We start from the raw sequence: 106,825 nt of genomic DNA, 5'->3' as shown, positions 1-106,825 counted from the left end.
CACTTAACCTTAGAAGAACATGCGTCCCTCCATCATGACCCTAATGTTTAAGATAATTATACTCTTAATATGTGGAAACTGCAATCCACTGCCAGAAAGAAATCTTATTAGACAATGATGAAAGTCTGCAAGAAATGTAACCCTTTATTTGTCCTATTACGATATGTGCCTATCAGAATTTACCCCAGAGGAAGAGTTGGCTGTCCCTTCTCTCATTGGTCTTCTTTCCTGTTCTCCACTCTCACTGACACCCCTATGTTCTTTTCACCCATCTGCCCATCTCCTGATGTCTGTCCTAGTTCCCAATTGGTTTCATCCAGTTTTTTTTTCTTTTTATTAGCTCTCATCCTCCTCAGTATCTTATGAAATTAACAAATCTAAAAGAAAAAAGTTTCTCATGCTAATATTGTCCACACCTAGAGCATAACCAGACTCTGTGTCATGTTAACAAAGTTCTTGTTGTCTTTGCTTTCTCAATCACTCTCCTTGAGAGAGGACTGATGAAAAAAAGACAGGGTCATGAGATTTCAAAAAATCCCACCCTGTCACACTTATTTTATATTTGTGACCGTATCTGATCATATTACAGGTTTGACTTAATTTAATTATATCCATGTCCTTATGTATCTTATGTTATTTCAGGTAATAAAGTTAGACAAAATAAATAATGTTAATGGTTATCTTCTTTAGCTATAATGTTATTCTTTATAGCTCACAATACAGGGCTCCATACTTACAAACATTAATTGGAAAAGGTTAAAAATACCTCCAAATTTTGTAACAGCCCTTCAAATTTATTTGTATTTAAAAGGCTTTAATACAGAAAGAAGAGAATCTCTGATTTGCACAAAGCAAATGTAAAATGAACATTTTACACACTGTAAGCGAAAGCAATAGAAGCTTAATTAGAAAATAAAGAGTTTTGGGACTCAGTCAGACTCCGATTTGAATTCCAACTCTATCACTTATCTACCTGCTAGGCTGTGTAATCTTGGGCAAATTTCTTAACCTAAATTTTACTTTTCAAAAGGTGACAGGATTTATTTAACAGACCAGATATGTTCGATAAATGTCAGCCATTGGTAAATATACAACAGCTACTTTGCTTTTAAAAGATTTTATTTATTTATTTATTTGAAATAGAATGAGAGCTAGAGAGAGAGAAAGAGAGAGCGAGCGAGTGAGCAGAGTGGGGGAAAAGGGAGAAGGAAAAGCAATCTCCACTGAGCGGGGAGCTGGACCTGGGGTTCCATCCCAGGACCCTGAGATCATAACCAGAGCTGAAGGCAGACTCCTAACCGACTAAGCCATTCAGGCGCCCCTACCTACAACAGCTACGTTGCTTTGAGAAAGTTTGCAAAATTGGGGTGAAAAGTCAATACTAAGTTTTCCCTGTTCACATGGGTTTCAGCCTGTTTTGATTTTTCACACAACTGGCTGGAATCCTGATAACCATCCTAACTAGATCCTTCCCTCAAACCTACTTCAAATTCAAATGATAAGGACCTATACTTCCGATTTCAAGTAATATGTCAAGTCTCAAGAACAACTTCTTTAAGATTAAACCTTGGCCCAGTCAAGGATTTGGATTGGAAGCCACCACCTTTGGGTGCCAACTCACAAGTGGGTTACTTCTGTCCGTTCCAGTGCTAAGTTCCTCCAGCTCACAGCATGCTCTGAAACTATGTACATCTCAGTTGATGGTAAATGCTTAATAATGTCAAAATAATTTTTTAAGATTGATTGATTTGAGAGAGAGCACATGTGAGCAGGCAGATAGAGAGAATCTATATGTAGACTTCCCACTGAGCATGACTGGGACAAGATCCCAGGACCCTGAGATCATGACCTGAGCTGAAACAGTTTCGACCAAGCCACCCAGGTGCCCCCTCAAAGTAATTTTAAAAATCGTTATCCGAAGGAAGGGTACTGGCACTTACTGAAGGCCAAATATGTACTAGTTAACTGTTGTTAAAGGATAAACTGAGGGACATTAAAACTTTTAAGAGTTTATTTGAACAAAAATTTATTTGCATCAGGCATCACCAAACCAGAATTGATTAGAAGCACTCTACAGACTGTAGCTAGGGGCAAGGATTTTATATGGAAGACATGGAATGAAAGCAAGAAAATTATTTGATTGGGAATAGCTCAAGGAGTTGCATTCTTTGGGAAAGCCTAGTTGACTGTTTGTGATGGGTCGTCCTTAGGTATAGACCGCATAATCTTGAGGCATTTACAGGCTTAGGTTTTGGTTTGCTTCTGTAGGCTGCTAAAGCACTGGAGCCACCTCAGTCTAATGGCCTCCTTACTTATTTAATTTAACACTGTGCTATGAGCTAGGTTACCCCACTTATTTCTTAATTCTCATAGTAACTAACGCTCAGAGGTAGGAATGTTTTGAAAGCAGTCTGAAAATATCAAACAATACCAATACATTATTATTACCCATACCAACCATCATCCTGGGAATATATCCCAATTTGAAAAATCCTCAATTATTTATATATATGGGGTTTTTTTTATCAGTCTGATGCATCAGTTGTCCAACATCTGAGGACCTGTATGAGCCTTTAACAGTCTTGTGTATGCAAGACTGCAGGATCCTTCTGGGAGAGAACCCAGATTTAATTACATTGGCCAGCTCTGACAAAGCCAGTCAAGTAATAATGCCTTAATTATCTTGGGAGAAGAGTGATTTTGAGCATAAGGTGGTGTATGTCACTCAGATCTATCCTTAGTCTCACATTCAATAGGGATTCAGAGTAGATGGAATTAAAAGAGACACCTTAACCATCTTACTAAGCTTTCCTAAGGCAGTACTCACAAATTAGCTGTACAGTTAGGGTACAGCTCCCGCTGTACCTGCTCCCGTAGGGAAAAAAAAGGGGGGGGGGAAGGAGGCATTTTCAGGATGACTTTGCCAAAGATCTTTGGCTCTTTGTGTCTTTGCATTAGCAGTGGTCCTTATTGTGAGGATGCAGTGTCCAGAACAGAGTCAAAACAGAAGCAATGCCCAAGGGAGACATAGTGATATCCACAGATGTAGTTACAAGTGCCAAGCAGAGGCTACCTGCAAGGCAGCTGACCAGATTTGTTCTTAATAATTAGAGCTCTTTGGGAATTCCTAAAAATGCTTGGAAGGAAGGGAGCAGATTCAAGCCTTTGGAGAGATTTGAAGTTCTGCAGGTGGGGCAAAGCCAGCAAAGTACAGGTTACTATTATTCTTGTGATCCCTCTTGTAATCATAAATTGACCAAGCTTGGGAAATCCTGGGTCACAAGAGAAAGTGTATAGACTTTCTCATTATAGTAAGAATTTGAGGCAGCTTGTGTACAAACAGGATGTTTTTAACTTTAATCATTTGAAATGTGCTAGGGGAACTTTTTCTTTAAAAGTAACTCTAGATAAAATTCATCTGTAGGGTAAATTATCATGTTTTTAATGCCAAAAATAAATACCTGCTATATGTCTTGCAAACACAGATTTTTCAAAAATTTTTCAAAACAAGTATATTTATAGCACCTTGTTTCTTAAAAATTCTTTAATAACTATATTCTAAACTTTCAGTTGGGTCCCATTTATATAGCCTTGGCAAGCCCAATGGAAGTCTTCAAATGGTTATAATAAAGTGGCAGGACATATATAAAACAGAATCTGTAACGTTAGCATTACTGCACAATTGTGGGAATTGCTGAGATAGGTTAGATGGTAGGAAGCTGAGAAGGTCAGACTTATTTGTGGTCTGTTTCCCCCATCACAATATCAGCTCCATGAGTTCAGGGTCTTTGGTTAGCTCAAGGCTATAGTCCCCAAACCAGGATGGTGCTTTTATGTACTTTTATAATTTTTCAGCATTATAATGAATACTTACTGAATGAATATAATTAAATCTATTATTCACATCTCAGGTAGGATGAAAAATTTTACCATTAACAAATTCACCATGGAGTCAACCAACTGACATGTAAATACAGGACATGTAAGACACATTACACACACACACGTTTATCACACATTATGGGAAGAACATGCTTTCCCATATACAAAGCACTACATTTTTATTTATTTTACCCATTATAGTGAATACTAGATCATGTGACATGTCCTAATTAACTGAAACAATTATTTTAATATGATCTCATTCATTAAGAAATAGAAAACAGAAATGATGAGAACATTTCTTTGACTTCCCTTTCTGCTTTTTTTGGGTAAATAATGCTGGGTAAATTAACTGCAGTCAATTATACTGTATATCTGAGAATAGAAAATAAAAGTGTAGCACATTAATGAGTGTAGTGGTGAAAAATGTGTGGGTAAAGTAAAAGAAAATATCTAAAGCAGGAGAGATCAAAAGAATATACACATAAAAACTTTCAAAATACTTATTTTTAAAAACTAATCCCCCAAATTGAAAAAAATAACTGTATATTAAATTTTTTAATAACACGTAGAAATTATTTATTTCCAGTGACTTTAGAACAGAGTTCAGAACACTGCAAAGACAAAAAGAGCTAAACAAGACATTTTAAATTTCATTCAGTCATTTTCTTGGTACTATTATTATTAGTTTTGTTATTTGAAATTATTTTTCTTATAGTGCAGGATAAACACATTTTTGAGTTAATAACATTAAAAATCAAGAATTTTAGTATAAGAGAAAAGAAAGACCTAATCAGAAAATCAACGAACAAATTAAAACACTGTAATGGTAAACAATTGAAAATGATCTTTAAAAATGCATTTTTTCTTGGTGTACAGACTGGAATGGCAAACAATTCTGACTTCTCACGCTTATATAACCATAAAAAATAAAAACATTCTTAAAAGAAAAGATCACAGCTTCACAGATTCCTGTAGAAAAGAATACTCCTAGTACCTAGAATCTGGGCTTTAATATCATTCCTCACTACAATGAACTAGGACTCCTTGAATAAACAGCTGATACCAGGTCTGGGGCAGAAGTACAAGATGAACCAGGAAGAACTCAAGCCAAAAAGGAAAACAATTTTTGAATATTAATGGAATCTCATTAAAAGAACACAGAAGGGGTGCGTGGGTGGCTCAGTCATTTGGGCATATGCCTTTGGCTTGGGTCATGATCCCAGGGTCCTGAGGTTGAGCCCTGTGTCAGGCTCCCTGATCAGTAAGAGCCCTGCTTCTCCCTCTACCATTCCTCCTGCTTGTGTTCCCTCTTTGACTGTTTCTCTCTCTGTCAAATAAATAATAAGTAAATAAATAAATAAATAAACAAACAAACACAGAAGCCAATTTAAAGGGACTCCTGCTGGTCTCAGAGCAATTGGCCATTATCATACTAATGCAGTGGTTAATACAGCATTATTATTTATAGGATGAACAGATATTCTGTGTCTCCTAAAATCATGCAAGTTTAAGTACATATCATCTATGACATACTATAGCCAAAAATGTTCCAACTTAATCTAACTTTAAATGTATCTTCTAGTTTCTCAGAAATATAGGCAACGCACAACCTACATCAGTGTTTCTTGAACTACAGTGGAAATCCAATACCTTTAAATTAAAAGTAAATTATCTTTTTTTTTTTTTAAGATTTTTATTTATTTATTTGACAGACAGAGACCACAAGTAGACAGAGAGGCAGGCAGAGAGAGAGAGAGAGGAGGAAGCAGGCTCTCTGCTGAGTAGAGAGCCCAACATGGGGCTCGATCCCAGGACCCTGAGATCATGACCTGAGATGAAGGCAGAGGCTTTAACCCACTGAGCCACCCAGGCGCCCCTAAAAGTAAATTATCTTAAAAAATAAAATTTATATTCAAGAAAGGATTTTTTATTTTTCAATATTCATATAGTCAAATAAAACTGTCTTTCTTTATAAAACTTATGGTTTTCCTGTCAATGAAGTTCTTCCAGGCCCTAAATTAGACATAGTCTCCCAAATTTTCTTCAGTTTTCTTTCTTTATAAGTTAATTAAAAAAATTTTTTAATTAATCTTTGCTTCATTTTTAATGGGTTATGGTTTCCTTCTATCTATCCAGTTGTTTTGGTAATACTGATTAAACTATTGTTCTCACTGATACAAAATACCACTACTACTACATACACATATATTGGGATCTATTGCTGGACTTTCTATTCTGGTCTACTGATCTATTTCTATGTCATTATAATACTAATTTGACTACAGTGACTTTGTAGTATGTTTTGTTTTCTGTTAAGGAAAGTCTCTGTTACTGTTCTTTTTTATTCTATTATTTCTAGTGGAGTTCCTCATCCCCTGCTCCCTAGCTCAGTTTTTCCAATAATCTCTTAGATTTTCCATATTTTCACTGTCATCAAGGGGCAAAAAATAATTTAATCTTTTTTTTTCCATGTCCATACCAATTATTATTATTTTATTTAACTGCATTCACTAGGACTTCCAAAAATAATGTTGAGTAACAATGATTATGAAGGGACACCTAGCTTGTTCCTGTTTTCAATTAAAACATCTTCAATATTTTACTGCTTACCAAAAAACCAATAGCAAGTGTTATTCTAAACAATCTTTATCATATTTCTATGCCCCTTCTGTTTTTGTTCTTTCTTACTGGGAATGGTTGTTGAATTTTATCAACTTCCATCTCATAATCTATGGGCATGATCACTTTTTTCCCCCCTCAGTCTGTTGATATGAGAAATTCAGCATTAGCTTTCCTGATATGGGAATCATCTTTGCATTCCTGGAAAAGAACGTGTACTTGTTGATAGCATATAATTCCTTTGATATTTTGTAGAATAAAGATGATAATTGTAGAACAAAGAAAATATAAGCAACTCCAACATCTATTAACTATGGAATAAATAAATAATATATCCATAATAGTTACTATACAGCAGTAAAAATGAATAAATTACAACTATATGCAATATGATGAATAACTCTTAGGAATGTAATTAATTTTGAATGAGGAAAAGAAACAGAAAAAACAGCAAGATTTCATTTATATAAAGTTCAAAAATATTCAAAACTCAGCAATATATTAGGAGCACAGATATGTGTGGTAAAACTATAAAGAAAAAGAAAGGGAACAATAAACATGAAATTCAGAATAGGGTGGGACAAAGACATTGGATTGGACCAAGGGCAGATGACAATTGCAAATATAATGGTAATGAACTTTTTCTAAAACTTAATCATGTGTACAAATATCAATGTCCCATAATTATTTATACCTTATAACAATTTATATGTGATTTCTCAATATTTAATCAAGGCAATAAAATGAAATAACCTGATGAGCAAATTTCCACAACAACTTCTGTGAAAAATTACCATCAATAGCTATTCTAGTAATAGCAGTAAGGGGAGTTCTTTCACTCATTACTATTTATTGAGCACGTACTATGTGCTATCACTGCTCAGCAGTAGGTGAGCAAAACAGACAAAAGCCTTACTCTGTTGGAGCTTGCATGCAGTGGAACAGAATCAAACTACTTATTGCTATTTTCTATACCTAGAAAAGCTATCTTTTTCACTAGCAATTTGCTCAAATTTAAGGTGAGTGTTTCACAACTACATTCTCTGTAACAATTGAAAAAATTACATATATTTCATCCCACTCTGATTGAAAAGTAGATCTTATTTTAGCCTTTGGAAACTTCATTATAAATCTATGTTTTACAATTAAAATCATTCTTTTCTTACATATTGTTCCTCAAGTTTGTAGTCATCACTATCAGTAAAGGTTTTTGAGCAGCTGCATATCTTCTGATAGATTCTTCCACCTTGAAACAGGCAATCTTAATTGTAGCATGTCAAGAAAAGCAAAGAAATACATATTAAATACATTTAAGTATTCACAATCCATGTTTTTTATGGCCTTTGGTTAAGTTTTAGACTTATTTACTTCTGCAGTTAACTTTTGCAGGAACCAATATAGATTGGGTATTTTAGTCCCTTCCCTTAGGGTCATAGAATGTACAGATACTCGTGTTAAGATCTCTCTGGTCAAACCAATAATGTTCAAGCATAATGAAAAAGATAACTAGTTATTCCATGTAATTCTACATAATTATAGAAAAGAAAATTATGTTCACTCAACAGTGCCAAAAATGAATACAGTAAGTGATGCAATCTACTTTTTATTCTGACCCAAAACTTTAACAGCAAGTTGATGACATGCCTTTGAAGTGGAGCCCAGACAAGACTTAATTCACTAAGTGTGAATATATGTAAACTCACCATGAGACTACATTTATTTTCAGCCAGTACCAAGCAATCCTCTTAGGTGTTTCTAAGCTATTTTATACACAAATAATTCTTACATGTTAGAAGACTAAAGTTGCCCACCGTCCTAAATTATGAAGATTATATATAACATTTATATAAGTAATAATGCCCTTAATTTAAAATAATGTCTTTCTGACCAATGATTTAAATTGTACCTGCCTAATTTGTGGTTTTTCAATCATTTTTTACATGAATAAGTAAGTTTCAATAAAACTCAAAACTAAGTATGTCCAATATGTGTTATGTAGGCAGAGGATGGGAAAGTAGAGAACTCTTTGTTTTTTCTTTTAAAGAGGTGTATTAAAGCCAGATTTTACTTTTCATTCTATACAAAGAGATAGAATGGTTACATAGGCCATATGTAAGTATGACTATCTCAATCTACAAATGATAAGCCAGGCTCTGAAAACTTTACAGAGTATCTGCAAACCAGCAAATGATAGAACAAAGACTCTTACCTAGTTTCTGTATTCCAAATTTTTAATTCTTTCACCACACATATTACCTTCTTCAGTTAGAGTGAGTGGCTTTCAATATCAGGGCAAAAATACCATCAAGAGGAGAAATATTCTGAGATAGTCTAAGAAGTTTAGAAAAGATAGAGATTATCAGAAATTCTATTATGGATAGCTTTCACCTTTTCAAGCAAAATCTGAGAGTCCATTTCATCCCAGGCACATGGGATAAAAAAATGAACAAAGAAAGTCCTTATTCTTTTTTTTTTTTTTAAGATTTTATTTATTTATTTGACAGAGGGAGAGAGATCACAAGTAGGCAGAGAGGCAGGGGGAAGCAGGCTCCCTGCTGAGCAGAGAGCCCAAGGACCCTGAGACCATGACCTGAGCCGAAGGCAGAGGCTTAACACACTGAGCCACCCAGGTGCCCCGAAAGCCCATATTCTAAATAATTGAGCACACAGTATAACACAGACATGTTCAGGGACAGTTATGATAAAATACAAATGCAATAAAACAGAAATACACAGGATGTTGTTCCTTGCAAGCAAGAGGCAGGGCACTAGCCTTGGGTGGCCAAAGAGTCATAAAAGGTTTCTTCTAATTAACAAACATCAGGCACTGTGTTAAAAGCTGGAGATAATAAAACATATTGGATCACAGCTCTCCTTGACTTTGCATGAGAAAATACTATAAAGAAACAAGCAAATAAATGAGGTCATCCCATGTACTAATAAGTGCTATATTGGAAATGAAATACATTAATATACAGATAAAACTGGGTTACTATAAACGTTATGGAAGAACTCTCATGAGAAAATGAAAAGGACCTGAGACATCGAGGGGTGTATACCACTGCGAATAACCACTGCTCAGTGTTTAGGGGCAAAATCAGTACTTCAAAAACAAACAAACAAACAAACAAACTAAATATCTTTATCTTCTATATAAAGTTTACTTTCTAGGTAACATTATAATTTCGCCCAAACTCAAAATCTCTTGATTCAAGTTCCATCCTTCCTCAGTTTAAAAAATATTAAGAAAAAGGGGCGCCTGGGTGGCTCAGTGGGTTAAACCCTCTGACTTCGGCTCAGGTCATGTCAGCCCCACATCGGGCTCTCTGCTCAGCGGGGAGCCTGCTTCCTCCTCTCTCTGCCTGCCTCTCTGCCTACTTGTGATCTCTGTCAAATAATTAAATAAAATCTTTCAAAAATAATAATCGGAAGAAGAAAGATCCCTTTTCCTTTCAATAAACAAAGCTGCCCTCAGCAGACACTAGCCCGGGGTTAGAGACTTCGGAATGCTGATGGCCCTGAGGGCTGTCCTCACCTCCACCTGCTCTCCAGGAAGTGTCCAGTCCGGAGGAGGCTGCCATGCATGTCACGCAGGTGCAGGTGCAGATGCCAGGTGCAGGCTGCCTCCTTGCCGTGCGCGCTGAGTCACTATCTCCCCCAAGTCCCTCCTGGCCTTCTGGGCTGCAGCCTCCGCCTCCACCAGCTGCCTCCCACCCGGAAGTGAAAGACCAGCAGCCTAAGGTCCAACTACTCCCACTTCCAATCACGTGTGACCATGAGCCTCTGCGCTACTCCTCGCAGACCTCGCGGAACGGGCCATCATGTGCGACGTCAACACGTCCTGCGCGAGGCCGAGCGTCGCCAGCCAGCTGGAGCCTGAGACAGACACGGGGCTCCAGGCACAGGGAAGCGCCCGAGTTGCATGGTGGCATGCTGGTACTCAGAACCTCTCGAAGGCCCCCGATGCGGCGCAAGCCCAGAGAGGGAGTCTTGGCATCTCCAACTCACTCTCCAACTTTGGACATGCTTAGTGTCCTGGCACCTGAGATCCAAATGTCGGTCCGGGGAACGGCACTCCTGCCTCAATTCGGAAATCCTCTGGCCCTAGCGGTTTGGAGTTTTGCCTGTGGAGAAGAGCAAGTGGTGCAGAACGTGGTTGATTTGTTTGTGATGAAAACGAAGCCCCAAGACACAAGGTCTTGCCATACATCATTTTGAAGAAAAGGGATGACGGTTTTAGGAAGCCCAAGAATAGCATCAGGGAGCGGAAAATTTTAATCCTAAAAGGTAAACACCTTTTAATTTTTGTCAAGCCACTATCCCTTGTTATTCAGAGGTTTCTTCACCTTCAAACCCTCTGTTCCAAAATATCAAATTTCTGTTAAAATCACACCAGTAGGGGCACCTGGGTGGCTCAGTGGGGGAAGCCTCTGTCTGTCCCTGAGGTCGTGATCCCAGGGTTCTGCGATCGAGCTCCGCGTGGAGCTCCCTGCTTTGTAGCAATCGGCTTCTCCCTCTCCCTCTGCCCCTACCCCCACACCCACTCATGAGCATGCGCGCTCTCTCTTTTAAATAAATAAATAAAATCTTCTTAAAAAAACACACCAGTAATAATTTTGGAAAATACTGTCAAAAGTCAGGTAGCATCATGTGGTGTCAATAAGGTTCCCCAGGGTTAGAAGTCAAGAGATCCTAGGATATTAGTGCCAGGCTTGATCTAGCTGTCTATAAGAACTACAATTTCTTGGCTCAAATATATGAATCAGTAAAGTAAAGGAGTTGAAACAGAGATCTCCAAAATTTTGTTTAACCTTAGCGATTGTCCAACATTATCACAGATGGTCATTGTATATTTTTGTAACTGTAATTTTTCCAGGATCAAACCAGATTAGGGGCACTTAGTACAGGGGGAAAAAAAATCAAGGATCTAGCTATAAAATATTGTCAAGGAAAAAAAAATAGAAAAATTCTTAGTCAAAGGCAAAATCTTTAAAATCTAGTTTATTAAGATATTTGGTTTTAAAATTATAACAAATATAATTCAAAATTGGCCTTCTTGGTTTGCATAAAGAATACAGGCTGTCCATAAAATTCTTCAGTGCTGAAAGTAGTAAATAGTAGGAAGGCACATATTTAGATTTTCTGTTCTTTAGATCTTGCAACCTTCTTTTGTTACCAACCAAAATTTCTTTTCCCTTTATTGTCTCAGCTTTCTTACTGCATATGTAGATGTGCATCTGGCCCTCTGGGAGATTTTCTTTAAACTCTCATCACCAATTCTAAGCCTTTTTCAGTCTTCATTCTTTTTGAGCTTTATAGTATCTGATGCTATTAATAGTCCATATTTCTTAACATAACCTTCTTTTTCTTTCATAAGACAGTTTTGTATTTTATTTCTGGCTATTCTCCATGTCTTGTCTTCCTTCTTTCTCCACAGCCCAAAGTCTTGTACTTTATTCATCCTATCGTTAAATTATGTGTCATGGCAATCACATCTGAATATTGGCTTAAATTATTAATCTTGCTAGAAACTTCATATATCTCTAGCTCTAGTACTATTCTTTGTTCAGAGTTTCCCAAATACTTGCTGATAAATAATAATAAATATTAATTTATATTTATAAATAATAAATGAATAATAATAAAATAAAATCACCAAGTATTGAGTACTCACAATCTAAGCACTTACTATATTATATATAAGTATTATTATTGTTATAAGCATTACTAAAATTTGTAAATTAAGTATTCTTTGTATTGATGAATATACAGTACATACAGTACTTACAAGTCTTGATACTATACCTACTGTATATTTACTTGTGGTAGAGGCCACTATATTTCACTATGCATTTGTGTATCTGTAATGTTATTATAAATACTATCATTTTGGGAAAAAATTTATAATTATGAATGATAATAAAAGTAAGACATGAATTATCAACTCTTGAATAATGCTCTTCATCTCTACCATGTGGAAAGCCAGTATTTGTCTTATGAGAAAAGCAGTTCTCTAAGTTTTTGGTCTCAAAACCTGTTTGCACTCTTAAATTACTGAGGACCCCACATAGCTTTTGTTTATGTGATTTGTATCTATGATAATACCTTTTTAGAAATTAATACTAAGAAATGTATAAAAATACATATTAATTCATATGGTAGGCAATCTTTAAGATGGCCCCCAATGATTCCTACTTTGTGGTATTCATGCCCATGTGTAATCCCCTCCCCTTGAGTATGGGCTGAATTCATTGACTTAAAAAAAAAAAAAAAAAGAACACAGCCAAAATGATGGGATGCCACTTTCAAGATTACGTTACAGAAAGACTGTGTCTTCTGTTTTGATTGTGCACGCGCTCTCTCTCTCTCTTTGAGGGAAGCCAGTTGCCATGTTGTAACTTTCCTGTGAAGAGATCCATGTGACAAGGAACTGATGTCTCTGGCCAACAGCAGTATGGAACTGGGTCCTGTTGATAGCTCTGTAAGTGAGCTGAGAAGCTAATCCTACCCCAGACTAGCCCTAAGATGACTGCAGCTCTACTCATACCTTGAATATAGCTTTGTGAGAGATCCTGAACAAGAGGAACCAAAAGAAGCTACATGTGGATTCCTGATCCATAGACATGGTGAGATAATAAATACTCTTAAGCTGCTAAATTTTGGCATAACTGGTGACACAGTATATAACAAATACATGTCATTTAAAAAATGACAATAGCAATCTTTCCTATGAAAATAACTGTTTTTCGAAGTAAACATGTAGGGAGATGAGTGATTTTGTTTTCATTTTTGCAATCTCTTTAATGTTTAGTTTCATTGAAAACATATGGCTTCTCATATCTGCCTCTGAATTTAATTTGTTGCAACACATTGTTTTGGTTGAAATACATGAAGAAAATCCAGCCTTAGACAGATAATGTAGTTGTAAAAGTAAGAAATATTTTAATACTCTTTCCTGGTATGCTCACTTTGGCAGCCCATATATTACATAATACTCTTTTCTGGTAAGTGTGGATAGTCTTCTTTGATCCTATACTACCTTTTAATAAGTGGTAGTTTCCCAAAGGTTAGTTGCAACCTTTAGTTACATTAGTAACTAAATGTTAGATAGTTTAGTCAGTTTAGTTAGGGTGGTCTGTTACAATAAAATTTATCGGTCTGTCTTGTACTTTGATGGAATCTTCTACCAATGCATGATTTGTAACATCATGAATTGATCACTTGGATATTGGTCCTTTGATTTTGGTAGATCTTCCACTGACATGTTTCATCATAAAACAGCCTGTTGTCCTCCCCTACACCCCCACCTCCCCCAAAACCCTTTGCTAATATAACCATTTCTCTTATCAGAAAAGTCTTTAAGTTTGGGGAAACTATTGTATTACCTATTATTGAATAGTAAATTACCCAAACTTAGCAACTTAGAACAACAAGTTTGTACTCTCTCACAGTCTCTGTAGATCAGGAATCCAGAATGGCTTAGCTGGGTGGTTCAGGGTCAGGTTGTTCATGAGGTTGCAGTCAAGCTGTTGGCTGGGCTGCAGTCATTTTAAGGCTCAATAGAGAAACAGTCCACTTCCAAACTCATTCATATGCCATTTGGCAAGCTTCAGAAGATCCACTTCCAAGTTTACTCACATGTTTGCTTGCAAGCCTCAGTTTCTTGCCAAGTGGACCTTTCCATAGGCTGCTTGCATGTTCTCAAGATGTAGCAGTTGGCTTTCCTCTACCAGGGCTACCTTACATCCTGGCAGCTTGTCCCAGATGAGCGTGAGAGAGAGAAAAAGGGACAGGGAATGTGAATATAAAGAAGCTCACCTAAGACAGAAGCATAGTTATTTTATAACCTAGTCTCAGTATGATAACTTATCACTTCAGCCATATTTGTTCAGTAGAAATGGTCCAGCCCACAATCAAGGGGTGGGGAACTAAGCCCCATCTCCTGAGGAGAACTGGATCAAAGAATATACCAAACCACCACAAGCTGTCAAATTCATGATGCCAGATGCAAGTTTTCCCAAATTTTAATTTTTGTTTTAAATTTATCATCGACAATAAACACTGTTGCTTGTTTTCCTTGAAATGACAGCTTAACATCTTTCATTTTTAAGAAAAATTTTGCCTAACACTCAACTCCATATAACCATAATTTCTCTGTCAGTTGTTCTTTCAAGTGAAAATGATATTCAGTGAAAAAAGCCACTGATTCAGGTCACAGGTCAGGACAAGTATACTATTGCTTTTTCCTTGAGGCAGTCATGTATTTCAGTATGTAGCAGCAGGGCTTTATGCATACTTCCTATTAACTCACACAATATTAAAATTATATATACCTGAGGGTCAATATTTAATAAGATTAATCATTTTTCTTGCTTCATCCAGGATACTCTTAGGTAAAACTGACCTTTGGGAGGGGGCAGATTATAGACCTGAGACTGGGAATATCATTGTAGAAAGAAGTAACTCAGGAAAAGCTTCATGGGGAAAGGTGTGTGTTGAGATTAGCTGGGAGTTACATTTCAACTGGCAGAGAACCAGAAAGGTGGGAGAGGCAAATAAGCAGATCCAATGGGGCTGGAATGAAAGGAGCATATGACATTCAAGAGGAGAGAGAGGGAAAGCTATTTTGGAGCAAACTGTGGGCTAGATCTGAGCATCTGTGGAGGGACCCAAATGGACATCTCCACAAAATACACCCATCTGAAGAGGCAGTGTGAGGGATGGAGGCTGCTGCTAGACCGCTTAGGGTCTTCTCAGGATGGTAATCTAGCTGGAAATGCAGTAGGAGGTTCTCAGCAGGGTTCCATATGATACAGTCACCTTTGACTTTGTTCCTGAGGGCACCAATGCTGGTCACAACCACGTAGTTAAGTAAGAGCTCCTCCCATCTGCCCTAACCCTACCCCAGCAGCAAAACTCAGCCAGGAAAGGGAAATTTTTTAATGGAACGGGATTAGAGTTTGGATTATGACACTGGACTGGACTCTAAATACTAAAACTTCATTTACTACATGAGAACAAGCACAAAACCATAAAATTGCACTGAGATTTCAACGTAGTGTAGGTGGAGCACCAAGATTTGGAACAGAGTGATAGTGCACATTTGAAGGAGGGTGGGAAAAAAAAAGAGATCCTTACCTTTAGCTTGTACCCTCCAGAGTTCTACTCCTTTAATAAAGTGGTCTCAGTAACTATTCACTGAGGTTTATTTTTGCCAATCCAAAGTTCAGCTGGGCATGTTTTGATGAGTGGGCAAGATGTATGCATATTTAGGAGAAATGGTATTTTCCGAGTGATTGGAACCAGGCTAACCTGTTCATGTCCCAGCTCTGCTGCTTAAAAAATGTGACAGACACATTGTTAATCTCCCTAACTCTCAGTTTCCTCTTCTATAAAATGGAGATACATAATGCCTCCTTCACAGCGTTGTTGTAAAGAGTTAATAATGAGCATTCAATAAATGGTAGGCAGTGATTATGATTACCATAATCTTGGTTGGTACTGAAAAAAATAGTAGTTTAGAAAAATTTACCAGGCATTAGCATGGAAGATAGATTGAAGGTAAATCAAGATTAGGAGGAGGCAGAAAACTTAGAATCATTGAGTAAAAAAATGAAGCTAAATGGTAGCTATAGGAATGAAATAGAAGTCAAGGTCAGTAGAGGTCAATACAGCCTTGCAAATGTAAAGGATGTTTGAGAAGCAAATGAATAGAAGAGGTAACTGCTTAGGTACAATAAGGTCAATAAAGGAGAAGGAAGAATCTAAGCCACTTTAAATTGTTAAATCTTGGTTGGATGGGAGAATAGTAGAAAAGGGAGTGATATAAACATTAGCAGAATGAGCAGGGTAGGTGGGTGAGTGGTGGGAAAAAAAATACTAGTTTTGTTTTGCTGCATTTCGGATGTAGGCAATGATGTAACTTCCAAAGGCAAACATTCTATAGATATTTGGAAAGTCATTTATTTATTCATTCTTCTATTGAATGTATGTCTTGAGTGCCAAGTTGGTGTCGGACACTATGTGAGGCTCTAGTGAAAACAATTTAGTAAAGTTGGAGTTTAAATGGGACCTCTGGGCTGGTAGAAAGATTTGGGTCCTCCAACATATAGCTGGTCCCCCAAATCATGAATTTTAATCAGTTTTCTAATAGTGTGAAGAAGACACAATTTCTAGGAATATTTCCAGTTAAGAAATGGGCAAACTTGGGACACTTGGGTGGCTCATTCAGTTAAGAAATGGACAAACAGGTAAGAACTAAACCAGGATCATAATTATTTTTATATTAAATGCCAGTCATGTATTGTTTCTAAATATTTAATTATAAAAAAGCATTTGTACAGTGGTGTTCATATTTTAAAACGTTTTATTTTGGAGTAATTATAGATTCACAGGAAGTTGCAAAAATAGTATATAGGTCTCATTTACCCTTCCCCCAGAGTCCCCCAGTGACTGTAGTTTACATAGCTAGAGTACAACATGAAAACAAGGAAATTAGCATTGGTATAATCCACTGACTTTATTCAGTTTTCACCCATTTTACATGCACTCATTTGTGTATATGTGTGTTCCTAATTTTATGCCATGTTATCACATGTATGGATTCATATAATCTTTTATCCTTAATTGTTAAATTGTTTTCTTTTTCCTCATTCCAATTAATTATGCGATATAAAGAATCTGCACCATTAGATTTTGTTAATCTCTAATTAGATATTATCAATTATTAGATAATTAGATGATTATCAATAATTAGAGATTATTGATAATCTCTAATGTTCAAACAGCATATACAGCAAAAATCACAAAGATTTTTAAAATATCTAATTAACAAGGTATTTATGCATTTTTTATTCTATTGAATATATTGAGCCAGATTCTTCTAAGAACTTTAGACAGTCCTTCGCTCTTTCCTAAGTTCTTTATCAGTAATATGTGAGTTATGATTTCTAAAACCCTATAATTCTACAATTTTAGAATTCCAATTCTTAGGTCACTTGGTCTCTTGATCTAAAGCATAAAATTTCTGCCTTAGTTCTTTTTGGCTCAGTGTCAGTCTCTTATCTTATTAGGCCCGTGGCCACTGGAGCACAGTTAATAACTCTAATTGTAGTAAATAATACACTGTTAGCTGGAAAGATTCTAGCATACCTTCCACAAGTGGCTGCTTCCTCAAAAGGTTTGTATATATTAGGTAATGTGATAATACATTAATAATTGTCCTAACAAAAATAACATATATTTTGAATGAAAATATTTGTTATGCCATTATTTTTAATAATAATTTAACTAAAACATCACAAACCATTTCTATTCTGACAACAAACAGCATATCACCAGTGAGCTTCATTCATACTTAAACAAATAAAAATTTGTGATACTCTGACCTGGGCTAGACAAGGAGGAGGTTTCTGCTATTTATGAAAAAAATAGTATTAGGCCAATTGCCAAGAAAATTAAACTTTTAAATAGATTCATCTCCTCAACCCCCAAGAAAGATATAGAATTAATTTCATGAAAATAGATGAGCTTTTATGCTTGGACAAAACTGTTAGTAAAAGATCAACGTAAGTAAGATCAAGGTTAAAGTAAATATTTGTAGGCTGAGTAAATACCACTTTGTAAAAGTGACCATGAGATGTAGACTTTGTACAGTAGTCATTTTAGAAAGCTTGACAATTTAACATATTGATGGCAACACAGCAATAGTAAAGTTAGATTTCTAATTCAGTAATATTCTAATAAAAATACCCCAAAACAGTAGATTAAAATACTTCATGATCTTACTTTTACTGAACTAAAGTTAATGGAGTATATTTAAACCCTCCAAGGATTGTTCGGTAGCTTGTTCCACTTACAACTGTCCTAATAGTTCCATTTCATGATACCAAGATTCTCTCAAGGGAAAATTTAGAACACAAAGTACTTGCTTTTAATCAACAGAGTTGTTAGAGTCAAAAAAAAAAAAAAAACCACAAAGCAAAAACACAACTTCTCTGCAAGAAGTATTAAACCCAAGTGTTTAGAATTAATTATTGCAAAACCAAAAATAGAACATATAAAACATATATATTTTTTCACATTATCCTCAAATTTTTGGCAGAGAACCTAAGGCTGATTTGGGGCTCTGATATACTTTGTTCTCATATTTAAGAATAAATATCTATTTTGGAAATATCTATTAAGGGATCGACTACAGAATAGACGCCATTTGCTTACAGATCCTTAGAGCAGTAAGTGATTTTTCCCTTCTCACTCAGCTGCTGAGGGGCAAAAATGGGATAAGAACAAGTCTTCCTGACTCAAAAATTTACTGCTCTTTGGCATATTCAGCACTGATATCTATAAATCATTCCCATAGCTTTATTTAAATGGAGGGGAACCTCTAGTGTGGAGCAGTTAGCCCTTTGCTCCTCTATATTGCATTTACTTCATTTATTTCTTTAAAAGTTGCAATAAAGTACCATTTGTATTAAACCAGGTACCTTTTTGGGGGCCTGGGTGGCTCAGTGGGTTAAAGCTTCCATCTTCAGCTCAGGTCATGTTTCAGGGTCCCGGAATTAGCCCCACATTGGGCTCTCTGCTCAGTGGGGAGCCTGCTTCCTCCTCTCTCTCTGCCTGCCTCTCTGCCTACTTGTGATCTCTGTCTGTCAAATAAATAAATAAATAAATAATCTTTAAAAAAAATTAAACCAGGTACCTTTTTTATTCAATGAAATTAAGCTATATGTTGAGATATTATTTTCTATTCTTTTGGGGAAGGAAAACTAAAATTAAGTGTAAGTAGGGGAAAACAGCATTTGTAACATATATAGCAAAGAGCTAAAATTCTCACTTCATATGAGACTTGTAAATAAATATATAAGCATGCCAAAGGGGAAAATATTACTAAAGACAGTCATAAAGGATTTCTCCATTTATTTAAAAGATATTTTCTTTTTTTTTTAATTTTATTTATTTATTTGACAGAGAAAGAAATCACAAGCAGGCAGAGAGGCAGGCGGAGGGGGGTGGGGGTGGGAAGCAGGCTCTCTGCTGAGCAGAGAGCCGGATGTGGGACTTGATCCCAGGACTCTGAGATCATGACCTGAGCCGAAGGCAGTGGCTCAACCCACTAAGCCACCCCGGCGCCCTAAAAGATATTTTCTTAATGCTATCAATATATCCTGTACTCTGCTATGTATTAGGAATAGAATGAACAAGTATTTATTGACTTCATGCCATATTGCTTTTTAAAAAAAGGTGTATTTAAGAATAATCACATTTTGCAAAAAAATGTATGTATACATTCATAAAGATATCTGAGGAAATAAAGTCGTTATCAGTGGGTGGCCAGATTTGTTTATTTGAAACTTACACAATAATAAGCATGCATTTCTTTTATAATGAATTTTATAAAAATGTTTAAAACTTACAGACATAAAGTTATTCAATTATTTCACCTATTGTCAAGAATTTTTTGGCAATAAGAATACATATTTTTTTGGTTATCTAGTGGAAGATGGGTTCCAGCAGAAATGAATTCCTTCCTTTCCTTTTTAATTTTTTAATTAAAAAATTTTTAGGGGGCGCCTGAGTGGCTCAGTGGGTTAAACCCTCTGCCTTCGGTTCAGGTCATGATCCCAGGGTCCTGGGATCCAGCCGCGCATTGGGCTCTCTGCTCAGCAGGGAGCCTGCTTCCTCCTCTCTCTCTCTGCCTGCCTCTCTGCCTACTTGTGATCTCTGTCAAATAAATAAATAAAATTTTTAAAAAATTTTTAAATTTTTAAAAAATTTTTTTAAAAATTTTATTTATTTATTTGAGAGAGAGACAGATAATGACAAAAGATAGTGAGAGAGAGCACAAGCAGGAAGGAGAGGGAGGAGCAGGCTCCCGTTAAGCAGGGAGCCCAACATGGGGCTTGATCCCAGGACTCTGGGATCATGACCCGAGCCAAAGGCAGACACTTAACCACCTGAGTACCTAGCAAGGATCCCCTCTCTTTTTCAAAAAAGATTTTATTTATTTATTTATTTGAGAGAGAGACAGTGACATGAGATAGTCCTTCCTTTTATACCACTATAACATGATAATAATAATTTTATAAATAATGATTTTATTACTTTTTTCCATTTTTAACATTTCTGTGTTATTTTTCATTTCTATTTGTTTTCAGTAAGTTAAGTTTTATGGAGGCTGAGTTTGCATAAATTTATTATTTTTAGCTAAGGTTATCAGACTTTTATGAGTATGTTTCCTGAGGCATGAACCAAATGAAGATGCTTAGGAAATTGGATACTCAGACCATATGCTCAAGAGAGAAATATGGAATCTAAGAGTTTGAAATGTGAGAACCGTCAAAATATATATACAATTGTAGAAGCTGTGAGAATATCTTAGCCCTTCTATTTTTTTAATTTAAATTGAATTATTTAACATATAATGTATTATTGGTTTCAGAGATGCTGGCCTGTGATTTATCAGTCTTATATAATACCCAGTGCTCTTTACATCACAGGCCCTCCTTAATGTCTATCACCCAGTTACCCCATCCCTCTCCCCTCTCCCCTCCACCAACCCTCAGTTTGTTTCCTGTGATTAAGAGTCTCCTATGGGGAACCCTCCTACACTGTTGGTGGGAATGCAAGCTGGTGCAGCCACTCTGGAAAACAGTATGGAGGTTCCTCAAAAAGTTGAAAATAGAGCTATGACCGAGCAATTGCACTACTGGGTATTTACCCTAAAGATACAAATGTAGTGATCCAAAGGGGCACATGCACCCAAATGTTTATAGCAGCAATGTCCACAATAGCCAAACTATGGAAAGAACCTAGATGTCCATCAACAAATGAATGATCAAGAAGATGTGGTATATATACACAATGGAATACTATGCATCCATCAAAAGAAATGAAATCTTGCCATTTGCAACAACGTGGATGGAACTAGAGGGTATTATGCTTAGTGGAATAAGTCAATCAGAGAAAGACAATTATCATATGATCTTCCTGATAGGAGGAACTTGAGAGGCAACATGGGGGGCTTGGAAAGTAGGAAAAGAATAAATGAGACAAGATGGGATCGGGAGGGAGACAAACCATAAGAGACTCTTAATCTCACAAAACAAACTTAGTGTTGCCCGGGGTAGCGGGGTAGGGATAGGGTGGTGGGGTTATGGACATTGGGGAAGGTATGTGCTATGGTGAGTTCACAGACCTGGTGATTCACAGACCTGTACCCCTGGGGCTAATAATACATTATATATTAATTTAATAATAAGAAATTATTAAAAAATGAAAATAAAATAAAATACACACACACACACACACAGAGTCTCCTATGGTTTGTCTCCCTTTCTGGTTTCATCTTGTTTTATTTTTTCCTCTCTTCCCCTATGATCTTCTGTTTTGTTTTGTATGTTCCAGTATCAGTATCAGTGAGATCATAAATAATTATCTTTCTCTGACTGACTTTCCTTAACATAGTACCTTCTAGTTCCATCCACATCATCGCAAATGGAAGGATTTCTCTTTTTCTTTTTTTTTTTTTTTTGATGGCTGAGCAATATTGCATTGTGTATATATACCACATCTTCTTTATCTATCTGTCGATGGAATCTTTCCATAGTTTGGCTATTGTGGACATTGGTGCTATAAACACTGGGGTGCAGGTGCCCTTGCAGATGACTACATTTGTATCTTTGAGGTAAATACCCCGTAGTGCAATTGCTGGGTCATAAGGTAGCTCTTTTCAAATTTTGAGGAACTTCCCTACTGTTTTCCAGAGAAAGCAGCACCTGCTTGCATTCTCACCAACAGTGTAAGAGGGTTCCCCTTCTTCTGAATTTTTGCCAACATCCATCATTTCCAAACCTGTTAATTTTAGCCATTCTGACTGGTGTGAAGTGATATCTCATTGTGGTTTTGATTTGTATTTCCCTGATGCTGGGTGTTGTGGAGCATTTTTTCATGTGTCTTTGGCCGTCTGGATGTCTTCTTTGGAGAAATGTCTGTTCATGTCCTCTGCCCATTTTTTGATTGGATTATTTGTTCTTTGGGTGTTGAGTTTGAGAAGTTCTTTATACATTTTGGATGCTAGCCCTTTATCTGATATGTCATTTGCAAATATCTTCTCCCATTCTATATGTTGTCTTTTTGTTTTTTGTTTTTTTTTTTACTGTTTCCTTTGCTGTGCAAAAGTTTTTATTTTGATAAAGACCCCGTAGTACATTTTTCCTTTGTTTCCCTTGCCTTTGGAGACATGTCTAGTAAGAAGTTCCTGTAGCAGAGGACACAGAGGTTGCTGTCTGTGCAGTCTTCTAGGATTTGTGTGGATCCCTGTCTCACACTTAGATCTTTCATCCATTTTGAGTCTATTTTTGTGTATTGTGTAAGAAAATGGTCCAGTTTCATTCTTCTGAATGTGGCTGTCCAATTTTCCCAACAACATTTGTTGAAGAGACTGTCTTTTTCCCATTGGATATTCATTCCTGCTTTATCAAAGATTAATTGACCATAAAGGTCCATTTCTGGGTTCTGTATCTGTTATGTTGATCTATGTGTCTGTTTTTGTGCTAGTAACATACTGTCTTGATTACAGCTTTGTAATAGAGTTTGAAGTCTGGAATTGTGATACTGCCAGTTTTGGTTTTCCTTTTCAACATTCCTTTGGCTATTTGGGGTCTTTCCTGATTCCATACTAATTTTAGGATTATTTGTTCCAGCTCTCTGGAGAAAGTATTTTGATAGGGATTGCATTGAATTTGTAGATCGCTCTCAATAGTGTAGAGATTTTAATAATATTTGTTCTTCCAATCCATGAGCATGGAACGTTTTCCCATTTTTTTGTACCTTCCTCAATTTCTTTCATAAGTGTTCTAGAGTTTTCTGAGTAAGTATCTTTGCCTCTTTGGTTAGGTTTATTCCTAAATATTTAATGGTTTTGGGTGCAATTGTAAATGGGATAAACTCCTTAATTTCTTTCTTCTGTCTCACTGTTGGTGTATAGAAATGCAGTTGATTTCTGTTCATTGATTTTATATCCTAACACTTTGCTGAATTCCTTTATGGGTTCTAGCAATTTTGTGATGGAGTCTTTTGGTTTTTCCACATGGAGTATGATGTTATCTGCAAAGAGTGAGAGTTTGACTTCTTTGCTGATTTGGATATCTTTTATTTCTTTTTGTTTTCTGATTGCTGAGACTAAGACTTCTAGTATTATGTTGAACAGCAGTGGTGATAGTGGACAATCCTGCTGTGTTCCTGACCTTAGGGGAAAAGCTGTCAGTTTTTGCCCATTGAGAATGATATTCACTGTGGGCTTTTCATATACAGCTTTTATAATATTGAGATATGTTCCCTCTATCTCTACACTATGAAGGTTTTTTAAACATTTTTATTTTTTTAAATTTCTTTTCAGTGTTCCAGAATTCATTGTTTATGCACCACACCCAGTGCTCCATGCAATATGTGCCCTCTATAATACCTACCACCAAGAGTTTTAATCAAGAAAGAATGCTGTACTTTGTCAAATGCTTTTTTTGTCATCTATTGAGAGAATCATATGGTTCTTGTCCTTTTTTTGTATTTCTGTAGTGTATCACATTGATTGATTTGTAGATGTTGAACCACCCTTGCAGCCCAGGAATAAATCCCACTTGGTCGTGGTGAATAGCCTTTCTAATATACTGCTGGATTCTATTGACTAATATTTTGGTGAGAATTTTTCCATCATATTCATCAGGGATATTGGTCAATAATTTTCCTTTTTGGTGGGCAGTTTTCTGGTTTTGGGATCAATGTAATACTGGCCTCATAGAAATAATTTGAAGGTTTTCTTTCCATTTCTAGTTTTTAGCTTCAGAAGAATAGGTGCTATTTCTTCTTTAAATGTTTGGTAGGGGGCGCCTGGGTGGCTCAGATGGTTGAGCTTCTACCTTCAGCTCAGGTCATGACCCCAGGGTCCTGGGATTGAGCCCCACTTCAGACTCCCTGCTTAGCAGGGGGCTTGCTTCTCCCTCCCTTATACTGCTGCCCCTGCCTACTTTTTCTCTCTCACTCTGTCAAATAAACAAACAAGATCTTTCAAAAAAATTAAAAATTTTTTTTAAATGTTTGGTAGAATTCCCCTGGGAAGCCATCTTGCCCTGGGCTCTTGTTTATTGGGAAATTTTTGATTACTGCTTCAATTTCCTTGCTGGTTTTGGGTTTGTTCAGGTTTTCTACTGCTTTCTCTTTCAGTTAGGTAGTTTATAAGTCTCTAGAAATGCATCCATTTCTTCCAGACTGACTAATTTGTTGGCATATAATTGCTCATAATATGTTCTTAACAATTGTTTCTTCAGTGTTGATTATGATGTCTCCTCTTTTACTCATGATTTTATTTATTTGTGTCCTTTCTCTTTTCTTTTTGATAAGTCTGGCCAGGGTTTTGTCAATCTTATTAATTCTTTTAAAGAACCAGCTCCTGGATTTGTTGATCTGTTCTACTATTATTTTGGTTTCTACTTCACTGATTTTTGCTCTAATCTTTATTATTTCTCTTCTCCTGCTGGGTTTATGCTTTATTTGCTGTTCTTTCCCCAGCTCCTTTAGGTGTAAGGTTAGGTTGTGTATTTGAGACCCTTCTTGTTTCTTGAGAATACTTCCCTCTGAGGACAACCTTCCCTACATCCCAAAGATTTTGAACTGTTGTGTTTTCATTTTTGTTTGTTTCATGAAATTTTAAATTCTTCTTCTTTTTTTTTATTTTTTTAATTTTTTATAAACATATATTTTTAGTCCCCAGGGGTACAGGTCTGTGAATCACCAGGTTTACACACTTCACAGCACTCACCAAAGCACATACCCTCCCCAATGTCCATAATCCCACCCCCTTCTCCCAAACCCCCTCCCCCCAGCAACCCTCAGTTTGTTTTGTGAGATTAAGAGTCACTTATGGCTTGTCTCCCTCCCAATCCCATCTTGTTTCATTGATTCTTCTCGTACCCACTTAAGCCCCCATGTTGCATCACCACTTCCTCATATCAGGGAGATCATATGATAGTTGTCTTTCGCTGCTTGACTTATTTCGCTAAGCATGATACGCTCTAGTTCCATCCATGTTGTCGCGAATGGCAAGATTTCATTTCTTTTGATGGCTGCATAGTATTCCATTGTGTATATATACCACATCTTCTTGATCCATTCATCTGTTGATGGACATCTAGGTTCTTTCCATAGTTGGGCTATTGTGGACATTGCTGCTATAAACATTCGGGTGCACGTGCCCCTTTGGATCACTACGTTTGTATCTTTAGGGTAAATACCCAATAGTGCAATTGCTGGGTCACAAGCCTTTCTCAAGAAACAAGAAAGGTCTCAGGTACACAACCTAACCCTACACCTAAAGGAGCTGGAGAAAGAACAAGAAAGAAACCCTAAGCCCAGCAGGAGAAGAGAAATCATAAAGATCAGAGCAGAAATCAATGAAATAGAAACCAAAAAAACAATAGAACAAATCAACGAAAGTAGGAGCTGGTTCTTTGAAAGAATTAATAAAATTGATAAACCCCTGGCCCGACTTATCAAAAAGAAAAGAGAAAGGACCCAAATAAATAAAATCATGAATGAAAGAGGAGAGATCACAACTAACACCAAAGAAATACAAACTATTATAAGAACATACTATGAGCAACTCTACGCCAATATGACAATCTGGAAGAAATGGATGCATTCCTAGAAACATATAAACTACCACAACTGAACCAGGAAGAAATAGAAAGCTTGAACAGACCCATAACCAGTAAGGAGATTGAAACAGTCATTAAAAATCTCCAAACAAACAAAAGCCCAGGGCCAGACGGCTTCCCGGGGGAATTCTACCAAACATTTAAAGAAGAACTAATTCCTATTCTCCTGAAACTGTTCCAAAAAATAGAAATGGAAGGAAAACTTCCAAACTCATTTTATGAGGCCAGCATCACCTTGATCCCAAAACCAGACAAGGATCCCTTAAATTCTTCTTTAATTTCCCAGTTGACCCATTCATTCTTCAGTAGGTTGTGCTTTAGCCTCAACACATTTGAGTTCTTTCCAAATTTCCTCTTGTGATTGAATTCCAGTTCAAAGCATTGTGGTCTAAAAATATGCAGGGAATGATCCCAGCCTTTTGGTACTGGTGGAGACCTGATTTGTGACCCAGTATGTCATCTATTCTGGAGAACGTTCCAAGTTCTGGAGAAGAATGTGTATTCTTTTCCTTAGTATGGAATGTTCTGAATATATCTGTGAAGTCCATCTGGTCCAGTATTTCATTCAAAGCCCTTATTTCCTTTTTGATCTTCTGCTGAAATTATCTGTCCATTGAAGTGAGGGATGTGTTAAAATTCCCTACTATTATTATATTATTATCAATGTTTTTTCTTTAATTTTGTTATTAATTGGCTTATATATTTGGCTGCTCCCATGTTAGGGGCATAAATATTTACAATTATTAGATCTTGTTGGATAACCCTTTAATTATGATGTAGTGTCCTTCCTCATCTCTTATTACAGTCTTTGCTTTAAAATCAAATTTGTCTGGTACAAGGATTGCCACCCAAGCTTTCTTTTGGTGTCCATTAGCATGATAAATGGTTTTCCACTCCCTCACATTAAATTTGGAGGTGTCTTGGGGTCTAAAGTGAGTCTCTTGCAGACAGCATATTAATGGGTCTTGATTTTTTATCCAGTCTGATACCCTGTATCTTTTGATTCAGGCATTTAACCCATTTACATTCAGAGTAACTATTGAAATATATTAATTTAGTGCCATTGTATTACCTGTAAAGTCACTGTTTCTGTATATTGTCTCTGTTCCTTTTTGGTCTGTGTTATTTTTGGGGTATCTCTTTGCTTAGAGGGTCGTATTTAATATTTCTTGTAGGGTTGGTTTGGTAATCACAAATTACTTAAGTTTCTGTCCTAGAAGCTTTTTATCTCTCCTTCTATTTTGAATGACATCCTAGCTGGATAAAGTATGCTTGGCAGCATATTTTTCTCATTTAGCACTGTGACACACTGTGACAGTGTGTTTCTAAAATTTACATAAGATTGTAAAGAGCCAAGGACAGGCACAAGACTTTTGAAGAAGTAGACTTGAGTAGAAGTAGTTATTCTAGCACTATATTATTTTTTTTCCTAATACCATAATATTTAAGACAACATGATATTGATAGGACAAGCCAAATACACCAGTGGAAAAGCATAGATCCATGCATTTATTGATACTTACTATGTGAAATAGGTAGCACCACAGAGCAGTGGGAAAAGAACACTCTTTTAAATAAATGATGTTTGAAAGTTGGATATCCATATGGAGAAAAGCAAAATTGCATCACATACAAGTCATTTCCAGATATATTAAAGACCTACATGTGAAAAGGAAAATATAAAACTTACAAAAATTATATAGAAAAAAATTGATTTTAGGCTAGAGAGGAATTTAAAAAAAAACTTTATTTATTTATTTGACAGAGATCAAAAGTAGGCAGGGAGGCAGGTAGAGAGAAAGAAGGAAGCAGGCTTCCCATGGAGCAGAGAGCTTGAGGCGGGGCTCGATCCCAGGACCCTGGGATCACGACCCGAGCCGAAGGCAGACGCTTTAAGTCACTGAGACACCCAGGCACCCCTAGAGAGGAATTTCTTAAACAAGACAGAAAAAGTTCTAACTATAAAGGAAATTTGACATTCTTAAATTGAAGGACTTCATAAAAACAAAGAAAAAGATAAGCCACAGGATGTGAAGACATATTCTTGCAGAGATAGCTAACCGACAGCTATAGGATAAAGAAATAATTCATTCAGATCAAGAGGAAAAGACTACTCAATGTAAAAATGGACAAAAAACTTCAACAGATACCTATGAAAGAAGAAATCCAAATGTACAATAAAATCAATCATCATATTTGTTAGAGAAATATAAATTAAAACCACAATGACTTACTTCCCACCAGAAGTGACAAAAATTCAAAGACAAGATGGTTACTTTACTGACAATATAGAGTAACAGAATCACTCATATATTCTGTTAAGTTGGAGTTTATAACAACTTATAACATATAAGTTGGAGTTAGCACTTTAGAAAATTGGCATTATCTCATCAAATTAAATATGTGCATATTTTATTATGTATAATCCCAGTCCCATGTATATACTGTAGAGAAGATTGCATACATACATGTAAATAATACACATGTAAATAATATCCATAATAGTATTATTTATGATAGCCCCAAGCTGGAAACAACACATGTATTCATCAGCTCTAGAATGGATATATAAATCATGGTACTTTCATGTATTCAAATTCTAAACAGCACTGAAAGTGAACAAACTGTTGCTACATGGGTGAACCTTCTGTAAATACCACTAAACAAAGGAAGCATGACACAATGGAACACACACACCATGGCTTTACTTACATCAAGTTCTAAAACAGGCAACTCTGTTTTCTAGGATTGTACATGTGGGTAGTTGTATTGACATTCTCAAGCTAGATAATTGAATATTGTTTAATAAAAGGTATGGGAAAGGTTTGGGAAAAGCTATGAGGAATGTAAGGAATGGTACTGTGCCTAGTGCTACAAGTGTAGTTACCACCTATCACCATACTACACTATTACAATATTACTATATTTCCTATGTTGTGTCTTTTATTCCTCTGACTTTTTCATTCTAGAGTAACATTTAAATCAGTGAATTTTGAGTAAAGCAGATTACCTTCCATAATGTGGGTGGGCCTCACCCAATCATTTGAAGGCCTTAGTAGAATAGATTGCCCCCAAGCAAAAGGAATTCTGCCAGCAGACAGTCTTTGGACTTGAACTACAACTCTTCCCCGCGTCTCCAGCCTGCTGGTTTACCATTCAGGTTTTGGATTTACCAAACCTCTATAATCGCATGAGCCAATTCTTTAAAATAAAATAAATCTCTCTCCTTCTCTCTCATATATATGTATGTCATATATATACAACATATATATCATGGCAATATCTATAACAATATTACATATATAAACACATGTGCATGCTCTCTCGCTTTCTCTCTCTCTCTCTCACACATACACATACACACACACACACACACACACCCTGTTGATTATGTTTCTCTGCCTACACTTATGAATACAGTTGGTAATAAAACCAACCTGGCCAGCCCTTAGGGAGACCTCTAGGGGAGGAGGCAAGGGGGGAAAATATCCTGTTTCAATCCACTCCCTCTGATCTCTCTGTCAATAAATGCAAGTGGAAGCCAGAGGCCAAAGGAACCTGTTGATATAGTTCATACAAGCTAGCTTCCCAGTATATTGAGTGGGGTGGAGAAGAGAGAAGTGTGGGCCTAGATAGGCAGAGAAAGAGTTAAACACTACAAAATAAAGCTGGGAAATTATTACCATAAAAATCAGAATAGTGGTTCCCTAGGAGGGTGAGAAAGTAACTATCCAGAAGAGACCCAGTGTTGGGGTATTTCCTTATCTGAATGATGGTTAAAGGGGTGTCTGTTTTATAATTATTCATTAAACCATGCATTTATATTTTATGATTTTTGTATATTTCATAATTTAAACATTTAAAGAAGAAATCAATACTGAACAGTAGGAAATTATATAATACTTGAGTTTAAAAGTCATAACAGTTTTTCAGGTGAGCAAGTTTGTGGCACTTAAAATAGTCTGTTTAAAACACTAGAAATTTGTGGGGTGCTTGGGTGGCCCAGTTGGTTAAGTGCCTGTCTTCAACTCAGGTAATGATCCTGAGGTCCTGGATTTGAGCCCTGTGTCAGGCTTTCTGCTCATTGGGGAGCCTGCTTCTCCCTCTCCCTCTACTGCTCCCCCTGCTTGTGCCCTTTCTCTTTCTGTCAGGTAAATAAATAAAATCTTTAAAAAAGAAAACACTAGAAATTTGTTATAAACAAGCATACAAGTCTGGACAAGTGAAATGATTAAATAACTCAGGACTAAAAGATATTTTCTTCTTTAAAAAAAAGTTGCTTTGAGCCAAATGGGGAAGAAAAAATAGTGGCTAGAGACTTGGACATGTGTAAATACTGACAGTAATGACTAGTATAGAGGTAAATGTTGAAGACAACAGAGAAGAAATGGGAAACAGATGGAGTGCGGTTCCTCAAATGGCAAAAGGGGAAGCACACACAGCACTACCAGAGGGATTAGCCTTAAATAATATGAGGGATATTTATTGCTCTGTGACTGAGGGAAAAAGAGAAAGATGTATGTGGCTGCATATAAATTTGTCGGCTTAGTAGTGGGAAGCTGAGGGGAGTTCCCCATCTGATGCTTCCTTCTTCTCTGGGACAGAAAGCATGAGGGAAGAGAAGGAGGGGAAGAGATGTCAAATCTGAGACAGAAGACAGGGAGAAGGTTTGAACTACTTTGGAGAACAAGAACAACAACCAGGAGGCACCTGGGTGGCTCAGTGGGTTAAGCCTCTGCCTTCTGGTCAGGTCATGATCTTAGGGTCTTGGGCTCGAGCCCTGCATTGGGTTCTCTGCTCAGCAGGGATCCTGCCCCCCCTGCCTCCCTGTTTACTTGTGATTTCTCTCTGTGTGTCAAATAAATAAATAAAATCTTAAAAAAAAAAAAGAATAATAACCAGGTTTTTCCACGAAGTACCAAATACCCAATTGAAGTTGGAGACCATGAATTTGTAGCACCATCAATCTGATGGTGACTTACATAGCATTATTTAGCAACTCACATATGGTTATAGAAAAATCAGACACCTGAATTGATCCCTGCAGGGTTGGGATTTTTGGACTGAAGGACAATAGAACAAGGAATGTGAATCTAAGGACAAAGAGAAACACCATAGGATCTCAAATGTATAGGACAGGAAATGAAGGCAGAAGAGGGCTAGCAGAGAAGGACAACATGGAAGGGTCAAGGATTTGGATGTTACATAAGAGCATGGTAGGGAGCAAATGAATGATGGAAATGGAAGGATGGAAGGTTGTATGTCCAGGTTGTAGAATATCTGAATAGGAAATAGTTGCATGTAGTGATAATACCTAAAGACTGGCCATGGGAAGGGAGGGATGAAGTGGAGTGGAGGTGAAGGTCATCAAAGATGAAGAGGCTGAGAAGTTGAAAGAGTAGTTCATGTGGACATTGACATCACAGAGGATCATAGATGTGTTTGAAATAGAAAAAGAGTGGACATTATATGAAACGAAGGTCGGGTTGACTGAGATGTTGCTAAATGACAGCACTAGGACCGGTAGAAGGAAGTGGAGTAAATGGCTCTTTGGATCAGAAGAATGGCACTTCAGGAGAATAGAGCAATAATGGTCTGGCTTTCCCCTCTATCCCATTTGGAATTCCAGAAGGTAAACCAGAAGAGTTTTGCAGGAAAAAAAAAATGCATAGGCAAACCTAGATGACCAGGATAAGTTATAGTTGGGCCTGGTGATAAGAATATCAGGGAATGGATGCCTGGGTGGCTCAGTGGGTTAAGCCTCTGCCTCGGCTCAGGTCGTGATCTTGGGATCCTGGGATTAATGTGGGCATTGGGCTCTCTGCATGGCAGGGAGCCTGCTTCTCCCCCTCTCTCTACCTGCTTCTCTGCCTACTTGTGATCTCTCTCTTTCTCTGTTGAATAAATAAAATCTTATTTTAAAAAAAGAATATCAGGGAATAGGGTATATTAGGTTAAACTGGCTATAAAACTTTCAAGAATTCACTCTAGATGCCCTGATTTTGAATAATGAGTTGTATTGGTATCCCAGATTACCCAGGTTGGCTCTGGAAGAGTCCTAGTTTTTAGGTTGCTCCCTGATATGAGAATCTAGTAGTAAAGAACACGCTTCATATAATGTCCACAAATGTTTGCATACTCATTCAGTGGGTTATGAGATTTCTTCGAAGCTCTAGGTTAAGAACCATAGTTAGAAGGTAGTTTTGTAAATATGGCTATTGGATAATTCCATTATGTAGACAGATATTAGTTTTTCCTAAGGCTGAACTTGCCAATCAGAAGAGAAAATTTAGAAAATTGAGCAAGTTATAAGTTAGTACAGATTTGCAGTTATTTTCTGGAAAATAATGTCTCCTTAACAATTCATTGCTGGTGTAACTCCAGTTAAAATGTTTATTTAAATATACAAAACATCCTTGGGATCAAAATGACCTGTACCTTAGGTGCTTAATAAATGTTTGCTGAACTGAAAGGATAAGAGCAGACTTTCCATGTAGACTTTCCTGCAAGGAAAAGAAGGTGTTGGCTACATATCAGGTGTCTAGGCCCTTTGATAGTTACCCTTCTCATTATAAATGAGCAAACTGGTGTTCTAGTTTATACAGTGTCCTCTTGTGCATTGAGTTAGCACAAACCTCATCCCTTGAGTATGATGAACTCTGGGCACCCTGACAAAATTGAGCTTCTGGACTTGCAAAACTGAGAAATGAGCCCAGGAAAATATGACTTAACTGAGGCAGTATTACCCTGAATCCAGCCTGTGCGGCCCAGCTGGCCTCTCCATATGACACATCTAACTTGGTTGTTTAGAACAGAAACCCTGTTGAAGTCATTTTTTACCTCCTGCAATAAAAATCTTTGAGACCATGATGGAGTTGTTAGGAAAACACTGTGGTAATCTCAGTTAATGCAAGAGGACTAAGTAATGTATTAGAAATCATAGTGAGTTAATAAAATACAGTGGCTGAAAATGTCTCCTAATTCTAGAGTCTAGCACAGGGAGTTATAAACAGTGTATATAATTTGTGACTGTTCATGGGTAGTGACCTAGTAACAGACTGTTCCATTTTTTAAGGCTACAGCCTGTAAGTACTAAAATGCTTGTAACAAAACAAAGCAGACTCTGCTCTTTTGACTAGTTTGTTTTGTTTGTATTATACTTCACTGCTTCTTGTGTTATGCCAGAGTAGCATATTTCTGAGTGTCTCATTCTTCTTGTTCGTAGACTCATAAACTTTTCCCATTACTCTGAAGAGTGGAATATAATGACTGGTAAAAACAGGGTTTTTTTCCAACATAGCAACCATTCCAATAACAATTACTGATTATTCTTTTGTTTCTGTTCACCTACAAAAAAATAACTAACCTAAGTTCAACAAAAAGTCATTTCTTGCTAGATTTCACTAGAAGAAAAGAGTTTTCTTGTCCCTCAGAATTTCATAAATTCTCCTAATGATTTGTCAGTTTGGTATGTGAAAAAAAAAAGTCACAGTATAAACATGCACATACTTTAATTTTACCTGCTGGTAAGTAATTTAATCCTTGTTTCTATATTAAATCAGCAAGGATATACTATGGCCCAAGGTAAAACTCGAGAATTTATTTATTTATTTATTTATTTTATTATTATTTTTTTTAAAGATTTTATTTATTTATTTGACAGAGAGAGATCACAAGTAGGCAGAGAGGCAGGCAGAGAGAGAGAGAGAGAGGAGGAAGCAGGCTCCCCACTGAGCAGAGAGCCTGATGCGGGACTCGATCCCAGGACCCTGAGATCATGACCTGAGCCAAAGGCAGCGGCTTAACCCACTGAGCCACCCAGGCGCCCAAAACTCGAGAATTTAAACAAAGCCCTGGGCTTGCAGTGGGAGGGATGGGAGTTTAAGGATGGGATGTTGGGGATGGTTATTTAGGTTCCTTTCTTTTGGGGGACATTTCAATGGAAACTTTGAGAAGCTCTGCTTCTCAATAACTGGGATTAATCCAGAATCATCTTTGCTTTGTTTCTCCTCCTTAGTACTTTCCTGAGAAAGGTCTAGATACTTTTGAATGAAAATACTGAATATTTTAAGTAGATTGAATTGCCCTTGTCCCACTCTGGTCCTAAAACTGGAAGGAGTTTGTAACACTAGAACATCTTGAGTAAGAACATTGGACATACCCCTTATTAGTAGAAATAGTATTGACCCTGTAGGAGTGGGGGCAGTTACTGGCTGGGAAAGGGGTTTGGATCTGGCTTCAGTGGGGAAAAAAACTGGTAGTATAACTGGAAAGATTATAATAATCTTCCAATAATAACCCAAGTCTAGATATTTTAATTTGAAGATGAGAAGAGAGAGTATCAATCAAAAATAATACTGAAGCTTCATACTAAGATTTAAAACATTGAATGGGCTCTAAATTATGGAGATGACTGTCAGTAAAAATATACCCAGGGAATCTGGTGAGAGTCAAGACAAAAGAAGAGAAAAAAATGTCCCTAAGTTAAGCTGAAATTTTTAAAAGCCCCATTAGGTGATGTTAGGATGCCAAAAGGACTATTCACCAAGGATACAAGCCGTTTACTTAATATTTAATGGTATAAGCTGGGCTTTTCTTAGGAAAAAAAAAGCCTCTAAGAAAATTTCAAATGTTCACTGTAAAATAGAGTTTTTAACTGCAGACAGGATTATAGACTTGGGAGTAGAAAGTAAAAAGCAAGGAGAGAAAAATAAGGATCAGAAGTATTATATGAGAGCAGAAGTCAGGTGAATTGGTTTGTCTAAGCTATTGAATGAAAAAGGAGAACATTTCAAAGCACGCTTGTGAAATGCCCAGTTGGGATAATGCCCAGCAGATGATCATAGCAGGGATGCATAGCAGAGAAGCAGTAAGAAATGAGGAAGGAAGACTTAAGAACAATTTACTGTTGTAAATAGCATAAATTTTAGTACAGTTAACCCTAGAGCCAGATTATAGTAATATTGAAAAAAATCTATTTTCTAATGTATTAGAGATCTTCAAAAAGGTCTATCAGCAAAGAAACTTTAAATCTAATGTTCCATATTTCTCGTTATGGCTACAAATGGAAATATTCACAAATATTATGCATAAATAAATTATATCATCAGTAATGTTTTATAACAATACTTGTATAGATATTTTTCAAAAACTAAATGACAAAGCAGGAATATTAAAGGCTGAACAACCAGATTTCTTTGAAGTTCAATCCTTTGAAAAAGGCTGGTAGAAACAAGCACTCCTGGTTCAAAGGAACATATGCTCAGTTATTTTTAAGTAACATTTTAACTGGAAAACAGAAAGGTTGTTTGAAAAACACAATTGGGCATAATGATAGAGGTGGGTGGATAGTATCTATTCAAACAAATATTTGGACATTTTAGACCTTTTGGGGTGGTTAGATTTGACAAATAAGTATCATTCTGATTTTCACCTTGGTTTCTCCAAACAGAATTGACAATAGAGCAACCTTGCTGTTTAGAAGAAATCCTCTAGAAGAAATCTGTCAGCTACTTCTCTAGGAAGAATTATACAGGCAATAAAAGGAATAAAGTCAACTTTTCTTATTATTGACTATGTCATTACTGACCCTGGTAAGTAACATTGCTTACGTTATTCTGTGTGAAGTACACGCAAGCTCTTGTTTTTAAAAATTGCTAATCTCGGGACGCCTGGGTGGCTCAGCCGGTTAAGCTGCTGCCTTCCGCTTGGGTCACGATCCCAGAGTCTTGGGATCCAGTCCCGCATCAGGCTCCTTGCTTAGCGGGGAGCCTGCTTCTGCCTCTGCCTGCCATTCTGCCTGCTTGTGAGCTCGCTCTCGCTCTCTCTCTCTCTCTAACAAATAAATAAATAAAATCTTTAAAAAAAAATTGCTAATCTTGAATTTTATGATTTTTGTGTAAATTTACAAGCTTTATCTCTTCCTAGATAAGTTAATACAATACAAATACATTTTTTACCAGGCTGATTTCTAGGCCCGTGGGTCCACAGTTTATCAGTGTTGCCTTCTCCTATCTCCTCTTTGCTTCCTCTCTCCCAGCCTCCCTCACCCCAGCAGCCAGCCCTGATGCCCTGTTCTGCATCCTGGCAGCTCAGGACTCCACTACCATATCTCTCTGAGCTCATTCTCTAGAGCACAGCCCAAGCCATCAGATCCATAGTCTCCAAACTGTTTTTGACAGAGTAACCTAAAAGAAAGAATTTTGAGCACACCCTTAGTATCGTCATAAATTACATGCATGAATTTCTGTTAATACATTAAGAATACAATATAGCATACTGAAACAGAAAAATTTCAGTAGATGAGATTAAGATGAAGTAAATCATATTTTAAATAAATGTAAGCTGTATTAGTAATAATATAAAATTCATTTTCTCTAAAATGTTACTGTTAATAAAGCTTTTTAGAGAGAGCAATAATTAAATATGCCTCAGTACTTTTTAATGATTTAACATTTTTGTGATACAGCAACACAGATGTCTACTTTTTTTTTTAATATTTATTTATTTCTTTGAGAGAGAGAACACAAATAAGCTAGAGGAGGGGCAGAGGGAGAGAGAGAAACCTGAAGCAAACATCGTACTAAGCAGGGAACTCATTGTAGGGCTGATCCACGACCTCGAGATGATGACCTGAGCCAAAACCAAGAGTTGGACGCTTAACTGACTGAGCCACCCAACCACCCCAGATGTTTACTTTTACATTCAGTTTATTTAAAGGTTCTCTGAAAAGAGCTTACAAAGATATATGAATTTAAATGGAAGAGCTGTTTCATTAAATGGGTTACTAAATCACAATACTTATTTTTCAGTACCACTTGCTGTGTAAAGGTTTTGGTTAATATCTAATGAAGACATTTCCAGTTTGCCTGTTACTCATTTGTTTCTACACTCTGATGAGAGTGTTGTAAATGTTTATATTTTTAACAAATGGCTTCAAACTGCATGGAAAATTTATTTAGAAAATGTTTGGGTTTAAAAATTCTTATGAGATATGAGTTTTAATAGGTTATGAGTTTTTATAGATTGTGTTTTTCATCACAAAATTACATAATGAAGGAAATATTTTCAAACATCAACATAGCATAGTGGGTAAAGACACAGACTTGAGCCAGTCTACTAAGATGGAATTCTAACTCCTCCACTCATTGCTTATGTAGCCGTGGGTTTGTGCCTCAATTTTCTCTCCTGGGAATTAGAATGGTAATAGAACCTACTCGACAAGGCCATTATGAAAACTGAATAACAAGGGCGCCTGGGTGGCTCAGTGGGTTGAGCCTCTGCCTTTGGCTCAGGTCATGATCTCAGAGTCCTGGGATAGAGCCCTGGCTTGGGCTCCCTGCTCAGCGGGGAGCCTGCTTCCCCCTCTCTCTCTGCTTGCCTCTCTGCCTACTTGTGATCTTGATCTCTCTCTCTGTCAAGTAAATAAATAAAATAAAATAAAATAAAAAAGAAAACTGAATAACAATTTTTTAGTCAAGTGCTGAATATAATATCTGACATATAGTAAATATACTTAAATATATAAAGGATTAGGGGGAGAATTCTCATGCCCCGCTGTTAGAAGAATGTAATAACTAAAACTACTTTTAAAGTCAGTTGGGTATTATCTACTAAAGTTGGACATACATATACCCTGTGCCCTAGCATACCCACAAATATATTTAATGAAAGTGGTCCTCAAGGCATTGTTTGTAATCGGCAAAAACTACAAATAACCCACATGTGCATCTACAATGAGATAGATAAGTAAATGGCTTTGTATATATCCACTGGATGCTATTCAGCAATAAAAATGAATGGGAGGAACAAACCACAGCTACATTCACATGAATGAACCTGGCAAATGGTGATGATTATAAGAAACAAGGCACGAAACTGTATACATACTATGGTGCCACTTATAAAAAGTTCAGAAAGAAGCAAAACAAAAATGTTTGCTTAGGAATGCACAGATAGTAAAATTATATAGAAAAATTAACAAATAATCATCACAAAAGTCAGGCTCATGATTATCTCTTTAAAAAAAGAAGAGGACTGTAACTGAGGAGGGGCACCTGAGGTGGATGCATGAGTATGTATGCCTGTACCATTGCTTGAATGCTGATAGTTTCCTATTTTCTGATTTGGGAGCTGTTCAGGAATGTTTATTTTATAATTATTAACTTTTGATAAGTTTTATGCACTTTTCTGTGTATGTGTGTTATATTTCAGGATGAAAAATTTTTTAAAAACTCACACAAGTCTTATTTGCACAAAATGAACTGCTTTAACATCTTATAGTACTGTGTATTCTGGCCCCAACTTCTTTGCTGGAATAACTGCCTGTAAGATGTACTATGAATGAATTTCACGTGGTTGTGCTCACTGTAACCTTAGCTTGGAATCCTCCCTTTATTTTTTTTTAATAAAAGGTTTTTGTCAAAACAACTAATCAATCAGTGTTTACATTTACACAGGTTTTGCATAAAATATAGTTTTTGTTTTTAAAAATTCAATTATTACTTAAAATACCATTTAAAGAAGTAGCAGAGAAAGATTATCTTCTCTATTGTAGCTTTCCTTTAGTGGCTCACAAAAAAAATTGTCATTTTAAGTTGTATTTCATTATTGAAACACAGTCTAGTAAATAACCACACTGAAACAGAATCTAGCTATCATAAGAGAATCTATCTACCATAATGTGAGACATATTAAAAACATCTATGCCTTCAGTTTAACGTGATGGTAAACTTCCCACATTGTGTAACTTGTTCCAATACTTGTGTCTTGGGGTCTTTAGCAGTGTTTTATATGCATATTCTCAAGGTATTCACTGTCAAAGGAATGCTGTTGTTTTTTTCCATTTGTGTTCCATGTATAATTTCAGATATTTTTATCTTAGCAAGAAGAAAATTGTTTTCCCAAACGTTTGTTGCTTTTTGACTTTCATTGTTAAGAAAGCTCAGAAGAGGCTTTTTAGCATTTATAATATATGAATTTTCTTTAAAATATTGGCTTAAATAGTACATTACTAAGTACGCTGGAGATATTGTGGAGTTTTGCCTTCATGTTTGGATACCAAGTTTTTAAATGGCTAGCTAATTGTAATCAATTCAGAATATCATCATTGATTAACTCTGATATACACTTAGGGTAAAGTCAGTAAAAGTAGGTGTAAATTCATATTTAAAACAATGTTCTTTCTAATTTCAGTGATTATGGCCACCTTGTCAGATCTGATTAGTCATTAGTTTTTACTTTGCAATGTAGCTTCCGAAGGGCATCAGGAATGTCAGCTCAGTCAATTGTGTTTGCCTATCCTTGCACTATGAACACTATCTCCATTGGTCCATGCAGTAACAATTAGTTTTACTTAAATACCATAAATAGGGCACCTGAGTGGCTCAGTCTTTAAGCATCTGCCTTCAGCTCAGTTCACAATCCCAGAGTCTTGGGATCGAGCCCTGCATCAGGCTCCCTGCTCAGCAGGAAGCCTGCTTCTCCCTCTCACATCCCCCCTGCTTGTATTCCCTCTCTCACTGTCTCTGTCAAATAAATACAATCTTTAAAAATAAATAAATATCATAAATAAAATTACTTAGATACAGAAATTGCACCATGTGGCAATATGTTGAAAACAAAGGAGACAGCCCTCCCCTCCCCTGTTATGTGCTGCTGTGCTTTCCCCCTCTCCCCAGAGCACCCCAGGTGCTTGCCCACTTATGGATCAGGTGAGGATGTTGGTGTCAGTCCTCACATTCAATATGAGTAAAGCTTAATTTCTTCCCCTCTTTTTTGGTAAAAAAAAAAAAAATGTGTTTATACATAGAAGTTCAAATACTCTAAAATGTCAGGGGTCATCTTCTGAACCCCGGTATTTTTAAAAATTAGGTAACAATAACAATGGTCTGATTGACTTTGAGATGGGAGAAGGTGGTGCTCAGACCTCTCTAGATATCCATCTTTCTCCCCAACCTCCTCAGGTGGAAAACTAGTTTCCATGAAACACAGTTGGGAAAATCTTATGCTTCCTCTTTAGTCATTAAGGAATCAATATTTTTTTCAAAGGCTGGTATATTAATATTCATGGTCTGGGGATCAGTAATAACTTACTGAGTTACCTCATACATACCTGACACGCATATGTGGCTACATTTTATCTGGGGATGAGAACATCTATTAGAATGAATATAAAATAGTGGCATTTCAGCTGTGAAAATAGGAAAACATATTGTTTGGACTAGAGGTGCTTGCTTTTGTGTTCCCCAGTGACCTTGAGATTGGAGAACATAATGATAATTGAATTTGTTACACCCTGGTAAAAGTAAATATTTTATTAAATGCTACTGAGGGAAACTACAAATATATAAACCAAATAAACATTGTAAATAAAAGGAAAATAAGTATAAAAAAGTAGTATTAAGATAATTTTGAAAAGAATCTTTAAAATATCAGGAAATGGACCATCTGTGATCTTGTATTAGCCAAGATAAGTAACACTAGCTACCGTAATAATTGACCACAAAATGTCTTGTTTAACTCAATAAGGATCCATCTTCTCACTCATGTCTCAATTCAGTGTATGCTGTGTGGCAGCTCTGCTATAACCAGTCGTCCAGGAATCCAGGCTTCCTCCATGCTGCAGACCAACAATTTAAAAAACATGGCTTCCACATCAACCTGGCTTCATCCAGTTAGCAGAAAGAGGGATAAAAGAGAGTGGAGTAGGCATACTTTTCTTAACTGCTCAACGGGGATTATATTCTACTGCCAAAAATGAATTGTCTGGCCCTATTTACATGTAAAAACTATGGAAATGTAGTTTAGCTGTGTAGTTTAGTTTACCCGGAAGAGAAGATGGGTTTGGTGAGCATCTAGCTGAGCTCTATTGTATATACAGGTGAATTTCTAATCTATAATTATTATCAGGTCTGACTTTGAAAATCTCTTGGGAAATCAGTCTCTTTTTTTGCTTGTTGTAATAAAGGCATCTGCACCCCAGCACGAATTTCAACTCTTGATGTTTTCCGAACAAGATATGATCTTCCATGTCTCTACACCTTTACATGTGATTTGCATATGATGTCTGTCCATTCTTTCTAAAGCCCTTTCCCTTTCCTCCTCCCTCCTCTTCTTCCACATCTAGCAATTCATCCTCATCCTTCAAGACGCAAGGCAATGTTTACTTCCTCTATGACCCTCTCTCTGATGACACACAGGCACAGATCTCTTCCTCATGTTCACTGAACTTTATCCTTGTACTTTGTACCTACCTCTGTTACTGCATGTGTGAGCCTATATTATAATTATTTAAAGGAACCTGTATGTTTTCAAAGAATTGGGTGATTAATATTTATAATATAGTGACCTTTAATTATAGACTTAGTTTCTCAAGGTTAACTTGTGTCTTATGTATCTCAGTATCTCCCATGCCTGCCTAGCACAGGCCAGGCTCACATACTCAGTAACAGAGGAGAAAAATGAATGCTCTCTTCCTGCCAGTTTCCAATCCCCAACACCCCCTTTCATATTGTGGCAAAAACATATAAAATGTATCATCTTCACCATTTTTAAGTGTACATTACAGTAGTGTTAACTATATGCGTCTTGTTTGCAATAGATCTCTAGAACTTCTTCATCTTGCAAAACTGAAACTCTGCTCATTGAACAACTCTCCATTTCCTCCTACCCCCAGTCCCTGGTAAACATTCCTTCTGTTTCTAAGAGTTTGACTAGCTTAGATACCTGATGTAAGTGGAATAATGCAGTATTTGTCTTTTTGTGACTGACTTATTTCACTTAGCATAATACTCTCAAGATTCATTCATGTTGTAACAGATGACAGGATTTCCTTCTTTTTCAAGTCCAAATGTTTCATTGTAGGTACATACCACATTTTCTTTATCCATTCATTTTTAGTGTCTGTCTTTTTGACCTGTGCTTGATTACTAAAGGGGGAAAATATATTTTCTATTGACCCAAGAGAAAAGGTGATCCTAAACTCTTAAATATTTCAGGATGGTTCATGTTCTAGAGACAAAAGGAGAAATTATACTTGTGCAAGGGAAACTAGATTTAAAAAAAAAAATCAGTGACTACAGAATGAATGCCTCTTGTCATAACCTATGAGCATGAGAAACTACATTATACTGCTTCCAACTGAGCAGCAAGGGCCCTTAATAAAAAGCTGTTCACATTCCAAAGGCCTCTTACCCTAGTCTTGTCACTGCCCTACTCAGCACCTCAGTACCTCTTCAGTACCTCGTGCCCTCAAAATAGCTCTTTTGAGAAAAGAAATTTTAAAGTAGGGCAAAATAAATAAGGGAAGGGATAAATAAGGACTCTTAAAACACAGAGCACTTGTGAGGATTTTTACGTTTGTGGAGAAGCTGAGTCCCACAGTAACCTCTGGCCCTTCTTCTTGGTGTTAGTGGATTCCAGCGTTCATTTGCATTAAGGTAGTTCGAGGCCGTTTAGAGACCTTCATAACCTTTACATTAGTGCATTATCATGAAAGAATCTGAAGTATCCTTGCATTAGCACGATTATTATTATTTCAGTTGGTCTAAGAAGCTATTATTAAATGTGTAGCCATTTTGTGCACTGAAAAATCTCCAAGTAAATGAGCATTTAGCTTGTAAACACCTCACACGTAACTTCTTTTTAAAACTATCGCAGTAAGAACCCCAGCACTTAAAAACAAACAAAAAAAACCACCTTGCAGTTTTTGGTAAAATATGCCAAATATAGCTTGAAATAGTAAATAATCCCTCAAAAGCGATATTAGCAAATTAATTGGTGTGTGAACAAAGATCCCTTTCTGCACCAGCATGAATGTTGCCTTTATTTTTTTCTCACAAGTATGATTTTAGAAAACAGCTGTAGTGCATGTTGACAAATGACAAAGCGGCAGACATGGTAAAACACTTTCTGTCAAAGCCAAGAGGGGAAAAAAAAGATTGGGCTGCCGGAGCGGCCAACGGGCTTGAATGCCTAGCTTCCCTAACCTCTTTTTTCCCCAGTCTTTAGGGAGCGGGGGCCTCACCGCCCCACCCCCCTTTCCCTGGCTCTGGTTACAGCCTTTCGAGTTGAACAAACTTGCTGCAGGCGGATTGGCGATCAGGAGCTCTCAGGCTTGGACGTTGTATTTATTAATTTATATTCCGCGGGGCCCTGTGCGGGCTGGCCCTTTGTATCCGGCCTCCGCTGCCCGGGCTTGGGGGCCCCGGCGGGAGCGCGCTCCCGCGTCCGCCCGACCCTCAAGGCCAGCACGTGCTACGCCCGCCCGCCAGGCCCGCCGAGGGGGCGGAGGCCCCGGCTTTTTTCCTAAGCCACTGTCGTCCAGAAGGAGGAGCAGCAGCAGCAGGAGGCGACAGCTGCCCTGCCCTGAGAGCGCGGCGGAGAGGGGGCTGCAGCGACCGGGCGCCTGGCCACTCTTAGCAGCGGCGGCCGGGGAGGCGGGGAGCGGCGGGCCGCTCGGGATGTTCCCGGGCACTTCCTGACTGGTTGGCAGCGCGCACACGGCCCGACTCGCACGTCCCCGGCCCCCTTGTCGCTCGCTCGCTCGCGCGGGCCCGCTCTGCGTCGGCCGCGCCGCGGTGGAGGCGCGAGAGGGGGACGCGGCCGGGGATGAGCTGATTGCGGGTAAATACGCCGCCGCCTGGCCCCGAGAGGCCGCGAGGAGCAGCTTTTCTCCGAGTCGCCGCCCTGCCCTTGGATTTGAGATCATGTACGTACGCGTCGCGGTCCTGCCATTGTCTCTACCCCAACGCGTGTCCTGCGCCCCAGCGCGAGGGGCTCTTGCTCATCCTCGCCGCGCGCTGCCCCCCGCCCTTCCTGTTCGGATTAAAGTGATCCTCGCGCTGACCACGCGCCTCTCTCCCCCTCGCCCCTCTCTGTCGTGTAGGTCCATTCACATCGTGGCGCTGGGGAACGAGGGGGACGCGTTTCACCAGGACAATCGGCCGTCGGGGCTCATCCGCACTTACCTGGGGAGAAGCCCGCTGGTCTCGGGGGACGAAAGCAGCTTGTTGCTGAACGCGACCAGTACGGTCGCACGTCCGGTGTTCACCGAGTATCAGGCCAGCGCTTTTGGCAATGTCAAGCTGGTGGTCCACGACTGTCCCGTCTGGGTAAGTGGTGGCAGCTGCTCGGCGCCGAGGCTGACGGAGATTTTCTTTCAATTTTTTTTTTTTTTTCCCCTTCCTCTCCCTTTTCCCCCTTTCATCCTGTGGACCGTCTGGGTCACCTGCGTAGAGTTTTTAAACATTTGGGGGGAAATCTTTATTTTCCTTTGTTTCATTGGGCAGGGGGCAGCCCGGTCAGAGAACACTCTTAGAAGGCAAAAAGCCCCAGTGGCAACATGGAGCACTTACTCATAGGCTTCAGGACTGTAGGTTGTCCCTTGGTAGCTGGCAGTTGAATGTGACAATCCCAAGGGACGGGGTCACTAAGTTTCACCAGCAGAGAGCCATGTTTTTTCATGCCTACCCTGTGGGTGAGAGTGTAATATTAGTGTTCTAAAAATAAAGTCCTCTGAAAGCTCAACACAAGCAAAAATAAATTTCACTGGGACAGTTCAGGAATAGGACCCCTGGAAAGGAGAGGAAGAGAGGGACTGGGAATTAATTTCAAACCACTCATTTATAACAGTGTCCACTTTTGAAAAATTTAATTCTTGTTTTTAAGTTTAATAATGCAGATACTCTTAATATAGTAGCCATTTGTTTTCAGTGATTCATAAATCAGAAATAATAACACTGCTTGGAATTTTTTAAAAGCTTTAAAATTTGTAATAATTAAAAGAAATTGTAATGAAGTCGATAAAATTCTAGTCTGATTCTTGACTGCTTGATAAAAGGAGAAAGAAAGCTACTCTCTAACACATACATCTTTTCAGTACATTATAATATAACAATTATAATGTAATACACAAGAACTGTAGTTATTTTAATGTTTTCATTTAATTTTATTTGAAAATTTCTGATTCTATAGTGGTATTGGAGTTAAAATAGTATAACTAAAGCTGAAGATTATATTTTATAACAGATGAAAGCTTAGTGTCTGAAAAAGAATACAAATTACCATGTGAGATTTTATGTTTAAACATCAATTGTAAAAACCTGAATTGTGTGCTATAGGGAACTAATACACCTTTCTAAAGGAATGTATGGAATGTGCCTAGAAAAATTACTTATGCAAATTACAGAATGAAAAGATCACTAGCTCAAAGAAATTTTCAGTTAAAGGATATTTATGTTAATGAGGTAAAATAAATAAAACAGGTTTTTTTCAATAACCAGGTTTAAACTCCCATTTATCACAGTGATGATGCCAATCACAAGGAACTCACTGGCTGGAGTCCATGCAAATAAGTGAAACACTTCTTTTACTTTGGCCATTTCATTGTGAAAGATGGTACAATTTAAAAACTTACCGGTTTTATACGCAGTTGAACAAATGTGGAGTGAATAGAGTAAATAAATTTAAGGAAAATAAAATAAGCTGAATTCGGATGTTAGGATTACTTTTCCTGTTTTTTCTTCAAGCCGTTAACTCTTTACTGTTCATGTTGTTAATTTAGCAAAAAACAATACTTGTGATGCCAGATACTGTAGTAAATGAAATTTTCCAAAGGATTAAAATAAGCCTCTGTAGTCAAGATTTTTGCCATATACTGATTATTGTGCTTTATTGTACTAATCACCTTTTGTTTGTTTAGACTCAGATTTAAAGCATTGAGTTTTGGTACACTTTTTTGGGTCATAATGATCTTTAAACATAAGGGAATACATTTGCAGACCTTCTCTTTATAAGATGCTTTTCTTTTCTTGGTGGTAAGTAAAAGTCCTTCAGAGATACTCAAGTTGATTGTGTTTATCAGCTAATACTTGGCATGTACCGGAACAGAATATTCAGTATAACAAAGCAGATAGAGCACAGCTTTTGATAGCAAAAGGACCTGATTGCAGATCCCCACATTGCTGCTTAGTGGTTTTTTCTGGTGAGTCACTATATTCTCTTAGCCTTATTTTTCCCTGTGTATAAAATAAGACTCCCTGCCTCCTAAAGATCCCCTGGCTCCTAGAGTTATGCTGAAGAGTAGATGAGATGATACATGTAAAGTTCTTAAGATAGAAACTGACATGCTCTAGTAAGTAGTCCAGGTAGAAGCTACTCTAGTAATACAATGTTTATTACAACAACAGTATAACCATGTATCCCTTATACTAAGCAAAAGTAAAGTGTTTCTACACATCATTCAAGATTTACACAAATACAATACATTGAGGTAGCAGTGCTGGTACTTAGTAGGTGCTGTATTTTCAGCGCCAGCAAGTGGAATAAAATTGTTGTTTTGCTCTAAAATTTTAGATTATTTTTAAGAAGATGAGTTCCATTCTCTCAATGTGGGTCCAAGTGTTGCATTGCATAACCTCCCAGAGGAAATCCTGGAACTGATTTACAAGGGGTGGGAGAATTTGATTTCCTTCATATTTCTAGAAACCAGGAGAGCATTTTCTCTTTGACATAGCTTGATAAGAAATGTGGTGTTCGTTCCTCCTTGGAATCAGAATGAGATAGTTTTGCTTCTCTTTCCTAGTTTCTTCTGTAGATCTGTAGCCTCACTCTGGATCCTTGCCGTATATACTTGACACTTTTAACATAAATGTGTTTCAGATTCATTTTATGTAGTTCATTATTATGTCTCTCTCAAGCCCACCCTCCCTTTTTTTTGTGCAGTTACATTATTTTATTTCTAGATCTTTTCCTGATTACCAAAAATATTCCACAAAAAGCAGTGAGGTAATGCATGCACAGTTTTCTTGTGCAGGGTTTGAAACTCTGATTTGTGTTAAAAACAAAATTATTTTTAGTTTTAATATCCTCAATACAACAGTGATAATGTTGCCAACACCCATTTTCTCATGATATTTTCCTCTAAATGTCTCCTTTCCTCCAAGTACACCTCTCTAGTTACTCTGGAATTTTAAACTGTTTGGAATGCAAAGAGTAGTTACTTTTGATTTGTTCTCTCAGAGTTAAATGGCTGTTTAATGTTGGTCCCACCTCTGTTTAGTTTTGTTTTTTATTCCATTCATCTGACTTTGTTCTTTTTCTTTGTTATACTTGTGTACCCTTGTTATGCTTGTATACTTTGAACTTGGATATTACAACAGATACAATTGGAACTGAATGGATTTGTGGTTTAGGATTTGGAAATTAGGGTAGAGCTCTGCTGGGAAGCTTTCACATTTTCTTGATCTGTGTCCCACTTCACTTCTCCCCCGGCTGAGTTCAAGTTCAGGACTGCCTTTGGAGTTTATATTCCTGTAGTTTGCCTATTTTTCTTTTTTGGTCCTTTTATTTTTCCTTTTTAAATGCTCCTGTTTTCAGTAGGGTAGTTATATCTAAAAATCTTGCTGTTCTTGTTACTCTGAGTGCACTTGTTAGGAAGTGGGTGGATTGGGCTGGATGTAGGGAATTGGGAGAGGCTTTGCTGGACACTGTGGAGGTACTGGTGAGAAGCAGCTCCCTTTGCAAAAGGGGATTGCTGTGTAACACTTCTCTAGAACTTTCCATCATAAGTAGAAGCTCTGTCACATGGCTCTTGATTGACTTGTTCCAGCATTATTACCCTGTTTTGGACTCATATTTCAAAATGTGAACTTTCATAGCCCAGCAGTTTTTAGACCTTTTAGCCACATCTAACTGTTTTCTTAATATAGCTTTAATATATCCTGGAAATACATACCAAAGGCTGCATGAAATGACAAATAATGATTAGTAGTTAACTAGAATATGAGAAGAAAGCTACTAATGCATATTTAGCAATGGTATTAAGATACATATTTTTCTTATGCTACATAGAAACTTTGAAAAAAATACTTTTAAAATACCAAAGCTTTTAAAGAGTAGGCTTCATAATAAATTACTTTTGGCCCTGATTCTAAATATAAATGTTATTAATTGTAGTCTAGAAGTAAAAAATTTTAAATTGAAAGACTTATCCTGAATTTTTAATTTATATAAGCTAAATACATGAATTGAAAAATTGGTTCATTACAATGTTCACACTTTATAATATACAGTGTCTTTTTATGAAACATACATCCCCTTCACATACATATACACTATATGTATACACTACTGTCCAAAGGGTGGATAAAGTTGAAAAGTATACATGCATTTTGAAAATATGTATACAATATGTGCAACTCCGCAGAATTCACAGTGTATTGCAGTTTAAAACACTGAACAATCCTGCAATGTCTAACTGGGTCACAGAAAATCCTTCGAAGCTTCCTTACTCATACTGATGCTCTGGCATCTAAGGCTGTGTTAACATTCTCAAAATTAGGAGTGCCTGGGTGGCTCCGTTGTTAAGCCTCTGCCTTCAGCTCAGGTCATGATCTCAGGGTCCTGGTATGGAGCCCCGCATTGGGATTCCTGCTCAGGGGAGAGCCTGCTTCTCCCTCTCCTTCCGCCCGTCCTCCGTGCTCTTGCTCTATCTCAAAGAAATAAATAAAAATGTTTAAAAATTTTTCAAAATTATTAGGTGATAAAAGTATGACATAATTTGAAAACCAAGTGCTTGTTTGTACTCTCAGTAATTCTGTAGATTTCCTTTATAGTACAACAACTACACTGTGGTCTAGGCTAAATGAATACACAAAAATGGAAGAGTTGGTAGGCTTCAGACATTTTTATTTTAGGTAATTACTTATTTAAAAATCAATTCTTCTCATGAATTTCAAAAATTAAACTATAGCAAAAAATGGTGTGTGTCCCATTTTATTTCATGACTGATTTGAAGACAAGTAGACTAACGAGTGCTCTTTGCATTTTGGTTTAGGACATTTTTGACAGTGATTGGTATACCTCTAGAAACCTAATCGGGAGTGCCGACATCATTGTGATCAAATACAACGTAAATGACAAGTTCTCATTCCACGAAGTAAAGGATAATTATATCCCAGTGATAAAAAGAGCATTAAATTCAGTTCCAGTCATCATTGCCGCTGTTGGTACCAGACAAAATGGTAAGTATCTAATTTTTTTTTTAAGATAAGAGTGCAGGTACCCCATTAATTTTAAATAGTGTTGAGTTTACTAGTGATTGATATGGGTTTTTTGGGGGGGAAAGATGACTGTTCAAATGCCAGCTGTTATCTCTTCATCACTGGGTATGATAGTAAGACATCAAAGGAAAGTGTCACAGACGACTGCTGGGATTCTGATGGGTACAAATTTGTCTTCTAAATTGCTCTTTTACAGAAGTGAAGGAAGTCAGTGATTGTGTTCTTTTGATCTAGGAGAGGCATTAGGCTGGTGCTGAGCTCTGGAAGACTCTTTTTGACATTCTAAAGGCCCGTCCAGTGGGAAGGATAGATTGTCTGCAAAAGGATTGGGCTCTGGAGCAGGATTTTTACATAGCTATGAACGAGTGAGGTGGAGACACTGACACTCCTGCCTGAGGGAGGGGTTCATTTCCTCCGTGGCCAATGGATTCAGTTGGTTCAGTCTGTTGCAGCCGTTGCTGCTATGCATATCGTTGTCAGATATCCTCGGGCTGACACAGAAGTTACTTTGATTTGGTGGTATTTTGATAATTCTCTTTAGTGGTGTTTCCTCAGTGAAGCTGGCTTGGAAATTTTATTCTATTTTTTTCTCCCCCTTTTCATTAAGGTACAGCAAAGGAAAGGACATAGAGTTCATGAGGTACCATGAGTGCAGCTTAATGCATTTTTAAATATATATACATCCCTGCAGCCATCTTACAGGTCAGGATAGAGAACATATGCCTCCCTTTGGAAGGTTCTCTCGTGCCTCTTCCCAGTCACTGGCCCTCCTTCCATGGAGATGACCACTGTTCTGACTTCTCACCATATAAATTCGTTTTATCTATTCTAGAAATTTACATATTGGAATTATACTGTATGTAGTATCTTGTGTCTAATTTCAGTTAGCATAATACTGACATTCATCCCTGTTGTGCTTGTCTACAATTTGTTATTTTGCTGTGTATTTTTCAGTTGTGTCAATGTGCTGTACTACATTTATTCATTCTCCTTTTCATGGTTGTTTCATAGGAATAGGATTTTGGGTCATAGTCATAGGGTAGGTATATGTTTAGCATTAGAAGACACAAATAAAGTGGGCTTGACCCTTCCATGACCCCACATCCCCTCTACTTCCCTGTGTTTCTTTTTATTACTGGCCTCGATTCTTGAAAGAGTCATCCACACTTCCTGCGTCTACTTCCTGACTTCCCATTTATTCTTCAGTCCACTCTAGTCTGACTTTGACTTTCACAATTACATCGTATTTGTTCTCACTCAAGGTTACCAGTTAAATGCTTCTTGCCAAATTTGATTTCCCTTTCCATTTAATTTCCACTTTAACTTTTATTTTAATAACAATTCGCCCTTTGAGGTTATTTGAACACATCTCTTCCTCCATTTAAAAAAACCACTCTTTCTTGCATGGTTGTTCCAATTCTCTGTCTTGTTACTGGTCTACACCCCCTCCCCCATACACATATTGAAGCACTACATCCTTAGTTGTTGCCAGGGTTCCATCCTTTGGCTTCACTTCTTGCTGTTTACTCTGACCTTGAATCTGTTAATCTCCCGTTCTCCCTTTCCCTGTATAGACACTGATGAATACCCAGTTTCTTTCTCCAGCTTTAGTTTCTCTTCCAACCTGTGTGATCACAAAATCTTCCCCTTTCTGCTGAATTCCATGTCTTGGTGAATGATGTCAAACCTATCCATTCACCCCTACTAGAATCATCCAACCCAACTTCCCTCTCATTCCCCATATCTAGTGCACTAGAAGCTCTTTTGGTTTCACATTTCAAATAAACCTCAAATTCATTGCTTTCCCTTTATCTTCATTGGATTTCAGATCCTAGTCATTTAATTATCTGTCATAGTAATCTTCCTTTTGGCTTAAAGGGGCAGTTCCTGATCGTGTAGGATCTGAAACTTACAGAGTTCTAGAGGTCCTTTGTAAGGGGAAAAAACCAACATTACAGATACACACACAGACACACACACACACACACACACACAAATAAGCATGACAATTTGCAAATCTAAAAAGCTATCAAATAAAACCACAGTGAAAATGCTATGTTACACCAGCCAGAATGGCTAAAATTAGCAAGACAGGAAACAACAAAAAGGATGCAGAGAAGGGGAAACCTTCTTACAGTGTTGGTGGGAATGCAAGCTGGTGAAGCTATTCTGGAAAAGGGTATGGAGGTTCCTCAAGAAGTTAAAAATAGAGCTACCCTGTGACCCAGCAATTGCACTACTAGGTATTTACCCTAAAGATAGAAATGTAGTGATTCAGAGGAGCACCTGCACCCCGGTGTTCATAGCAGCAATGTCCATAATAGCCAAACTGTGGAAGGAGCCGAGAAGTCCATCAACAGATGAATGGATAAAGAAGATGTGGTATGTATATACAATGGAATATTACTCAGCCATCAGAAAGGATGGATACTTACCATTTACATTGATATAGGTGTAACTGGAGGCTGTTATGCTGAGGAAATAAGTCAATCAGAGAAAGACAATTATATGATTTCACTCATATGTAGAATATAAGAAACAGCACAGAGGATTGTAGGGGAAGGGAGGGAAAACTAAATGGGAAGTCATCAGAGAGAGAGAAAAACCATGAGAGACTTAACCATAGGAAACAAAAAGGGTTGCTGGAGGGGAGGAGGGTAAGGGGATGGGGTAATTGGGTGATGGGCATTAAGGAGGGCATGTGTTGTGATGAGCACTGGGTGTTATACACAACTGATGAATTATTGAATACTGTATCTGAAACTACTGATTACTATGTGTTAGCTAATTGAATTTAAATAGAAAAAAGAAAATAAATAAAAAGCTGTCAAATACCAGGCACCTGGGTGGCTCAGTGGGTTAAAGCCTCTGCTCAGGTCATGATCCCAGCATCCTGGGATGGAGCCCCACATCGGGCTCTCTACTCATCAGGGAGCCTGCTTCCTCCTCTCTCTCTCTGCCTACTTGTGATCTCTGTCAAATAAATAAATAGAATCTTAATAAAAAAGCTGTCAAATACCACAAACATTTAAAAAATATTTCTATTATTTAACAGCTTGACATTTGTTTAATTTTTCTTATATTTGTTGGCTGCATAGTCTTGATTACTTCTTCATATGAAAACCACTTTTGCTATCTTCTATATAGAGAAGAAAATTATAGTGTTTCTTCCAGTGTATTTCTTCACACTTCATATGTTTCTGGTGACGGGCACTGTCATTTGTGTTGTGTTCCTCTTTCAGCCCGGCATCTTTGTTTCACAACACCAACCAAGTCTACAATGTGGGTGGCAGAAGCATTCCTCAAGGCTATTCGTGTACCAGGACAGTTTTCAAACATTTAACTGTACAAGGAAGTGACTGCAAACCACAAATAGTATCTCACTAAACCTAAACTTAAATTCACATTAGCAGGATCCCAAAAATGCCTGTCATTACTCCCAGACTGCCTGACATAAAAGTGAGCTGGAGTGGAAAGAGGCAGTGGTCTTAACCAAGTAGAGTTAGAGGATCTTATTTTGCAAATCTTACAAAAGCATATGATTATGTTTCTCCCCAGGCTTTGGAAAAGACTCACACACAAGGACCCTGACACTTAGGCTTCATCAGCTTTGTGGTGAATTGACCTGTGGTCTCCTGTTCCATCTTTGCTTCTTTCTGAAATAAATCCACTCAGAGTAATCATTTCTAGGATATAGGTCAGATCATGATAGTCAATGCTTTCAAATCTTTAGAAACTTGCTTCTTTTCCCTTCTATTTGCAAAATTTCAAACCCAAGAAAATTGACCAGAACAGAACAGTAAACCCCAGAGATTTTACACACACACACACAAACACACACACACACACAGACTCTCTCTTTTTTCATTTGGGAGTGAATTATAAAAATCATGGTATTTCTTCAGTGCTAATTACTTAAGCATGTATTGTCTAATACATTGTACATGTCTAATACAAAAGAGCCATTTTCCTATCAACCATAATCCAACCATCGTTCAAGATATGTGACATACTATTATCTATGATCCTATTATTTTAAACAAAATCCACATTCACATTTTCCCAATTGTTCCAAACCTATTTTTTTTTTTTTAAATCCAGGATGAAATTAAGGACTACATACTACATTTAAATGTAATGTGTCTCTAATATCTCTCTGGTCTCTTTTAATCCAGAACAGTTCCCCAGCCTTCCCCCCGCCTTCCCGGTCTTTCATGACACTGACATTTTTAAAGAATCTAAGCCCATTATTTTGCATAATTCCTTTAGTTGTAGTGGTTGGAAAATAGTGATTTTCTGTCATTCCACCTCCACTTATAGTTGGTATTCTTCTGTAAATAGAGCTTATCTTTCTCTCTGCTCCCATCTTTCTTTTAGAATCATTATAATTCATGGATTTGTTTTTTTAAATTCAATATTTTATAATCTGTTCTTATCCTTATCCTTTCTGTTGCTCATATTACTCCAAATTTGCATGGAGGGAGTCTTTTCAATCTAGTTCCAATTAGTTTTTGAGTGTTTCCTTATTGTATGGCATAAGATGTCCCAGGCTCACCTGGAATCAATCAGTCATTTCTTCAGGGAGCCCTGGTTCCATTTAGTGAACAATGATATTAAGAAACTAAGATTGGGGCTTTAGGGGTGCTCATAACTTTGTCATTGCTTTAAGGCCTTTTCATTGGAGATAGATACATAGATATATAGGTATGTTAAATATGTCTTTTTTTTTTAAAGATTTTATTTATTTATTTGACAGAGAGAGAGATCACAAATAGGCAGAGAGACAGACAGAGAGAGAGATGAGGAGAAGCAGGCTCCCTGCTGAGCAGAAAGCCCAATGCGGGACTCAATCCCAGGCCCCTGGGATCATGACCTGAGCCAAAGGCAGAGGCTTAACCCACTGAGCCACCCAGGCACCCCAAATATATGTCTTTTAATCACGAGTTCCCATTGATACTTTTTCCAATCCAGTATTTTATCTCCCTTCAGTTATTTTCTCTTGTAATGCTTTACCTGAAAGTCATGATCACTCATGATCTATCTTCTGACTACTCTGGCAACCTTGTAGGCACAGTCTTTTGTGTCTTATGTACCCAACACACTGAACTCCTTGAACTTAATGTCTGTCTTTAGATCTGGGGACGTCTCAACTTCATGATTTCGTCAGATATCTCCTTCCCTCCATTTTTTCTATTCTGTCCTTTTTGGACTTTTATTAGATGGATGTTGAAACTTCTGGATCTCTCCTCTGTTTCTCCTATCTTTCTTTTATATTTCCTAAGCTTTCTTTGTCTGTGTTGTGTTAGAGGAGAATTGTGTGGTCTTCTTTTCCCAATTCACAAATCGCTTCCACAGGGTCTGTCCTACTCTTTTGCTTTATTATGCTTTAAAAAAATTCCCACAGCTTTTCATATCCAAGATCTCTAGCTGGTTGTTTTTCATAATTTCTTATACCTGTTTTAAGCATGTAAATACTTTAAGAAGAAAACTTCTCTCAAGTAATTATATATATTTTAAGATTCTATTTTTGGTAGGTCTATTAAGTCTTGCCTTAAGGAGGACAATCTAAGTCTTGCCATTTGACGAGATTTTACTTCATAGTATGGAGGCTTCTTAAGTGTTGGGTAATTCTTAAATTGCCTAGTTTGCAGTTTAGAGTCTCTGTTGGATTAACGCCTTTCTCCTCCTCTGCCCAGCTGTTCTCTGAGGCTGGGGTGGGAGTGAGAGCTCATACGAGATCTGTAAGCCTTGCTGCTTCCACTGGGTTCTGCAACTCATCTCCACTCAGTTGTCCATGGGCCTCCTTGTTGCTCCCCCATGACTGAGCAGTGAGTATTCTCGATGTTGCCCAGTGTGTGACTTCCCACCTGTCCTCTGAGCTTCAGCTTCCCTCGTTGGTCCTGTGCTATCTGCCTTCAGCCTTTAGGCACTCCCCCTTTCTGGGTGATGAGTTTCTCTCCTCTTAATTTTTGAGCCTTGCTGTATATGCACATCTCCCTTCCCCCTTCCCCCTCCCCTCCCTTCCTTCCTTCCTTCCATTTCTCTCTCCTCCCTTCTCCCTCCCCTCTCCCTCCCCTCTTTGTTCAATCATTTCTTTGATTTGACAGGGAGAAGAGTTGCAATGTGGGCTTAGCTTGCCATTTTGAAACTGGCAGCTAATGTGTTGTTTTTTCTTGCATCCAGACCTCTGCATGTGCTATGCCCTCTGATGGGAGTGCCCCGCCCTGCACAGCTCTTGTCATATCAGCATGGCAAATTCATATCTATCCAGTAAATCACTACCTTTTCTGCGAAGTCTTCCATAATCCCCAGGCAGAGTTAATTTCTTCCTTTCTGTTCCCATGGTGATTTTGCAGACCTTATTTTAGTATTTATTATATTATAATTTTCAGTCATGTCTATGTTGGCTTAGTTGACTACGAGCATTTATCTATGTATATTTCTTGTTTGATACGTGGTAGGTACTCAAGAAACATTTGTTCAGTTAGTGGATGAATGGTTTTAAACAAGGTGAAATTCATTTCACATATAGATGTGATTGCAAAGTAATTACCAAGCTAAATCTGTTATTCCACCCGAGGATTTTTATTGCTTCCCTCCCCCAGTCCCTTGTAATACATGAAGCTGTGCTGTGTGTTCTCCTGATAATTCCTCTCTTGAGCTCTTTTTAGAATTAGTTCAGCAAACACAATCAGTCTCATCATTTTCCTTTGTTACATATGTTTTGACAAGCTTGACTTGTATGTCTTCTTCATCACATTCGGCTTTGAACAAATTTTTGGCTTTTACTAAATATTGAACCCGTTTTTAAAGGAGAATTTTTTTCTCTGAACACACCTAGGGGTATTCATAGCCTTAAGCTCCCAAAAATGGGCAGCCTTTCTTCTTTTCTTTTTGAAGTTCTGATAGAGTTGAGTACATCGCTAGGCTAGAATTCTTAAAAGGATTTCTAAAACTTTCAAGCACTTGGCAACATTTTAAGAATCACCCTATGGATTCTGAAAACCACTGCTTTGAAAGAGATACCATTCATTTGAATTCCAGAGTTACAACGTGTTTGCTTTAGAAAAAAAAAATAGACATTTGTGATAACACCTTAAAAGGTATCGCATAAGAGAAAGAAAAAAGACTACAGTGTTAACTAGAAGTGTAACAATGTTGTCCAGAGTCGCTGTGACCCTGAGGTGGGCTAACAGAAGTGATATCCTGAAGAAGGCACCACAATTTGAAATATTTTGAGTCCTTTTATGGTTGCTGGTGAAATGCATAATACAGGTTTATTTTTTTCTAAAAGTGTTTTGTTGCTTTTCTTGCTATACCCACCACATAATGATGAGACTTTTTTTTTTCCTCTTGGGTACATGTGAACAAAAAGCAATGTCTTCTGTGTCACAGACATGTGAAGACTCGATGTGAAGAGGGATTTTCTAGGCATGTATGTCCATAAAGGGCCATGGTTACACACAGTGGAAAACCATGCTTAGCAGGGTTGAACCTGAAATTAGTTGGATTTTCCTTCAAATCAAGATTATTTCTTAAAAATTGTTTTACACTATGTTCATTTAATTTTTCACTTGAAACACTTTGCTTTATTTTTGTTTAGAAATACAGTTTAATAAGATGGACGCCTTCTCACCCCATCCCATCAACATAAGGAGAGCTTTGTAGGCATAAGAAGGCCTCTGTCTTCAGAAAATCAAAGGCACTGTTTATGAATTTTTGTAAAGAATGCAAAATATCAATGTGTTATTTTTCAAGATAGGCTAAATTCTGTACAAAAAATTTATGTGCTCCAAACCAAGATGATCTTGGAAAAAGTAAAAGCAAAAACTCAAAATTCATGGCTTAGTTTTGAGAACCCAAGCTTAACTTTTAAATCACTGTGTCTTTACTTAAACTGAATTGTTATCTTATCTTTTGATATCACTTTACTTATCAAATAGAGCAAGAAACAGTTTTATCATTGTTTTTCCATCTCTGACACACAAAGAGACTTGGACAAGTCACTTATCTTCCTTGAGCCCCAGTTTCCTCTTCTGCAGAAGGAGGTTGTAAATTCCTGGTTTCTGAGTTCTAAAATGCTTTCAATGAGGCTAAAATTATCTACATAGTTACATATGTAGCACAGGCATGCACTGAATATCCTATGTGTACATATATATGGTTCACCTATATGCAGTTCATTGGTAAGGAATTTGTTGTGTAGGCTGTGGAAGTTGCCCAAATGTCTTTAAAAAAATTTTTTTTTTAGATTTTATTTGTTTATTTTAGAGAGAGGAGAGGGAAAAGCAGAGGGCAAGGGAAGGGGGAAGAATCTTAAACAGAACACACGCTGAGTGCAGAGCCCCCATAGGGCTTGATCTCACGATCTCGAGATCATGACCTGAGCCGAAATCAAGTCAGATGCTTAACCGACAGAGCCACGAAGGTGCCCCACAAATGCCATTTGAGGGCCACTGTACTTACTCTCTCAGTTACCAGGCTGTTGGGTGCTCATGGTGCATGGCGGAGTCCGTTGCCAGATATTACCTTTATTTTTTTTTTTAAAGATTTTTTATTTATTTATTTGACAGAGAGAAATCACAAGTAGATGGAGAGGCAGGCAGAGAGAGAGAGAGAGGGAAGCAGGCTCCCTGCTGAGCAGAGAGCCCGATGCGGGCCTCGATCCCAGGACCCTGAGATCATGACCTGAGCCGAAGGCAGCGGCTTAACCCACTGAGCCACCCAGGCGCCCCAGATATTACCTTTAGCTCATAGAAGCTGCTTGCTCAAGGTTGTGCCCCCTCCACAGCAGCCCTCATCTAACCACTGATTATCTTGATCATTGAAGGGGCACAAAGACACAGCTGCTTTTCTCCAAATGGGGAACCATTCTAAAAGGCCATCAAAACCCCAGACCCCCCAGTAAGATCTGCTAAGATCTTTGTTATAGCTATATTGCAGTTTGAATTTTTCCTCTGCCCAGTCCCACTTCCCTTACCCCTGAAAACATTTGTTCCCACGATCACTCCCTCAGTAAATCTCCTGCATTCCAGTCTCCACTTCAGCCTCTGCTTCCCAGGGAAACTATAACAACATGCATTTCTAAAAATGGATTTATCTCTGTTTAATTTGGCTGCCATTTAAACAATGATATATCTGATGTGTCATGAAACAAAACAAAGCTTTCTGCTGAATTTAGAGTTGAACATAAATTTTTAACTTTATTGAGGAGTGTCCTAATAGGTATGTTGGTCTCTCACCTGCCCAGCCATGCATCTGTACACAGTACAACCATGACGCTTAGGACAGTTCACATTTTGAATAAATGCTTTTTATTCCTTTAGTTAATGATCTTTTAGTCTTGAAGAGAAAGATAAGTGATTTAATTTAGTTTCTGTAGTTGAATACTTTAGAATCTAATAATTGAAATGTCTGGATTAATTAGAATGTACTTTATATGAAATCTACAAAATTTTGCAGCCTTGAGGATTCAGATCTAGTCAACTTTGTGAATGTATTTCAAGTTTATAAAAAAAAAAAGAGGAAGGAATAAAAGGTAGAAGGAAGGAAGGAAAAGAAAAAAGAAAAGAATAAAAAGCTAACCCACTGTTTCCATGGTTTCTATGGGCAATTAGGTTGTTAATTTGTATTGATACTCAGGATGTCATGGGTATATAAAGGGAAACATGTCCTCCATTACTAGCTGGTTGGTTTAATTACTATAAAAACCTTGGTAATATATATTAACTTATTTTTAAGTTCTTATGTTTTCTAAAATACTGTTTACTCTTCTTGCACTCAAAGCTTGTTTACTTGAAAGACCTTTCTATTAACACTGATGTTTTTTATTCAGAGTCCAGTGGATAGTGGACGTACTACATGCCCCTGAACTGAATTGTTAATTTGTTGTTGAATGTTCAGGTTGCCTGTGTATATTTCTTTTCCTGTTAAATTTCAAAGCTCTTTTGTTACTCCTATTTCTTTCCTCAGAAGAATTACCTTGTACATGCCCGCTATGTACCTCAGACAGAGGGAGCTGTGTCAGTACCACTGAAGGAATCCAACTTGCTAAAGAACTGGGAGCTACCTATCTTGAACTACACAGCCTTGATGACTTCTATATAGGAAAATATTTTGGAGGAGTGGTGAGTGGTAATCTCTGTTACATAAATTAAAGTCATTTGTCAGGCTGGCTGTGGTAGCTATTTTCTAGACCCTCAATTAGAACTTTAGTTTTAAAAGCATGATTGGTCTTAACTTTGAGAAACAAACTGAGAGTAGAAGTAAGATTTTGTCAGAATAAAATTATAATTTTATTTTTCTCTCCAAATGAAGCATTTTCTATTGTCTAACGGGATAGTTTAGAATTTTCCATTTGGTGATACTATTGTTTTTTGTTGAACATATCTAAACTATACTTACTTACACAAATCTGTGATGCCAGTTTTATTCCTAATCTTTATATAGTTCAATGAGCCTTGCAACCTGAACCATTGGGCCATGCACGTTCTCCTTCATTTCTATCTATTATTTGAAAAGAATGATTTTTCTTCCTCTATGTGTGTTTTGGTAAGATTTTGTATACTCCTAAATGATTCCACTCAGAAGTATCCATAGCAACTACTCCTAAAAATAGCTTGTTGGGCCGCCTCGTTGGCCTAGTTGATTAAGTGTTGGACTCTTGATTTCTGCTCAGGTTATGATCTCAGGGTCATGAGATCGAGCCCTCAGCCTCCACTCACCAGGGAGACTGCTTCTCTCCTCTTTCTCTCCGTGTGCCTCTTTCCTTGCTTGCTTTTATATGCTCTCTGTCTCTCAAGTAAATAAATAAATCTTAAAAAAATACATTTGGAATTTGCTTGGTCTGTAGCTATGGCATTTATTGGGTCCTATAGGCATTTTGAGGCCTGTCTTAGCACACAGCAACTACCCTACACTATTAGGACTGCATGGTCCTTGGGAAATACTGTGGAGTTTTATCATGTAAGTATTAACTCATTTGGAGCTACCTTTTCAACGCTGTAAGAAGTGACTCCACTCAAGGACAAATTTGGTAAACACTGATAAGAGGTTTACACCAAAGTAAACCCTGCATTAAGCAGGAGCACTTTGAACTTCTCCATTAGTTCCCTGGCTCTTTGTCAAGTACGCTTTCCATTATACTAGAATATTCATTATGTAGATTCATGTCAAAATGTTGAGGTCTCCACAGATGACTGTAGAAATTTCATTTGTTCTGGACAGTTATCAAACTCCAAATAAGAACCAAAGATAAGGGCGCCTGGGTGGCTCAGTGGGTTGTGCCGCTGCCTTCGGCTCAGGTCATGATCTCAGGGTCCTGGGATCGAGTCCCGCATCGGGCTCTCTGCTCAGCAGGGAGCCTGCTTCCTCCTCTCTCTCTCTCTGCCTGCCTCTCTGCCTACTTGTGGTCTCTCTCTGTCAAATAAATAAATAAAATCTTTAAAAAAAAAAAAAAAAAAAAAAAAGAACCAAAGATAAAATAAAACCCAAATATAAATGGTTCTGATTTCTGTCATGTATATGTGGCTATTATGTAGCCCAGTAATGAAAAGAAACATTAATAATATAGCATTAAGGAAGATATATTCACAATATTGGTATCATGATAACTGTGAGAAACTTTTGTCTTATTTTTTTATAGTGATAAAAAAGTAGAAAGGGTAGAAAGGTAGAGAGGACTGAAATGTAATTTTCCTGTCAAAGACATTATATTGTAGTGGATTTTTTAAAAAATCTTGATTTAGTCTAAGAATCTTGTATTTCCCTGAAATATTTAGGAAACTGAGGAAAAAATAATAGTTTGGCTTCATTTGTTGGAGAGGAGGGGGCTGGTTCTCTTGGGGTATGGTGGTCTCCTTGTTCCCTGCTCCACTTCCTGAATCTGAAATCTCCGGGACAGTCTTCCCACCTGCCAATTCCCACTTTTCTCTGCCTGCTTCTGCTTCCTCCCCCTTGTTTCTCTTTGTTCCTAACACTGGGTGTTGCAGTTAGAGTTGGACACTTAATAAGGATTGAAGATGTGGTCAAGGATTGGAAGAAAGACACGGCAGTTTCTTGTTTCCCTAAGACTTGGTGAGAATATGGAAATAAGATCAGAATGATCCCTTATGGGATTGTTGAATAGTTAAGTATAGCTTTGATCTTGAGTGTAAGAAATAGTGGCATTTGCAGGAATATAGATGGAGATGATTATGTCAGACTGAAAGGAGCATTTATTTATTTATTTATTTTTTAAGATTTTATTTATTTATCTGACAGAGAGAAAGATTACAAGTAGGCAGAGAGGCAGGCAGAGAGAGGGGGAAGCAGGATCCCTGATAAGCAGAGACCCTGATGCGGGGCTTGATCCCAGGACCCTGAGATCATGACCTGAGCGGAAGGCAGAGGCTTAACCCACTGAACCACCCAGGCGCCCCTGAAAGGAGCATTTAAAGTCTTGTGTTTAAGGGTCAGAGATGAAGACCTGGGCAAGAGAGGTGTGGGCCCTTTAGCTCTAGAGAGCCCCATCTGGTCCTCCTCCAGTTGCACCCCCATTACACAAGTTGATGGAGCCGAATGTACACCCCCCTGGAGCTTGTAGCCCTTCTAGACCTGTGCCATCCATTATGGCGGTCACTAGCCACAGGTGGCTATTTGTGTTTAAACTAACTGAAGAAAGTTCAGTTCCTCAGATATACTACCCATCTCAGGTGCGTAATAGCCACATGTGGCTTGTGCCTACTCTCTTCAATAGCACGGATATACAGAGCATTTTCATCAACACAGAACAGAAGGTTCTATTGTACAGTGCTACAACTGTGTTCCAAAACCCAGGACCCCAGAGGTCTCTGACTGGCGACACTCAGGCTGTTTTTCAGGCCTGTGCCGGCCTTTTTCCTGGGTCAGTCCTCCTGAAGGTGAATTGCATTAGTAGTGTGTGTGTCCCTAGGTCTGAAGAGTGGCCAAAGGATGACTCATATGAGGACTGGGGAAGGGGGGAGTAGAGTCTTCTTGTACACATAAAGCTCTTCAAGGCATGGGCTGGAGCAGGGGATGAGAAGAGAAGGGACAGTCTTGGGGCCCAGGAGTCAGGCGTCAGTTCTCCCTGTGCTACATGAAACTCTGAGAAGGCTGAGAGCTTAAAGCTAAGCCTGGCTTCTACATAATAGTTTGTTTTCTTAATTTATGAAGTTTGAACATTTGTGTATGTGGTACATAGACCTCTATCTATTCTTTTCCCCAAGCTTTACAGCATAAGGCATAGGCCTGGTACCATGTAAGTGCATGTGGTTAGGATTTTTAAAAGATTTTATTATTTTCTTATTTTTATTTTTTTAAAAGATTTTATTTATTTACTTGAGAGAGGGATAGCAAAGAAAGCATGGTTGGGGAGCAGGGAGAAAGAGAACCAGGCCCCCTGCTGAGAAGGGAGCCTGACGTAAGGCTGGATCCCAGAACCTGAGATTGTGACCTGAGCCGAAGGTAGTTGCTTAACCCACTGAGCCACACAGGTGCCCTTGAGGTTTTATTTTTAAGTAATCTTTACACCTAATGTGGGGCTCGAACTTACAACCCCAAGATCAAGAGTTGTATGCTCTACTGACTGAGCCAGCGAGGTGCCCCAAGATTTTGAAATTTATTACATAAAGGATGTATTTCAATGAAATTTATTCAAGAAAAAAATAGAGCGCGTGCAGACACTCCTAGTTGATATGAGCATCTGTGACATAGAGCCAGATCTGTCCTGCCCTGAGTTTCTCTAGTATTAACTGCTGTGGTTGCCCACGAGATAGTTATTGATAGTCACATAGTTGCACTGCTGGGCTTTCTTGATTATTCCAGAGAATAAACAGTTCCTTTTTGAATGAATAGTTTATTTATGCTAGACAAGGCACAGTCTGTTCTACTTAATACATTTTTTAAATAAAAAATTATTTAGAAGTATTTGCTAAAGCTTACATGTAGATGGTACTGGCATTAAAAACATTTGGCAAATGTGATTTGGGGTACCAATAATCTTGCCAGAGACATAATTTTGTTGAAGCTTTAACTAAAATTCAATTCATGTTTTAGTTGGAGTATTTTATGATTCAAGCCTTAAATCAGAAGACAAGTGAAAAAATGAAGAAGAGGAAAATGAGCAACTCATTTCATGGAATTAGACCACCTCAGCTTGAACAACCAGGTGCATTTATTAACCAATGTTTAGACACTCAAATGATATTTGTTATAGATCACTTCACAAGTCTTAGAGCAGTTGTTCCCAAATTTGAGTACGTTGAGGACTCACCTGACATTCTCATTCAGTAAATTTGGGGTGGGGTGTAGAATCTGCTTTTAAAATAAGTCTCCAGGTGATTCTGAAGCAGGTGGTACTTGGACCCATTTTGAGGAATCCTGTGTTAAACTTGAGTCCATAGCTTCTTTAAGAAATAGTTTGTATGGTGAAGAGCTATCCTATATAAAAGTCTAAGAGAAATAACAACAATAAGGTTCAATACATGAACCTTAATTGGTTCAATAAAAACATCTCAAAGACTTTCTTAGGGCAACTGGGTAAAATTTTAATATGGACTGGAAATTAGATGACACGAGGGAATTGTTAATTTTTTGTATATACAGTAATGGTTCTGTGATTAATGGGAGAATGTCCTTATTCCTTGGAAATGAACACGACATTATTTAGAGCTGAAATATCTTGATGATTACAACCTACTTTTAAGTGGTTCAGTGTGGTAAGTGTGTGCCTGTGTATCTAGCTGGATATAAGGCAAACAAAATGTTAATTGTAGAATCCAGGTGAAGGATATGTGTGTGCTTATTGTATTATTCTTTCAACTTTTTGAATGTTTGAAAATGTTCACAACCCAAGGTTAGTGCAAAATAAAGTTAAGAAACATAAATATAATGTTATCAAAATTAACTTTTATCAAATATTTGAATAATTATGTCATAGAAATATAGTAGTACTCTATGCAGACCAATTTGTTATGGAAATGGTTTTAAAATGTAGGTGCCTTTTAAGTACTTGTTAAATAAATCAACATAAATTAAAAAGCAGGAAAACACAAGTTAGTATGGGAAGTCAATTCCAGGTTGTTGTTTTTTTTTTTAAATGCAGATAGATCCTAAGTGATGATACACAATTTGGCTTTGAACTTCCTGGTGTGCAAAGGAAGAGGGGGGACTTGGTCTGTTGTATAGCAAATCTGCTACTTTAAGTACTTTCTAGATGAGAAGATGTGTGAGGAATAGCCAAATAAACAACGAAGATAGATAATTTCTTGGTTCTTACTATTCAAGAAGAGAAAACACAATAGTACCTCTGAGAAAACAAAGCTGTTCATGCCATTTAGCAATAGGAAAAGTTTCTCATGTGGGTTCTGCTTGGGGGCACTAGGTGACCTAATGGACAGGCCTTTCCGAAGTGTCTGGTCAGCAAATGCAGTTTTCATTCTCACAGGTGGTACCCTGTGCCCTTCTGTTAGGTATCACTCTGAATATTTGTTCTGGTGCTCATTTGTTCTAAGGATAGATGCTGGTCTCTGGGGCATGTGGCTTTCAGATTGTTCTTAAGCCATTAAGGGTCTGTGAGATGCCTTTGGCATTGGAGGGAAGGATGAGTGGGGGTATAGTTCAGGAAAGCCTAGCCACCAGAGCACCTTGTTATTATCAGTTTTAAAGACCAGAGTTTTGCTTTAGAGTAAAGAGTTTTCATTCCTAAAACAATTCGACTTCTACTGAATTCAAGGTTGAATTCTACTTTCCTCAGCTCAGTTTGGTATAAAGCTATCCAGTAGATATTTTACAGTTAGGGTCTATGATGAGGGCCTATGATCCTCTGTGGGGATATTCTGACTTAACTGAGAGCTAATTAATCTTTGTTAGTGATCAAACTAGGAAATGGAAGGTTGCATCCTTTTTTGAAAATTAGGGAGTCTAACCAACACTCTACCTAAGGTGTGCTGAGGGGAAAGACTGGTGTCTGATTTACTAGGAGGAAAAAAACAATATTAATCTTAGGATCAAAATAAAATGGTCAAGATGGTTTCCAACAATAGAGTCCCAAGATTCAGAGCCCTGGCTTTGAGGGATTACAGTTTTAACAATTTAATTTTGACAGTTTCTTCCCCCCCACCCCCCGCCATTTCCAAACCCAGGAGGAAAGTGACTTCAAATGTGAGGTTAGGTTCTTCAGAACTTGTTTAGTAATTTATTTGAATTTTTATCAGGTGAAAGTAAGGAGCTATAACTACCAACATACTAAAATATAATATTTGGAGAGAGATTTTATTTGGGGACACACAAAAAGTGAGCAGTAGTATTATATTGCTGTTAATGGCATTAGTACAATTTTCATTTTCACTAAAAAAAACCACCATGTAATTCTGTAACTGTTATCTCAGGATAATTAATTTATATGTGTTTATAGTTAGATTAGGTTATACAAAATTGCTGTTTTCATAGGGTCACAAATGGTCAAGTGTTGGCAATTTTATATGGTTCAACTTAATAACATTAAGAAAATACTCTCTCATGTTTAAAAGAAACTTGAAATGTCCAGGTCTATAGACCTAAAGAGTAATTTATCACTTTTATTCTCTTTTTTGAAACAGAAAAGATGCCTGTCTTAAAGGCTGAAGCATCGCATTATAACTCTGATTTAAATAATTTGCTGTTCTGCTGCCAGTGTGTAGATGTGGTATTTTACAACCCAGATTTAAAGAAAGTTGCCGAGGCCCACAAGATTGTTCTGTGTGCCGTAAGCCATGTTTTCATGCTCCTTTTCAATGTGAAGAGTCCCGCTGACATTCAGGATTCCAGTATCATCCGAACTACCCAGGACCTCTTTGCTATCAACAGAGACCCTGCATTTCCAGGTGCTAGCCAGGATTCTCCAGGCAACCCGCCATTACGTGTCGTTGTCAAAGATGCCCTCTTCTGTTCTTGTTTGTCGGACATTCTGCGCTTCATTTATTCAGGTATCTTGTTAAATGGTTCTGGTAGGTTCTCTTAAGCTTTTGAAAGGAACTGTGCCTGTGGGCCTCAGGTGTATTGGTTAGTTTCACATTTATCTTCTTTCTACCATCTGAGGTAAGGATTATACATGAAATAATCTTTACTTTATATACAGGAATTGGTCTAAGTTTTCCATCTTCCTTATTAAGTTTACTTGCCTTGGTTTTAAATCTATTTGTGAAAGTAATTTATTTTCCTACTGAGCAGATGTATTTTATTATGTATGTATTATATATTTTATTTAAACAAAAATATCCAAAACGTGAAAATTTGAGAATTTATTGTCTAGTCTAACTCTAAAGAAACAAAATTTTCAAAGTGTAAATGAAAATAAGTATCTGCATCTTTTTTTGGAAAGATTTATATACTTGAGAGAGAGATTGAGATAGCGAGAGAGAGCATGAACAGAGGCGGGGGCAGATGGAGAGAGGAAACAGACTGCCTGCTGAGTGGGGAGTCCAAAATGGGGGCTCTCGGTCTCAGAACCCTGAGATCTTGACCCTGAGATCATGACCTGAGCTGAAACCAAGAGTCATATGCTTAACAGACTAAACCACCCAGGTACCCCAGTGTCTGCATTTTAAAAACTGACCATTTATTCACTTTTCTGTCTTACTCTTAGGTTTTGGACGGAATTGAGAGAAATTAGGAGGATCCTTACATTCAATTTAGTAACTGGAAATAGTCTCCAAAGTTAGTTTAGCCTGAAATCTAATTTAATTTTTTTTTTTTAAGATTTTACTTTATTTAGGGCGCCTGGGTGGCTCAGTGGGTTAAGCCGCTGCCTTCGGCTCAGGTCATGATCTCAGGGTCCTGGGATCGAGTCCCACATCGGGCTCTCTGCTCAGCAGGGAGCCTGCTTCCCTCTCTCTCTCTCTCTCTGCCTGCCTCTCCATCTACTTGTGATTTCTCTCTGTCAAATAAATAAATAAAATCTTTTAAAAAAAATAAAAATAAATAAATAAAAAAGATTTTATTTTATTTATTTTTATTTTATTTTATGAGAAGAGAGCCCGATGCGGGGCTCAATCCCAGGACCCCGGGGATCATGACCTGAGCCGAAGGCAGAGGCTTTAAACCATGGAGCTACCCAGGCGCCTCTATTTTGTTTTTAAGATTTTATTTTTAAGTAATCTCTACACTCAGTGTGGGTCTTGAACCCACAACCCCAAGATCAAGAGTCACACGCTCCACCAACTGAGTCAGCCAGGCACCCTGACTTTGACTATTTTAGATTTTACTATTTTTTCTTACTGTGCACTTATCTTTTTAACATAGAGCTTCCCAATTACTTTTCTTGTTGCCCTTTTAAATACTTATAACTACTACATTTTAAAAAATAGAAGTTTTATCTGAGTCATTTAGCCAGTGAGTTGAGGGTATCACATCTAAGAGTCCCATATAAGAATGGAAAAGAATTAATGTAAATGACTTTTAAAGTAAGCATCTAAGTAAAAATTTTCCGAGAACGTCTCTCTTCTTTAATTTTGCACTTGGAATCATGTTCTGATGAAATATTAAGTTAAAGTAACTCCTCTGGAGTGTGGCTCTGGAGAAACATAATCTGCTTTTAGACTTCAGAATGGGGGACAGACAAGTTTACAAATGTTTGCAGATAAAGCGCTGTTTCATATTTATAAGAAACTTTTGGATAGTTGAAATAATTGAAATTAAGATTTTACTTTTTCTCATTTGGGCTGTGGTTATGTAATTTTACTATAAGTTAAAGTAAAATTTAAAGTTTTTTAAAAGTACAGTTGCAATATGAAGATTTAAGTGGCTTGAAATGTGTATATTGGCTTGAAATGTGTACATATATATATATATATATATATATATATATTCGACTTCTACTGAATTCAAGGTTGAATTCTACTTTCCTCAGCTCAGTTTGGTATAAAGCTAGCCAGTAGATATTTTACAGTTAGGGTCTATGATGAGTATAGACCCTATACTCATATATATATATATATATATATATAATATATATACTATATATACACATTTCAAGCCACTTAAATCTTTTACATATATATATATACATACATATGCCTGGCTGGCTCAGTCAGTAGAGCATGTGCCTCCTGATCTCGGGGTCATGAGTTCAAGCCCCAGATTGGGTGTAGAGATTACTTTAAAAAAGTTTTTAAAAATCTCCCTATAAAAATACACATACAGAAGTAGAACGGTAGTGGTAGGCCTTAAACCCATTATTCAGTGAATATTGGCTTGGGGAAGGCATAAATAACCACTCCCACAGAGTACTCCAACACAGTGTGTTCAGCATGGCAGGTTTTGTGTTGGTTGAATTAGTGAGTAGACTCCAGTAGCTGTGAATCATCATATGAATAAAGCAGACTAAACACTTCATTTACTACTACATATTTTTAATTTTAAACTTTGAATCTCACAGTTTAGAATTTTAGGCTAGATCTGAAAAACAAAAATATTTACATGTTAAAAAAATGTCTTTAATGATGTTTAGAGAACTATACAGGAAGTGTGAGACTTTTCTTTTGAATGATGTTACTGTTGAGATTATGAGTTATTCAGTAAGTTTACGACAATATCTATCAAATACCTTTGAAGACACATGAACACTTTGAAGTCAGTTATATCCTCTTTAATAAGTAGCAGTAATAGCTAGCTCTATCTCCAGTGACAGAACCTACTTGTCTTTCTCATAGGGAGTGATCTTTTAAATTGCAAAATTAATATATGCAGATGGAAGAAAAAGGCAAAGAAAAATAAAGTTCTTTCCTCAGCCCCCTTATGTGTTGGCCCTAATGCTATTTGAAAGAAATAAATTTATTGGGAAATATACATTAAGGAAAATGTAATCTTTAGTAAGTGTTGTTTTCTGGGAACGGGCTGGAGCATAGAGTGGGAGGTGAGGCTTGCAGGAGATGAGGCTGGCAAGCCAGATGGAAGCTGCTCATAAAAGCTGTTCCAGAATGTTGAGCATGATCAGACTGGGCTTTGGCGTGCTCATCTTTGGTGATAGTAGAGGGACGGAATAGAGCAGGCAAGACAGAGTTTAATAAGGAAGCTCCATTACTCTGGAGATCAGCCAAAGGCCATTATTCTGACAACAGGTGGTTTGTGCTACAGCTTGTCCATCATTTGGACCAGTGCTTCTCAAACTCAGTGTGCATGCAAGTCAGCTGGGGATCTTGTTCATGTGCAGATTTTTTTTTTTTTTTTAAGATTTGATTTATTTATCTGATAGTGAGAGGAAGGGAGGAGGAGCACAAGCAGGGGGAGGGGCACAGGGAGAAACAGATGCCCCCTTGAGCAGGGAGCCCAATGCCAGGCTCCATTCCAGGCTCCTGGGATCATGACGTGAGCTGAAGGCAGACACTTAACTAAGGCACCCAGGTGCCTCTCAAGTGCAGATTCTGATTCAGTAGGCCCAGGGGTGGGGCCTGAGAGTCTGCATTTCCCTCAGTCTCCCAGGTCAGGCTGCTGCTCGGGACTACACGCAGCTGCACCACCTGCTCTCGGAAGAACCACACGCCAGCCATGGCCAGGGGGATAAGAGCCTGGCATTCCGTCCAGAGGCCCGGGAAGGAACCCAGTCTACCAGTCCTAGGGCACAAAGTCAAAATGGGGTCAGCTGCAAGACTGACTGATGTGAGCTCTTCGGACCTGGAGCAGTTGGTGGTGCTCTGGGGTAGCCTCTGCCTCAGGGTGGGGCGGGAGATGCTCTGTGGCTGGGTGAAACGAAGTGAGCCTGGGAAGTGAGAGGCAGAGGTGCATCATGGCATGCAGAGCTTGCTCCAAGCCCTTGACCAGCTCAGAGCACAGGCTTCCTAACCTGACACTGAGCTGTTGCATTTCTGCTCTGTTCTTTCTCTCCTTGTATGTCAAGACCCAGAGAAGAGGTGGTGTCAGGTAAGGGCTGGGCCACAGGCCATTGACCTGGGGCTGCAGGGAGACCCTGATGTTTTGAGGGGAAGGGAAATGAAACGCTTCAGCAGATACCTGTTACTCTGCATTTATAGAGTATAACCTCAGGCTCAAACAAAAGTTATATTGCATTTAAATAATGTTTATGGGGCAGCTGGGTGGCTCTGGCTCAGTGGGTTAAGCCTCTGCCTTCGGCTCAGGTCAAGATCTCAGGGTCCTGAGATCGAGCCCTGCACTGGGCTCTCTGCTCAGCGGGGAGCCTGCTTCACCCTCCCCCTCTGCCTGCCTGTCTACTTGCGATTTCTCTGTCAAATAAATAAATAAATAAAATCTTTTTTAAAATAATGTTTAAAAAGATACTAAAGCTGTATTTGTACAGTAAAGACAATTTTGAAAAAATTGAGAAAATTTGTTAAGAGAAAAAAAATCAACCCAATTCCTACTCTCAAATGTTGAAACACTTACTGATGTTTTGTTTTATCCTCCAGTCTTTGTGCTTAGGGTTACCATTTATTTAGAAAATATTTTTTTATTGGGGGCACCTGGGTGGCTCAGTCTGTTTTGCATCTGCCTTTGACTCAGGTAATAGTCTGGGGTCCTGGGATGGAGCCCCATGTTGGGCTCCCTCCTCAGCAGGGAGTTTGCTTCTCCCTCTCTCTCTCTACCTCTCACCGCTGCTCATGCTCTCTTTCTCAATAAATTAAAAAAAGAACATTTTTTATCAAATTAAAGAAAGGTTTTAAACATATATACATGTAAATACAGATTTACAGATATATATTAAACAATTATTACATATATGCTTATATATATTGTGTGTGTATATGTATACACACACACACAGACTCCAGTAAAGAGGACAGGCTTATGGAATTTTTTGTTTTGCTTTGTTTTTTGCTGTTGTTGAGCACTTTAAAACTTTTGAACCAAGCACAAGTTTTAAGACCTCGTTATGCAGAGCTTTCCTCACAGAAGCCCTGGCTTACCCACAGATTATGTTAGGGGGCAATGAAGACAGGAGTTGTTTGTACTCTCATCTTTTGGGTCTACGCAGAGGTAGAACTCCACAACACGGCATGTCAGGAATATTTGCCCTGAGCAAACATAGACTGAAAAACCGTCTTCAGTCTATCTCCTGCTTTTTTTTTTTTTTTTTAAACCAAATTACAAAGAATGTCTTAATTTCCTCTAAATAGCATACTTCTTTTTAATTTTTAGGAATTTCAAATTTTGTATATATTGTGTCATGACGGACATTTGAGTCCTGTATTTAGGAAGGGTCTGGATGGATAATGGTCTAGTTAACATAAAGCTTTGGTATATTCTCCAATGCAGATTCCTAAATAAATAGACATAGTAAAAGTATGTGTTTTGTGTATGTTACTTTTCTCATGGGTAACAGCTAACACTGTAGGCTGTGTAAGTACTGAAGGTCTGTTACTCAGAGAGGAGGAGCGAGGCCAGCAGGTTCTGGGTCTCTATCGAGTCATCCTTTATTGGCATACAGTTGTGACATTCTTAAAATACTCAATAGTCCTTATGCTTGCAAATTCCTGATGCACACAGTTTCAGATGGTTAGGAATTGAAATGTATGTCAGAGCCTCAAGAATTTTGCTTTGAGCTCTTCATACCACAGATGGCCCTTAGAGTTTCACATCGCTTATTGAAATGCCGCCAGAGTAAACGAACATGTGGAAAGGAGCTTTCCTCTTCAGCTTCCCTCGTATCTTCCGGCTCTTGGAATTATTCTGTGGTATGCTCTTTTCCGCTCTGCCTAAAAGCACAGTTTGTGTGCATGAGTACACGATGCTCCCTAAGAACCTCAGTCAACTCCATCAGTGCTCTGAGAAGTTAACTGAAGAGAAAATCCCAGTTATGCAAGAGAAGTTCTAGAGATCTGTATGGTATCATGGCTATTGTTAACAGTACTGTAATATACACCTAAAATTCTGTCAAAAAGAGAGATCACATGTTACGTGGGTTTTTTTTTTTTTTAAGGATTTATTTATTTATTTTAGAGGGAGGGAGAAAGAGAGAGCAAGTGAGAGGAGGAGTAGAGGGAGAGAGAGAAAGAATCCACAAGCAGACACCACGCTGAGCACAGAACCTGACGGGGGCTCAATCCCAGGTCCCTGAGATCATGACCTGAGCTGAAATCAAGAGTTGGACACTTAGCCAACTGAGCCATGCAGGCGCTCCTCATGTTAAATGTTTTCATGACTTGGTTAGCATTTCTAATTCTATGAACAGCCCAATCCTTAGAGCACTCTGTGAACTATTCTTATTTTCGTCTTTAGTTATTGGATCCTTCTGTGTCTGTTCTTAGACAATGAATGGCCTGTAAGGATTTACCTGCTGTTCATCCCATGTACTTCGACTTAATTCTTGCTTTCTCTCAAATAATAATCTGAATGGAGGTATTGTGGGGGTATTTGTTTCTTAATACAGTTTATTTTTAACAGTTAGTATCTGTTCTCCTTTAGCCTGTGTAAGTGTGGATGATCAAAATATACCTACTGTTTCCTGCATACCACTGATCCTGGGTTTCGATCAGGGGTAGAATGTCTGGAAGAAGAGCAGTGATGATCAACACTCAGTGCTGATCAACACTTAAAATCACTTGGGAGACTTTTACTCCAGCCCCAGAAATTCTAATTTAATTGGCCTGGGACTGATACCTCCTTGATGGTGTTTTATGAAAGATGTCCAGGTAAATGTAATGAAATGCACGGCTATAATTGAGAACCGCTGGCATAAATTCTTTTGGTCTGGGTTCTGTTGGCTTCTCAGGGGTTCCTTCACTTCTGACATTTTAATGTAGACTGTAATGTTTGTGTGTGTATGGGAAGTTTCCTGGAGAGATGATGCAAAGAATTTATCAGATTGTGCAAAGAGTGCGGGACCTTAAAGTTAAAAATCTTTAGTGCTGAAAAATGAAAAAAAAAAATCTGGACATTTCTAGACTGCAAACCTTTGGGAATTTGAGGAGGAAGAAGAGTTGACAGTGAAGTCAGAAAAAGAGCATCAAATGTAGGAAGAAACAGTGGGGTTGCTGGAGCTGGAGGCACCACCTTGTGAGAGCCGATTGTGTTTATCTCTTCCCAGCTTCATGCTCTGTGATGTCCTGTCAGAGGCCTGAATGTGGCCATGGTGTGAGTATTTGCACTACTGAGGTAGCAAATGGCCCAGATCAGGGCTCTCCTTCCCCTTCCCCAACTCCTCAGCGTACACTGTACTAATCATGAAGCTTAGGTGAGAAGAAGTTCAAAGATACTCTAAAGTGTTCAGTACTATAGGGCTCGACTATCACATGACTCTTCAGAGTACCTTTGGATCCGGTTGGCTCAGGGTGGCTGCAATTGCCTGATATCATTGGTTCAGTAAATGTTTATTACGAGCTGTCCCCATCCCTGATGTCCATGAAGGCATCTGGCAAAGCTCTGGATACAGAAAGTGGGACATCAGAAGAAACAGATTGAGAGATTAAAAAGGATTTTGGGTGAGATGATTTGTTCCAAGTCACATTAGCAATTAATGGAAGAGGTAGAACTACAGCTTAGGTCTCCCAATTATGTTTGCCCACATTACACCTTGGTTAATTTTATTTTTAGGAGTTAGGACTTTGTGTAAGCCATGGGCTAGATAGGGATTGTCTCTTCAAATATCATCATCAGAATCGTACTTTGGAAACTTATCGGCATTAAGTTTTGGGATTGATTCAGTGAGGAGAGGGCCGCTGAGCAGCAGGTAGGCTGTATACGAGACTGCTGTAAACCAAGTAAGGAAGTGTCTGGAGAAAGGAGAACTTCTGCTGGCCGTCAAACAGTTTTGTAAGACACAGAGGACAGGGGCTGACAGTGTAGACAAATGTAAAATGAGCCTAAGAAGAGATAGCTTGGAAGGAAGTGGGTTGGGTGAGGATAAAGGAAGGAAGGGACCAGGTGTTGTGATTTTACTCCAGTGCTATGGTCTTATAGTTCCTCAGGACAGTATACCTCCCTTCTTCAGGTTGGGTCTATCGAGGTGGCTGCATGAGATCTTCTGAATGCATTCTGTTCCTGCTGCTCATTCTTCTACTTGATGTTTGTCGCTGCCTTCCTTGATTAGTATGGTTTAATTTAACTTGGAAAAGCCACATCTGCCTTCTTACCCAGGACAAATAAATACTTTGAGTGTAGGAAGGACTACTAGTGATGGCAACCTATATTCTGGCTCTTGCTATCATTTTTAGATGACCATCTATTATAAAGAGGTGGCAGCTGTCCAGGGAGACAGACTTCAGGTTTCAAGAAGTACATTAGGGGAAGGCAAACTGATTTTTTTAAAATGTGAGAACTGTTTAAATGTTTTAGTGTAATTACAAGGATATGTATTTGGTAAGGAAAAAAGAAAATAATAAAAGAAAGAACAGTAATAAGATATTTATTTTAGGACTTCCTGTTTTAACATAAAAATCCAACATATATTAATTGTTTACAGGTGCTTTTCAGTGGGAAGAATTGGAAGACGATATCAGAAAGAAAGTGAAAGATTCTGGAGACGTTTCAAGTGTAATTGAGAAAGTTAAATGCATTTTAAAAACACCAGGAAAGGTAAATTCCTTTATTGAAAATCAGTTTACCTTGATGTTCTCTGTATTTTAACAAATATATGATAGTAAAATAATAATATTGAGTCATGAGAAGAGTCAACAGTATAGAAATATGTTTTTCTTGAGTCTGTTTCTGCCGTCTGAATATTTTAAACACAAACATGTATTTCTCACTACCTCAGATTTTAATTCATGTAAGAATTGAAATATGTGTGAGTCATGTCTTTAAAATGTTGGTTTGTGAATTCCATCCTCCGAAACATTCCCATAGAGCTCCAGGAATATGCAATCTATGTGAGGAATGAAGGGCTGTTGAATCTGTCCATTTCCAGTTAAGCTTGTTAAAGGGGATGCTTTCTTACTTCTCCAAATTTAAGTCCAAGTAGTTTTTAGGAGCAAGGCAGTTTCTCTGCATGCCTTTTTCAAGATTCCTGAGAAGTCCATTTGATCATGTGGACAGTTAAGGATTTCTCATCTTTTGTAGATTTAAAATTATAAACAAGGTCAGAGGTTATAAAATACAGACTTTGTATACAGTCCTAAATGTGTGCATATTAAAACTCTAGTCCCTTAGACTGTCCAGTCTGTAAGGGCTTTAAAAATACATTTGTTAGTTTTAGAGACAAATACATTACACAGTTAAGCCAGTGTATTCTTATTTCAGATTCTATGCTAAACAGATTGGCTATAGTAGACGAAAAGGTAAGCTATGTTCAGTGCCTAGCAGAAAATAGAGTTACGTTAAATGTAAGAGAAATGGTTATTCTTTTAGTTATTTTATATGGGTGACTTTGTTAATTCTACAACCTAAGACTTTTTAAGTTAATATTTTTAAATTAGTATTTTAAAACTGCACTAGCTTTTAATGAAGATTTCTGACTTATTTGAGAAAAAAAATGTAAACAGAGTAATATGGAATTAGGGGGCAAGCTTTTTCTCATCTCCATCACACACAGAAGCAGCCACAAAGAACTGTCCAGTTTTCCAGTGGATGGCAGAGTAGTAGCTCTCTCTTAGCAGTCTAATTCAGCTCTCGCTTAGCAGTCTAAATAATGCTTTTATAGAATTGTGCACTTAAACCTGCATTCTATTTGCCAAAAGTTCTCTAGATTACTTGTGTATAGACCAGTGAAAATGTGTACCACATGCATCAGTGTTGTGTCCAAACTACTATCTTCCTATCATTTTTGCATTCAAATTCAAGGCATAGGTGACAAAGGATTCATGGTCGATCGATCTATCTATTCATGAATAATATACATCTACACAGTATTCATGATATACAAATTTATAACCTTTATATGAATGGTGGGGACCGAAGTGTTGCTTTTTGTTCTAAATCTGTGCCATTCCTTGAGTGATTTTAAATGGTCATTCCTTTGAGTACTGAGAAAAAAATGAATTCTTGGGGAAGAGGCTGGAGGTTCTATGATTCTGTGATACTGAACTAAATTGCCTCCTTTGTACAGGAGGAGGGATGAATTCTGCACTTCCTTTGCTTTCCTGGGGTAAAGTCTCTCTCATTCACTGAGTACAGCATTGAGCTATAGCCCCGAGTTAGGAATGAGGAAATGTGCATTTGAATTCTGAGTTGTCCACGAATTATTCTTGGCTTTGAGCACGTCTCCTCAGGACTTTCTGTAAAATGAGGCAGAGATGATGATTTCTAAAGCCCTTGCTGGTTCTCAGATTATGCGCTGCTTTTTGACTTGCTCTGCTTTGCATGTGGCATTTGCCCGAATCCTCTCCACCACTTCCTCTAACATGTGTTAAGGGAGGTTGTGTACAGGATCTGAGAACGTGCTCTATAGGAGCAGGATTTGTGTGACCCTGTTTTTCTTTTTCTTTTTTTAATTTATTTTTTATTTTCAGCATAACAGTATTCATTATTTTTGCACCACACCCAGTGCTCCATGCAATCTGTGCCCTCTATAATACCCACCACCTGGTACCCCGACCTCCCACCCCCCGCCCCTTCAAAACCCTCAGATTGTTTTTCAGAGTCCATAGTCTCTCATGGTTCACCTCCCCTTCCAATTTCCCCCAACTCCCTTCTCCTCTCTATCTCCCCATGTCCTCCATGCTATTTGTTATGCTCCACAAATAAGTGAAACCATATGATAATTTACTCTCTCTGCTTGACTTTTTTCACTCAGCATAATCTCTTCCAGTCCTGTGTGACCCTGTTTTGCTTCTCTGCCTTGCTCAGAGGAGCAAGTGTGTTTTCTTCTTCCTTGTGAGGAAGGATCATATTTTGTTTCCCTCTTACCAAAGATTCTAATTTCCCACCAGAGTGCATTAATTCCGAGTGGAGAGTAGGTGCCGTTTATTCTTACTGGTGCAGTTGTATGCTTGATTATTTTGTGGGGATGGAGCTTTCCATATTCCCTGGATAGCCAAGTAGAGGTTAGAGTGCTGATGCAGGCAGAAGTCCTGAGATTCATCTAAGGAAACTGGAGGGTGAGGGAAGAGGAGCTGGCTCTCGAATTCTGGGGCTGGAACAAAGGAATGTTTGAAAGATCCCAGGAAGGATAAACAAAGCCCCAAAGCCAAAGTGGGATGTAGTAGGGGCTGGAGACCGCTGAGTCAGGCCGCGGCACTATTAGGCACTATTAAGGGAGGCCACCCCCTAGAGAGAGCAGGTGTGCGAGTACAGATAGGTGTGGTCTGGAATGCTGGAGTAGAGATTGTCTTGATTGATTCCAGGAATTCCAGCTGTGGGTAGGATTGTAGGACTGTACATTAAGAAGGAGATGAATCAATTCATCACTCTCCAGTATTTTAATGTTCATCTAGTAAGTAGTAGGACATGATGTGCTGGGCAGAAATGCATGTTTTTTTTAAATGACAGATTAAATTTGTGTGTGTGTACCTTTCTAGTTAGTGAACACACTAACAGGTTGTATATATGAACATATGTTACCAGGCATTCCTTTGAGGTTGACCGTTGTCTGCTTCCCAGCTAACGGGCACGTGCATGGATTCAGGACCCTGCGTTTCTCAGCCAGAGAGCTAAGTTTGCCCTTAGTTCGCTCACTGCTGAGAATGTGACACACAGCCGTGCTGCTGCCTCTCGTGTAGCGCGTGTCGTTCTTGAGGACAAGTTTTCACGGCAGCTATGAGCACAGGTGCTGTGGAGGAGGGAATCATTATTTCTTTAGACGTTTAGTGCCGTTTTCCAAATTCTCTAACCAATCTATATATTTATTACCAGAGCATATTGTACATTTCCTCTTGTATTTTTGTTTTCCGTTATAGATTAATTGTCTAAGGAATTGCAAAACTTACCAAGCCAGAAAACCTCTGTGGTTTTATAACACTTCCCTCAAGTTTTTCCTTAATAAACCAATGCTTGCTGATGTTGTCTTCGAAATACAAGGTATGGTGCAATTTTTATGAAGTTCAGTACTCATTTTTCTTTCTTATTTTCTTACCTAACTTTCTATTTCAGCTTTGAATATTTTGGATGAAGAAAATACTATTCTCTAATACAGGATATAGATGACTGGATGACCCTCAGCAAAATCTAGGGAAATGAAGTATTTTTTTAAGACTAGGAAAGCAGTTTATATTTTTCTAGTTTTTTTTCCCCCCTAACCATATGCTTCATTAGTTCTTAGGGAAAAGTGTGGAATGGAATGATCTGTAATATCACCTCATTGTACACTTTTATCTGTGTATTTCTTTAAGAGACTAGTTGTTGAATCATCTGAAACCAGCTCCCTTCACATTTTATTACCTGTAACTCATTCAGTTCTCTTCTTTCTGTTTAAGCAAAAGGAATTAAGCAGGCATTGAGGGTCATGCCTGGCTCACATTAGGCCTGGGTAGGTATTGCTACATTTATTCCTCACGGCACTCTGAGAATTATCACCAGAGCAACTGAGAGCTGCTTTTTATCTCTGTAGGAAAGTAATGCTACCTAATTTTAATAATGATAAGCTGTTTTAATGCCCATTATTGATTATTCGCTTGGGTAATTTTGCCACTTCAGTAGATTGAAAGCATAATCTTACAAGTGAATTGTCAGGTACCTTGCAACTATGCAAGAAGGCTAGGAGTTGTTTCCACATGTATTAAGTAGAATTTCCAGTAGGCTATTACTAGAAGCAAGATAAAATTATAATTTTAGGATAGAAATGTATGGTAGCTAACAGTCATTAGCTTTTTAAAATTTTCCTCAGAAAGGTTCATTTTAACTTTGGCCACTTGCCAAGACAGGCAGTGAATTGGAAACTTCCCAGGTGCCCTCTGATAAGCTCCAGTCAGCACTGTTTGAAATGTGAGCATGAGACACTGAGAATGGGACAATAAGAGTGACCTTGAAACACATAAAAAGTGATGGGAGGGGGGAAGAGAAAGCTACAAGAGCCTATATTTGGTTATAATTTGCATAGGAGGCCTTCACACCAAACATCAAGCTAGTATAACCTACTGAAAAGCTTTTCAAAAGGAATATGTCGCATATGAAAATATATGTTCAGAGCCAAGAAATAACCAGTGATGTGGAGAGTTATTTATCCTTATAATCTCATGCTTTCCTCTCACAATCTCACCTGCCAGCTCTTCTGTGGACAGCTGCCCGTGTTTCAGAGCTATGCGGAGGCTGGGCGTGCAGGGGCTGGTTGGGGGATGTGCGGACGTTCAGCTGCTGTGCTGCTCTTTGTAGCCCCCTCAGCTCAGAAACCAAGGCCTCCCCACATCCGAGCTGAGACTAGCCGGCAGGGGTGGAAGCCAGGTCTAGCAACAGCTTCTCTGCCAAGTGAAGGTAGAGAGGCAAGCCCAGCTTCTGGAGTTTGGGGAGGGAGCTCTAGTGTGCAGAAGGGAGCACTGTTGTCTCCTCGGAGGCTCACTGTGGAGGCTTGCTAATGCAACCTGGCATTAGCCTTGGCTTTGCCTTCCAACCACATGTGTCCTTAGACCAGTCACTTAATGTGGCTCCCTTGATGAAGTCTCCTCATTTCCAGAGTGAAGAAGGTGAACCAGATAGCTTCTAAAAGGTCATTTTTAGTGTTAAGCTTACTGAGGCAGTAGTGACCAGGACTGGAAAGATCCAACTGGGCTCTTGTGTGGGTGCAGATATACTGTACTGGTGTGGCTGTGCTACTTTACCTTCCCGATCCTTGGTCTTTTTGCCTGTAACACGGGGATGCTGATTTCTACCTGGTAGACTGGTCATGAGGATAGGGACGGTGCATGTAAGGGTATATATAAGGACTTGATGGTACAGATTCTAAATCTCTCTTGAACTAGGCAACTTTCCTGTTATACAAGAATAAAACAAAACAAAAATGCTAAAAATTCCATCTTTGAAACTTGTAAAGTTAATGCAAAGAAGGTAGGACAAATACAGGATTTTATTAAGAAACTTGGGCTTTCAAGTTCTATTTCATTCTTAAGCATTTTCCTTTTTAAAAAAGTTTCTAAAACTGTAACAGCAGTTGAATTCTACAAAGGAAAGATACTTTAGGCCTTGACATTTTCAAAGAACATGTTTCTCTTTAAAGTGGATAATTGATGTCCCCCCCCCCCTTTCATTCTTCAGCTTTATCTTATTGCTGGTTGGTGAAAGAACACTGGATTGTGTTCATTTGGCATATTTGATACAGAGCTTATGTATTTATACAGTATATATACTATGTTGAAAATGTGACTATACTGAGATATTGCATTATGGTTTCATAATGGAACAGTTTATGATACCAAACAGTAGTCAGCAAAGGTGAGAAACAGAAGCAATGATTTTCTGAAATGGAGGTATAATGGTTTTCCAAACAAATGCAAAGCTTGATCAAGTTTGACAGTGCTTTCAGGTACTGGTGTTTTCTTTGCTGGTCTTGTAACTCCATTATAATGGAGTTACCAGTGGAAAATTTCGGTTAAAATTCCAAGGTTACTTATCACATTCCTTCCCCATCTACTGTCCATTTGGTGTTTTGGGTCAATCCAAAATTCCTCTGCTTAACCCAAACGAGAGGCTCTCTAGTTTGTTTAAGCCATGCTTCTGCTTTTCTTTTTCTTTTTTCAATAGTCCTACTTCAGGTGTTAAAACCTTAGAATTACAAGCCCAGTTGCATTATCTGTTTGAATTCTTTGTGAATTGATGGGTACAAAGATAACAAGGATATTTAATCATGGAAACTGATCATGCCCCTCAGTGGACCCTGCTCCACTGAGAGCAGGTGGCCCAACCACAGAAGCATAGAGAGGGGAAAGAGCCCAGAGGGGGGAGGATGACGCCTGCTAGCAGGTGTGTGATGACTCAGCAGTATTCACTGTAGGTAGTCTGTTCTTCCTGCTCCTCTGGAAGGTGCATTTGTACAAATCATAGCTGTAAGCATTGAGCTCAGAGCTGGCAATGCTGGGCCTTGTTAGTGAATCCTAGGGGATTATTGGCTTTGGAGGAAGTCACCAGGCTTAGGTGGAACACTTCTTTTCTTTTTTGAATCAGAAGATGTTTTGCTTGGATTTAAAGAAGCTGAAGAATCCAATCATTGTAAATATTTATTTAAACCTTTTTAAAAGATTTATTGATTTATTTGAGAGAGAGGGAGAGGGGGAGAGAGGGGGAGAGAGTCCTTTAAGCAGACTCCATGCTGAGCGCAGAGCCCAATGGAGGGCTCGATTTCATGACACTGAGATCATGACCTGAACATGAAACCAAGACTCAGACACTTCACTGACTCTGCCACCCAGGCACCTCTCATTATAAAATATTTTAGAATACTTCATGTAGCATAGAATGTATGCTTCTGAGAGGTCTGAGATTGTAGGGATGTATAGGTGAGGACTCTTGAGCGGAGCAGAGTGATTTGACTCACAGAGTTACTCTGTGGAAGGTTTCGTCATTCACATTGGCTGTGGTGTCTTCCACCAGACTAAAAGCTTGACTGCTCCAAAGCAGGGGAGTTGGTCTTTTTCATCTTTGTATCTTTAATGCATAACATAGTGATTAGCACATGGTGGGTGCTCAGTAATGGTGTGTCAAACTGATGTAGACTGAACTGAAGGCTCCCTGGGGATTCGTGGTTTCCTAGGTGCTGGCAATGGTGAGAACTGCTTCCTCACACATGTGCCATCAGGGGCTGCTTTGGTGGGACGGCCCAGGAACTGGAGAGCTCAGCAGACTTGTGCTAGAGAGTCTGTTTAGTTTGATGAGCTTCAGAGAAGGGTATGGGACGAGGGGCCTTTAAAATTTAAAGTAGCTCTGGCTTTCCCAGAAGCAGCCCTGTTCCCTGAGGAGGTGATACCTGGAGAGACATCCGGGGACTAGGTCATCCCCTTCCAAATTTTCCATCACATCTGAAACCCCCTCCTAGCTCCACAAAAGAGTCCCTTGCCATGCTTGCTGTAACATATGGATTGCTTAGGCCAAGGGGTAGTTTACGTTCTACAGTTTCCTCTTTCTCACAAGGGGAAGCGGTCCCAGGACCTGTTCCTTAAGTGTATCCAAGAAGGATAGTGGCATTGTTTTCTTGGGAGGTACATGCGTAAGAATGGGTGATGGTATTTCAAGCCAATTGCAAAGGATACATGTTTCATTATAAAAACAGGAAGCAAAATATTTCATTTCAGTGTTTTTATCTTCAGAAAATATAAACTGAGTAACAAATAATTGCCTGTCTTATGAATTGTTGGTTTCCAAATCAATTTTTGGACTCTCTGTTTTTCAATTAAAAACTAAAAAGTTTCTGGTTAGTGCTGGTTATCTCCCCAGACTTTGCTTTCTGACATAGGCTTAGCTGTGCCTAATAAATACCCCACTAACTGACAGGGAGATTGTTAGAATAACAGCTCTGCAAGTTTATGTAGCTTATGTAACTTTTGAACCTTGCAGGTACGACGGTGCCAGCCCACAGGGCTATCCTGGTGGCCCGCTGTGAAGTGATGGCAGCCATGTTCAATGGGAACTACATGGAAGCAAAGAGTGTTCTGATTCCAGTTTACGGTGTTTCCAAAGAAACTTTCTTGTCATTCTTAGAATACCTATACACTGACTCCTGTTGCCCAGGTGAGCAGTCTGAATATTAGATAATATCTCACAATTTTTTTTCCTTGTTACACATATTGATGCATTGCTTTCTATGAAATTTGTTTTTGCTTAAGATTGATCGAAGTTGACATCATGGAATGTGCTGGTCAGGTGAGGTAGTATTGGGATGACAATTAATTTTCAGTCAGTTTTCACATCCCAGCTAGTCCCAACAGTGTGGTGATTATGTGGACACCCTGGTAATGGAGGTGTTTCATGGTACCCAGTGACTAGTTTGACAGACTGGGACCTCCTTTCCATAAAGAGAAGAGGTTTGAGCAGCTACTTTTATGGCTCTAACTTGTGATTGAGGCTCTTTTAAGGACTTTGAATATTCTGAGACCCCTTGGTCATCTCTGTAGCTCAGAGAATGTGGGTTTTTTTTTTTAAGTCTTCTTCTGACTACTCCTAAAGTTATACCGTCCTTAAACTAACTTCTTCAAAAACTTCCTGAGATGTTTAGGATGCCCAGCAGACTGTGGGATTTATTTCCCTATTCACTGACTTAGGGCTATATTTGACTAAAAACTAATCATCTTTGGTAGCTGTAAGTTGAAACAGATCTTGCAGGGTTTTTTGTTTTGTTTTGTTTTGTTTTTGTTTTTGTTTTTGTTTTCCCCTAGCTGGGGGTCTCCTTGGAGAAATTGCGAAATCCTTTCTACCATCCTAGAGCCTTGGGACACCCGCACAGAATCCCCTTGAATTCATCTTCATCTTCTGGCCACTAGATGGCTCCCACCGCAAACACAACGACCACATACACAGCTAGAATAAGTCCCCGGCAGTTTACTCAGTCTGGGAGCCCAACACCTTGATTAGAGAACCTGGCAACGTATTCTAGCAAATACAAAAAGAAAACACACATTTCAGACCATCCCTCTCTTCAGATTTATTACTTTCACTTTTAGATTAGGAAGATTTCCAATCGTTGTCATTAAAACCTCTTAAAATTTTAAACAAGTCAGGAGCCCTCTAGTGAAAGGTTTTAGAGTTCAAAAAGAAAATTCCTTTTTTAAAGGAGCTAGTTCTGGTCTTGAAACCAGTTAGAGTTCTTATGGTCAGCGTTAAAGACTGGCTTATAGTATGTGCTTAATAAAAATGAAAGCATCGATTCTCATCAAAATGTGTGTTACTGTTTATTTTATATTTAATACTGGCAAATATGTATGGTATGTTAAATAAAAATTTTGAGCCAGACATAAAATAATAAGAAAGTTTAGTTGCTCAGTTGTCCTCCCATTAGTGTAACTGAAGCTTCAAATTTTAGGTTTTCTCTTGCTAATTAGAAAAAAATGCTCAGAGAAGCACTAATAACTGTAGGACAGAGCCCTTTAAAATTTGGTAAAAGGTGGGGCGCCTGGGTGGCTCAGTGGGTTAAGGCCTCTGCTTTCAGCTCAGGTCATGATCCCAGGGTCCTGGGATTGAGCCCCGCATCGGGCTCTCTGCTCAGCAGGGAGCCTGCTTCCCCCTCTCTCCCTGCCTGCCTCTCTGCCTACTTGTGATCTCTGTCTGTCAAATAAATAATAAACAAAATCTTTAAAAAAAATTTTTTTTGGTAAAAGGTGTGGGGAGAAAATGAGTCAAAAGGAATAATCAGTGGGGCGCCTGGGTGACTCAGTGGGTTAAGCCGCTGCCTTCGGCTCAGGTCATGATCTCAGAGTCCTGGGATCGAGTCCCGCATCGGGCTCTCTGCTCAGCAGGGAGCCTGCTTCCCTCTCTCTCTCTCTGCCTGCCTCTCCATCTACTTGTGATTTCTCTCTGTCAAATAAATAAATAAATAAAATCTAAAAAAAAAAAAAAGGAATAATCAGAAAGAAGATCAGTATTAGAATGTTTGCACTGAGAAATCGCAGAAAGGTGATCTATTCATTGTGTTAAGGATTGATCATACACGGTGTTCATGGTTCCTGGCTACAAAAAAACAATGCAAGGAATTTAAGGAGGGCTTAGAAAAAGAATTACCTTAGAAAAAGATTACAAATAACTTCTAGGCATGATTACACACACACACACACACACACACACACACACACGCATACAACCTGAGCGATTATCAGCGGTTAAGAGAAGGTGGAAATGGGGAGTTATTGCTTAACGGATATAGAGTTTCAGTTTGGGAAGAAGAAAAATGTTCTGGAGATGGAAGATGGCAATGGTTGCACCACAATGTGAGTGTGCCTTAATGCCACTGGACTGTACACTTGAAAGTGGTTATGATAAATTTTATGTCATGTTTATTTTGTCACAACAAAAACAACAAACAAACCTGGGGACTAAAGAGAAGGAAGATTTGCAGGGATTTGGTTTAGCTGGCACAGAGTTATGTAACAGCCTCAAGACTGATTATTTAAGGGCAATCATAGAATTGCCTTCTCTGAAGACTTAAAAACAACAACAACAACAAAAAGAGTCACTTTAGAGTGTGAAGGCCTGAATTAATTCTTTCTAAAATGGCACGACAGTGGCACCTACTGATAGGGGCTCCCGTGGCGAAGTGCACCACTCTGGATTTCAGGGTTGTGAGTTCGTGGCCTGGCTTCACTGTCCACCTTCTCTTCTTTCCCTTCCTCGTCAGCTGGCATTTTCCAGGCTATGTGTCTTCTGATCTGTGCTGAGATGTACCAGGTGTCCAGGTTGCAGCACATCTGTGAGCTCTTCATCATCACACAGCTGCAGAGTATGCCTAGCAGGGAGCTGGCGTCTATGAACCTGGATATCGTCGACCTGCTCAAAAAAGCCAAGGTACCTGCCCCTTTGTATCTGCTTGCTGGATTTAAAAAAAAAAAAAAGATTCTGTTTCTTGAGAGAGACACCCATGTTTGTCTTAGTTTAGACGTTTGGCCAAATGAGGTTAAAGGGCCCTCACAACAGTTTCTGGGACTGGACCATTTTGAAGCATCGGATGTTTGAGCAGTGTTTTCCAGGGTGGTAGAATTTGCTGATGGGAAATTTTTCACCTGTATGACAGCCTGTTTTAGTCTCATCTGAGTGTGGTGCTTTATTGTGCCATATCGGCATTGTAGGAAATAGAACTTAGGTTGAATTTCCCCAGAGCTGTCCCATCTTAGGGTTCATGAAAGAAAAATGACAGAACTGGTCCATGCATATTGACAGAGATAGTTAGGCTAAACTCATTTATGTGTTCATTCATTCATCTGTCATTTCATGGACGTGTTTTAGAGTTCCCTGTTGTTTGTAGGATGTATCAGTGTACTTCATTTACCCTTTCAAAATGCCTTTTGTTGATGGGTCTCATGTACCTTCAGTAAAAACAGTGTTGAGAATCACTACAGTACACCACACTTTCTGGCTTCTTCTAAGCTTAGGGCATTTATGTTTTTAAGAATTGGATTTCTCCACATTCTAGGGAATAGAGTTTGCATGGTTAAGCAAATTGTAAGGAACTGCAGTCACAAAGAGCCTAGAACCTGAATCTGACAAAGGACTGGGCTGATCTATAAGTAAAGTAGGTTTGCGGTCTTGGAAGTCGTCTGGAGCTGGCAGATGTGCCAGTCAAAAATTGGTTATTTCCTCATTCCCACTAAAGGGGGGCAGGAAGTTTATTCAAATATGTCATCCTACCCCTGATTATTCTACTGTTCCATCCTCTGCCCTGTGACAGTTTTAGGGCTCCGGCTGTCATGGAATATAGTGGTCTATATTGAACTTGCCATAAGCTGAAACGTCTAGGTCTTTTTTACAGGAATATATTTGATCCATCATTGGTGACTATCAGGACTTCGCAAAATGTCATCGGCCATACAGCATTTGGCGATCCCTATCAACTTGGAGAGAAATTAGAAAAATAGGACAATTCTGTCTTCAAGTTGCTGAAATGGAGCCACATAAAGTGGCAAAGGGCAGACCGCTAAAATCTTGCCTCCACATTGAGATGAACTCATAAATCAATAATGTATATTTCTGGGCAAAGAAGGGAATTCATTTAAAGCCTCTAGGTCTTCTCTAGGTCTTCTCTTACTGTCTTTTAAACTATTTTGGAGTTTGTTTCTTTCATAATCAAGTCTTAAGGCCTTACATATTTAATTTTAAGGATAAAAACAAATCAAAAGAATTGAGTAACCTTCTGCACAGTGTTGGAGCTTGATGCTGGGGCCACTGGCTGGCCATTGAGCTCACAAGTGTTGGCAGTGTGCACTTGAGGGCTAAGCCCTTTGCTAACACCACAAGGGCCTCTGGCCCAGCGAGTGCAGTGTGATAGTAATTCTTGCTACAAGAACAAAACAAAGCCAGAAAAATACAAAACATCACTGCGTAACCTTGATCTCTCTTTGTTATTCATTCACACTGAGCCTGGGATAAATAGCTAACTTCTAGATTTACTTTAAAATTTCTTTTTCATTCTCTCTGGTATTTTTTACAGCCTATGTTCATTTTTGTTGTATCATTTGCATACTATTCTACCAAGTCTGTCATACTTTAAAAGAATGAGCACAAGCTTCTCTTTTTTATTTTTATCTCGTCGTGTCCTTTTAGTAGCTGCATTCAAGAACTTCCTGTCCGGTTGCATTGATGTTTCAGGTCGCACGCGTGCACGTGCGTACAGGTCTCCTCACTGGTGTCATTTATGATTGCGTTGTCAGTAGTTCTTCTGACCTGTTTTCCCTGACTCTGTGCTTTCTGATTGTGTAATTATCCTTATTTCTTTCTCTTTAATTTTAAAAGTTTAAGATACCAGACCTTTTTGAATTTTACTTTTTGTTTCTGAAGACTTTTTTAATTTATAGGATTAAGCCTCCAATTACCAGTTTTTCTTTATTCTCTTCCTGGTGGTCCCCAATTTGGCAATTACAAATCCAAGATAACAGGATCATTTTCATTGCCAGTTCTCTTGGAAGTTCCTAGTTTGAGGCTTTAGTTCACCAGCCAGTTCATATTGTTGGTCAGAATTTTAGGTAATTTTTCCTTCATTGTTTCTCTGACTTCTGGGAGGTGAAACTGTCTTTTAGCAGAATTAGACTTGGAGTAGTTTTTTTTGAATAATCAAAATCTCCAAGCACTCTACTGTCATCTCTGCTAGTTTTTCATTGTTTATCAGGAAAGCATCCTTCATACTTTTGATAGAGTGGAGCGCTTTGATATTCTCTCACTTCTGCTTCCTCCTTTCCCTTCCCCTAATGTTTCTCAATTCCTTATCATGATTTTACCTTCAAGTTCATCTGTTTCCATCAAGTTGGACTTTTATTTGGCAGAGAAAGACACAGTGAGAGAGGGAACACAAGTAGGGCAAGTGGGAGAGGGAGAAGCAGGCGCTTCCCGCTGAGCAGGAGCCTGATAAGAGCCTGGATCCCAGGACTCTGGGATCCTGTTCTGAGCTGATCCCAGACACTTAACTACTGAGCCACCCAGGTGCCCCAAGTTGGACTTTGAACATGCAAGAGAAGCTGCTTTCCCTTAATCAGATTCAGTCCCTTGAACTCAGGTAGGCATCTCCTTATCTCTGCTCCCTTTTCTGTTCTAACTAGCCAAACTTTGGTGATTCCTCTGAAGTCCTGCTAACCATATTAAAGTTTCAAACTCAGTTTCTTACTTATAAAAACTCAATGTTTTATAATCTGTACGTTAATATTTGGCTGCTGCAGGCTACCAGTTTTCTGATCTTTTCCTTGTGAGTTTCTGGGTATTTTTTCCACCACTATTATTCTTCACAGAACTGTTAAATGCATTGTGTTTATGGTATTTTTAAAGCCTTTCTTTTTTTATTTTGTTGTTTATTTCAGTTTAAACCTGCTTCGTCAGGGGCACCTGGGTGCCGCAGTCAGATAAGCATCCAATTCTTGGTTTCTGCTGAGGTTGTGATCTTGGGGTTGTGAGATTGAGCCTCCAAGTAGCTTCAGGCTCATGCTCAGTGGGGAGTCTGCTTAAGATTCTCTCTCCCTCTCCCTCTGTTCCCCGACTCGTGCTTGTGTGTGATAGTTATGATACCTTGAATCTTGGTCAAAACTAAAATTCTTTATTTTAACCATGTTTCTGTAGCTAGCTGTTCATTTCTGTGATCGTCCTTCTCCTTAAAGTCGCAGCCCTTAGGTGATGTCCTGAACTTTTCTTTGTAGGTTATCTGCTTTGGGTTAATCATTTGATCGTGCTGGTGGCTTCTGTTAAAATAGCTACACATTCTTGTTCTATCTCTTTGAGATCACTCACATTTATCGGCTTAAAGTTAAGGCGAGTAAAAATTGGTAAAATGTGATGTGGGATCTAATGAACCATAAAGTATCTTACATTCAAAAATTTTTATTTTGTATAATGAAAAGTAGAGGAACCTGTGGATTTAACATGTGAAAATATTCCCACATTATATTAAAAGAGCAATACGTGAGTTTCTTCTTTAAGATTTGAGATTATAAATCTTTCTTCGATTTAGCATTATTTCTTATATAATACTTTAGCATTCCCTTAAAAGAGCTATATTTAGCTTAAAGGTGCAGACAACCTAAATGTCCATCAACAGGTGAATGGATAAATAAAATGTGGTATATACATACAGTGGAATATTACTCAGTCTTAAAAAGGAATAATGTAATATGTGCTGCAACATGGATGGTACTTGAGGACATTATTCTAAGTACGATAAACCAGGCAGAACAAGCATACCTATTGTATAAGCCAGGGTCTGTGAGGTATCTAGAATAGTCAAATTCAGAGAGAGAATAATAGAATAGTGGCTACCAGGGACTAGGGGGAGGGGTAGAAGGGGAGTTACTATTTAGTGTGTAGAGTTTCAGTTTGGAATGATAAAAACTTTCTGGAAATAGATAGTAGTGATGGTTGCATGATAATGTGAATGTACTTAATGCCACTGGTACCCTTAAAAAAGGTTAAAATGGTAAATTTTATGTTTTGTGCATTTTAACCACAATAATAAAAAAAAGAACTGTACTCATGTATCAAAGTGGCCTGCCAGCACGTTATGTCGTCTGAATTGAGTGGTTAGATGGATCAGTGATCATCACTGGTCGATTGGCACCAAGGTGAGGATGTCATGGCCACAGTGCTCTCAATTTCCCTTCCATTAGCTATTGAAATTCAGAATGAGAAATGTGCTGGAAATCCTGCTCACCGTAAGAGCATATAACTACATCCTAGTTAAAAGCATCCTCTTAACTATATCCTAGATAAAAGCAACTGCTCAGACATAACCTTCTCATAGAGGTATGTACACATTGAAGCCCATGCCCTTAGGTTGATGACATTTCCTTCACAAAATATATTTCAGTTTGCCCCATGGGTGAACTTGTTTAGCTATGGCCAAGGATGTACCTTCGTCAACCATAATCATATCTCTGTTACACAGCTGTAAGTGCGATTAGTGACGGCCATGACCTTAGATTAAAGGAAATCCTTAAGAACCTCAAAGAGTCTCTTAACCACTGATGCGGTGTGCCTGTGTTCAAGACAGTGAGATGCTCTAGCACCAGTGGCTTGTTATTCATTTGATTTGGTCTCTTCCCTGATGTAATTTTATTATTACATGCAAATAATCTCCCTTTTCCTTTCTGCTCTCAGAGGAGGCGGAAGGCTGCGTCACATGCGGACACAGTCAATATGGAGTCCTGCTCTACACAAATCCTGCCAGACCGTTCTCTCCACCTATTCATCATCTGGATGTCTGGATGGTTATTAGTACAACATTGTTTCACTTTCCATTTTTCTTGCAGTTTCACCACTCGGATTGCCTTTCAACCTGGCTGCTTCATTTCATTGCTACTAACTACCTCATCTTCAGCCAAAAGCCTGAATTTCAGGATCTTTCAGGTAGGTTCCCAATTACTCTTTTGAAATGAAAACTTTGTTCTTTGCTCTTAGGTTTAAGAGGTAGTTTGTAGGGATAGTAGTTGTTAAAAAACAAAAAGTTAAAAAAAAAAAAGTCAGTGTAATACCTTCCTCTTAACTACACAGTGTGGTAATTTTAACTTACACTTTAACTTACAGTCACCTGCTTATAACAATAGCTTGACCTGTGTTACACAAGAAGCTTTCTAATGATTGTTTTATAGCTCCCATCCATTTTTAAGGGTGCCTTTTTTTCTGAAGTAAAGTGATAAGGTAGCCTCAGGTGGAATTTGATTGTGACAAACAATATTTTAGTTTTAACTACCTAAATCAGAAGCAAAATTTTAACAGTACAGATTTAAATTTTTTTCTTGTGAAGGAAATTGTAACTGTCATTTATTATTTATAATATGTAGTTCTGTTGTTCTGATATGCACATTTATTTAAGCGTATCTGTATAGGAATCCATTATATTCCTCGGGAATAACAGTTTTTTAATTGGTCAGAAAGTGTTGCAAAACTTACTGAACAGAGAGTGTACATAATGTGATCTTTAAGGTGAGTTGTGAAGATTAAAACCAGTCAAAGTGTGAGCTCCTGAATGCTGCACAAGAAGAAAGAAAATGAGAACCGAATAGTCATCAGAGTAGATGGTCAGTTTAGATACGATGGTGTGCTCATGTTACTTAGAATAGGCTCAGGGAATAATTTTTTTTTTTTTAATCGCCTAGTTAAGTAGTTTTAAACTCTAAGCAGGGACGTCCATAGAGACACCTGAAGGTTTTCTGAGGTGGGGACTGAGAGCAGGGAGTGGCTGAGGGAAGAGGAGGGAAGGAAGAAGAGAAGGCTGGAGGCTGTAGTTCTTAGACCCCTGGCCCTTTAGCCTGTAGTTTTTATCTTCTGTTTTATCTGCTGTTCTCCATAACATTTTACTTGTAAAAGATGATCTGCTGCTAAAATATTTGAAAGTCTCTGGTTTCTTTCATCTTCTTAGACAGATAAGGAAACCAGGAAACGGTCCATTTTTGGCAGATATATTCAGTTGGTTGACAAAGATCGTATGCCTATTGAGAGCCTTCTTATATAGAACTTACTTATTAGTGCAGTAGAGAAACACAGTAAAGCAGAATAAAGATATTTACTAACCATCTTCTCTGTGCAAGAAAGAAAGAAACTAATTCCATTCATAAAGAGAAGGCATGCTTCTTGCCATTAGTAGGGACATTCTAATACAGTCATTTTTTAAGAAATCAATTCAAAATGAAACAAGTGGACATTGTGATTTTAGAACCACCTTTGTTATGCTGCCTTAGGTTCCCTTCATTTGTAAAAGAAAAATAAGATTATTTTCCATTTACTGTCTTGTATAGATGAATGCTACACATGGAGTACTAGTACAAGCTTAGGAGAATGTACTCTGTAAATCCTTTGTGTTATAAATTTTTATTTTATTTTATTTTATTACTTACACAATTGACTATAAAGTGTGTTATGACCACCTGGCATAGTGAGAAGTTGGACTCCAGGGTGTAATTTGAGAAGACAGGGTAAGAAGATGAGACTGTGTCCTTGATGGTCATCTGTTCCTTTGATGAGGACTAGAAGCGTCTTCTGAATGTTGCAGTTCATTGGTACCTGTTTATGTTCAGGACCTGCTGTGATGTGTCCTTGGGAGCAGAGAATAAAAGCCCCTGGTGGATAGGGAAGAGTTAGATAGTCTAACTGAGTGATCACAAACTGGGAATCTGGGGGTTGAAAGGAACTGAATACGGTCTGCCAAGGGGTTTTATTTGGGCTACATGGTATTACCTTTTTTTAGTGTCACCATTTAAAAATTATAACAGGGCACATCTTAAAAATCAAATTTCTGGCTTCTTTGGAAAAGTTGGAAGATCTGGCTGTCCTGGGCCCATCTTCCCACGTGGAAGCAACCTGGACCTAAGCAGTAACTCAGCCCATTTACAGGAGCACGTGTCCTGCTGAAGGTCGTAGTCAGCTCTTCTCCCTGCTGTCTCACACTTGAACTGCCTCACAAGGTTGCTTGAAGTTGGAAGGGTTCTTGTCACTGTTTACAGCTCCCTTCAATGATTTTCCGCCTTTGGTTTCAAAAATTACCAAGTTATTGTTGGAATTCTGTGAACCGTTTTCTCTTGCCTGAGAATTCTTCTTCTTTAAAGGTGTTTAGGAATTGAAAAGTGAGACTAAACAAGATGTTGTGTTAATGTTGGCATTGATACAGCAGAACTCAGTTGAAGAGCTCATTCAGTGTTAGGTATGTTTTATATGTTGGACTCTTTGAACACAAACAGCAATGCATAGGAATATAAGTTACCCTTGGCATTTGCGGATTCAATATTCTCACAGGTTAATTTAGCTTGATATTATGTTACATATTATATATGTGGAGTCTTTTGTCTTGTTTTGGTTTTTGCTGGCTACCAGAGCTCATCTGTGATAACTTTTTCTCTTTTTTTTTAAATCTTAACCAAGAGAGTAGTCTTATGTCACGTTTGCTTACTAATGAATCCTACAACTAACTTCCCTGAGCTGCTAGGTCATTTCTTTTTGTCCAAGTCCTGCAGCCTAGATCATGACCTCATTAGTCCAAATTATAATATATGCGGTCACACAATAGATGGGGAAGTGGGAACTGACTTAGCAGAAGGAAAGCTAAGCACCCACAGAAGGGAATGCTGATGAGAAGCAAGCTGACTCCCTCAGCAGAGTACCAAGACACCTTAGAAATGTGAGGGACCAGGTATTTCAGAAAGCAGAGTAAAGCTTGGGGCTGAAATTAGTAGAACTGGTTGAAAGAGGTGAAGAAGGGAGTGCCTGGGTGGCTCAGTCAGTTGAGCATCAGACTCTGGGACTTGGCCTAGGTCTTGGTCTTGGTGTTGAACCCCCCGTCGGGCTCTGCGCTCAGCATGGGGCCTGCTTGAGATTCTCTCCCTCTCCCCTGGCTTGTGTGTGCTCTTTCTCTACAAAAAATAAATAAATAAAATCTTTAAAGATTATTAAAATATTTTAAGAAAAGAAGAAGAAAGTTATGAACTATCAACTTGCTGCACTCCATCCCATTCGGGCAGGCAACTCCTTCTCCTTCATCGTTGTAGGAGATGGGAGATTTATTCCTGGAGAAATTAAACCAAAAGAATTCTAGAATCACAAACTCCAGGTATAGCTAAGATTAGGTTAAGGAGCTGAGCTGAAGGAGCACCTGGGTGCCTTAGTCATTAAGTGTCTGCCTTCGGCTCAGTTCATGATCCCAGAGTCCTGGGATCAAGTCCCACATTGAGCTCCCTGCTCAGCGGGGAATCTACTTCTCCCTCTCCAGCTCCCTGTGCTTGTGTTCCCTCTCTTGCTATCTCTCTGTCAGACAAATAAATAAAATCTTAAAAAAAGAAAAAAAGAGCTGAACTGAGAACATGGGGATCATGCAAAAGTGTGCACATTGTATAGTAAGCCACCAACCTCCTTCCTGTGTCCAGCTTCTAGAATTCCAGCACCAGGTATTGCTGCCTTGACTCCCACAGTCTGAGCATGAGATTGAAGCATCTTTCTCTGGCCCTGGAGAAAAAATATGTAGGTGCAATCTTTTGGAAATTCTGTCTGTGAACCCAACAGATAACTTCTCAATTATTCCAACAGTCAGTAAGTCCTACCCATGACCACAAGATACCCAAACAGCTATCTGGTATCTCACTCTCAAACGTAAGGATATAACTGAGGATCTTCAGATATTTTAGGCAACCTAACATGAAAGATAGATACCAAAACCAAAATAAAATTGATAAAACAGAAGAGAAGGACTTTAGTGGAACAAAGAATAGAAAAAAATCTTTTAAAAATCTTAAATATCATCAGTGAATAAGAGATATAATTCATAAAGCAGGAGAGAATGTTATTTAAAAAAAAAAACAATATTCACAAAGACAGTAGAATGATGGTTGCCAGGGATGGGGGGATGGGGAAATGGGGAATTGTTAATGGGTATAGAGTTTTAGTTTTGCAAGATGAAAAGAGTTGTGGAAATTGGTTGGACCATAAGGTGAATGTACATGACAATACTGAATTATATACCTAAAAATTGTTAAGATAGTAAATTTTATGTTATGTATGCTTTACCATAGTGTAGAAAACAGTACAAAAAAAAGTTCTTAGAAATTAAACAAAAAACAAAAACAACAACAAAACAACAAATAACAACAACGAAAACCCCTAAATAAATAAAAGAGTTTAAACAAGTACATAAAAGTTGAAGGATAAGGATGAGGACATCTTCTAAAAAGTGAGACAAAAAGATTAAGAGGAGAGAAAGTTTTTTTTTTTTTAAATTTGGGGCTCAATCCAGATGAAGTATCTGACTTGAAGAAGTTAATGCAGAATAAAACAGTGAAGAGGAAAATATCAAGGAAGTAATACAAGAAATTATCCTAGTCCTGAAGGACCCAAGTCTTAAGACTGAAAGGACCTGCTAGGCACTCAGCAGTATGAGTGAACAAAGTCCATCCTTGGGACGTGCGAGAACACCAACCATAAATAGAAAAATATGAAAGTTTTAAAAGAACACAGATGACTTGCCAAGAGCTATAAATCTGAATGGTAGAGGAGTGTTTAATAACCTTGAAAACTAGAATGCAGAGGAATTCTGTCTTCAACATTCTGAGGAAAGTTTTTCACCTAGAATTCTGTACCAAACCAAATTGTCAGTCGTGTGTGAGGAGGATAAAGATGTTTCATCACACGCAGGGTCTCAAAAATACTTCAGACCTACCCTTCTTTTCCAGGGAGCTAATAAAGGTTGTGCTTCACCAGAAGGGAAAAACAAACTGAGTGAAGGGCTGGACTCCAAGAGCAGAAAGATCCAACACGGAAGCAGGAAGCAGGCCTTGAAAGCCTGAGAGTGTGGGGCTGTGAGGAGAAGGGGCTGGCAGCTGCCTCAGGAGTGGTTAGCTTCCCTGGTGACTGTGGCTGGGTGGAAGATAGACTTGAGAGGGCCTTAGAGTTTGGGAGGGTGAGGTGGCTACAAAGAAAACTAAATGAAAAGCAAGTCTGTTATCATCTCCAAGACAAATGAGTCGCATTTGGAAAAAGCAAAAGAATATGCATAGTACTTGATGAAGCAGTGTATTATTGCAAACCACGTAAAAATTTAAATCCTGATGACTGATTTAAGGGAAAGGTAAGGGATATATAGGCGAGCTCAGATCCCCTCTATCAAATAGGAAATCAGTAATAGTTAATATCTAAACTTAACCCAAAATAAAATACATGCAATTAACATTCTTTTTCTAAAAATTTTAGTGGAAGAACGCAGTTTTGTTGAAAAGCACAGATGGCCTTCGAATATGTACTTGAAGCAGCTTGCGGAATACAGGAAGTATATTCACTCCCGGAAATGTCGTTGCTTAGTAATGTAACCCAGAGCTTTTATATGCATATGCTTTTTATTATTATTATTATTATTATTATTACTATCATTATGAAGCAGAAGAATGGGATACCTCTGTGTTCCAGTAAAATTCTGTGACTGAAACCAATATGGGCGTTAAAAAAAATTACCATACAGCTTAATGTGTTTGTTAGTTCTCTGAAAAAAACTACTACTGTGATCTTTAAAGGGAACAAAATAGACCATAGGCTAAAACCAAGGCTTCACCATCCTAGTATGTAAAGCTGTCCTACAGCTTCTTTTTCCCTTTAAGATGCCCTGTTGCTTTAGTGATATTAATACCCCTCCCAGTTAAGTAATGTTTAAATTTAAAAACAAAATCATGTAGTATTAATTGAAAATGTTCATTATGTCTGATAAATTGCTCTATTAAAATAAGGGGCATTTTAAAGACCAAGTATGACTATTTCAATAACAAAAAAATCTAGCGTAAAGCTGATCAATCTGAAATCTTAGGAATAGAAATTTGCATGGGATTTTGAAAGTGAAACGCCACATGGTTTCAAATCAGTGAAAATGTTTGAACCATCATGAAAAAAAATTTTTTTTTTTAATGTGGACTACCGAACTGAGCCACCTTGTCTCTTCTGTGGGATTCTGATTGGGCAGGAAACCTAAACAGGGCTGGCTTTAAGGCTGTGTAACTTGTGTCATCACACAGGGCCCCGTGCTTGGTTTGAGGCTCTGCTCTTGCCATTTTGAAATTCTTAATAATGTTTAAAAAAAGTCCCTGCATTTTCACCTTATACTGGGCTCCCCAAATTATGTGTGTCTCCTAGCAGGATATATACTATATTTTCTTGCTAACCACCATTCTCACTGAAAGCAAAAAAGAGGCACTGACATGGAGGGAACAGAAGGAGGCTTGCTGGAGGGAAGAGATCACGAGGGGTTTCCCAACCTTGAGGACCTCTTGCAGGAGTGGAGGGTCACAAGGCGGGGTTCTCTGCTGCCACTTCAGCGGGCAAGGGAGACATGACTTGTGTTTACTCAGCTTTAAAACACTCACAGTTCTGGCTCTATCACAGTGGAAGAAATGCTTTCTTGCTCATTCTAAGACCAGGATGTTGGTAAAAGCGACTGATCAGTGTGAATTTAAAACGCATTTATAAAGATGCTCCTAGGAAGAGTTGCCTTCTAGAGAAATTGTAATCAGTGGCTTAAGAGTTTTTTGTTTCGTGTACTTACTAAGCTTAGGAGACCAGCGGCTTGAATTGTTTGAATTCTTTCTGAGGGCCGCAAAGTAATTTAATGAGGAGTAGCAGGAATCTTGTCGTTCAGGATAACCCAGTAAGTTAAGAGAAAGGTTATAAATCAAAGACTCAGTACATAGAGAGAAAATGGTACTAGGATAGAATTATAGTCTCTGTTGTATCACATGTCAACAGAAATAATTACATCGAAAGCTCGTAAGCTGAGAGATGGAAAACCAGATTACTATTTATTGTTAACATCATTTTCATCTACAGTATTGGGATATATTTTTCTTCTAATTTCCAATGACTTTCAAGAACACCGAATTTTTCCAGCTATTCAAAGGTTTGATTAAATAGTTTTATATCACAGTATTAAACATACTGCTGTACAGTTAGTCCTTGAATGTATGTCAACACTGATAGAATACAACAGTAAAAACACCCTATATATATCTTCCAAGAACCCTGACTTTAATTAGATTGTATTGCTGCAGGTTACCAGAATGCATTTTATGTTTTTTGTATTTTAACCACTTGAGTTAATCAATTCTTGGCAAATCCCATCTGATAAGGATAAACATTGTAAAGAATAAAGACTATATTAGATTTCTAGAAATTCATCACATTTGAGATCTTTTAAAACACAGTGATAGCCTTATGTTCTTCTTAAGGTAGTCTTTCCCCTATGTGAGTTACAGCACTGAAAATTTTAAATCAGTAACTTTTGATCTAGGAAATTGAAAAACATTAAGTTCTAAGGCAAAACAAAGTATTTGGTTGAAAATACTATTTCACATTTACATAGACCATAGATACTTTTGAGGTTGTTTGTCCGGAGTGGAAGTTGAATTTGAAAGCTGGGGCTCCGTGGGGGTTGAGCATGTAGATTTTATTATGAAAAGTCCTTGACCACCTGGGGGAGTGACTCCGCCACCCTGATGTCGTGGCTTTGCAGAGCTAGTCAGAACAGTAATCAAATTAGTTTTTAAACCTAGACTCTTCGGTACCTTTGAATTAACTCAATTTAAAATAACAAGAAATTTAGAAATACTTACAAACTCTCTCGGAGAAATGAGTGCTCTTTTTGAGTTTTTTTTTTTTTTAATTGAGAGATTATTTCTAGATGAATGTATGCTTTGTGTTCATCTCTGCTTCAATATATTTACCAAACATTTTAATTAGAGAAGATACCATGTGATAGAATTAAGGCCTCTTCTTTCTGGGCCAGGTTTTCACCTTCTATAACCCTTTGTATACTTCTGACTGCTCTCTGTTCCTATTATAAGAGAGTAGGCTTATAAAATAGAAGTTTCAGTAATGTAAGTGAAATTCACCCTGTCCAGAGAGCCTGGCAGCTTCACACTGGGCAGTGGCAGAAAACCGAACAGTTGGATAAATGGAACTTCCAAGACAGCTAAACTTTTCGATTCCAATTTTAAAAACTACACTACATTGACATACTTAATTAGAAAAACAAAATTTCCTCGAGAGTACTTTATTTTATTTAAAGCATCTGTTTAATTCAATCTTTAATAATTTTGCTAAGAAGGTTATGTGTGTATTTTAATATAGCCTGACCTGAATTTATATGTTTTTAGTTTTAGTATTTAACATTTTGTAACAAATAAACCTTTTTTAAAACAAGCTTAACACAGTGTCCTGCAATTATTTTACCTCGGATGTTGAAATGTTGGCATAAATATGAGAATATTGCCTGTGTTTCTCAAGCATCATTATGTTTCACAGATAATTTCCATTACACGTAAGGTATGTAGAATATTGCTGATGTTGTAGATGCCTGAGATCAGATAAAGACATTTATATTACCTTTACCAGCTGGTACCAGAATTTCTCTTCACAAAATAACTGTCTTTATTTAGAAAAATAGTTTGATAATTGTTTAGCATAGAAGTGAGCCCTGTGGGCTCAAATGTTGCCTGAGCCAAGACTTCTGAGAAGCCGAGAAGCTGTTCTGCATAATAAAGGGTTAAGAAGTTGGAAGTTTCCAACAAAATGAAAAGGCAAGCTGCTGAAGGGGAGAGAATAAAAATCATTTAACTTATAATGAGTTAATACCAAAATTTGTAAAGAACTGATACATCTCAGCAACAAAACAAAATAAAACATGGACAGAGAATCTGAACAGATATTTTTTTTTTTTCCAAAGAAGACATAGACTTGGTCAACAGGCCCATGAAAAGATGCTCAGCAGAGAAATGCAGGTCAGAACCTCGATGAAGTATCACCTTGTACCTGTTAGAATGGCTGTTATAAGAAAGATGAGATAACAGATGTTGGCAAGGATGTGGAAAAAAGGGAACCCTCATGTAATGCTGGTGGAAATGTAGATTGGTGCAGCCACTATGGAAAACAGTGGAGACGTTCCTCAAAAAATTAAAAATGAGACTACCATATGATCTAGCAATTTCACATTTGGGTATTTATCTGAAAAAAAAAAAAAAAGAAAGAAAATGGAAAAAACTAACTTGAAAAGCTATCCGCACCTCCATGTTTATTGCAGCAGTATTTACAATAGCCAAGACATGGAAACAACCTAAGTCTCAATTAATGGGTGGAGGGATAAGGCAGATGTGGTGTATATATACAATGGAATGTTGTTCAGGTATAAAAAAGTATGAAATCTGGCCTTTTGTGACATGAATGGATCTTGAGAGCATTACATTAAGTGAAATAAGTCAGACTGAGGAGGACAAATACCATGGGATCTCACTTATATGTGGAATCTTAAAACAACAGCAACAACACGAACCACCAAGCTCATAGATGCAGAGGACAGATCGGTGTGTTGCCAGAGGCAGAGTTTGGGGGTTGGGGATGGGTGAAATGGGTAAAGGGAGGTCAAAAGGTATAAACTTCTAGTAATAAGATGTCATCATTGGGTGTAATAAACAGTATGGTGACAGGTTAATCCTGTATTGTCTCTCTGAAAGTTGCTAAGAGAATAGATCTCAAAATACTCCACAAGAAAAAAATCCATGACTGTGCAGTTATGGACGGTAACTAGAATGTGGTGAACATTTTGCAGTATCTACAGATATTGAATCATTATCTGTGCACCTGAACTTGCCATGACAGAAGAGGCCAGATAGAAGAGAGAGAAACACAAGGCAATCATAATACGAAAATGGGATATGCACGATGTAACACAGTCCCTCCCCCAGGCTCCCCAGTTGCTAGTAAATTCTACTAAATTCATAAAGGCCTCCACAGTTCCCCTGGAATGATGTGGCAGACACATATCTGACTGGCGACACACTCTTCTAGAGGACCCCAATTACCTGTAGAAGAACCTCCGCAGCCCTTGCTGCCATCACAGCCTTTCCTAAGTAGCCCCGTCTGTTCTGCCTTGACATGCGGGGCATTGACGGTGTACTCGCACACTTCACACTCTTCCTGTGCCTCGGGTTGGCTTGCCATTCCCTGTCTACTTTGCAGACTCCTGCATGTCCTGTAAAAACCCCACTTCAACATGTCTCTTTTGCTCTCTAGGACTGAAGAATTGTTTCTGCATGTGAATAAGAATGAATTGCTTCCACACGTGTCTTTCCTTAGCTCTTTATTCTCACCTTTATTACGGCACTAGTGCGCTTTAGGTATTTCTGTATCAGTGGTTTCTACTTGGCTGTAACTTGAGGGCAGGGACCATGTCCTGGTTTATCTTCATGGCCCCTCTGTAACCCTTCAACAAGCACGGGACTGACATAGACTGTATATCATAAATGGCACTAAAAAGGCTAGATCGCTTCTGTTGGAACGGTAATCAAAAACTTGTAAATGGGGCACCTGGGTGGCTCAGTGGGTTAAGCCTCTGCCTTCGGCTCAGGTCATGATCCCAGGGTCCTGGGATCGAGTCCCACATCGGGTTCTCTGCTCTGCAGGGAGCCTGCTTCCTCCTCTCTCTCTGCTTGCCTCTCTGCCTACTTGTGATCTCTGTCAGATAAATGAAGAAAAAATCTTAAAAAAAAAAACAAAAAACAAAAAAAACCTTGTAAATGCAAGTGAGTAGTATGCTCACACTTGAGGCTTTGTTTGCCCTGTGTCAGGAGTCGCCAGAGTCAGCCGGCATGTGGAACCTGGTATGACCATGGTGGCTGGCTCTCTGGGGAACTGGTGAACAGAATGGAAGAGTGAGAATTCTGGACTGTTGAGGTGGGTGCAGAGCATGTACCAAGGGATCCTTGGAGACACCTGCCTGGGAGTTAGTTGCCAATGAAAGTCAGCAGAAAGACGAGCTGGGGGAACAGAAGAGTTTCAGTGGTGAATGATGAAGGGGGAGCCGCTCCTAGTGTTACACATAATGTTTGTATGCAAACGATTCTTTAACTGCATGTGAGCAATTTCCCTGGCATGCGATGCTAGTTCTCAAATTCTTAGTTGTCCTGCTTAACTGTCAGAGCATAATGTTCTTAGAGGCTGAGCTTAGCTTCTCATCTATGACTTAGTGCCCGTCTTGTTCTGTTCGTGAGAACAGGTGTCCTTCTATCTTACTACTTCTTCCTCTAATAACCACATCACCACTGGAACGCTTTTCTTTTAATATGTATAACTTCTCCAACTCCAGAGTTGCCAGTGGTTTAGTCTCTGACATGCCATTGTTCGAGCAGAGCAACCGCAAAAGCCAAAAGTTACTAAAGAGGTCTCTTGTTCTTGTTGTTTTTTAGTGTTAACATTTTCTAATAGGTAATGTATTTGCAAGGCCGAAAGCTCAAAATGATAGAGAAAGTATACTTTGGGGAAAGAGTCCTTGCTCCCACCTGTTTCCTTTTACCCTGTTTCCCCATAGTAATCACTTGCATTCGTTTTTGAGACATCGTTACGTTGTTGACTTATGTGAATATGAGCAATGAACATGCATGTTTTCATCTTCCTCCTGTGGAAGACAGAGTAACACCCTCCCCAAAGTGTCCACATCCTAATCCCCAGAACCTGACTTTTCATGGCAAAAGGGATTCGTGCAGGTGTGTTTAAGGTAGGGATCTTGAGATTATCCTGAATGGGTCCCCGTAACCCCAAGTGCCCTTATGAGGGGGATGCGGTAGAGTAAGTTAGGATAGGAGGCAATATGGTGGGGCGGGGGAAGGGGTGATTTGAAGATGGGAAAGGGGTCATGAGGCAAGGAAGAAGGGCATTCTCCAGGAGCCTTTCAGCAAGGAAATGGATTCTCCCCTGAGCCTTCAGAAGGAACCAGCCCTTGCTGGCTGACAGCTTTGGCCCAGTCAGACTGATTTTGGACTTCTGACTTCCAGAACAACTAGAAAACAAATGTGTGGGGATTTTTAGTTTTTAAAGATTTTATTTATTTATTTGACAGAGATCACAATGAGGCAGAGCAGCAGGCAGAGAGAGAAGGAGAAGTAGGCTCCCCGCTGAGCAGAGAACCTGATGTGAGGCTTAATCCCAAGGACCCTGATACCATGACCTGAGCCAAAGTCAGAGGTTTAACCCACTGAGCCACCCAGGCACTCTGGGGTTACTTTTAAAAGCCCTGAAGGGGCTTTTCAAAGTAGAGTGCTAGGCCCCAGCCCCAAAGTTCTGATTTTGCAGGTCTTGGTTGGAGCCTGAGCATTTGTAATCTGAAACAAGTTCCCAGGTGATGCCCATGCTGCTGGTCCACAGAACACACTTTGAGAACTCATCAAACAATTCCATTTCTCTTGGGTCTGAGGCAGCTGACACTCCAGGCCCTCCCCCAAACCTCTGCTCTCTGTTTGAACTTTGACCTCCAGACCCAGGCCCCTACTCTCTCTCCTTGATAGGTTTTCTAATTCTGTTACCCTCCCTTCATTTTTCTGATTCTGCTGCGTAAGAGTTTGACCAAAAGCCAATAGTTTCCCCTGAGGCCTCGGCCTGTGAGGTAGCCAGTCAGAGCAGATCCTCCCATGATGATTTCTCTTTATTGGGGGGAGGGGGTGTTGGGTGGGGGGTGAGGTGATGAGCCAGGGGAGAGGGGCTGGACTCAAACACTCAAGATCACACACTAAGGGCACCTGGGTAGCTCAGCTGGTTAAGCTACTACCTTCCACTCAGGTCATGATTCTGGAGTCCCAGGATCAAATCCTGCCTCTGGCTCCCTGCTCAGCAGGGAGTCTGCTTCTCCCTCTGACCCTCCCTGCACTCATGCTCTCTCCCACTCTCAAATAAATAAATAAATAAACAAACAAATAAATAAATCACACACTAAGCCTCCCAAAGGCCTCACCCCACATTACTGTTGACCTTCAGTCTCCCCTGGAGCTCCAGGTCTCTCTGTGCTTTTGCTGTGTGCTGGGTCTCTGACCTTCTTGGTCTAGAGATGATGCAGGGTTCTGAACTCTCAAAGAATGAAAGTAAACTTAACTTCCCGAAGGCCTTGGACACAGTCCTATATATTACTCTTGGAAGAGTTTAAACAGGAAATGTGAGTCCTTCAGATTTCGCTACTGTCTCACGGTATACATTTTTCCCTGAAAATTGTCTACCTCTTTGTTGTCTTCTCTGATTTTTTAAAAGGATGTTCGGCTGCTGTAAGAATTGGAAGCAATTTTGGAGCATAATCATATATGATCTTTTTTAAAGGGAAGGTCCTAGAAGGTCAAAGTTTGGTTAAACCGGTTTTGTGGGCCCCAGGAATTCTTCCCATAGGTGGCTGGGAGTTACTGAGTAACAACTGTCCCGCTCACACAGGCTTGCTTCAAAGTTCTGAGTGCTTTTCCCTTCCTCCTCCTGAATGGAAGTCTTTCTTTTGCCTTTACTTTAATAAGTTTAAAGCCGAAGAAAAATAATTATGTTTCAGTTTTCATAAAATTTATGTAGGCCATTTTTAATTTCCTAGAAATCTCTTTTCTAATAGTTTCCCCATGTGTCACCATGATAACTGGACACATCATTGTTCTTGGGTCTTATGGCTCCTTGGTTGGAAGAAGAGTAAGATTGGTTTTCTAAATTCCTCTGAGGAATGAATTGTCTCAGAGTAAACAAGGACATTTTGGTGTAGAGTTAACTACAGAGCAAACTGCCTGAGAGGCCACAGATAAAACCCCTGGTAATGGGTAGGAAGGCAGATTAGAATAGCAGTGCCCATGTGAGGTTCGAATGATTTCCTTGAATAGATGGAAAACAAAAGTTAAGATATTTCCTTGGCAAGAATCCAAATAAAAGCAGATCATTTAGATAAAGTAAATTGGAATTTATAGTAAAGAATTGCCTGGATAGTTTCCTAAACTGCACATCACTACCAGTAAGAAAACTTTGCCTTTTATAACACTTAGTCATTTTAATGACTATGTTAAGAAAGGCTGGTCTTGTATGGGATCTTAGTATTAGGAAGGACCAGGGGTTCCAAAACTGCTATAAGGTACCATGATGGACATAACTGATTGCCTGAGGGTTTTATGTCTTTTTTTTTGTTGTTTGTGTGATTTTATGTCTTTTAGCACCATTCCATAAGCATTAACAGTTGCTTAAGAAACATGTGTTCAATATAAGAGAACACAGTTGATGGAGAGCCCAGCAAACATACTGGGTGCAAGTCAACTGTGTTGACTTTTATGGCCCAGGTGTCCCCTTTCTGCTTAGGGACCAGAGGTCTTGGCCCTGGGGAAGGGCACAAGAGACACCCACAACAGAATCTGGGTAAGACCCCAGTTTAAGGGCAGGGCCTTCAGCGAGGGGCCAGTGTGGAAGGCCAGGAGACACCCAGGAATAACTTGGGGAGACTCTGAGGCCCATGTCCTATAGGCAAGCGTGTAACAGTGAAATTTCTGTGACTAGAGTTTGTGTGAATTGTGTAGGCTGATGAGGCCTGGGCAGATTGACGGGTCTTTTGTTATATCCCCATTACCACTTACTGCATTTTTACTAAGTTCTGCATACATTCCTCCCTTTCGAAGTGGCACTGGCACAGAGGAGGGTGGTCTGGTGGGCTGACTGTCAGTGTGGCTAACGAAGCCCACTGCCTGGGTGGATTCAGATCCCAGCTCTGCCTCTTCCCATGTGACCTCGGACATGAGAAATGGCTTCTCTCTGGACGTTGTTCATCTATAAAATGGAGCTAATGGATGCAGCAACTTCATAGATTCATAGGAGAGTCAATAAGGTCATACACATAAAATGCTGACTTGCACAGAGCTAGCACTCTTAAGTTTTACCTGTTATCATCTTATCATCCCAACAATTCTATGGGCCATGAGCTGTCACTGTGTCCATCCTAAAATGAGCACAAGGAGTAATAACCTAAGGTGGGTCACATAGTTAATAAGTGGCAGAGTGAGAAGAATAGAGACCTTACTCCAAAGCCCAAATGCTCTACCAAATAGCAAACAGCATCCCCACCCTTGTCCTGGAAAACTAGTCCAAGGTCTAATCTGATCGTGATTCTTCAAATGCTATGACTAGTTAACATAGCACCCTTGCAGTTAATATTTGGAGTAAATAACCCAAGGCTGAAGACTGGAAAACAATCTGCATGTGCTGGTAGGAAGTGATCAGAGCGAAAGGCGGCTGGTTGCAGAGCATATTCAATCCCAGCAGCCAGACTGTGAGGTTTCTGGTAATCCTCTTGCATTTTAATTAATTTTGATTAGTTCATTTTAATTCTTATAGTCAGCGCCCAGCTGAAGAGATTTGCTTAGTCATAGGCATACAGCTAGGAAATAGCCTAACCAGAATTTGAATTCGTCCATGTTTCCCCTAAACCATTAAAAAAAAAAAATCTTTCCCTTGGAGTAGCAATCTCAGGTCTTGGGCCAGTTCTTACAGGAAATTTGTAGTTTTGAGGAACATTGTTTCATTGAACTGTATGAACAAAGTGGGTGAATTACATAGGCTATAAAACATGCCTAAATAAAGTTATTTTTAAAAAAGAAAGGAAATAAGAAAGGAAATTCAAAAAAGAATAATTAGAGAGCGAGAGAGGGGAGGATGAAGGAAGGAAACAAGAAGGAAAATAAAACATGAGTAGTTAGAAAAAATATTTTCTAACTGATCCAGTAACCACTGTATGCCATGAGTTAAGACCAGAAAAACTGGATAAAAATTTTGTTTTTGGTTAAATGGGTTTAGAGCATGGTTGAGCCCACCTAGTTGTGACCCTAAGTGACCTCCGCCATTTCATCCCTCCAAGCTGGAGATGCCTCTCAGGACTGTTTCCTCACCATTGATCCTTTGTTGTCTTCTTCCTGTATCTCAGCAAAGGGAGAGAGGTTGTAAGTTTGTATGTATGTGGGCTTTGGTGAGGCTAAGAGCACGTGCATGCACGAGTGTGTGTTTTATAAACTTTGTTTTTTAGAGAAGTTATAGGTTCGCTGTAAAATTAAGCAGAGGTACAGAGATTTCCCATATAGCCCTTCTTCTACATACTCATAGCTTCCCCCATTATCAACATCCCCTGCCAGAGTGGTGCATTAGTTACAATTGATGGACACACTGATACATGGTTATCACTCAAAATCCGTAGTTTATGTTAGACTTCAAGACTCTTGGTATTGTACTTGCTGTGGATTTGTGCAAATATATAACAATATGTATCCGTTATTATAGTATCATACAAAATCATTTCACTGCTCTAAATATCTTCTG

At 38.5% G+C, this 106,825-nt stretch overlaps 1 protein-coding gene, 1 long non-coding RNA gene and 1 other non-coding gene across 4 annotated transcripts; 2 read left to right on the top strand and 1 right to left on the bottom strand.

Annotated features, from left to right (window-relative positions):
• Window positions 1-6,914: 6,914 nt before the first annotated feature.
• On the bottom strand, window positions 6,915-14,281 carry LOC123390420. The gene is made up of 4 exons (XR_006604996.1): window positions 14,143-14,281; window positions 10,040-10,628; window positions 8,714-8,835; window positions 6,915-7,765 (listed from the first exon to the last, which is right to left on the bottom strand). It is a non-coding gene; the product is annotated as an uncharacterized LOC123390420 (long non-coding RNA).
• Window positions 14,282-43,381: 29,100 nt separating this feature from the next.
• RHOBTB3 (Rho related BTB domain containing 3) lies at window positions 43,382-98,893 on the top strand. 2 transcript variants are annotated; one of them, XM_045074385.1, is made up of 12 exons: window positions 43,382-43,923; window positions 44,101-44,326; window positions 49,051-49,237; window positions 59,252-59,403; window positions 63,332-63,443; window positions 65,875-66,240; window positions 74,667-74,779; window positions 78,037-78,157; window positions 82,616-82,789; window positions 85,386-85,552; window positions 90,487-90,583; window positions 95,906-98,893. In XM_045074385.1, coding segments are annotated over exons 1-12 (1,833 nt in total). In that variant the 5' UTR covers window positions 43,382-43,921; the 3' UTR covers window positions 96,022-98,893. The 2 variants fall into 2 exon arrangements, with proteins under 2 accessions (XP_044930320.1, XP_004769980.3); XM_004769923.3 differs by having other exon boundaries at window positions 59,249-59,403.
• Window positions 86,894-87,046, top strand: LOC123390479. The gene has a single exon (XR_006605065.1). It is a non-coding gene; the product is annotated as a small nucleolar RNA SNORA62/SNORA6 family (small nucleolar RNA).
• Window positions 98,894-106,825: the final 7,932 nt, after the last annotated feature.

Source organism: Mustela putorius, unplaced genomic scaffold (assembly GCF_011764305.1).
Source record: "Mustela putorius furo isolate JIRA1106 unplaced genomic scaffold, ASM1176430v1.1 tig00537350_pilon_pilon_pilon, whole genome shotgun sequence".
Classification (NCBI taxonomy): Eukaryota; Metazoa; Chordata; class Mammalia; order Carnivora; family Mustelidae; genus Mustela; species Mustela putorius.
This window is presented reverse-complemented; position numbering and strand designations above follow the sequence as displayed.

Bases quoted from the DNA above. Each gene is read 5' to 3' on its own strand.
- RHOBTB3 (XM_004769923.3), top strand. The intron at 44,327-49,050 runs GTAAGTGGTGGC...ATTTTGGTTTAG, and splicing joins TCCACGACTGTCCCGTCTGG to GACATTTTTGACAGTGATTG. The intron at 49,238-59,248 runs GTAAGTATCTAA...TTCTTTCCTCAG, and splicing joins TGTTGGTACCAGACAAAATG to AAGAATTACCTTGTACATGC.